The 121,896-nt window shown below is 44.6% G+C and overlaps 1 protein-coding gene across 1 annotated transcript; it reads left to right on the forward strand.

Annotated features, from left to right (window-relative positions):
• The first annotated feature begins 25,380 nt into the window (after positions 1-25,380).
• MYOCD (myocardin) lies at positions 25,381-121,613 on the forward strand. Its single transcript, XM_032432121.1, has 14 exons — positions 25,381-25,725; positions 65,727-65,792; positions 74,717-74,772; positions 76,188-76,263; positions 78,497-78,658; positions 91,693-91,868; positions 94,019-94,144; positions 99,156-99,403; positions 100,972-101,125; positions 110,191-111,129; positions 113,662-113,802; positions 114,871-115,002; positions 117,363-117,420; positions 119,485-121,613. Exons 1-14 carry the CDS (start codon positions 25,671-25,673, stop codon positions 120,036-120,038), a joined length of 2,943 nt encoding a protein of 980 aa, XP_032288012.1. The 5' UTR covers positions 25,381-25,670; the 3' UTR covers positions 120,039-121,613.
• The last annotated feature ends 283 nt before the right edge of the window (positions 121,614-121,896 follow it).

Below are 121,896 nucleotides of genomic sequence, written 5' to 3' on the forward strand. Positions count from 1 at the left end.
TGGGACACCTCCACCATTAAGCGTCCCGCTCTCTTGCACCAGCCCCTCCTCCCATCCCAGACAGGAGCCACTTCTCTCTATTCCCCCCACCTGTTGCAATGCTATTACCATAGCATATGAGCAGAGACAACAGTGGATGTGGAAAAGCATACTGACATGCCGTTCCCATTGCTAGAAGATTTGCTTCAGATTTGCATGGCTACATCTGCTCTCGTGTGTTTTTTCATTTGTCTCTGCCACAGTATTTGTGCATGATGGGTGCTCAGGAAATGCTTGCAAAGGGATGGCACGGCTAGAAAAGGCCCAAGTGAAGAAAGGAAGAATAGGTGGGGGTGAGGGGATTTATTTTCTGACACAGCTTTATTTTTTTTTTAAGAGAGGGAAGGGGGTAGAGGGAGAATCCTAAGCAAGCTCCTTGACCAGTGCAGAGCCAGATGCAAGGCTCGATCTCACGACCCTGACATCATGCCCTGAGCCAAAATCAAGAGTCAGACGCTTAACCGACTGAGCCACCCAGGCGCCCCTCTGACATAGCTTTTGAAGGAACACAGCTACATGTTCCTCTGGAGTCAGAGATACAAACTGGAGCCCCAAGGGCTACATTCAGCCTCCCCGCACATTTATGGGGCTGTTGTGAGGTTTGAACTCAGAATGCCTGTGGCTAGCAGACGTATCCCCCAGCAGAGGCGTATTTGCCCTCGGTTCCTGTTCTTGGAGGCTGGGAGAGATGCCTGGCTCCCAAGGTCATCTGACTTCATCTCCTGCTCTGAAACGGCCCGTCCATAGCTGCTTCCCTCTCTGGAGGTAGATCTGTCTGGCCAAAACACCCAGAGGATTAAGGTAAATTTTCCTTAATTTCTCAGGCATGTCCTTAAATGTAAGGTAAGCACTCCTCTTTCCAAGCCAAAAACCGATCTGGGAAGTCAAGGGAGATAGCTGTATTTTTTTGTCCAGACCATAAAACAGTGGTTTTTTCTATTAATCCTGACAACCACCTTGAAATGAGGTGTTACTTTATCCCCATTTTACATACGAGCAAACTGAGGCTCAGAGAGGCTAAATAACTTGCCCAACGCTACAAAGCTGGGAGGTAGCTGAGCCAGGTTTCAGACTCAGATCTGCAGGGAGCCCGTACCCCTGATCTTATCCCCAGTTGGAGCTGCCAGCGAGGGGCAGCAGGGCCAAGCCTCCATTTCCAAGGGCAGAATTTGGGAGGAGGGCAATTCCTGTTCTGAGCAGGGGGGTTTGCACGCAAGCAATTCCTGTTTATCTGCAGTAAGGCAGGCCGGTCATGTGCAGATAATCCAAAAATAGTTTCTAATTTTTCTTGGGATAAATATAAATTTTTTGGCAACAGACACCCCTCTCGAAGTGTGTTTTGATTAGAGTTACACGAAAAGGCGTTTTTATTCTCTGAGGGTTTGCCAACTCATGGGTGAAGGGGAACTGAGAAGTGTGCCACCTCCCTCCTTCCTGCCCACCAGCAGGACTGTGGACAGTCGACGCAGCTGTCAGAGAAAGGACACTGGGTGGCAGGAGGGCATCTGGGCTCCGGCTACCTCTCTGCCACACTTGAGCAGGAAACCCAACTCAACCTTTCTCCTTTCACAGACAACGTTGCTTAGGAAACTAAGATCTGGTCGTGACGTGTCTTAGCCAAGGTTGCAAGGCAAGTTCGTACAGAACTGGAACTTGGAATGCAGAGCCCTAGACTTCTCAATACTAACCCGCCTCCCTGAGCTGCATGTTGGACTGCCCCAGAGTCAGGAATGGCCAGGAATTGAGATAAAGAGATGTCTGCCTATGATTCAAAGTATGGCCCAAAATAAGGGTGGGAGGGGGCGGGGGGCCAGATAATGGCGGGGCCCAGAAACCAGGCTTCCTTGAATAACCTACTTCTGAAAAGTAATGAGCAACTTGGAGACAATAGGAGACAGTTTGGGTAGTGTGGACCCGGCTGAAACTTGGAGTCAGGCAGACCCGTGTGATTTGGGGCACATTACTTAACCTCCCCTGGCTTTCCCTCCACTGTGAATTTCAATTACTGAGAGAACTCCCAGGACACCTGGCATACAGAAATACTCAATTAATGCAAACAAGTGGTCTTGCTGAAGGTGAAAGGATCCTCTTCCTCCAGTCCTTGTGGGTGCATCTAGCTTCTGTTGAGTGATATATTTATTAAATTTAGCGACTTACTGGAGGGTCACTTTTCTTCCTTCCAAACATCTGCAACAAGATGAAAGAGAAATTAATAGTCATGCAGAGGAAAACAAGATGTATCCTTCCTGCTCCTCAGACTCACAACCCATGCTTTTCTGTCCCACAGTTAGATGCTGATGGCAGAAGTTACGACATACCTGGACGGGGGATGTAGGGAGAGGAGGAAGCAGGAAGTGAAGCAGCCCTAGACTATCCTTTTGTGAGTTCCCAGGGTCCAGTAGGCCAAGGTTGACTGAAATCATCCAGCGCAAACAGGAAGACCCTTCTAACTGGAAGAGCCAAGCCATGGGTGCCATGTTTCTGCCTCTACGATAGGATCTGAGAAAGCCAGAAGTTTCCCGTCAACATAGTCTTAACTCTCACTTACTGAATCTTAGCCGATCCTCAGGAATCACCCAGGGATAGTCAGACAGGATTCAGTAATTCCATTTTACAGATAAGCAAACTGAGACTCAAAGAAGCTAAATGATTTCTCTAGCAAACAGGGAATGTAATGATAGAGCTGCTATTAGAACCTGTTGTGGCCTGTAAGGGACGATTCACACGCCTCGTAACTGCTTGAGGACAATCTGTATCTCCTTTATCTTTGTGTCCTCAGTGCTTAGCAGACAATAGGGCTTCTTTGGTAAGCATTTGTTGAAGGAATGAATTTCCTATATATTATGCTACAATGCGTGTATTTGAAGAATCCACTATTCCGAATCCCCATGCCTTGTCACCCAAACAGTATCTGACTTCAGAAAATCTCTGTGTCCGGAAACTGAGCCAAGTTTAAGTTAGCACAACACATCTTTATCTAGCCATATTCAAGAGGCTCAGTACAAGTGTTCTTACCTAATTATCATTCATCAATCATTTAAAAAGTTATCGTTTTCCCAACTTCTAAATATAATCAAGAGGTCTGAATTATAATTTCTTATGAGAAATGGAAGTAGCATCACCCAGGGACATAAATCTGATGAGCTTAGGTGGCAAGAAGATGAGAAGTTGAGTCAACTGGGCGAGTCTTTGTAATTAACGATGCCAACTTTGGAATTTCGGCTAGAACCCGTCATTTTCATAGTCCTCTAAGATAGTGTATTTTGGGAAAAGGAAGTTCCTTTCAACCAAAAAAAAAGGGGGGGGAGCCATTTGTTTCTAATTTCAAGATAACTGTCTGTCCTTCATCATCTTTGAACCCATTGCCCCTGGTCTTTGGCTTGCATTCTTGCCTATGCGTGATGCTTCCCACCACTCCATTCACTCCCTTGCCTGACTGTCTATGCAGACAACAACTCTAAAGCCAAGTGTAGGGAGACAAGGGGAGGGGAGATGTCAGTACTTTTGCACTATAAAGGAGCACTGACCTGACCCCTGAGCCTGAAATCTAACACCACCAATTCAACACGTAAGCTGATAAGTAGGGAGCAGCTACATTCCATGATTCTATGCTATTCTGCTAGGACTTAGAGCTGACATTTTAGTGAGGAAAAGGGCAAGGTGGAATATGAGAGGGTACAGGATTATCAGAGGGAGTGTCTGAGTTTGCTGGGGCTGTCATAACAAAATACCACAGGCTAGGGGGCTTAAACAGCAGACATTTATTTTCTCACAGTTCTAGACACTGGAAGTCTAAGATTAAGGTGGTCACAGGGTTGGTTTCTTCTGAGGCCTCTCTCCTTGGCTTGTAGGTGGCCGGCTGCTCCCTGTGTCTTCACTTGGTCTTCCCTTTAGGCATATATGCCCCTGATGTCTCTCTGCATGTCCTAATCTCCTCTTCTTATTAGGACACTAGCAGGTTGGATTGAGGCCCACTACGTCAGCCTCATTTAACTTAATCACTTCTTTCAAGGCCCTCTCTCCAAAGGCAATCACATTCTTGAGTACTGAGAGTTCAGGCTTTGACATATGAATCTTGAGAGGATACAGTTCAGCCCATAACAGGGTGATGTGTGCATGCACCGAGGTCAAGCTTCATCTTCATCCCCAATTTTTTCAAGGCAGGTGTAAACATTGGACCCAGGAAAATGAAAAACGAATTATGTTTTCTAAGAGCATTGTCTGCTGGTAAATGTTTAACAATGTTGGTGAGGCAAAGGGGAAGCCATGATTTGTAGTGTTGGTCAATTTCTGTGGTGTAAATATTCTCACTGCCATATAATTCAAGTTAGCACTGTGATGTCACTGAACACAGGCCTGGGAAGAGAGTCAAACAATCAAATCTCACCAGCCAGGATGAGTAGGCTCCAACACACCTGTAAATAATGAGAAGGTGAAATGATGCTGTGTCGTCCTGGCCAGATTCCTTCTTGCCATAGTTGTCTCTGGCTTGAAGTCCCTCCTTACTCTCTACAAACTACTGGTTCTCTAATCTGGCAAATTGAAAATCTATACACAAAACATTTCCTGGTTCCCTTCATCTGGACCTGAAATATTTTAGTACTGATACACAAAATCCTTGCTAGAAGCCATCTCAACTCTCAGTACTGAACAAACCATCTCTAAAAATGGTCATGGGGGAAATGCAGTAGATGTATGAAAATATTCCATAATCTCCAAAAAGGGAACTGATCTGATAAAACAAAGGAAATGCCCCTCCATTTCAGTAAGTTACTGCAGTAATCATAGGTAATGTAATCTCTAAGATGTATTTTCGATACTCTTCAGGAGGATTTTACATTTATGAAGCTGGCCGTGAAAAGGTAGCAGTCTGGGGGTGCCGGGGTGGCTCAGTTGTTAAGCATCTGCCTTTGGCTCAGGTTATGAGCCTGCTTCTCCCTCTCCCACTCCCCCTGCTTGTGTTCCCTCTCTCGCTGTCTCTCTCTCTGTCAAAAAATAAATAAAATCTTAAAAAAAAAAAAAGGGAAGCAGTTTGACATTAGAAAATACTTATTAGCAATTTAAAAATGGCAGATACATTTTAAAATGCAATAAATGCTATACATAGCAGATGGATTCTGTATAAAAATTTAATTCATGTAATTACAGTACAAGTTCAAAAAGTTTCCCCATAACTTGGAGTATAAGATAGAAATATGATAAAGTGTTAAAAAGATGAAGAACACAGGAGGAATGATCCAGAAGCTCTAGTATTTCTGTGGAACAAGAATTCCAGAAAGAGAGATCAGAGTGTTCAAAAGATGAATACAAAAGAATTAAAAGAAAATTATTCCCGAACTACAAAGAAGACACGAGTCTTTTCACCAAGTCTCACATCTAATGAATGAATTGAGAAACACATCAAGACATACCTTCTTTGTATTTCTTTTTAAATTCAAGTATGGGCTGAGGAGGGGAGCCCATAAGCATCTAGATACTTTTAAAAACTATCCATAAATAAAAAAAGTCAACTCTATATCAAACTTCTGTTACAACACTAAAAACTAGAAATCAAGTTTACAGATTTTAGATGAGAAAATATTGTGACAAAGAGAAAGTTGTTCAACATTCAGACTTTAAAACCACACCAGTCTACCCATCCTTGTAAAATAGACCAGAGAAAAGGATTTCACAAAAACAAATAAGTAAATAAAATCGAAAGAGATAATGCAAGATTGAAGAAGGCAATACACAAATAAGTAGTGATGAGTCATAACAGTAATATTTAGACTACAGTTTCATAGTTTTTGTTAGAATGATTTTGAAACTGAATGCAAATATAAGAACAATTCTTGCCAAAAATATTGTATCGTGGAAAGGTAAATTAAGTCTGATTATTTTGGACTTAATATTCTTGATAAGTTTAACAAAAACTAGAAGAGGAAGAGTAGCAGAGGTTAATTTATACTCTAATTTGAAAGAATCAGTGAGGGGTTCCCAGAAGAAACGCCATTTAACTAAGTTCATGCAGAATGTCTAGGTGATAAAAAAGAGAAGATTATTCTTAACAGAGAGAAAACGTAAATGGAAGCCTGGGGCATAAATACAGGAAAAAAAATGTTTGACTATTTTTTAAATAGATAAGATAGTAATAAAAGACTAAGAATAAGATACAGAATTTGAAAATCAGGGGTGCCTGGGTGACTCATTCGGTTAAGCATCTGACTTCGGCTCAGGTCATAATCTTGGGGACCTGGAATCGAGCCTGTATTGGGCTCCCTGCTTAGCAGGGAGTCAGCTTGTCCCTCTCCCTCTACCCCTCCCTCTGCTCATTCTATCTCTCTCTTTCATAAATAAATAATCTTTAAAAGAAATTAAAGAATTTGAAAATCACTATAGGAAAACAAGATAAAGAGAAAATTAGCAACTATTATGGGATCATAGAGAAGCAGAAAACAAAACAAGCTGAAAGAAGTCATGTTCACAAATAATGTATCACAATAAATATTAATAGGTTAAAACTCCCTCATTAACAAAGACTCTGAAGTTGAATCAGATTGAGAATCCAGATTGTGTATTTTTATTAGACAAGACCTAAAACAGCATGGCATGAAAAAGTTAAAATAAAAAGATGTACAAAGGTGTAACTTGCAGAAGAAAACAAAGAATACAGGGATAGTCATACGGACATTAAAAAGAACTCAAGGCAAGAGGCATTTTAATGACACAAGGTTGTGTACCTTTCTGTTGCTGTTTCCTTAGTATAAAATGGAGAAAATAAGAGATAATAAGAAAGTAATGGAGAATATGATGAGTCCTATATGAATACTAAGTGAGATGTTGCTTAAAAGTACTTAGCACAATGCTGCCTGGCACGTAGAAAGAGTTGAATAAATGACAATATGGAATGCAAAAGACATCACTCACCAATTTCCTCAGAATTTCCCTCATATCTCACCTTTGCTCTCCAACCTCATCTCTACGACCCTACTATAGTCTCTCATTATGTTTCTGCTGGATTACAAAAATAATCCCCTAACTGCTCTCCCTGTCTCCAGTCCCACACACTTCAATCCTCCCTGCCCAGATTAATCCTCTTAGAACACTATTTTTAGAATGTCACTCTTCGGCTCAAAAGTTATATACAAGAGGAAATCCCAACTTTCCAGCCTGTCATTCAAAGCTCTCTACAATCTTCCATGATCCTACCTTTTATTTACAGGCTTATGTTATATATTTTCGTGTGAACTCTCCGGGAACATCCACCTTTCCAATAGCCCTGAAACACATTTTAATCACTTCTGTCTCTTTGTCTTTCTTCCTTCACACTTGAAAGCTCCTTCCACCCATTTCCACGTAGGCCTTTTCTGCTGTCAATCCCAGTCCCAGTCTCAATATACAGGGAGTCTAGCCCGTTCCACAGAGAAACTTCCCCTTTCGATGACCAAGGAATTAGGACCTGTATTCTAACACCTAAATAAATCCTCTCTTCTATCATTCCTTACCATATATCATCAAATTTAAGGCTATTGATTGTAAGAGAAATCATTATTTTATGTACAAGAAAGAAAAAAAACCCTATCAATTACAGTGTTGACATTCCATTGATTTTTAAGAGGCATTACTTCTTTGGTGATAGCAAAAAATGGGAAAATGTGCATCTTAGGTTCAATAAAATATGATAGTTATTTCATTCATTCATTCAATAAGTATTTTCTTATTGCATACCGTATGCTCAGCATTATGCAGGTGTTACCAACAAACAGCACTGACAAGGCGCCCACGTTCAAGTTTATACTCTGTTGCACAAGCCTTTTACCACTCCCGCTCCCCAAAAAGGATGGTAAGGTCTTTAAAGGTAGAAATAAATGTCTTGTACTTTACCTCCCATAGTAGGTAGCACTTCTCCTATTTTGCACATAGTAGGCACTCAGTATTTAGCGAGTGAGGTAATGAATGAAACAAAGGTGTACGTGGTGCAATCAGCTCAGTTCTAAATTCAGACACGAGAGAATATGTGATCTGTTAAACACTGGTTAGATTATAGACCGGGGCGCGTGGGTGGCTCAGTCGGTTAAGCATCTGCCTTCAGCTCAGGTCATGATCCCAGGGTCCTGGGATGGAGCCCCGCATCTGGCTCCCCACTTAGCAGGGAGTCTGCTTCTCCCTCTCCTCCCTGTTCCTGCTCTCTGTCGCTATCTCTGTCTCTCTCACTCAAGTAAATAAAAATTAAAAATCTTAAAAAAAAAAAAAGATTATAGACCTCTCAATGTGAATGCCTTTACACTACTTCATAAAGGAGGCGGGGCGGGGGTGCGGTTTAAAAAGTATGGGATGAAGTAATCCTGTTATGTAGATGTGACTGGGGGCTGTCTCAAGTATTCTCCAGGCTAAGAAAATGAACACAGAAGATTATTATTATGCATTATTTGCACTGCTTTATAAAATTACTGACTTCCCAATTATTTTGTCTATGTAGCTTTTTGTTGTTGTTGTTGTTGTTGTTGTTGTTGTTGTTAGAGAGAGAGATTGTGTGCATATGGGCACAACCGGGGGTGGGGAGAAGAGGCAGAGGGAGAGAGAGAGTCTTAAGCAGGCTCCACACCCAGTGCAGAGCCCATTGCGGGGCTTGATCTCACTGCCCTGAGATCATGACCTGAGCCGAAACCAGGAGTTGGATGCTTAACTGACTGAGACCCCCAGGCACCCCCCAATTATTTTGAATAACAAATTAGCTGATGCTTGTCATTTGTTGATTTAAGATTTGTGTTTTACCTCTTATGAACCACCCTAGAATCCATGATGCCTATCAATTTGCCTCTTTCCTGGGAACTGCATCACCCAGGAGATGGATCAGCAGAAAGCCACTAGGCCAGGAACAAGGGCAGATCATCACCCAGAATTCCAGAATCTCAGTGCTGCCTTGCCTTTCTCCTCTTCAACATTATTCAGAAATCTGAGGATTCCGGAGATTGCAGGATATATCCCTTGAAAAAGCCCATTGTGGGCTTTGATCAGCCAGGGGTTCCTCATTCTGGGAAGTTCCTACTCTTTGAGCACAGCCCTTGGAGAACAGAGTGGGAAGAGGGCCACTTAGCTGCCAACATGCTCATTCAATCAATCCACAAACATGTAAAGAGATTTACAATGTGCTGGGCTCAGTGTTAGATGGTGGAGCTCGTACAAAGAGGGGTAAACTCTGGAATGAATGCAGCGCTCCCTCAAATGAGGACAGTACCTGAGAGGACTTTTATACTTTTAGCTATTCTGTCTCATTTTCCTTTTTGATCCTCATCACCACCCAGTGGAATAGCCAGGGCCCATCTTACTAGTCCCATTTTACACTGATGAAGGCGAGGCCCAGAGAGATTCGCACAAATGCCCAAATTCAAGTGTGGCTTAAAAGATTTCCTGAGGGGCGCCTGGGTGGCTCAGTTGGTTAAGCGACTGCCTTCGGCTCAGGTCATGATCCTGGAGTCCTGGGATCGAGTCCCACATCGGGGTCCCTGCTCAGCGGGGGGTCTGCTTCTCCCTCTGACCCTCTTCCCTCTTGTGCTCTCTGTCTCTCATTCTCTCTCTCTCAAATAAATAAAAAAATCTTTAAAAAAAAAAAAAAGGTTTCCCAAATTGCAATTCCCAAATTACAGCCTCCTGACTGTAAATCGAATGCTCCTTGCTAGATGACACATGTAGAGAGGCAGGGATACCAGTGGGATGGATGGATTTTCAGATAACTCCACCTAAGTCCCAGTGGTGTTCCAGAAACATCACCCCTCTTCCCTGCCACCAAATACAAAAATCAAAGAATTGTGCCAAAGAGTACCGACTGCATTGAACATCTGACGGTTCAAATATAAATGACGCGTAGAAGCTCTACGCAAACCACATTAGCAATGGAAGGTGACAGGGAAATTTCAAATGTCCTCGTGTTCCATTTAACCCTCTGCTCTTGTCTGGGGCTTGGTCCTGAGCAAAGAGCTCCAGATGGAACAGATAGTGTCTGGGGCCAGGCCTGGGGTTGTGTTATGACTGCAAGTTGGCGTCTCGCCAGGATGGGCCTTCACCACGTCCTCCCGCATGACCCTGGCCCACATCGGCTGGCTGAATTATTTAAATATTGTACATTACTAGTTAATAGACACAACATATTGAAAGTTTTACAATCAAATATTTATGCTACTAGAAAACATTTTACATTATCTTTAAACAGCCATGTCATCTATTTATTTTCAATCTCTGATCTTTCTGTTTTGTATCAGAATTAGAGAATTTAGCCTATTTACCCAGAAGTAAATATTATGATGAAAACATTGGGCGGCTCAAAAGTAGACTTTAGTAAAGCACAGAAATATTTTTTGTTAGGGTCAATTGCACAACATCCCTTGCATGGCGATACATTGAGAAATTTCCTTGGGATGCTTGAAGGATGGAGATTAATATTTCATGGCTAGACATTGCTTCTACCTGGCTTTTGTTCCCTTCGATGGAGCATCCTGACCCTTCTTTCTGGCCATTCACCCCTTCTCTGAACTGGAGAGAAACCTTCTGGAGCCCAGAGTGGGCATTTGTAGGTGACTTCAGTCAAGAAAATACATCTCATACTTAACCTTGGGTTGCAAGTAAGCATTGACACATGGCAGCGGTCTGAGGTCATCTGTTTGGCAATCAAAGGCCACACACCCTCAGCTTGGCTGCTTCCCTTTCTGCCAGATGCCCCTACCTTCCGAATGCTTCTCCCTAACTCTGTCCCATGTTGCTGTTTTATTTGGCTTCCAAAGCTAGTCACCATGTTTCAGGGGCAACTTACCTCTGCCCTAGAGAGGGTCCGGCCAGTAAATTCCTCTCATCACTGAGTAAGAAAAAAAGACCCTTGTTGAATATCAAGTGTTTTTTTTCCATTTTTTCCCTGTCATTTCCATTTTCCCCCCATGTCATTTCAAAGAATACTCTTAAAGTTACAGGAAGGGTGCCAGAACATCAAAGGGCCAGAAAGCACCATCTTTATGATGAGCCTTGGGTCCCTGCATCTGACCTTTGGTGCTCAAGATCTAATTTTTGCCCCTAAACCCTAAATTGGCTCTTTCGGGCTCTATTCTTTGAACTTCATTTCTTCACCCATCTCTGATTTCTTAAACTCATGCTGAACTCCCAATCGGTGTTATTTGTCTCATTCGCTACTTTGGAGGCTGGGTAACCTGCAGCTCCCTCTCCTGACTTACCAGGAGCCTCACCAGACTTGAGAGGGTGTAGGGAGAAGGAGGCCCATGTCAGAATCTTTGCCACTTTCCCAGAAGCCTCCTTGAATGTCAGCTCCCTCGCCTAAAGAAAGAGGAAGGTGTATAGGTTTATAGGATTGCTATGAGGAATAGATAAGAATTTATGTGTACATTTATGAATTATGTGTAACATACCTCATACTATGTTTGCTCCAGAGCACGTACTCATCAATTAAGTAGTGGTAACTGTGATTATTACTGTTTGTGCACAGATGCCCCAACTTCCTCAAAGATCTCCCAGGTCTTGATTCCCCAGTTGCTCTGCCCTGTGAATATGGTTTTCACCACGTCAGTTATCTAAACATCAGCTCTCAGTCAGTGCTTCCTAGCTACAAGAAGGCATGGAGATAGGATGTGTTGAAGAATATAGAGAGAGAATAGAGAAAGATTGGGGAAATGCACAGTAGAAAATCCATGCTTTAGAAGAAATTACTCATTATATTAAAAATAGACAAATCCAGTAAATAGAAAAGAGAAGAGGCCCCTTTCTACAGAAAAGACAGGATACAAATAAGACAGTAATCCAAAAACTGAGAAGGGTAACCCTAGGTCACAGGAACCCTTGTTCAAGTCCCCATGTGAGGACCCAGACAAGGTCCATTACCAGGGATCTAAGCTTCCTCATCCGTAGAATGAGACAGTCCAACTGGATTCATTCAACAAACACTTAGCAACCATTTACTGAGCATCTACCATGTGCAAGGCACAGTTCTAGGCACTGGGGTTCCACTGGGGCACAAGAGAGACAAGATTCCTGCTCACATTCCCATAGCAGAGACCAAAAAAAGTAGACAACTAAACAAGATCGTTTCAGTAAATGATAAGAGAGGAAGAAAACAGAATGGAGAGATTGGTAGAGCATGTTTGGGAGGAGTGGGCTACTTAAGGTAAGAAGCTCAGAGAAGACCCTTCTGTGAAGCTGATACTCCCTTGAATGGAGCCCAGGCATGTAAATGTCTGGGGGGAGGATATTCCAGGCAGTGAGGACAGTGACTGAGTGTGGGGTGGGTGTGGAAAGGAGGACAGTCCAGTGTGACTGGAGGAGAGTCACCAAGTCGAGCCTAGGGTAAGGTTGGTGTGGTAGGCAGATGCCAACTTGGAGGACTCTAAGGTTAGCGATAAGCAGATGGCACATGAATATGGGGCAAATGAAAGCAAGTTCAGTAAAAGGAATATTTACAAAGACATGGGTGGGGTAGAGAAACTACAAAGCTACAAAGCACAGAAAATACTCCCAGGAAAAGGAATGGCAGGACACTTTGACCAGCTCTGGTGGTGGGGGGAGCGGGGAGTGGTCACCAGGACCCATGGGGGGGGGGGGGGACAGCTGAATGGAGAGAGATATAGCCTTCATTCAGTGGATGCTGGGGGCCAGGGGACCCTGGGAAACAGCCCTGACCTCACTGTCCCACCTCCTTCCTACCCATGCTGGAGCTCCCCAATGGCTGAACACACCAGCAAGTCAAGAGCAAAGGAGCCATACTGGTGCACCTGCCCTGCACCCTTCAGAGTGAAGGGTGGGATAGAAGAAGAAGGAGTAAGATCCAGAGGAGGAAAGAGAAGCCATCAGAAGACATCCAGAATAGCCACGAGAAGGCGTTTGGTTGTATTCTGAGGGCATTAGGAAGCCGCTGGAGAGTTTTGAGCAAGGGAGCGCTCTACACAGATTTATATTAAAAAGATCATTCTGACTTCTGTGTAGAGAGTGGACTTCAGAGGTGCAAGAATGGGAGTTGGGGAGAATCTTTAGGAGGTTATGAACACTGTCTAAATAAGAAATGCATATTGGTATGGTCTGGCATGGTGGCTGAAGATAAAGAAAAATAGATGGATTTCTGATAGACACTGGAAAAAGTTTTCAAAAAAAAACCCAACAATATCCACCATTGGCAAGAGCTAAAGTTGACCCTTCTACAAACCTAATGGGAAATAAAAACACACATACATTGTCTCTGCTGTAAAACTCTGGAATCTCAGCACCAACACCAACTAAAGTTTTAAAGTGCAAAGTGCATTAAGATAAATTTACTCACCCTATGCTGTTTTTATTTATAAGAAGGAGAGAGAAAATAAGGAATTTTCCGAGGCTGGCATGTAGAAAAATGATTTGTCTAGTCAACCCGATAAATAACAAATAGTAAAGTCTTCTAGTTTTATTGTCAGCACGATCATAAAGAATGTGCTGTGGTTATTATCTGGTTAAAGGGGTTTCATTCTGTGTGATGTTGAAGTGAGTTATAATCTTTAATAAACAGATGTCAGAAATTTTTTAATTCCACTGTCATGAATGTTTACAGAAGAGTTGTATTTTTTTCTCTCTCTCATTGGTGACACTTTTGTGAGACATCAGAACTGCCTTTGCTGTGTTCCCAGAGGTGGTATCCTTCCCAACTAAAGATCTGAAGGCCATTTCTAAAAATCCATCTATGTCTCTTCAAGGATCAGCCCACACCAGTGACGAACGGCTTAAAGGCTGGTGCCATAATACCCATCCCAAACCTTTAATTCACTCCTGGGAAGTTCCAGTGTCCCATAAATAAACCTGAGGACACTATTAAGTTCATATTCTTATGTAAGGTAGGCCTAGCGTGGAAGGTGGTCAGAAACCAAAGAAAATTGTGGAAGGGTTGTTTGATCATTCTACGCATCTTAATATTGCTGAGGGAATTGATCATTTTTGCAAAGTTTACATATATGAATCACAACTCCTAGTATCTTAAAAATAATAAATGAATATGTGAGTGCCTCTGACATGCCCAAGGTCAAATAACAGCTCTGCCACTTACCCAGCTGGATGATTTTATTCAAACTTCTCTAAGCAAGGCAACCCCCCCAGGAGTTATGGGGGCTTTGGGGAATTTTTTTTTTTTTTTTTTTTGGCAGGGCTCCTGCCCATATAAATAGTTTGAGCCACTCAGAATCAGCATGTCAACACGATTCCGGCAGCCTGATAACACACCATTCAGAGGATGTGATCAGGGCTGGTCATGGGGCCACACACCACTCATTAAGTTCCAGTGTTGGAGCGTATGTGGGCATCTGGTCAACCCCACCATGGGCTAGAGGGTTTGAGAATACCCTGGAGAGAAAGAGAGACCAGAGACGGGGCCCAGCTGGTCTGATTTGGGCTCAGAGGTCTTAAACAAGGTAGCACTGCTGACCACAAGACTTAGAAAATTTCAAGGGAGGCACTCCAAAGCAAAGGGGGTCCGTGAAATATGGCACCTGGGGTGGAGCCCCTTATCGAAGGATGGGACTCTCTCTGAATCTCAGTTTCCCTATCTGTAAAATGAGAATAAAATTGGCACTACTTCCCAAGGCTAGTGTGTGTATTAAATGAGATAACAAAACCATTCGCATCTCTAGAATTCACTCGACGCTGGACAATGCTGTTGTGTACTTGTACATATATATAAATACATACATTTAAATAAGTATGTCGAGGCCAGAGTCAGCAAACTTTTTGATGATAGGTTATCTCTATCAGCATTTAACACGCGGCTCTATTTTCTGGCAGGTACAATACTGTGTCTGTCTTCAAAATTGTCATTCGGCAAACCCAACACAGCGACAACAGCAAAAAAAAAAAAAAAAAGAGGACACAGAACTTTTTAGAAACATTAGTTCTAAGTTCTTAAAGTTCTACCCAAGTAGGTATTAGTCTGCAGGGTTTTGGTTTTCTTTTTCAAGTAGGGCCAAAACAGGGGCACCTGGGTGGCTCCATCAGTTAAGTATCCGACTCTTGGTTTTGGCTCAGGTCATGATCTCAGGGTCCTGGGATTGAGCCCTGCACTGAAGCCCACTGAGGCTCCGTACTCAGTGGGGAGTCTGCTTGGGATTCTCTCCCTCTGTCCCTCCCCCAACACTTGCACATTCTCTCTCTTTCTAATAAATAAACGAATCTTTAAAAAAAAAAAAAGTAGGGCAAAAACAAAACAAAACTGAGTATCACTGTTAAGCAAGGATCATTCCACATTTATATTTCCAGTGGAATCTCTAGAAAAACCTCAGAGGACAGCCAATGCAACCTGTAAGACAGGGGTCACTCCCCCACCTGCAGTACCACGTCCAGCCAGGAGGAGGCACTGATTTCTTGCAGGGACAGCCTGGTTTCCTGTTACTGGCGGCTGTTTGCAGAATGCTGACCTTGCCAGGCTTTGGCATTGCCCTGGATCTTTCTACCACAGAAAACAATTATTTCCCAAAGGATCACCATTCGCAGATGCTAATATGTAGCACTGGTAAAGCACTTCAAAGTATATGAAGAGCCTCTCTGCACTCTAGCTTCGCCTGTGAGTGGGTTGGTTGATGCATTTATCACCCCCACCGTTATGGTCATCATCATGGCTCTCCTTTCTGGGGGGGGCTTCCCAGGTGCCAGGCTTGGTCCTGAGAGCTTTATACATATTTATCTGTTGAATCCTCTCCATAACTTGATGACCTAGATATCCTCGTCTTGCAGACAAGGAAACAGAGACACATAGAACAGAGAGGTTAAGTAACTTGGCTGAGGTCACACAGGTAATGAACGGTAGAGCCCTGGAATTACACGTAGGCATCTGACTCCAGAACCCACATCCTTTGCCGTAAGTAGCCACACATGCCCCTGTATGCAAAGGGAGAATTACACTGCCAACAGCCCCATGTTTCAAAAACTGCTTTCTGAACTCAACCCATCAGCAGACACGGAAATTCTATTGAATCTTCTAGGCTCCTCCTTTGGTCACTTTTAACAAATTTTCCATCAAGCACGCTGGAAGATACCCCAGCCTCATGTCTGGAAAGCCTTAGACACACAGTTACCATTCTTTAGCTTTCTACCATAATGTAACAAAATCCTGGGGTGTGTGTGTGTGTGTGTGTGTGTGTGTGTGTGTGTGTGTGTGTGTATGGGAGCATGTGTGAGGTTTTTTGTTGTTTTTTTGTTTTAATGGAATGTGTCAGCACCAAGGTCAGTGCGTAATAAAGAATTTTCCAGAAAATCAGGAATTGGCAACGTACTGTAAGAAGATACTACATGAGCCAGAAAGCAACATAGAGATGTTTAAATTATCCCTGACATGAATACTGACCACCCAGAGGAATTAAAAAGACAAAAAAACCAACAACCCACCTGTCAAAGGCAGGGCATGTATATACCCAGGGAGGGAAACAGGAGCAGGCTTTTGAGTCAACTGGCAAGGAAGAGGCTGAAAATCTCCTAAAAAGAGCAGTCACACAGACCTGATCTTCTATCTGGAGGAACAAGTTCAGTGACTCAGTGTTCTCTTCTAAGCCCACTTCACTACTCCAGCTGTGAAAAAGAAGGTGAATTCAATACCTCACAGGATCACAAAGGGAAATACACACAAAAGGGCTTCAAGAAGGCAAAGGTACGTATGAACTGAAGCATGAAAATAGTGCGACTGTGAAACAGGAAAATCTTATGGGAGGGTGCCGAGCAAGGGGAGCACAGAGGATTTTTAGGGCAGCGAGAAAATAATTTATAGGCTACCTTAATGGTGCATCCATGTCATTATACTTCCCTCCAAAGCCATGGAACATACAACACCAGAAGCCAACTATAATGTAAACTCTGGAGTGTGGGTGATTCCGATGTATCAGTGTAGGTCCTTCAATTGTAACAAACAGACCGCTCTGCATGGGGGAGGCTCGCACGTGTGGGGGAGGGAGGTATATGGGAAATCTCTGGGCCTTCCTTGTGGTCTTGCTGTGAATCCAGAACTGCGCTAAAAAATATTGTCTTGATTTAAAAAAAAAAAAAACTTGCAAAAAGAGTCATGTTTAGGATTGCAACCCCTGTCTTAACACCATGTGGATTTAGGTCAATGTATATGAAACTGACATATCCATTCAACTTATAGCCATAAAAAGGAATTTTGCTGCAGAAGCATTCAGTGCTTGGCCCTTGGCTGAAATGAATGATTTTTTTTAAAGATTTTATTTATTTATTTATTTGAGAGAGAAAAAGCACAAGCAGGGGGAGGGGGAGAGAGAGCGAGAGCAGACTCTCTGCTGAGCAGGGAGCCCGATACGGGACTCGATCCCAGGACCCCAGGATCATGACCTGAGCTAAAGGCAGGCGCTTAACCCACTGAGCCACCCAGGTGCCTCATGAATGATTTTTTTTTAATTTCTTTTTACTGGACACTGGGATCCTGAGATGAGTGAGCAAGGGTATTGTTGGTTAACAAGGCTCCCACCCTGAATTTTCTTTACTGTTATCATAGCTGGTTTTAATAGCACTTGGAATTTTCCCTTTTCAGGCATTCTGACTTGGAATGTCCTAATTTTAATAGTCAGATGTCAGTTTTAATTAACCCATTCTAACTCCCTGAGTGGGCCATGGTGTTTTCAGAGGGATGGAAATACCCTTTCCCCCAGAACTCTCCTGCCTTATCCACAGCCCTGGAGACGTGGGATGAGGTAAAGAAGAGGTTTGGAAGGCTCTGGAATGATTGCAGCTCACTGAATAGTACTGCTGCCCCCCCCCCATACTCCCCCCACACTGGGTAGTGCTTCACCATTCCTTAGCCATAATAGGCAGCCCAGGTTAAGGAGGCGAGGCACACAGGACTTGTCAGGTCATCTGAAGCAGGTCGGGGATTTATGGGCTTCCATTCTGTTTTCTGGGGGAGCGGGGGAGACGGCAGGGGAGGGGAGCAAAGTGAGGAGTTAGGAAAACAGAATGTGACCAGTTGCCAAGGGGGGAAAAAAGGTTTGGAAGAAAAAGCAAGCTCCCAGATCAGACCAAATGAACCAGAAGTGGTTTCGTCATCTTTGGAAAGTGTGAATGGAGTGAATCAGAACAAAACAGTCCCGACACCCCAGGCAATATCCCACCCACCCCTGTTCCAACTGCTCTGAAAGCCACCGTGTAAGACATCTTGGTAAATAGAAAGAATAATAAGGCATAGCCAAAGGCTTCAAGAAGTTTATAAACTCTTTGTAGAGGAGAAGATTAAAAAAGAAAAAGGAACACTAGTCTATATATAATAATTCAATCAGAAATTATGTCGAAGGGCAGTTTATTACAAGATGAGTCATGCAGGGAACTAGCAACATAAAATTAAAAGGGAAAATAGATAGTAGGTTATGGGCATGAATGAAAACAATGTCTCTGTCCCCTAGGAGCCCATAAACTCGTGGAAGAATTTTTGTGTTAAAAAGTAATTGATAATCCTCCCTGACAAATGCAATAACAGAAGTACATAAAGATAGGAAAGTAGCAAAGCAAGGAGGGCGTGATGCTCTCTGCTTGAGCTGTCAAGGAAGGTTTTCTGAATAAGGTCATCTGCCTTGAGTTGTGAAGTTATAAGTAGGATGTCTCGAGACCGAGGAAAAAAAGGCATTCTAGGTAAAAAGAAAGTGCTTAGGAAAAGAAAAATAGAGAAAAGCCTCCGTGTTCTTAAAACTATTTGTCATTGCTAGTATGTACAGAATAAAATGGGAAAGGCAGGAAATAAGGTACAAGTTGATGGGGCTGAATAACATGGAGCTCTCTATGTCATTCTTAGGAGTGTGGCAGTAGGGAGCCAAGGAAGGATTTAGGCAGGAAGCAAAGTGATCCTGCCTATGATTTAGAAACATCACTTTGATGACAACACAGAAGACGGGTTGGAGGTGGGGAAGACTAGGAGCCCGGAGACCACTCAAGAGACACTTGAAACAAACCAGGAGAAAAGCAAGGAGGGCTGGAAGTACGGAAGAGGCATTGGGAACAAATTAAAGGGGTAGATTTAGGAGGAACTCAGGAGAATGGATGTGGCATGGTGACAGGTTGATGATGGACAGAATGCAGGGGTGGATTGCGGGTTATCTCCCAGGCCAGAGACGAGGTGAATACTTTGCCCATTCGTTCAACAGTAGGTGCAGGAAAAGGGAGTAGGTTTGTAGGGAAACTTGGTGAGAGGAAGCGGTAAGTTTAGGTTTTGTACCTGTTGGGTTCTTTTTTTTAATCAATTAACATATAGTGTAATAATAGTTTCAGAGGTAGAGGTCAGGGATTCATCAGTCTTACATAACACCCAGTGCTCATTACATCACGTGCCCTCTTTAATGCCCGTCACCCAGTTACCCCATCCCTCCACCCACCTCCCCTCCAGCAACCCTCAGTTTGTTTCCTAGAGTCAAGTCTCTAATGGTTTGTCTCCCTCTCTGATTTGGTCTTATTTTATTTTTCCCTCCCTTCCCCTATGTTCATCTGTTTCGTTTCTTAAATTCCACATATGAGTGAGATCATATGATAATTGTCTTTCTCTAATTACTTTGCTTAGCATAACACCCTCCAGTTCTATCCACGTCGTTGCAAATGGTAAGATTTCATTTTTTGATGGCTGAGTAATATTCCAGGGTGTGTGTGTGTGTGTGTGTACATATCACACCTTCTTTATCCATTCATCCGTTGATGGACATATGGGCTCTTTTGGGCAAGTCCAGCCAAGAAAGCATTTGGTTATATGGGTCTAGAGCGTAAGGAAATAATTTCAGGCAAACATATCGATTTGGAAGGAGTTTTGAGAGAAAGGAAAGGATCAACAATGCCTAACCCTCAAGAGAATCTAGAAGCACAAAGACTGACAAGTGCCTATTGGACAAAGATTATTCATCATCTTGTGCCCTCAAAGTATGGGGGGGAAATGGAAGGGACCCAAAGAAATGGCATGAAGCAAATTCCATCTATGCAGTAGTGAAGGACAACCATGAGCCCCACTCTGTGCAACACGCATATTCTTTAGGGCAAGTCACAGCCATGCGACGAGCCTCTTGGATATACCCTGGACCCCAAGGACACAGTCATTGCATAAATTCAGTGCAAACTAGCTGAAGGAATACGAACACATGTCGGAATGCACATTCTTCGCTTCTGATCTATGCTTCTCCCCGCCCTCTCAACAGTAATAGCAACCAGGAAGAAGCCCAAGAAGAGGCAATACATGGACGCATGACTTTTTAACGCAGTGACCCTGCCCTCTAGTGAATGTGGCCCAACCCAGTGGCTTTAAACCAGAATGATCAAACTGCATTCCCTTTCCTTGGGCACGAGCTAGGATGGAGAAGTGCAAAGAGAGGGCGACAGGGTGAGAAGCATTGCTGGCAGACAGGGGGACCAGGAGCTGTGACAGATACTTTCAACTGAAACGGCTTTCTTTATATTTGTTTAACTTACTTTGTTTAACTTAGGCAAAAGTACTTCTCCCTTCACTTTCGTGAAAGAAAACAGGTTATATTAACAGGGCGGCCCCCGTGAGTTCCATCTGAGATTTCATTCCGTTACTAGCATAATAATGACATTGGATTTCTGGTGCGCTGGGAGCTTGGGGCTGCCCTGCTACTGTATCCTTAGCCCTTGGAGGTCCAGGATCACGTCTGTGTTATCTTTATAACCCCTGCAGGGCTAGAACACAGTCCACGCTTAATAAATATTGAAATTGAATTGAAATTGAATTGAATTTGAATTGAATTGAAATTGAAACAAAATTGATAGGCTGAAGCCGTATTCCTTAAATAGGTAATTTCTTAAAGTGGTAACTTGGTAGCACGCATTTTACTCTCATTCCTGGGGTCACGGAGCCTCTTAGAGACCGGATTTTCTTGGCAGAGGCATACGAGCCTCATTCGGCTTGAAGACATGTTTTATTGGCCCCAGAGATGGATTTACCATGAAGTTAATGAAACTTAAGCATCAGGGTCCTTCCTCCCACTGACGCCGGCCCTGGGGGTGCTGGGAGTAGCTGGGAATTCTAGAGAGTTCCAGGTGGGAAGGGAAGCCAGGATGCAAGTAGGAAGCATTTCTGCATTACCATTTCTGGTCAGTTGACTGAGGATCCGAATCGTCCATGCTCCAGGTAGTTGTGATTCCATTTCTCAATTTTGGTCAAAAGTCACACTTTCACGAACCATCCCATTTCTGATTTTGCACTTATTTTTTTAAAGCCCCCCCCCCCCCCATCCAGATACATAAGGCTCAGGTCCCACATCCTGAATCTGTCCCTGGTTGACTCATACTGTGTTTTAAGAGTTTTTTTGTTTATTTTTGTTTTTTGAAATTACCAATAGCCACTCACATTTTTAGAAACCAATACATGGAACATTTCCCCCTGGGTTTTCAGTTTGTTTGAATATCTGGAAGGAATGCCAATAAGTTTCTGTCTGGCTATGGTCAACCCAGGCTATATGTCCTCGCTGCCGCATTTGGACCAGCCCTGTGCGTCAGGCCTGCTGCAGACACCCTCCATCCCAGCACATTCTCTCCTATCACTGGTCAAATCATGTGAGTGTGCAAACCCGCGTGTAAGCTGTATGTCTAACCAGGACATTCGCCAGAGTGGCTTGGACAGATCCCTATACACACTTTCAATGAATGGATGAAAGAGGGACAGATGCTCCCCTGAAGTTGCTCATCAGACACGTGAAAGAAAAAAAGAGAAAACAGACAGCAGATGATACCAGGGACAGGCACTGAGGACAAGGAGACGATGAGGTCCAAGAAGACATTGATGACCTTGGGGTGCTAAGAGATCTGGAGGTCCTGAGGTCCACATAAGCGAGCTGTCCCTTTGCTCACCACCCCGTGCCCTGCGACCCAGCCCCTGACCCCAGGTGGCCCCACGAGGAGGTCCATGTGGGGTCAGGGTTCAAGCTGACCACCCTGAGCTGTGCAGTGGACTCATGCTTCCAGACACAACACTCCCATCTGGCTGCAGGCCCAGGACCACAGCTGTGAAGGGCAGAAGGCTCAGTGAGTTGTATAACCCTCTCTCTTTCACCATGGGGGGGGGGGACTTGAATGTGACCGATGACACAGCCACGGTTAGGTTATGTGATTTGGCCAATGTCAAGGGGTTTTGCAGATACCATGAAGTTTCCTCAATGGTATGACCTTGAGTTCATTAAAAGGGAGATTATCTTGGGTGGGTCTGGCCTAATCAGGGGAGTCCTTTAAAAGGGTCTTTTGTAAAAGAGAGATTCTCCTGTTGGCCTGGACAGAGCAAGCTACGATGAGTTCTAGCACTGCAAGAAGCTGGATTCCACTCAGCCAGTGAGCTTGGAAGAGAACGCTGGGCCTTTGACAAGGCCGCAACCCCCACCATCGCCTTGACTGCAGCCCTGTGAATTCCTGAGCCAAGGGCCAGCTGACCCACGCCCAGAATACCAACCCATGGGAACTGTGAAATAGTAAGCATGTGTGCTGTGTTAAGCTGCTACTCTGGTGGTAATTGGTTACCCAGTTGTAGATAACTCATGGCGAAGTAAAGGAAAGCCGTAACACAGGGATTCAGGATTGCCTGGAATCATCAAGAATGATCAGAGGTCAGGGGAGGATCAAGAGAGGGACCTAAAATACAAAACATGCCATGGGAGATTGTTCTGGGCACTCCCAATGTCCTATCTCATCTGAACTTCTGCACCCTTCTAGAAGTAAATATTTCCAACGTCATGTTACCGGAAGATGCTGTCTTGGAAGACTTTGATAACTCACTCCAGGTCACAGAGGGAGCTCAGGGTCAGATGAAGTTCCCCCCGACACAAGCAGCTCGTGTCTGTCTTCTACCTTACATCACAGGCTCAGGAGAGGAGTCCCAGGGTCGCATGGTATACGGGACAAGTGCCTTCAAGGTGGTCAAATTGTAGGACAGGGCTTGGTGGCAGGCCATTGCTGTTCTCATAGCTACTTGGAGATCTTTCCCCCTCGGGAACAGCCTGTCCAAATTGCTTTTAAAAAAAAAAATGCTTGCATAGAGAGAAGGAAGGATGAGCTTCTATATGAGCATATTTTTATCCAGAGATATTCCACACTGTAGGGGGCATAAATCTCAGCGGGCAGACGTCAGCAGCTCTGTGTTGTGATGGGAAAATTGACATTTTGGCGACCAGCATTTCCCAAACTCACTCAAAAAAGAAACCAAGCTCCCCTACACACACACACACACACACACACACACACACACACAGTCATGCCAGCAGAGGGAAAACAACGTACTCCTGTCCAACTCCCCTAGGTCACGCAGACCCTTACTTTCAATGCTGGCTCCCCTGTTTTCCTCACAACTTTCACTGAAAAAGAATTCTCTGCCAAGTTGCGTGGACCTCTTCTCAGCCCTACCGCCCTCAGGATAAAAATCTGTTTGGATATTTTGTTTTTGTTTTTGTTTTTAATATTGCTCAGAGTAGTTTCTTTTTCGCCACTCGGATCATCTTGCAATGTTCCCTATGTCACTGATCCCTTCCCTGCAGAGCACCTCTCTGCCTCAGGCAGCTTGAAGTCACTGGAATTCTTCCAGGCTCCTGCGGTCCTGGGTTCCCAAACCCCAGCCCCTTGACCTCTTTCCATGGAAGACCAGGAGCCTGGGGCTTGACTGAGGACAGGAACATGCTGGGAGGAGGAGGGGGTCACTCTGTGCCAGGCAGAATGTCTCCCCTTCCCACTGCTCACATCTCAATCCCAGGAATCTGTTCCACTCCATGGCAGAGGGGGAATGAAGGTACCAGATGGAATTAAGGTTGGCAATCAGCTGACCTTGCAATAAGGTTTACCCAGGGGGGCCCAATGTAATCACAAGCATCCTTAAAGTGTGGAAGAGGGAGGCAGAAGTGGGGGGTGGGGGGATCAGAGTCACCCGAGGGGGATAAGAGCTTGTCCCCACCACTGCTGGCTCTGAAGATGGGAGGAAGGGACCACGAGCAAAAGAGCATGGATGGCCTCTAGAAGCTGGAACGGGGCAGGAAACCGTTCTCCCCTAGATTCTCCGAAGGGAAAGAGCCCTGATGGTACCTCGATCTCAGCCCAGGAGAACCCAGACTTCTGACCTCCACAACTGCAAGGTAATAAATTTGTGTCCTTTTGACTTCCTGAACTCACGATAACTTGTTACTGCAGGACTAGGAAAGTAACACACTGTGTATGGAAATGAGACATCGCCACCGAGATGCTCCTGTGTCTTCCGCCCTCCTGGAAACCCCATCCGCGGCCAGGACACTGTTCCCAATGGGAACATGGCTGGGGTTGCTTTGTCTCCCTTTTGACCCAAGAAGGGTATGGCCTAACTCAGATGACCTTCTGTACACAAAGGATTGGTGGGATCCAAAGAATGAAGGCAAGGATCAGAGAATTCCGGCACCAGAAGTTGTCCCAGGAGCTTGTCCTATCGGGTCTTCACCTGTCACCCCCTGACCCTGTAAGGGTTGCGTTCTCCTGAGACCTAAGCAGTTATGTATGTGATCCAGGAGACCAGGGGCCCACGCGCGTAGAAGGTTAGAAATCAATTCAACCCAACATCATGTAGGTACACAGCCTGGGTTTTATTTTCGGCGCCACCACCTACGGAGCAAGCTTCTTGAAAGCAGAGTCTTTGTTTTACTTCCCGATGAGCCTTCCTTGCTGCTGATTAGGAGTTAATTCGGATCAGGTAGAGCTTATAACCCCTGGCACATTCTAGATGTCCAATAACTCCGTTTTCGGTTCGGAATGGATTTCCCCGCACGCGTAGGAAAAGCCTAGAGCCTTTGCAAGCTAAGCCTGACCCCAGCTCTGACACCCCAATTACCCCCCCCCGGCTCCTGAGACCCCCCCCCCTTGAGTCCCCCCCTCCTGGGGCCCCCCCCCCCCCCACAGTTCCACGGCTGTGCCTTCCCCCAGAGGGAGGGCCTTGTGTCCCCGGGCTGGATCTGCGCGTCCACCGAGTGAGGCTCGCCCCGAAAGCGCACATCCCGGGAAAATGAAAGGCTTTCCCTTTCCCCGCGGCCGCTCGTCTCTGCCTGCGCCCCGAGGCCCGGGAACGCGGAGAGAAGGTGGGAGCGCGCGGCGCCCGGAGCCCCGCTGGGTTCCGCGCGCCCGCGCGCGCGCCTCTCCTGCCCCGCGGGGGACTCGCAGCCACCCCCGCGCAGCCCCCGCGCGCCCCTGCGCCCCCGCGCGCCGGCCGGGACCCCCGCTCCCGCCGCTCCCCGGGCGGCCGCCGGCCCCGGCCCCGCTCGCCGCGCCTGATTGGCTGAGCTGTTGTCAGTAGTAAAAAAGTATCGGATGGCAAACTTGGGCCCTTCATAAAGGCGTGGTGGCGATACTCCGCGATCGCTGGCAGCCCATGACATCAGCCGGGCACGCCTGGGATGCCGCCGCTGCCGGCCAGACTCGGCGCAGGAGGAGGGTCCCGCCGGCTCGGAGTCAGTTAGCCCCGCGCAGCGAGGGGGGAGCCGCCAGCTTCCTGGGGACACCGGTTTCGGCCGCCGGCCGCCGCGGTCCTCCTACCCACCGGCGCTCCCGGAGAGTTGGATGCATTGTGGGTTGTTAGCTGCGCTCCGCTGGGCTCCCGGGAGCCCGTTCCTGGTGGAAAACAGGGGGCGTCTGGCCAAGGGACCAGCGGCTCGTTGAGACTCAACATGACACTCCTGGGGTCTGAGCATTCTTTGCTGATTAGGAGCAAATTCAGATCAGGTAGGGCTAAGTCGCTTAGCATTCCTTGTTAACTTTCCTCTTCCGCAGCTCGCAACTCTACACTGCTTCCCAACCAGTGTTTCAGAGCCGGCCGTGGCTCCTTCCACCTTGTCCCCCCAAAGCACATTTTTGAAAGTGAAGACTTTTATTTGACTTTGGGGGCCTGGGGGGGGGCGCGAGAAACTTTAATGTCTTCCGTTTTCAATGCTTTGAATTGTTGGATGTGATTTTTGTTTGTTTGTGAAAAGGCCAATTCTTTTATATTTTTTTCCTGTATCTGTGAATAGAAATTTTGGAGGGGTACATCGGAAAGGAAGGACTTTGAAAATGAACAAATAAGGGAGTTCAAGTTGGAGAGCTACATAATATCAGTTATAACTGCTGAGAAGATGAACCTGATGTTGTGTATTAATAGATACAGGGTCACTTAAAATGTAGCTAATCCAAACAAATGTATTTCCCAAAAAAGTAACTTGGGGGAAGTAAAAATAGCAAATTTGGAGCACACCAAGTATTTAGGATGACATCACTGTAGAGAAAAAAAAAAAAAAGTCCAGTGCCACAAATATTTTTTCCCAAACCATCTGATATTTATAAATGAAGAATCTCCCCCCAAATTTCTGTGTTAGTGGCGCATACAGAAACTTCTCAGAGGACGCCGAGTGAAGGTGAGTGGAAGGGAGAGCCGGGAAGTCTAGCGGCTCGCCATGAAGGGTTGGTTTAGGCGCCCATGGAAGGTACCAACGTGTGGGTCTCCACGTTTAGACAAGGAGACACTCGCCCCCTTAAGTTCTTTCTCAACACACTGTGTGTAATATCGGTTTTATAAAAGCGGTGACAAACCACTCAACAAATGGCAGAGTTCCTACTTAGAAGGTGGATTACTTTCTTAGAACTCCTATGTGAACATTCCCCGTAACAGGTGTTCCTAGGATGCTGGCGTCGCTTACGGTGATTCTCCGCAGCTTTGCTAAATGGGACCACTCAGTGTTTCCACTTGGGATTCATGTTTCAAAACGGAGAAGCATAGATGTTGGAAAGTAAGGGTCATCTGGGAGTTCCTTAGACGCTTCTGGCTTTTAGATGTCTGTGGGGTCCATGGGAGGTTTTCTAAGGCTCTGTACCATTGAAGGGAGATGACCATTCAAGAGCTTATGTGGCCGCGAGCCTCGGGTTCCTGAGGCTCCGGGGTGAGCCTGCCAGGCACTGGGTTCCACAGTGGATTATGTCCTTCCTCTCCTTTCCCTGATGAGGTGCACTGGTTGGTCTGTTAATCCGCTAGAGACCTTGCCCCTGCTTTGTACTGTGGTCAAAACCGCAAGGCAACACTGCCACCTTTCTGAAGAAGAGAGGATGCAGATTTGTTTTTGCAAGAAACTAAGCTCATTTCAGATGCACCCTTGCCCTTTGGCGTAGGAGGTAGGGGAGGGGCTGGTTGTAAAAAATAAAATAAAATAAAAATAAAAGGATAGGAGAATTGCAAAACAGACTTAGGGAACTCATCAAGGAATCCTTCCTTCGGGGAAAGTGCAGAGAGGGAATTCCTAATTCCTGTTTTAGTGGGTTAGTGGAGTTCTGGTGTCTCCCAGGTAGACCCTGGAGCTTTGGAGAATTCCAATTGCCAACTTGCTTTCTCTTTTTTTTTTTTCTTTTTCTTCCTTTCTTTCTCTTTTCTCTCTTTTCTTTCTCTCTCTCTCTCTTTTTTTAAAGCTTGGACAGGCTTTGTATCACAGGAAAGGGTAGCTTCAGGAAAACATGATATCAACGCAGATACCGGCATGCTTAATCCTCCACCTTTGATAAACAGCCAAACTGGGGTCTGGAAATGGACAAAGTGCTTTGGTCACTGGAGATACAAGGGGTTGATAATCTCTTGAAAGACACGGAAGAAAAAACAAGCAGCATGTGAAACTAAGTAAATGTAATGTTGCAGACCCCAAAGATTATATCCTCCTGGATATAATTACATAAAGTCCAGCTGCACCAGCTCAGACCTTGGGTCGGCAGCTTGCTAGCAAAGAGGGCCTGCCTCTTCCTAAGAGAGCATGGTTTATTTTGTGTTTAACAATGGATAGGAAAGCCTCTTCTCTGTTTTGATTTCTGCTCCATTTGCTTTTTTTCTTCTTGCTTTCATGAGCTACTCCTAATGTAAATTCATAAAACTCCCTCTCACTGCCGGTGTTTGCTTTGCTGGTAGACCCTGGTGTTGTGTCTAATTAAAATTATTTCAAAAACTAAATGTAGGGGCACCTGAGTGGCTCAGTTGGTTAAGCGACTGCCTTCGGCTCAGGTCATGATCCCGGGGTCCTGGGATCGAGCCCCACATTGGGCTCCCTGCTCAGTGGGAAGCCTGCTTCTCCCTCTCCCACTCCCCCTGCTTGTGTTCCCTCTCTCGCTGTCTCTTTCTCTGTCAAATAAATAAAATCTTTAAAAATAAATGCAACTAAATTGTTCTCTGATCACAGCAAGACATCCCATGTTTGTGGGGCATTTTTATAAATGAGCAGATGCCAACTGGCTTTCTGTAAACTGTGTTCGCGTGACCTTGTTATTAAGGACAAAATCATGCTAGAGGAGCAGTAAACGAGGACATTTTACATGTATTAACATATTTAATGATATAAACTCCTCTTATTTGAGAGGCTGTGGGGTTTCATGGTTGAGTGCGTGACTCTGGAGCCAAACTAGCTGGGTGTTTTGCAGGCACTTCTACTTTCCAGCTGTATAACCTTGACCTTAGATAAGTGTCATAATTCTCTCTGCCGCAATTTGTTTCATCTGAATAATGGTGATTATATGGTGGTTGCAAGGATTAAATGTGATAATACAAGCAGAGCATTTTAAAAATGCCTGGTACGTAAGCCCTCGAAAAATACTGTTATGACAGAGCATGATCCCGGGTTGGTCATTTCCTCTCTCTGAGTCTTGGTTACTTAACCTGTAAATGTCAGGTTTGGACTAGGTGATTTCGCAGACCCTTTCATAATGTTTTATGAAGACGCACAGAGACGGGGAACAAACAAAATTGTGATGGGGCTGTGTAGCTGTTGGACATAAATGGTAGAGAGTTTATAGAAATGCAGTAAGTAATATTACTTTTAGACTGATCACTTTTTTACTTTCTAAAAAATTCTCACTTGTTTTGTCAATATCTGTAATTGGTATCACTGTCACCAGTTTCTGTCAATACCATAATCCTTGTGTCAACAAAATGCAGATTCCGACGTATGGGCACGTACACACATGCACACACACACCACGCACAAAGCATCAAAAGGAGAGAGAGAGGTCCATTCATGGATTTCCCTTCAAGAGAACTGCTCTATTTCTTTTGCTTTTTGTCTCCTCTTCTGACTCAAACAGTCCACGCAAAGGCAAACTCTGGTATCCACCATGACCTTGCCTCCTTCCCCCACAAATTTAGGGCTGTCAGATTTAATAAAAAGACAGGATGCCCAGTTGAATTTGAATTTCAGATAAACAATGAATAATTTTTTTAGCACGTTGCCAAATTAGGGACATACTGTTATCTGAAAATCCAAATTGAACTAGCCACTCTGTATTTTCTCTGGCAACCCTACCTTCAGCCTAAGCAGCCTTTGACCAATACTCTCTGCTGGCCCCTCCCATATCCCATCAAGCTCTCAAGAGTCTGGGTGCCCAAAGACGCCTCAAAATGCAAAACTCGCATTTTAGGCATGAAAGAGGAGACTCAGAATGAGAAGGGGGTGCCAGGAACATGAATGCTGGGTCACCTGGGGTAGAAGCCAGCAGAGGAAGAACATGGGAGCTTCTCTTTGGGCTTCCTGGGGGGAGGGGCAGCTCAGCAGACAGGCTGATTGGTGCTCAGGTATAGTGACTCCCAGACTTGGGGTCACCGCCAAAAGAAACCAAGACACGTGCAAAGTAGGCACTGGACAGGCAGAGGCTGACTTTGGTTGAATCTGCAATTGCTTCCAGCCCTAGGATTTGATATTTTTTTCCCATGTGAATGGCCTTGAGTATTTTTGTAACATTTGAAAACGAGAAGCTTCATAAAACCATTACCGTGACATTTTCGGACTGTTGCGTTCTCAGGGATCTGGACATACAGTAGGTGTTCAATGCATATTTCTTGAATGGATAAGTGAATCACACCTGTCGTCTTCATAATTAACGCAATATTCTGAGATAATTGTTCGTGTGAGCATGCGTTGCTTCAGGATTTCATTGAAGACCACTTTTTCACGTGAAGCCTCCTTGAGCGCAAATATCTTAACCGCTCCTCAATTCCACCTTGCTATTGAAATGACTGGGAGATTATTTTTAAAATTTGGGAAAACTTGCTCTATCAGGATTTTTCAGGAATTTCTCCTGGATGCAAGCAGAATAGAAGAGAAGGGCTAATTTTCACCCTGGGTGTCTGTTCAAACTGTTCCTAGCTGAACTGACTCTTTCTTTTTTTTTTTTTTTTTTAATTTTTTTATTGTTATGTTAATCCGCATACATTACATCATTAGTTTTAGATATAGTGTTCCATGATTCATTGTTTGTGCATAACACCCAGTGCTCCATGCAGTACGTGCCCTCCTCAATACCCATCACCAGGCTAACCCATCCTCCCAACCCCCTCCCCTCTAGAACCCTCAGTTTGTTTTTCAGAGTCCATCGTCTCTCATGGTTCTTCTCCCCCTCCGATTTCCCCCCCTTCATTCTTCCCCTCCTGCTACATTCTTCTTCTTCTTTTTTTCTTTCTTAACATATATTGCACTATTTGTTTCAGAGGTACAGATCTGAGATTCAACAGTCTTGCACAATTCACAGCGCTTACCAGAACACATACCCTCCCCAGTGTCCATCACCCAGTCACCCCATCCCTCCCACCCCACCCCCCACTCCAGCAACCCTCAGTTTGTTTCCTGAGATTAAGAATTCCTCATATCAGTGAGGTCATATGATACATGTCTTTCTCTGTTTGACTTATTTCGCTCAGCATAATACCCTCCAGTTCCATCCACGTCGTTGCAAATGGCAAGATCTTATTCCTTTTGATGGCTGCATAATATTCCATTGTATATATATACCACATCTTCTTTATCCATTCATCTGTTGATGGACATCTTGGCTCTTTCCACAGTTTGGCTATTGTGGACATTGCTGCTATAAACATTGGGGTGCACGTAGCCTTTCGGGTCCCTACTTTTGTATCTTTGGGGTAAATACCCAGGAGTGCAATTGCTGGATCATATGGTAGCTCTATTTTCAACTTTTTGAGGAACCTCCATACTGTTTTCCAGAGTGGCTGCACCAGCTTGCATTCCCACCAACAGTGTAGGAGGGTTCCCCTTTCTCCACATCCCCGCCAACATCTGTCATTTCCTGACTTGTTAATTTTAGCCATTCTGACTGGTGTGAGGTGGTATCTCATTGAGGTTTTGATTTGGATTTCCCTGATGCCGAGCGATATTGAACACTTTTTCATGTGTCTGTTGGCCATTTGGATGTGAACTGACTCTTTCTTTGCCACTAATTCCTCTCTCAGCAACAGTGGTATCCACCTCCTGTAGAAAATTACCACAAAGTTAGTGGCTTGAAACAGCCCAAATTTATCATCTTCTAGTTACGGAGGTCAGAAGCCTGAGAAGGGTCTCACTGAGCTAAAATCCAGGTGTTAGCAGGGCTGTGTTCCTTTTGGGGTCTCAAAAGAATCTGTTTTCTTGACTTTTAGATTCTAGAGGCACCTGTGTCCCTTGGTTCCTGGTCCCTTCTGCCATCGACAAGGGCAACAATGTAGCAATTTCAAATCTCTCTCTCACTTGGACATGTAAGACTCTTGTGATTCCATTGGGCTCATTCAGGATAATCTCCCTATTTTAAGGTCAGCTGATTAGCAACTTGAATTGCATCCACAGCCTTGGATGGAATAATAAGACACAGGGCATGGGGGATATCACGGCTGCGGATGGAAAGAGAAAGAAGGAGGAGAGAGTTAGGGGTGGGGAAGGGTGAGCTGTCTGGTTCTCTTGTTCACAGGGGCACTAATCCCTTCAGGGGGGCCCCACCCTCATGACCTCATCTCTAAACCTAATCTTTCCCGAAGGAAATACCATCCCATTGGGGTGTAGGGCTTCAACATATGAATTTGGAGAGGGAGGGTCAAGACACAATTCAGTCCATAGGACCATGTGCAGTAACATATTCTTAGGTCCCAGGGATTAGGATGTGGACATCTGGGGGGAGGGCACGTTATTCTGCTTATGATCCCACCTTCTAATATGGCGTTCCCATCTTCCTTACCTCCACCATCCCTCTATCCTGCAGACTTTGTTCTGCAGAACTTTTCCCTTAATATGGATTACGTGGCCACAATCCCAGTGTTTTCTCCACAGTGGTCCACAGAAGACTGATTCCACAGGACCTTAACATTTTTAACAAGAGGGAGGCAGAGTGTGCTGAAAAATTACACTGGATCTTTAACTGCAGGATTTCTGGAAGACCTTACTAGTTCTGATGTATATTGTGAACTTTTGTTTTAAGATTTTTTTTTAAATTTATTTTTGAGAGAGAGCATGAGCAGGGGGAGGGGGACAGGGGGGGGGGGGGCAGGGAGAGGGGCAGAAGGAGAAGCAGACTCCCACTGAGCAAGGAGCCCGATGAGGGACTCGATCCCAGGATGCTGGGATCATGACCTCAGCCAAAGGCAGACGCTTAACTGACTGAGCCACCCAGGCGTCCTATATTGTGAACTTTTAAAAAGTAGTGATTCTCAAACGTGTTTCACCTTTATTCACATAGCATCCCATGGGGCAGGTTTAGCTGGATAAACACATTGTGGAAAATTCTGCTCTGAACAGAGAAGCTCACAGTTGGCAACAGTGAATTCTTTAATGGGGTGAATTTCTGTAGGTGGGTTACTGGCAGGCCCTCCCCCCCAGCCACCCACCCAGGTAAGCACTCTGATGGTTTTCCTTCCTGGCTGCTTACTTAGATGTCCACTCACCCTTTCAAGCCTTGGATCTCTGTTATTAATTGGTATCAGGCGTCCTTGCCCCTCCACCCCCACCCCAGGGATAATCTTTGTAGGATTGTAACCCTGTTCTCAAGAAGCTCACAGGCAACCTGGAAAATGCTGTGTGTGAGTTACATATTATTCATTCATTCATTCAACAGCTATGTCTTCCATGTTTCCTTTGCAGTGGATGTTACGAGAAGCTGGGGGCTGGGTATAGAGTTGGGGAGCAGGAAAGAAACCTTCCCCACCCTCACATGGAATCTTAGAGCCGACCTTCCATTACTCTGTGCATGGTTCCAGCAAACTGTGCCTCTAGAAGTCCACATGAGAACACAATTGACAGGACCTTAAAAGATGAGTGCATTTTCATTCCTAAATGGGAATTTAAAATCTTTTTTTAAAAGCCAAAGGAACATTTGGGGTCTGGCTCAGGCCACCTGCTTGAGACCATTGCTGTTCCCTCCCGTCCCAGCTGTGTGAGATGGACTCCCGTACTGGGCAGCCATCCCTCACCATCTTCATTACTGGGGCAAGAGCCCTGACCACCCACCTGGCTTCTTTGTATCCATAGCTCTTCTCATTCATCAGGTATATTAAACATTTGACTTGGTTACTTGTTTGTTATTTGTCAGCCATAGAGACCAGGATTTTTTTAGTTTGTTTCACTGCTTGCTTCCCCAGCATGTAGAACTCTGATTGGCGTAAAGAGGGCACCATTAAATATGTATTGGAGATGCATTTTATCCTTCCCCCAAAGACTACTCAAAAGCAATAGAAGTAAACAATCTGGGTTGTTTGTTTGTTTTTTTTTAAGATTTTATTTGAGAGTGAGAGAGAGCACGAGCTGGGGGTGAGGGGCAGAGGGAGGGAGAGAAGCAGACTCCCTGCTAAGCAGGGAGCCAGACTTTAGGCTCGATCCCAGGACCCCGGGATCATGACCTGAGCTGAAGGCAGATGCTTAACTGCCTGAGCCACCCAGGTGCCCCAGCAATCTATGTTTTTATATATTTTTAGGCATAGGTGTTGTGTATTAAAACTAGAACAGCAAGGGGAGGAGAGAGTATAAATACAAAATTCAGAAAAGTAGTTCTTCTGGAGCAGGGGAGGCTAGGTGAGGAGGTAGGGTGTAGTCTAAGCTAAGGAAACAGTTGGTGGTGGAGTTCTTAGGTTAGGCAGTGGGTGCCTGCATGTCTATTATTAAGCAAATTAATTAAACAGTGTTCATTCAGGGCTCAGTGATCCTATGTGGCGATGTAACATGAGTCAAGGATTATAAGTAGTCCAATTTAGTGTGCCCGGGGTCCTTTAAAAAAAATTAAGTTTTTCCAGACCAGAAAGAGTAGCATTCATCTTTTCTTTGCTATAGTATGTGGCAGGCCCAGTCAGGAAGACTTGATTAAGTTGGATTGAACCAGATTGGATGGATTCTAATCTAGTTGAATTAAATTGGAGAGAAATGGAAACGCATGGCCAAACTAGCAGTGCTCAGCCCCAGGGTTTGACTTTTATATACTTCGGGGAAGCCAAACATGAAAAGAAGATGCTAGAGCATAAAGTGGTTTTTTCATTGCCTCCATTTCCCTGTTAATACAGCAAGAACTCACTGGCCATCTAGCAGATGGTGACCAGCTAGCTTGCATCTCTGCCCAGATCCGGAAGGAGGAACCAGCAGGTGCATTTCACAGGTGTCTGCCTTCCTAGGACCACTCATGCTCTCCTGTGGGCAGGGGCATGAGGGGGTGGCGGGGGGGGCGGGGAGTCCCATCACATCTCCTCCGATTCCATGACCTTGGGATAGGAATCAGCCCTGCTCCCTGGGCCTTTGTTTCCATACAGATAAAATTATTCATGCCATTTGTGAGGGAAAGACCTCTGCAGAATTATTGATGTTTTCTTGTACAGAAAGAAGTCCCTGTCCCCATAGGGGAAGGGATAACGTGACCTGGTGACATGTGAATTGCATAAGAGACAAACATGGGGGGAGTGAAAAGCTTTTGATGGATAAATAGGATTAAAAAAATCCCCAAAAACTCTTAGCCAAGTAATTGTTTTGCAGCCTTCCTGTTTCAGTGCTTAGATGTTCAAATTTCTAAGCAGGTAGCATTTGTTTGTTTTTAATGTGTAATTTGCACTAACTTCTATTCTGATGTCCTGCGGAATAACTAGTAAGTCAAATGTCACATAACCAGTTTCATATCTTATTCCCAGGTAAGATATGAGGGTCTCCAAATGCTGTGCAAATGTCATTTATTCCCAGAAATTTAGAACAAAGAAGGCTGATTCCTGACTTTATTTATTTACTTACTTATTTACTTACTTACTTACTTATTTATTTAGCCGGGCCCAACAGAGTGCCCTTGGGAGCCACCGAAAGAAGAATAATTTCTGTCTTTTCTCCTGTTGGTTGACGAAAGATAAGTTTGTCCGTTTCCCCATAGACGCTATTGGAGCGCGTACTCCTCTTATCATTTCAGTCGCTCCAGTTGAGGTTTGCTGTATCCAGCCCCCTTAGATTAGCCACCTTAGATTTAAAGAAACAGTAATGCTAGAAGCAGAGATACTGATTTACACTACTGTAACATTGTAAAGTGTATATAATGGCTTTGCTCGTGCATAGCGACTTAGCCATCACTCGGTCTGTGTAGCAATGAAGAGTGGATCCATAACCTCTCAGATACTTAGGATGTCTTGCCTACTGCCCCTTGCTGACACCCCAATTTGATCTACCACCTAAGTAAGTCCTCTACCCTCAATCTGCATCTCGTTCTTTCTGCCCCTTAAGCCCCTTCTAAGCCCCTTCGCAGCCCCTTAAGTAAAAAGTCATCAATTCTTTCTTAGGAAACAAAGTCAGGTAGCCCCAGGGAATGTCCTCCTCCAAAGATGAGGAGAAATGACTGGGATGTCGCCCATAGCTTTCTGCCTTTCCTATTTCTGGAAACACTCTTCCTCCCGGAAGTCATTCGACTTTGTGCTCCTCAGGACTGGAGGACTGGTGGGGCTGGTTTCTCCATCTGAGGTCAAGTTCCATGTGGAACTTTTTTGGTACTCAAGCTCTAGATGGGGCGAGAAGGCTCCAAAACAGGCCAAATCCAGAAAATACTATCCAACATTAATTGAACAGTAATCTCCTGGATACTTTAAAAGTTTTTACTATTTTGTGTTTCCTTCCTGTCCTTGTCCAGATGCGTAAAGATTTTTACAAAGTTACAGCCAGAGTGTATAGAGAAGTTTATACTCAGTGTTTTTATCAGCGAGCATGGTATCATAAGCTGTTTTTCGAGCTGCTGGTGGTAGCACATTCTTGTCTTGAAGACTTTATCAAAGTCCATCGAGTGAGTATATAGTAATTTGTTAAACCTTTTCCACTTGGGTTGGAAAATGATCCAGTTATAATTTTTATATTATAAACATCACTATGAAAATCTTAATGCACATAGCCTTTTTAGTTCTCCAGGGTTGTCTTATAGGATACTCACCATTTAGAGTAAATATCCAAGCATGGGACTAATGGTTATGAATCTTTATGATGCACTTCGGTAGCTAGTATTTCTGGAGCACCTACAATGGACCAAGCTTAACCCGAGTCCAATTTCCATATGGCAGTGAATGCTTGCCCCTGTAATTGAACAAGCTCGGAGTCATCTTGGGTACTTATTCAGTGGTGACTGGTGTTCAGTAAGCTTTTCACACCTTTTCAGTCAAGAATAAAAAGGAAAAGGAGGCACAATCACCTGATACCTTTGGAAACTTCTGTGTGATCTGCTCTTTGGGGACCACCTGTTACCAGATAGGACTGACACCTCATCAAAGGAGAAGCAAAGAGGACTAGGAGTTAATGAGAACCTGTTATCTGTGGCACTGTTATGATCTCATTTAATCCTTACAGAATGCTATGGGACACCTGTGATTATCCCCATTCTATAGACAGAGAAGCTGAGCCTCAAAGCAATTTGGTCAGAGCCACGTAACCAATAACTGATGGAGGCCACATCTGACCCCGTTGGTTCCACTGTGTGAGAATGACCATTGCTGTTACAGCCTAAACGCTCACTCCTCCCACCCCCAGCCCTACCCTCCAGCCTTCCCCCGTTCCAACATACATGCCCACTTGGCCAAGTGGATTTAATATGCTTCATTCTGGACAACAACTCCAGGCATACACCCAATTACCATTCTTGTGCTTGATTTCCTAAATAGTGATTTATGAAGAGACTTGTGTCTAGTACGAGTTAATCTATAAATTATACATGCCATCCTCCCGGAATTTTAGGACTTCTAATGAAAGCTGACTATTTAGATCTCAGTTTGAGAACAAAAATTTGAGAAGTTTTTGAAAACCAACAACAAAAAGAGTAGGCTTGCCCCAAGACACTAAACATAGCTATAAAAGAAATATCTAGTACCAGAGAGTAGAATGGTGGTTGCCAGGGGCTGGAGGGTGGGAGAAATAGGGAGGCTGGTAACATTCAGTTATAAGATGAATAAGGTCTATGGATTTAATGTATAACATGGCGACTGTAGTTGATAACACTGTGTGTATAATTGAAATTTGTTAAGAGCCCAGAACTTCAGTGTTGTCACCAAAGAAACAAACAAAGGTAAATATCTGAGATGAGAGCCCTGTTAATTAACTCAGTGGTGGGTATCCTTCCACAACATGTATGCACAGCAAACCATCATGTCATGCACTCTTATCTTACAATTTTGTCCATTATACCCCAATAAAGCTGGAAAAAAAAAAAAAGATATACCTATGTAGTAATTAGTATTAGGAGTAAAACATATTATCAGTGGATCAGAGTTGTGTGTGTACGTATACTCATCCACATGTATATCTGTATGATTTTAATCTCTAATTATTAAACTCTAATAATAATGGCTATTCAAATTAGCAATAAAATATGGGATGAAAGTGTGTTGGGAAAATTGACTTCCTTTTGGAAGTAAATGAATTCAACTATTTTATAATGAGTCTTTAAAAAATCCATACGGATTAAAAAGCTAAAGAAATCTATAAGGGGTGCCTGGGTGGCTCAGTTGGTTAAGCATCTGCCTTCGGCTCAGGTCATGATCCCGGGGTCATGGGATCGAGACCCGCATCAGGCTCCTTGCTTGGCGGGGAGCCTGCTTCTCCCTCTCCTCCCCACTTGTGCTCTCTCTCACTATTTCTGTCTCTCTCTCTCAAATAAATAAATAAAATCTAAAAAAAAAAAAATCTATAAAATATTAGTAGAAAACAGAATCGTTTTATAGTCTCGGAGTAAGACACGCCTTCCCAAGCATATTACCAAAGCCAGAGGAGAAATAAAAATTGATGTATTGGGCCACTTAAAAAGTTTAAAATGCTACATGGAAAAAAAAAAATCAGCAAAAGAAATTTAAAAATCAAACAGTAGACTGAAAGAAAACACTTGAAATGTGTATTCAGACAAAGTTGTTAAAAGGACTTGTATAAACAAAAGTCCACAACCTAGGGGCGCCTGAGTGGCTCAGTCCTGGGATCAAGCCCCACATCGGGCTCGAGCTCCCTGCTCGGCGGGAAGCCTGCTTCTCCCTTTCACACTCCCCCTACTTGTGTTCCCTCTCCCGCTGTGTCTCTCTCTGTCAAATAAATAAATAAAATCTTAAAAAAAAAAAAAAAAAAGGTCCACAACCTAAAGAGCAGGATAATTCAAAGGAAAAAAATCGTCAATAAGCACATACAATATATTCAACTCACTAACATTCGAGAACATGCAGATTGAAAGCATTTTTTTCAACTATCAGATTTGTAAAAAATGCCAAATATTGATAACATCAAGTATCTTCCAAGCGTGGAGAAAACAGACACATAATCCCCTTAGTTAAGCCTCAAGGGATAGAGTTTGACAGTTTCTATTGAATTTTAAATGAGCTCACTATCAACCAAGGTACATTAAGGCATCTAATTGAAAGAAACGCTTGTATATACAGGGATTTTCAGGACATCACAATTTATAATGCCAAAAAGGATGGAAACAGCATAAACCTCCATCAGTGGGGGTATGGTTAATTATGCTACACTCATGAAATACGATAAAACACAATGCAAAATAAAAAAGAGATAAAATTCTATATGAACTGACATGGAAAGATCTCCAAGACATACACTTAGTTTAAAAAAAAAAATTATGAAACAATCAGGCAGCATATTTGCATTTTTATTTTTAAAGATAGGTATAAGTACACAGAAAAAAATCTTCAAGAACATAAGTCAAACTGTTCACAGTGATACCCAGGGGTGGGAGGAAGGCAGATCTGATCTTTTTTAATATATATATATATATATATATAATTTAAATATGTTATTATTTTATATATATACTTATATATATATGTAACTGTGATATATATATACACACATACACATACATATATATATACACACATATATATAAAATCTATATCTGATCTTTTTTAATATATAAAATATATATATACACACACATACATACACACCATTTGAATCTTTTAAAACAAGAATGTATTGGTATCTATGAAATTAAGTTTTTATTTTTATGTTTTTTTAAGATTTTATGTATTTATTTGAAAGAGAGCAGGAGAGAGAGAGTGAGCGGGGCGGGGGGAGCAGAGGGATAGGGAGAAGCAGGCTCCCCACTGAGCAGGGAGCCCAACTCAGGACCCTGAGATCATGACGTTTAACCAACTGAGCCACTCAGGTGCCCCTGAGAAATTTTTAAATATGCCAGTGTTTAAAGAGAAATTGACATCATCATAGTAGTAGAAAAGAGCACATTTCTATAAACCGAATCAAATAGACAAAAACTCAAGTTGGGATTTGTAGGATATGAACACTAAAGTTAAACTGGCTATGTATTTTAAACCTCTGACATGCCCTAGAATATTAGAAGACAATTTAAAAATTTTTTTTTATTTTTTAAGATTTTATTTATTTATTTGTCAGAGAGAGAGACAGAACACAAGCAGGGGGAGAGGCAGGCAGAGGGAGAAGCAGGCTCCCTGCCGAGCAAGGAGCCCAATGGGGGACTCGATCCCAGGACCCTGGGATCATGACCTGAGCCAAAGGCAGCCGCTTAACCGACTGAGCCACCCAGGTGTCCCGACAATTTTAAATTTAGTGCCCATCCCCAACACAACACACACTGAAATGTCAATAAATTTAAAATATCAAACTCATTTCTTGACCATAGGCAGTTTTGAAAGAAAATGCTTTGAAAAGTTGAAGTATTTTAAGCTCCACAAGTTAGGAATCAAAACACACCACAAACATACCCAAAGTGTTGAAGCGTATGCATAGAAAAGCCTAGAAAGACCCATCCCCCAAGTGATTATCTCTGAGTGGTAAGATTTGGAGTAATGTTTAATTTTTCTTATATTCTTTCTTATATTCCCATATTCTTTATTTTGATTATTCAGTGTCTCCTAGATCTGCTATAATAATCAGGAATGACGTTGGCAATAAATCAACTAGCAGTGAGCATTGTTTGTTTATTTAAGTCCAGGAGTAGTGAGGATTAGAGAGACCTTATCTGAGGAACTAGATCGGGAGGGAGCTGAGCACTTGGGAGGTTTAAGTTCTTAATAAATTCCCACCAATCCTAAAGCATGCTCACATTCAAACTATAACCTAGGGGCATCTGGGTGGCTCAGTCGGTTAAACGTCTGCCTCCAGCTCAGGTCATGATCTCAGGGTCCTGCAATCGAGTCCCACGTTGGGCTCTCCCTGATCAGTGGGGAGGCTACTTCTCTCCTCCTCCCCCCCTCATGCTTGCTCTCTCTTTTTCTCTCTCAAATAAATAAATAAAAATCTCAAAAAAAAAAGAAAAGAAAAACCTGTAAACTAAAAACCTCGCTCCTCTGTGATGACTGAAAACCCATGGCCCCTCATGTTATTTAACATCGGAAATTGTAAATGTTGGTCCTATGGCATGGGCTCCACAGTCTGGCTGCTGTGGGTTCAAATCCTGACTCTACGCTTCCTGGTTGTAGGAAGTTGAGCCTGTGCTTTTAAGTTCTCAAACCTCCACTTCTGTCTTGGTAGAGGGGGCAACAAAGATGCCTTCCCCATGGGGATTCTGTGAGGCTTTAGTGAAAAAGCATAGAAGTGTTTGACACAGTTCAGGGATGTGCTCATGTGTGCGATAAATTGTAGCAGTTTTATCCACAGATGAATATCAATTCTATATTAATTGTTAGATCAACATTTGTGTAACTATGATAGGGTGTGTTAATTTACGATACTTTTAAATCATTTAATTGTTATTCTAAAACACATTGTTTCTAAATTAACACCTGCCATCTTCTTGTGGCTCTCTCTTAAGATGTGCTACTGTTCTCATTTCTTTGTTACCTCAGGCTGTGTTTAAGAGTAGTGAAGATCGTTATTATCATTATAGAATTTACACTGCAGTCTATAAAGTGCTCTGTATATGTATTATCATTTATTCTCTGTCTTTCAAGAAAATTCTTATGGAAGTCTTTCTTGTTATTTTCAACTCCAGACGGGTGGTTATTGTCCAGATTAGGTCTTTAGGGCTTTTTGAAGAGAGCCCTGGGACCCTGCAAGGTTACCCCTGGCTGTAAGGATTAGCAAAGGCTCATGGCTGTTTTTCAGGCACTACTGAGAACCCAGATCCTATGCTCTTATAATCGAAAATACCGTTCCGTCTAAAAATAAAACCTAGAGGAAGAGCTCTCTCCAGAGGGAGCAAAATTTGAGGCTCACAGAGCTAGTGGAACAGTCTGATTTGTATACCATAGACTGTATTATATAGTATATGTTACATTATATATACATATAATATATTTTATGGTGCATTAACTCTCCCCCCCACACAAAAAAAATCCTATCAGTCCATATGCTTTTATTTTCAAACCAACTCTGGGAGATTGCAAAGTTGGTTGTATAGATGAGGAGACATTTGTCCAAAGTCACCCCATAGATTTAGAACCAGAACTTTCGTCTCTGGTCCCCCAGAAACAAGGTCACCACATGATCCCGCTGAGGAATGTGCTGGAAGGAGAAGCATGGTGTTAAGATAGGCAGGTGCCTGGCACTGAAACCAGTGGCTCTCTCCACAAAATGTTCCCCCTGCCTGAAGCTTTCTTCATACAGAACAGCCACCTGCACTGGATTCGGATCGGAAGGGCTTTAGATCAGGAGAGGGGAAGATTCGGCAGGCCGAGCACACGACTGGCTGGGAGTCAAGAACAGGATGAGGCCTGGGGTTTGCAGAGGAACCTCTGACTCAGTGGAATGCCAACCTCTGCAGAAGGTTCTGGTCTTAACACATAGATTGGAGCCTGACACCGTGGAATGTCCCAGACACAGAAAATGTTCTAAATGTTATGTCTGGTTGCGTCAAAATCTTGTGTCTAACAGCAGGGCTAAGATTACTTTCTAACATTAAAAAAAAAATGTATCTACATTTATTATTTTTCCAAACTTGGGAGGTACTGGTACACGTTTATTAATGAAAGACGTCAGCATATAACACGTATATACTCGCATATCTTCATATATATACTTATATATATCACTCTTAATATGTAGCAGTTTATATATATAATAGTGTGAGTGTATAAGATATAGTCTTGTACTGTCTATTGTATACATATATATAGACTATATATATCATATGAAAGGTCAAAGATTCAGTCTTTGGGGTGTTCTGTCTGCTGCAGAAAAATTGAAAGAGAAACCGGAAACGTTCAACCAAAGGAGAATGTTTAAATCCACTCACAATGGGATAGAGCATGCACATTAAAGAGGGTGCTTCCGGGGCGCCTGGGTGGCTCAGTCGTTGAGCATCTGCCTTCACTCAGATCATGATCTCAGGGTCCTGGGATCGAGCCCCACATTGGGCTCTCTGCTCAGCGGGAAGCCTGCTTCTCCCTCTCCCACTCCCCCTGCTTGTGTTCCCTCTCTCGCTGTCTCTCTCTCTGTCAAATAAATAAATAAAAATCTTTAAAAAAAAAAATAAATAAAAGATGGTGCTTCTGAAGGATCCCTAATGAGGTGGGAAGCTGTCTAGAAGGCAAGAAAGAGGCTTCAGTATTCAACTATCCTACAATCCCAATTCTTGGGAAATTGTAGAATAGGTGTTTTATATATGTGTGTGTGCATATATGTGAATCGGAAGAAAGAAGGGCAGATATTGGCAGGTGTATCACGACAAGCATTAAACATGTGCATTACCAAGGATTTTGCTTTCCATCCTGGAACTTCTGTACATTTCCCAAGGTTCTCTCTAATGCACACACATTTCTTTTGTAACCAGAAGAGCCGTGCATGCTCTAAGTGCTAGCCTAGTACGCCACCGGCATCACTCGGGATCTCAAAATAAAATAGACATTCAGAGACTCTAGCAACGTGGAATGAAAATGTTCCTCTTCATCTGGGGGAGAATTCCTTTTCCTTGCCCTCATAAAACACGCCCTTTGCTCCAAGCCTTACTTTCCCTTTGTTACCAGTTCTCCAGGGAGTCTCTGGACAACTGACCTTGTTAGTATCCCCGTAGTAATTACCACTGCTAAAGGAGTCTTGGTTGGACCGTTGCAATTCCCTGTACTTTGGGTATCACGATACCTTCCTTATGGGTACCTAAAGCAGGAATAATAATACCTTCCTTGTAAAGATGGGAAGCCAAGGTCCGGGAAGGGTTGATCGCCTGTTCCAATTCACACACATAGAAAAATGGCAGGGCAGGACTCGAACCTGGATCCCCAGGCCTCGGATCTGGGGACCTCTCCCCGTGAGTGGGTGGACACCGGGAGGTGTAAATCAGAGGCCCTTTTCTCAAGGACCTCCCCCGGCAATAGCTTTCAAGGAAAGCAGGTCAAATGGCAAGTTGTTTCTCCCACAGGCCGCTCCTGCCGTCCCGGGAGTGTGCAAGCTGTCTGCTTAATTCACTCGTGGCTTCACGCCATGGAATACATAAACAAGTGGGGAAAGCCTCCGAGAGGAATCTGGATGCCCAAATGGAACCATTTGTCTTCTGAAATTATTGTTTGAAATTATTGTTTGAAATTGTTTATGTCAGTTGCCGAGTTTCTGTTCTGTGCCTCGGGGACCTGTTTGTGATGGAGGGAAAAATTCCCTGCTGCTGAGCAGGGACGACCCTCGTGGGGCAGCTCTGGGGACAGCATGGCCCTGCTGCTCCCCGGTCCTCCCAACACGGTGGGGGGAGTTGGGGGAGATCAGCTGCAGCCCCAATAGAGCACCCCCAGAATTATCCGATGCTCACTGTTGGCTGGGCGCTGCTCTAAGTGTATAGCAGCAGGTGCTAATTTAACCCTCGCAGCAATCTTGTCAGGAAGTAGTTGCCCCATCCTTACCCCCAAACTCAGAGGAAGAAATGCAAGCACCCTTCAGGAAATCTCTTAAGATTGCACGACTCATAAATGGAACAGGTGGGACTTGAACTCTTGCACCCCTGGCTTCAGAGCCCATATGTGTTCAGCTGCTCCCCTGTTCTGCTTCTTGCTGGCACCAAACTGGCCAGAGCTGGCTTGAGCCACCCGATGTTCTCAAACAGCCTCCAGGAGAGTGTGCAAACTGTGATTCTGCCCTCTCCATGACATGGTAAGCCCCAAGGCATTCCCACTGGAGGTCCGGCTTCCTCATCCCTGGGGTGTCTTGAGCCATTGTAACACACAAAGCCTTCAGCTCACAAACCTGGCAGCTTTGTGAGTGACAGAAAATTCCTTTTGAGGCATGAATTAGTCTTCTTCAAATGTTTTGACAAACAGAGTGTGGTGCTTAGGGAAAGAATAGCTTCGCAGTGTTTGTGTGAACAGACATCTTTCTAAAACTCCTTTAAACTGAGCCATGAGGCTTCATCATTGAAATAACTGCATAGCAATGCTGAGTTTGGCTCTTTGAGGGTTTGAATATTCTCCTGGTTTTTACCCTCCGAATGTCTGGGGCTCGAAGCTGGTCTGAATGCATGTCTCTCAGGCTCCTGAAGGGAACCGGAGTCAGAACATCTCTTAGGATTAAGAAGGATTCCATTTATGTGCCTGGTCCCAGGCTCTTGCATGCATGCCTGGGCATCGTGAGGGCTACTGAGGCTGGTCCAGTCCCCACCACCCACCCACCCCAGGCTCACCTTCTCCCCACATCCCCAGACCACAAAGGGCTACATCAGTAACCCAGTCATCATTTTTACCTTCTCTTCTCTGGATGCTTCCATCAATAAACGGGTAGACTGTTGGGCCTTTGTCATTCTTGGTCGTTGCGGCCCCTTGGCCATGCATCAGCATGCAGGGCCATGTTTGGCCAGGGAACAGTTATTATTGGTACCTGGAGTCAGAAGGCAAGGAGCAGAGTGTGCTCAGGCATCAGAACACACAAAAATATGTCCTGGCTCTCCGCCTTATTTGGGAAACATGGCCAAGATCGGGGCAGGAACAGCATATGCAACCTGGCACATCGGGCCACGTTCTCCCGGCTGGACACATCAGTAGCAGCCCTGTGTCCTCTTTTTCAGGCAGTTTGATGGCTGTGTACCCCAAGGAAGAATGTGTCAGCCCCATAAGTGACTCAGGCTGCTCACGTGAAGGGTAGCTGTGGCCCAGAGTGGGATACTGCCAGGTGGAAGAAAGGATTTTGTTGGGGGAGCCACCCATGGGGCAAGAAAAGGAGAGTGGTATCTATAATGCATCCCACAACATTGACTTTCTGACCTAGTAGGGACCCGGAACCTCCAGGAGAAGTCTTGCTTGACCAACCACGGCCAACAGCTTGCCAATGTCCTTTGCCTGACAGTGTCCGTGAAGACAAAAATATCAGAGTCGTGCGTTGTACCTAAGGTCAATCCGGCTAAAGTCAAGGACTAAGTCTGGACGTGTACTGCTGCCTTTTCTAAGGGAAGAACCTTCCACTGGCTGTTTTATTGTGTCCAAGGCTTGTGGTCTTTAGGTGACACAGTTCAGAGGGGACCCACCGTAAACAGCCACCCAGGATGCTTGAAGTGACATGTGTCAGCCAGGTTCCGGGCCTGCCAAGGTCCTGCTCTGGGATGTGCATATTGTGGCCACCTTACGAGCTCTCAGTCCACACCCCTAGGAGTTTAAACACGATTTAAAAACAGATCTCAAAATTTTCCTTGGTCGTACCAATAGCATCCACCATCCCTGGATGCTCTTCCTCAACACTCATCAATAGGAAGCCTCTTTGTTGGCAAAAAAAAAAAAAAAAAAATAGATATAGGGCATCTCGTGGAACTCAGCCATAGGGATGAGGTTGAGACTTGGAGGAAAGTCAGCTGGAACTGGGGACAGGAGCACCTGCAGGCCACTGTCCCTGGCTCCTGTCCACACTGCATTCTTCTCTCTCCATCAGTCAGCTCCACCGTTTTCCCAGTTCACACGGTTGACAATGGCCACCCCCCAAAAGCTCCTGAGTTTGCTCTCTCTCAGTCCAGTTTCCAAAATTCCCAGGGACAAGCCCGACGTGGCTGGGTCGATGCCCATCCTCGGAACAAAAGCTGTGATCAGTAAGAGAGGCGGCCCAGTGGGAACATCTTAGCTGCATGAGAACCACTTCCATAGCAGATTTTGGAAAGGCATTTCTTGGTAAGAACCCAGTGGAAAACCATTTGGAAGAAAATAAAAGGGGAAGGTATCACTGGCTTCTGGATTATTCTTTTATTCCTCCCTCAGCCAGTTACTTTACTGTGCATATCTCCCTCTCTCATGAGACATGCCTAGTTTTAGGAAATGAAAATTACACCCCCCACACACACACAAAACAAATTCAGAGTTTAACAACTTCATTTATTGATTTGTTTAGGTTTCTCGGGAGAAAGAGCCAGAAAAGCCTCCTCTGATTCCTAAACAACATAGAGCTTCCCTCTCACGGCATGCCCACAGTTGTAATGATTTGCTTAACCTTTTCCTCTTTCCCTTTCCCTAGACTGCAAAATTCATATAAGCAGAGTTCGTGACAGCTTTATTTGCGGCTGGATCTTGAGTGTCTAATACAGTGCCTGGACATAGTGTTAGGTGATCAATAAATATTGAATGAATGAAGTGCATAAATGAATGATGTTAGGGTGTCCACCTGACTGCCAAGTTCGCGGATGAAAGCGTTACCCCCAAAGACTCCTGGTAGCCCTACCTATTTGGCTACCAATAACCATAGTAACACTACTTTAATACTCTGATTCCTTCCTTTATCTCTCTTCTCTCCACCTTTCCTTAATTTATTATCAAGACAGAGTAATTCTTCTCTGTAATTCACTTGTTTCTCAAATCTTCTCGATTCCCACTACACGCAAGTGGACTTTCTTGCCTTACCATGGATCATGAAGAGTCTTCAAACCAGTCCTGTCTCCCCCATCTGTGTTAGCACAAAATTAATCATCCTGAAATCTCAATGTTACCATATTGCTCTGCTGCCCAAAGCACGTCCATACCACCACCTTGCACAGGATGAAGTCCAAACACTTCGTCCCAGCACTTAAGGCCCTCTGTCCTTGAATCCCCACCTCTTCTTCAGTTTCATCTCTTACCAGTCCATGATAGGATCTCTTTCCTTGAGCAAGCTGGTATTCTGGGGGACACTAGATAAATTGTGGGGCTGCATGCAAAATGGCAGCATGGTGCCCTCTGCTCAAAAATGATGAAAATATCAGGTGGTGACAACACTGTGTTAGGCCAAGCACAGGGCCCTGCTGAGCGTGGGACTCTGGCGGGATAGGTCATATGCTCACTAAGCGAGGCCCTGGTCAGAACGCACCATGTTTATTCCACATTCAAGTTTGTAGGCATGTTCGGAATTACCTTGGCCAAGAATGCCCTGTACCAACCATCCGTCCCCACATGATTCTCCCTTGAAAATGTAAAGGTCCAGTTCTACCCTTGGTAGCCTTCTGTGAATATTTATTCTTGAATCACCGGTGGCCCCAAGGCTTTATTATCTAACTCAAGTGTGTGTGTCTTCTCTTTCCCCACTAGATTATTCATGCTTTAAATTACTGTGTCTCATCTTCTGGGTCTATGGATGCTTCAGCAAATAGCAAGGAACTGTTAAATACTTTTGGAGAGAACAAATTGACGGACAGATGCATGAATGCATCATCACCAGGCTGGCCTGGTGATCCTGAAGATTTGTCTAGCTATTCGATTTCACCTTTCCGACCACAGGGTCACGTGGGGACCCTGCATTTCTGACTTCTTAGAACCTGTCCTGCCTTGTGGTCTTGCCAGTCCTTCCCTGCACTTCGAACATAATGCTAAGAACTATTACCAGAAATATTGTGAGCTCATGGGAGAAACTCTAGGGATTAGGAAAAAACTCAGAGGTCTGAGTTTGGAGATGTACAAAGACCCTGGTCAAAAATGAAGCCAAAGGTTATAAAATGTGAGCACCCCAAGGAGCCTCTGTGATCATCAGCTCGTCTTTCTCGCTTTATGAAGGAAGAAACTAAAGCTTGGAGGTGAAGTGTCTTGACCGAGGTCACATAGTTGTGTAGTGGTAGGAATAGGGCCTGGTCCCCTGGACTCTTGTGAGACTTGGAGGGGACATCACACTGATTTATTACAGCAGACAGGACGTGGGGTGACCTTCTAATCACTACCCCTAGGTATTTTGTATGCAAAGCAGAAGTTGAATACGGATGCAGGTTATTTTTAAAATACAGTTCATTTTGGTTTTCTGTGAATTTCTGGATTTCGGCATCTGTCCTCCGATATCCTTATTTAAAGGATTTACATTTAGACACAGGGCATGTCATATATGCAGAACATGGAAAAAGTATAGAGCGATGAGACAAGCGGCAATCGTGGGGTCTGATGGAATGATTGCTCCTTAGTTACCAAGGGGTGCTGGTTGCTAGGCATGGTCCAGAAGATTCTAATAGTAGCCAGGAGTCCATTGTAAGAAGGTGCTGCAGAGCCGTGAGGGCCCACCACCATCTGCTGATGTAAAAGGAGGCTTCCCTCTGTTGCTAAGGGATCTGGGCTTGGTCCTCGGCTGGAATTGGGAACTTCCCTGTGCTCTCAAGCTTTTACCATCCTGCAGGGAAGGTTCAAAGGACCAAGATGGTTTGGGGGCACAGGGTTCTCTCAGTGCAGAGGCACTGTAATCCATCCCTTACTCCCTCCTCCTGAATAGAATCACTCCCATCTATTCCTAAGCAATATCTCTTAAGAGGCTTGAGACTTTTTTAGGTGGAAATCATAAAAATAACATTTAATTTGGAAGGGACTTAGAGATGATCCAATCCAATGGTTTTTCAAACTCTGCTCCACGGAGCTCTGACATTTCATGAGAGGTTCTGTTTTTATCGTTTGCCCCTGTGCTATTTTCTTTTTCCTTCCATGTAATATTTCAGTTTAAAAAAGGTTTCTGGTGGGGTTTTTTGTTTGTTTGTTTTTTTGTTTTAAGTTTGAGAGCACCTAATTCTCATTGAGTCCATCTCTCCCTTCCTGGGTAAGGAGGCTGGGACCCAAAGAGGTGGATTCCTTTGTGTTAATTACTTTGAAGTAGTGTTGGAAGGAGTCCTTAAGTTCACTCAGCAAAATTGGGAGGCTTCTTTTCACCTTCCTGCATAGTCAAGGTAGAGCCATTTCTAGACGGACTAGAAACCGTGGCCCATTGGAAGAAAGAGAGGACGATTCTGTGGACAGTGAATATATGGTTAGTACAGTGAGTACATGTCTTTTATTTAGCATGCACCATTTTGGGGGTAATTTTCGAATTATTTTGCCCCTCCTTAAGACAGTTGACTTGCTAACTATAGAATAAACAGAAGTTATTTTATGACTTTGATAAAGTTTAAGTACAAATTAATTTAGGATTCAGAAAAAGAATCTTGTTAGACCACGCCTTCTGTTGTTCCTTTACAAAATATGACTACGCTTAGAGGCTTACAGAGGGGGTAGCAAGCGGACTGCATGGAGACCAAAGGCCAAGCGAGGCCAAGGGGAAATGGCTTAAGAAAAAAATGGAGGGTAAGGTAGGAACAAACAAACAGTTGAGTGGAAGGCGTGTATTCAAATATGAATAACATGATGGTCTTAAGAAGGCAGCGTATCCACAGCAGGATGGGAGAAGTAACAAGTAAGGATGATGTTCTTAGCAATGATGATTTCTTGAGATGGACCAAATCCAGTGATGATTGGACAAATGATTTCTTGAGATGGACCAAATCCAATGATGATTGGACCAATGATGATTTCTTGAGATGGACCAAATCCAAGGTTTAACCCACAGGTCCCACCAATGCCTTTGGGGTTCTTTGTATGATAACAATTACTTGGGCCCATGGAGTATTCTAGATGGAAGATAACATAAATAAGAAGCAACAATTGCCAAAGAATTGAGAAACAGCAAGATACCTAGTATTGTTGTTTAGGGACAGTAATGTTGCCAGAAGCACTGAAAAGTTTCTTCCACCCAATGGAGGAGAAAGCAGCTGTTTTCCACCTTGAGTGGAAGTAGGAGAGATTTCCAGATTTCAGTGGGACTTGCCAGTTTTGCCAACAACACAGCCCAAACTGAAGCCTGGGTGGGTAGTAACCCTGTTTATTAGAGAAAGAAACGTAGCTCGATCATTCTGGTCCCTAGTTTTCTGCTTCTAAATTATCTAAACAGTTGAGCAAATAGATTCATTCTGAAATTCTTACAACACAACTTTCATATGAAAATCGGTTTCATTTCTTTGCTTTTTTTTTTTTTTTTTTTTACTTTCCTCTTTCTCCCTTCCTCCCCTCACCCCCCCCTTTCCTTAGAATCCCCTCCATATTGAGCCTAGGGAGACACATAGCCCGTGAAATGGCCAAAAGCATAGCTTTATAAATCCAGAGCCTCTGTCACACACTCGGCCTCTTATTTCCCTCTTGGGGCAGAACCTGGTTGTGGCATGATTTAACACCTCTCTCATTTTCTATTAAATACACATGAATTAATAGTCTTCACTGGAATAGATATTTATACACACAAATACTCTCACAGTAAAAAAAAATAAACCTGTTTTCCTACCATCATTTCTTTTTTTACTTCCTCTTTCTACCTTTCTTCCCTGCTTGTTTTCTCTTCTTTCATCTGCTTCTCTTTGTCTGGAAAACCCTCGGTACATTCAGAATTGATTCATACTCCGATTTCATTGGATTAAACTTGCCCTACCTGTTGCATGTTAAACATTTATAGGAATACCTGGTGCTCCTGTCTTAATGTGATATGTTGCCTCTTTTGCTGATGTGGATAGAAGCTGCTTTCCACTTTTTGTTCTCTTAAAACCTTGCATTCTGAAGGCTTGGTTTCAGAGATCTAGACTAGGGGGTTCAAAGTATCCCAAATTAGACTCCTACACCCTATAAAGTGGATATTTAATAAGTCAGATAAATCCAGCCTGCCACCAAACAGACAAAAATACTGAGGTCAGAATGAAAAGAATGAGTAAAAAGGAGTAGGTTCAAGGTTATGCAAGTCTGTATTACGTGACAAACATAGTATCGAAAATCCATTTGATATAGAAATTATGTCATAATAACTAGTTAACAGTTTGAAAAAGTAATTAGAGTCTTTTCTAATACTATGTACTAAAATGTGATGCATTGCAAAGTCAAATGCAAAACCAAAACCAGAAAAATGTAAGAACATTTAAGTGAATATATGATCTGGATATGGAGATCTAAGTATGTACCAAAGATAGAATGCATAAGTTTTTTTAAAAGGATTGCTATAGAAATGTTAAATGCCAAAATCATCACAAACAAGATTGAATGGCAAACTAAAACCAGGGGAAATTTACAACATAGAGGACTATATTTAATGTGCTTCAAATATAAATAGCTCTCCCAAATCTATAAGGAAAAGAAAAATGGAAACATTTGCAAAGAATGTTACCAGGCAATTCACATAACGAAAGATATGAATAGTCAACAAATCTATGAAAACATGTTTGACTGATTAAGAAATGTAATGGGATACCATTATTACTTATCAAATTAGCAAAGCTTTTTTTCTTCTTTAATAATGTCATCCATTGTTAATAAGGGTGTTGACCAAGAAGAAGAGGCTAATTTGGGATCTTAGAGATTGCAAAGAACCAAACTCAAAAGTGTGCTCCAAATCGTGAGCAGGGAGTAGGCTTATAAAGGCAAAAACCACAAGGTTACATAACTTGTTTTGAAGGAATTATGATTGGTGCTGACAGAGTTAAACTGACTACCGCATGATTGGCTATTCAGCGACCAGATGCTGTATTATCTCTGTTCCTATCCAAAGTAGAAGGATGTGTTCCAGGAGGTAGTGGAGGTGCAACTGACAAAAGTCAAAAGTCCACAGTGTTCCAAATATTGAAACAGGAGATGTGCACAGGCCTCTTTCCTCAATGTCCTCCTGCCCTGTTCTGAAAGACTCTCTTAGCAATGCTTATAGCACTTTGGAGTTTTCGTTCACAGGGGTGTAGAGAAATGGGGGCCCTCTAATAGTCCTAGTAGGAATTCAAAATAATGTATCATTTCTGGAGAAAAGAACATGCAATGTACAATAAAAGGGGATTAAATAGATATTGAAACATGGTGAAATACTATGTAGCCATTAAAAATGAGAGTCTATACATACACACCCACACAAAAAGTAACCATATATTGCCAGTGAAAAAGCAAGGTACAAAATAGTATAAAAACATGGTCTCATGTTTTGCATGTTGTATTTGCTTATTTCTATTTCTCAAACCTACCTTTTCCTCAGAATTTCCTGGAAGGTTTGTTAAAATACATTTCCAATATATCCCAGACCTGCTGAGCTCTAATCTTCAGGAAAGGGACCAAAGAAGTGGTTGGGGTTTTTTTAGTCTGTAGGTGACTCTTAATATCAGGGAAATTGGGAAAATTGGGATCAATCTAATCTCTTCTTTTGACTTATATTGACCCTGAGATCCAGAGAGATTCTGGGGCCTGTCTAAAGTAACAACTGTAGTAGCTTAATGGGGTCTAGAATTGAATGTTCTGGATTTCAGATGAATGATCCCTTTCTAGAACACCAAGCTTATTTAGACTCATGTTCTTAAATTCAACTCCCAGCAACCTATTACTTCAGTCAGGCAGGTAAGAAAACTTCTCCACTCCATTGTTTCTCATTCAGTAATGATCTTTCTTTGTTGATGGCAAATGGAAAGTTTTCTATTTCCACCGTTCCCTAGCAATATGACATTTTCAAACAGTAGCACAAAACTCTTTAAATAGAAAAGATCCATTTCCACTCTATCATGACTCAGTAACAGCCACAGGATTCTTCTCAAACTTTCCTAAAAATGTCATCTTTGGGCTGGACTCAAGAGGAACATTTCAGCCAAGGAGACACATTTTCCACTCTGTCAGGAATGAACGAGCATGGGGTTGGAACATGAAGTGTTTTGCAATCCTCAGAAAAGCAATACTTCTCACCAAAACCATGGCAACAACTCTGTGTGATGCCGTCAGAGCTTGGGATCATTCAGGAGCCTCTTCCTAATCAGAGACTCAGCTGGGCCCATCACCTGCATCGGGTAGGAGAGTCACCCAGCTGCCTGTTGGCTCCAGAGAGACAGTGGTGCCCTACGTGACTGTCGCTATGGAAATACTTCGGGCAGTGCTGTTGAGCTGAGGGTCCCTTATGTTAAGTTACCTAGGTGGCTGGTAACGTGAGGTGTATGCTTCATGTTACAGTGGCTCCTGCTTCTTCATTTGAAAGGAACCCCCCCAAAATGGGGGAAAGACATTAAAACATAAGGTAGAACATGGGTCCATTTGGAATTTGTACCCATGAGTCCAAAGTCAAGGGTGTGAAATGTGCTTCCCTTACTTCAAAGCTTTATGGCTTTCAAGGAGTTATTGGTGTCCTCTGGGCCTTACAAGCTGCAACATGAGATGATAACTTATAGTCCTACAGGATTTTTTTTAAAGATTTATTTATTTATTTGACAGAGAGAGACACAGCGAGAGAAGGAACACAAGCAGGGGGAATGGGAGGGGGAGAAGCAGACTTCCTGCCGAGCAGGGAGCCCGATGCGGGGCTTGATCCCAGGACCCTGGGATCATGACCTGAGCCAAAGGCAGACACTTAATGACTGAGCCACCCAGGCGCCCTATAGTCCTGCAGGATTAGCAGGAGGTTTCAATGAGATGATTTCTATAAAAGCTTCTGTTCCAGACCCTGGCCCTTTACAGTTCCCTCAATGCCAGAACTGATCTGTGAGGAGTTAATGACTCCGTTTCTTCTGTTCACTCCTCTTTCCGTTCTTCTGTTCACTCCTGCCATTCCCACCTCGCTCAATGAATGGCGGCATTCCTGTATCCTCAGGGCACTCTGTATAAGATTCTTCCAGATTTTCTCCTTCCCGATTTGCACCACCTGGATCCCTGACCTGGCCAGCGTTTAGACAGCATGACTTTTTAAAGTTATACGTTATTGTTCCCACTGCAAACAGTTCCCCTTTCTCCTCCAGATTCTGTAACCAGAACCAAACAGGTGGGCTTTCACCTGAAGCTGCCATCATCAATTTAACATAGAAAAGTATTTTGTATAGTTTAGAAAGTGGTTAACTCATTACTGCCATCCCAACAACCCTGTGCGATTGGTTCTTATGATTTATTAGTGATAGGAATATTGCTATATACAGATGAGAAGGCTAAGACTCATAGACACAGTGACTTGACTAAGGTCACACGGCATGGTGGAATCAAAATTAGGTCTCTGTTTTCTGTTCCCAGCTCCCTTGCTCCATCAATGCTTCCTCTCCTGGGCATAGGTGAGTGACATGTTCTGGTTGCAATCTGATGCTGTGTAAAGATATTGTAGCTCCCATTCTTGAATTGGGTGCCCAGTCCCAGCTGCACATAGGCAGCTATTCCTGGTCCTGTGCTATACTTGATCCAGAAGTTTCTATATATTCTTTAATCATCTTCAGACAGGGGGCTGTTGCTCTAACTGGATGGTGTTCACACTTGACAAAATAGTAAAGGAACTTACTCTTCTTTTGGGAAGGTAGGTGCTTAGGGTGGTGGTAGAACTTGCTACTCTGGTCCTAAAGTTTATTTGGTGGGGGGAGGAGACAGGTTAGGGTAGTCACAAAATATTTATTTAAAAAGGATAATAGAAGATTTCTTTGTATCAGACCTGAAAGCCTATCGTTAAGTCTACAATAACTTAAATAGTGTAGTCCTGGGGACAAGAATAGCCAGACAGATGAGGAAATCAGAATCGAGAACCCGGGACTTCTCAGGAAAGAAGCAACTTGAGTGCAAACATATGACTCCCAATTCTGACAAGGGCCAAAAGAATGCAAAAAAAAAAAAAAATTGCTTTGGTTGTGAAAGCTACGAAAGATTGACACCCAAAAGCCTGAACCATAAGAGAACATACTGAGGTGACAAAGACACCAAGAGCTTCCTTCCCTTCACCTGTCAAAGATTACCATATGGCCTCCAAAGAAGTGAAGAGGGGACTTGATGTCACTTATAGGTGGTTAGAAGTGGGAGTGGGGGGTGGGGGAGCCTTGGGCCAAAAAAATCAACCCTCTGCTTAGAGTATTTTTAGCTACGGTGGATCAGTGGAGGTTTGCCAAGAGCTCTGGGGACACAAAAGGCTGCAGCCAGCTTGAAAGCAGGGAGGGAGGGACTGCCCAGGGAAGCACACAGAGGCAGTCCAGGAAGGAGGCCAGTGCTGACCAAGGGCAGCTGTGCCCACGGGGAAAGCCTGCTTCACCAAGCACAAGGTTTCTGCCCAAAGGGTCATTTAGCTCCCACCTCCAGCATCAGAGCTCTGCCAAACTTGGAGAAGAAGCCACCCAGGGACAAGTTAGATCCACTGCCAGGATCCTCCTGGCCTTGGCCCTCTGGCCGTTTTCTGTAGGCTTGGAGCACTGACCTGGCAGCCAGGCCTCCAGCTTCGGTGGAGAGCAGGATTACAGCATGATAAGAGCGGCCAGGCAGCGGGCCGTGGGCAACCTGCCACCCTTCACTAGTGAGAAGAAAATCAGAACAACCTTTCAGGAGAGCTATTTGTCTTACGGACCACAAGCTTTCAAATTTGACATGTCCAGAACCCAAACAACTCCACTTCTAGGAGTGTATCCTAAAGCCTAATTGAGGATGTGGCCCTAAATTGACTACAGAGTGTCCTCTGTTATAAAAGACTAGAAACAAAGTAAATATTTAATAGTAGGCATTCGGTTCAATAATGTACAGAATAACCAAAAAATGGAAGATGCAGCTACCAAAATAGTGTCTTTTGACGAGTATTAAATTATATGGAAACATACCTGTGATGTGTTACTAATAAAAATCAGTTAAGGAAGGAAGAATTTATAATGTGATCCCACATAAACATCTAGGAAAAAGGACCTCAAGGATATGAATCAAATATGAATAATAGCCCTAGTTCAGGAATAAGTATTTTTTTTTCTGGAAGCTTTTCTCTATTTTGCAATGTGTCTACATCGAGTACATATTGATTTTGCTTTCCAGTCTTTTATCCCTTTGTCTAAGAGGGATTACATTCTAAGAGAACCATTCAGCTCATCTCCTTGCTTAGTAATTCATGTTTAACTATATTCGTTCCAATATTCAGCGACCCATTTGAGTTTATCTTAATGGACTATATCCTTATTCAACATTTGCTTTATTTTTGTAGTTTAATTTTGTGCTTGTAAAACACCCATAATATAACATGTACCATCTAAAGCACTTTTTAAGTGTGCAGTTCAGTGGCAATAGGCACATTGACATTGTCGTGCAACCATCACCACCGTCCGCCTCCAGAACTCTCTTTATCATGCAAGACTGAAACTCCATCCCTATTACACAGTAATTTCCAGTGTCTTCCTCCCCCCGCCCGATCACCTGGAAATCACCATTCTATTTTCTGCCTTTGTGGATTTGACAACTCTAGGTACTTCACACAGTATTTGTCTTTGGGTGACTGGCTTGTTTCACTCAGCATAATGTCCCAAAGTTTCATCCATGCTGTAGCAGGTGCCAGAATGTCCTTCCTTTTGAAGGCTGACTAATAATCTAGTGTATGTGTATACAGCATGTTGTTTGTCCATTCATCTGTTGATGGACGCTTGGGTCACTTCCCTCCCTAGGTTATCGTGAATAATGCTGCTATGAACATGAGTGTACAGCATCTCTTCAGGTTTCTGCTTTTACTTTTTTGGGGTATGTACTCAGAAGCAGGATTGCTGGATCATATGGTATTCTATTTTGAATTTTTTGAGGAGCCGCCATATTGTTTTCCATAGGGGTTGCACCATTTTATATTACTACCAACAGTGCACAAGGGTTCCAGTTTCTCCACAGCCTTGCCAACTCTTGTACCTTTATTTTTTTTTTAATTGTAACCATCCTAATGGGTGTGAGGTGATGATTATTTTTTCCTGCCCCTCCCCCAGTTTGTTTTGTTTTATTTTATTTTATTTTAAAGATTTTATTTATTCATTTGAGAGAGAGAGAAAGACAGAGAGAGCACAAGCAGGGGGAGAGGCAGAGGGAGAGGGAGAAGCAGACTCCCCACTGAGCTGGGAGCCCAACATGGGGCTCAACCCTAGGACCTGGAGATCATGACCTAAGCCGAAGGCAGATGCTTGACCATCTGAGCCACCCAGGTGTCTCTTTTATGTTTAATTAATGAAAATTCTCTTGTCTATCTCTGAGAAAGTTCTCTTTTCATTTGTTCGTGCTGTCACCTTAAGTATGTGTTCTTTTGTTCTACATTTAGAGTCTTACAAAAGTAAGACACCACCACTCTAATGTGGTGCTGACATTCCTCCCAGGTTAGGTGATTCTCAATCATACCCTCACCTTGTGCCCTTTTTGGAAAGTTGTTAGACTGTCTGATGCACAGGTGAGCACAGCCTGGGGGCAAAAAGATACATTGCTGACACACGTGCTTTGATCTGATTGGAGGGACTGGGGGAGAGGCACAGGATGACCAGTCACTGGTTTCAGGCAACAAAGGGTTATTGACCCTCTTGGGTATTGCCAACAATCCAGAGTCCACTCTGGTATCTCCCCAGATGCCATATTTGCTGCTCCTACCTGGAGACTGAGAGTCCCATCCCATAACCAGTGCCTGGTCCAGTGTGGAGAGAGGTATAGGACATGGTAGAGACTGACGTATTCCTTGGGCACCCCATCTAACAGCCCTGTGAGCGGGAGCTTTATACCCCCTTGTGCTTCTGGGCAAGGAGGATACTTAGCAAGGCTTTCTATCACTCACTTGCATATATCTTACAGTGTACTTTTCCAATCCAATCCCATATTCTGTTTTCTCCCAAAGATTACTTACAGTTTCAGTCCACTGAGGAATCCCCTTTGTCTTTCCCAGGACAGGTATAGATTTTTAAAGCTCTCATGTCTGTTATTTCTAGGAATCAGGAACCATGTACTATTTTGCTGCTAAAAAAAAGAAAAAAGGATAGAAAGTATAAATTAGTATAAATTAGAATTTAGATCAGAGCTGATATCAGCACTTTAGTAAATGACAAAGGTGACATTACAAATCAGTGGACAAAGGGAAATTCTTTAATAAATTTCAGATATATATAGTTTGCCAACTCTTTGGAATAAATTAAAATTATAGCCTAGCCTCAAACCATACACGAGATTCCACCTGTGAGGATATCATAATCAAAGGCAAGGTGTGTAAACACATTTGGTAGGTGTTGGGCTCAGGTGGAAACAGACTAAACTGGAGGAGAGAGTTTGTGTGGGGAATAGTGCTTGTGGAGAAGATCTCAAATGCCAGAATCAGGAGCCACTGGAGGATACCGTACCATGTAATCATACGAAAATAGAGTTTCAGGGACATTAGTTTGATAATATGTGTAAGGTGCACTGTAAGGAGAGAGCCTGCTAGAAAAGATGTGAGATGATCTTGTCTAGATCGGAATTGATGGTGCTTAACTTCTGGACGTCCCAGAGACTTCCTAAAATCTGAAAGAAGTCACAGGCCAATCCACAAAAATAGGCAGATACACGCACATTGCATATAGTTTCAGGGAATTAACAAACCTCGAAGACCAGCTTCTTCTTTAGGGAAAAAATTTATTCCAAAAGAAGGATGGTACTTTGAGAAGGCAAAATAAAGTAGGAAAAAAACAAAAAGGAGTAAAAAGACTGTGTGTTCAGGAAAAATTGTGTTTATCTCACCAGCTAGGAAGTTACAGCTTTGAGAGTGATAACCACCTGTCCTATTCACCAGTTATGCCAATAACGAGCAATGTCTCTCACATAGTGGGCCATCAGATGCTTATTGAAAGGTTGAAGGAATGTGATGAATAATGCCTTTGATCTTTTTAACGGGAAAATCTGCAAATGATTGACTAAAAAGGGATGAGTAGGGAAGTGAGCGATGTCAAATAGCCCAGTGATTTCTCCACATTCCATACCCAAAACTAATTATGCCCTAAACTAATTATGCCCTTTACCAGCTCCTTTTAATGTTATTCTTTCTTGATTGGTAATGTCATTTTTATTCCTTTTTTCATTTTTTCTTTCCTTTCCTCAGATAACATACCCCTCTTTTTTAGGAATTCTGATACAAGTTTTCGTGGCCATTTCTTTGGAGACAGTATCCAAATCAGCCCTGACCCCTGAGCCTTTCTCCAGCCCTGTTTTTCAAATTGCGTATCAGAAACATTGTTTATAATTTACTGGGACTCCTCAAATTCATACTGTTTAAAATTAAACTAATCATTTCCCCAGACTTCTTTGTCAGCATCATTTAACTTAACTCTAATGCATGCTCTCAAAACCCTGGATTTTCACATTTCTGGATTAGCGGGACTTAAATTTTGGAGGCCTTGGCCCCCTTTGGGAATCTGGCAAGTGCTATGGACCCACTCCCAAGAAAAAGTACGTAAGTACATGGTACAAGTACATAGTTACAGATAACATCAGGGAGTTCTTAAATTTCCTACAGCATAGCTGAAGATCCCAACAAGCCCCTTTGATAGTAGTACATATTTCTCTCCTCCTTTTTATCACTAGATCCTTCCAGTTCTTTTTGTTCAAAATGTTTTTTATTTTTTCTCTCTCGTTTCCATTTCTACTGCCTTTATCCAGCTCAATCTCGGTCAAAATAGCTTAATGTCTAGAGCACTGAAACAGCCTTCAGAATGGCTGATTCTAACAACAGGTATCTCTCTAAACTTTTTCCATCTGTTGCACTAAGATCTATGGTATTGAAATACAAAATTATTGAGGATTCTTATTTACTGTTGAAGTAACATGTAGAAGATGGAGGTTATTTGATGGAGAACTTAGAAAACAACTCATTGCAATCACAATATTTTGGTTGAATTTACCAGTGAAGCCATCTGGGTCTGGAGTTGTTGTGGTTTTTTGTTTTTTGTTTTTTTTTTTAAGGGGACAAGTTCTTAATGCCACTTATTTAGTCATATAACACTATTCAGGTTTACATTTCTCCTTGTATTAATTTTGAGAAGTTGTAGCTTTCAAGAAGTTTTTCCATTTGGGGCGCCTGGGTGGCTCAGATGGTTAAGCATCTGCCTTCGGCTCAGGTCATGATCCTAGGGTCCTGGGATCGAGTCCTGCATCGGGCTCCCTCCTGGGCGGGGAGCCTGCTTCTCCCTCTGCCTCTGCCTCTCTCTTTCTCTCTCTCTCTGACTCTCATGAATAAATAAATAAAACATTTTTTTTAAAAAAAGAAGTTTTTCCATTTTATCCAAAAGTTGTCAAATATGTTGGCATAAAATTGTTAATGATATTCTCCTAATATCCTTTTTAATCCTTTAATATCCTTTTAGGTCTGTAGTTATAACCCATCTTTTTATTCTTGATACTGGTAAAATTTATTCTTTCTCTCTTTTTTTTTTTATCAGTCTAGGTAGGGGGTTGTCAATTTTGTTGGTCTTTGCAAAGAACCACCTTTTGGCTCAGTGAATTTTCTCTGCTACTTGTCTGCTTTCTATTTTGATCTATTTGGAAGACTTCTGCTCTAATACTATTCTCTTCCTTCTACTTACCTTGGCCATACTTCTTTTTTAGCTTATTAGATAGAATCTTAGGTCACTGATTTAAAATTTTTCCTCTTCAGGTGCCTGGGTGGTTCAGTCGGTTAAGCGTCCGACTCTTGATTTCAGCTCGGGTCATGATCTCAGGGTCCTGGGATCGAGTCCCCACTGAGCAGGGAGGCTGCTTCTCCCCACGCCCCTCCCCCTTCTCTGTCCGTGCAAGTGTCAACCTGCACACACTGTCCCTCTCTCTCTCAAATAAATTAATGTAAAAAAAATCTATCTTTTGTCTAACATAAGCACTTAAAACTCTAAAGTTTCCCTCTAAGCACTGCGTTAGCTGTATCCCATAACTGTAGTTGTGTATATGCATTATCAGTCAATTAAAAATATTTTTAATTTCCCTTGTGATTTCTTCTTTGACCTACAAATTATTTAGAAGTGTATTGTCAAATATTTTCCTAAATAGCATATTGCCTTTGATTTCTAATTAATTCCAATGTGAACAGAGAATATACTGTATATGAGTTTAATCTTTAAAAAAAAAAGTGTATTGAGACTTGTTTTATGGCCTAGTATATCTCGGTGAATGTAATAAGTGAACCTTAAAAGAATGGTAAATTTTAAGTTATTGAACATAGTGCTCTATAAATATCAGTTAAATCAAGATGACTGATAATTGTTCAAATCCCAATGTCATCAGTGATTTTTTAAAAAATCTAGTTCTATCAAATGTTGAGAAAGGAATCATAGAATCTACTATGATTTTGAAATTGTCTGTTTGTCCCTCTCAGTCCGTCAGTTTTTGCTTCATTTGTTTGAGGCTTTTATTAGATGCCTATCCATTTATAACTGCCAGGTCTTCAAATGAATTGTCCCTTTTATAATTATGTAATGTCCCTTCTTTATCTCTGATAATACTCTTTGGCTTGAAGTCTCTTTTATCTGATATTGTATAGCCAATCTAGCTTTCTTATGTTTATTGTTTGTATGCTATATTTTTCCCCATCTACTTCAACTAATCTGAGTCTTTATATATAAAGTGTCTATATATAGACAGCATATAATTGCATATTGAATTTTTATTCCTTTTGATAATCTTTGCCTTTTAATCTGAGGGTTTAGGCCATTAAAATTTAATGTATTTATTAATGTTTTTAGACTTCAGCCATTTTAATGTTTGTTTTCTGTTTGTCCCTCTACTTTTTGTCTCTATATTCCCTACTTTTTGCATTCTTTTGGATTGTTTGAATATTTTTTAGTATTCCATTTTAATTTATGGGTGTTTTTTTACCTGTTCCTCTTTGTATTTTTTTTTAAGTAGGCTTCACGCCCAACACAGGGCTTGAACTCATGACTATGAGGTCAAGAGTTGGACGCTTAACTGACTGAGCCACCCAGGCACCCTTCCTCTTTGTATTTGTATTAGTTGCTCTTCATTAATCTTTTGCAATCTACCTATAGTTAATATTACACCATTACATGTAAAGCATAGAAATCTTGCAGTCATAAAGGACCTTTTATGTTACAGTTGTAATCTGTATTATATCCACATGCCTTAGGAACATTACAGGACAATATTATAATTTTTCTCTAAGTAGTTAGGTGCATTCTTTTAAAACTTAAGAACAAAAAGAAAAATCTTTAACATTTACAAAATAGTTACTATTTCTGATACTCTTTAGTCATTCCCGAATATCCAGGTTTGTTTCTGCTCTCATTTCCATTCAGCCTGAAGAATTCCTTAAGCATTTCTTGTAGTAAAATCTGCTGGCAACAAATTATCTTACTTTCTCTTTACCTGAACGCATCTTTATTTTATCTTCATTTCTAGAGGACGTTTCTTATTTGGTGTTGAATTTTGTTTTATGTTTTACATTTTGTTTTTGTTTTATCTTCTCGCTTCCATGCTTTCTGGATGAGAATCAGTGTTTCCCTTTATATAATGTGTTGTTTTTCCCTGGATACTTTCAGGATTTACTCTTTATCTTTAGGTTAGTCATTAGATTATGATGTATCTAAGGGTGGTTTTCTGTGAATATGTCTGGTTTGGGTTTGTTGACCTTTTGGAATCTGTGAATTTATGTCTTTTACAAGATTTGGGAAGTTTGGGGCTATTATTATTTATTTCTCTCTTTCTGGGACTCTAATTAGCTGATGTTAGACTTTGTGATAATGTGGTACAGATCCATGAGGCTATCTCTGTGTCCATTTTTTCCATTATTTTCCTCTCTCTTCTTAATTTTGATCTTCAAGTTTACTGATTCATCCCCTCTAATATTTATTCTTTTTTTTTTTTAAGTGGGCTCCATGGAGCCCGCATAAGATTCTCTCCCTGCCTCTCCCTCCCCCTGCCTCTCTGAAAAGAAGAAGAAGAAGAAGAAGAAGGAGGAGGAGGGGGAGGGGGAGGAGGGGAGGAGAAGGGAGGAAGGAGGAAGGAGAAAGAAAATAACTACTTTAAAGTACTAGTGTGATAATTCCAACATCTGGGTCATCTTAAGGCTAGCATCAGTTAATTGGCTTTTCTATTTAAAATGGATCACATTTTTCTGGTTCTTCCTGGTTCTTTATGTGTAGAGTAATTTTGGATTGTATCCTGGACATTCTGTCTTGTGTTACACAAACTCTGAATTCTTTTACAATCCTCTGGAGAATGCTGGTTTTGTTTTGTTTTGTTTTGTTTTGTTTTGTTTTGTTTTGTTGTTTTAACACACAATCCAGGTAGATTCAAACATTAAGTCCTTTTTTGCCTGTGTGCACAGAGGTTCAAATTTCCGTTTAATTTTAAATCTTTGCTGTGCTGCTTTGAGTCTGCCCCAAGGAAACATCATGAAGGGATAAACCTGAAACTTGTGAGGGTTCATACACATAGTTTGGGGATCCCTTCCTTCTCCAGCTCTCTCCCCTATATGACATCCTCCTCAATCTGTGGTGGTCAGCCATGGTTGTCCAGGTACCTTTCTCTGATTTCTCTGGCCAGAAAGATGAGCATGTTTTCTATTAGAGTTTTATTTGCCTGTGACCTGCCACTTCATGACTCCAGGTCAGCCTCAGTTTCCCCCAAATAGGGAACTCACCCCCATGCAAGTCACTTCTCCAAATCTCAATTCCCCTCTACAATCTGCCTGATTTTGTTTCCTGTTCAGAATCTTCAGGTAGTTATAGCTCATATTTTGTTCAGAGTTTACAGCTTTTATTAGTGGGAGGGTTGTTCTGAAGGAGGGCTTAAATAACAAACTCTCATATCATTTTCATTTATTTTGTCTTCTTTATTGTCCAGTCCTAACTTGGAGTAAAACGAGGCTATGGTGAAGCGCAGTCTAGCAACCAAAAGTAGTTAAAAGCAATTCAACAACATTGCTCTCTCTTGAAGATGATTGATGAGGGTCCAATTCAAAACCATGGCAGCACTTTAAAAAATTCTCTTTCCCCATTAGTCTCTCAGTATGGTGACTGCATTTTTTCTGATGCTTTACTCCGAATACTACATCAGCTTGAAAGTCAGCCCCCATAGCCTTCCTATTTTTGCCCCTCTTCCCTACATCCTAATTTTCTCTTCTTAAAAGCAGTTCTCTTGTTCTCTTCATTATAAGTTGATTAGACCAATCCCTCTTTCTGTAAATGTTTGCTCTTTCTATCCTTATTCTGAGCAATGTAAATGCCAGAGCCAAGATGGTAAACTTAGAATCTCCCTGAGAGGGGCGCCTGGGTGGCTCTGTTGGTTGAGTGTCTGACCCTTGATTAGGTTATGGTCTCGGGGTTGTGAGGTCGAGCCCCACACTGGACTTCAAGAAGCTCTGCGGGGACTCTGCTTGAGATTCTTTCCCTTTCTGTCTGCCCCTCCCCCGGCTCACATATGTGTGCTCTCTCTCTCTCTCTTTCTCTTTCTCTCTAGTAAATAAATCTTTAAGAAGAAGAAGAAGATCCTCCCTGAGAAAATGGAATATCCATGAGGGAGAGGCTAAGTGTCCAAAGATAGAATTTTTAGGGGGAGAGTAGAGAGGGAGTAGGAGAAAATCATAAATGCTACACATAATTTTAAATATAGTTTTAAAAAACTGTATGTATATATGTGTATGATATATATAATCTATTTGTGCTATGGATAGCAACAAAGTTTTATAATATAAAGTTCAAACACTTTACAGTGTTTTAACTTTTCTAAGCAAAACCTGACTCCAGTAGTCTATCTTTGAAATTCCAAACAGGTTCCAGATGCTCATAATACCCCTGTTTATTGGTGAATTATTTTGTGCCAGACGCTCTGCTAAGTGACTTGCGTACATTGTTTATCAAACTTCATAGCAGCACCTCAAGGTAGGCATTGTTCCCATTTACAGATGAGGGAACCAGGGGACAGAGAGGTTAAGCAACTTGCCCAGGGTCACCCACCTTTTGAAGGGGCTAAAAATGAGATTTGAACCCATATGAGACTCCAAAGCCTATTGCTTTCTTCATTCTCTCTCCCTTTTGAAAGTGCAGGCAAATTCCCAGCAGAATCGGCTGGTGTTTATCTCCAAAGTGGGTAATAGGGAGACAGGGAGCATAGTGCTGTGGGAACAACGTTCACTTTGAAAGAGGAGAGGGGTGTTCTAGTTCCAACTCGTCACAGACTTCCCGCAAATCCCTGCAACCCCCTCAGGGTCTCTCCTCTTTTCTTTCTCCACATCTGTAACAGAAATACAAATGTACCTCATGCAAAAGTTCAGGACTGTTCTAAAAGTAAAATGAGGGGCTCTTGGATGGCTCAGTCCATTAAGCGTCTGACTCGATTTTGGCTCAGGTCATGATCTCATGGGTCTTGAGATCAAGCCCCACGTCGGGCTCCTCATTGAGTGTGGGGCCTGCTTGAGATTCTTTCTTCTCCCTCTGCCCCTCCCCCCTTGCACGAGTGCTCACTCTCTCTAAATAAATAAACAAGTAAATAATCTTAAAAAATAAGAATAAAATGAGAAGAGCTGGGCAAAAATTCTGATGTAAATATAAACAACTACAATCACAGGCAGCCCAACTTACAAACTAACATTTTCTTTTCCAAGTTTTGCAGTTACGACTTCAGCAGAGGAGGACCCAGGAACAGCTGGCTAAACAAGGCATAACACCACGTGAGTAGCTGTGTCTCTTGCTCACCGATCTATTACCAGGGGACCATGCAATTTGGGAGCTGGAAAGCACCTCCAAGGTCATTGAGACTAAGCCTATGGATGGGTCTCCCCCCAAGATCCCCGTAGACTCCGTATCAGCAGAAATCCCAGACCCTGGATGCTTTGCCCCAGATCCTACTCATCTGCAAGGGCTTCCCTTTCATGACATAGGTTGTAGCTAAAATGCCAACCAGTGGGTTTGTTTTTGGAGTAAACACAATTCACTGTGGGCACCCCTCACCCTTCTCTTACTTTTAGGATGTCATCCCTGTTCTTTCCAGAAGCATCAATCACATGTCCATCCTCTTACCTCCTCGGTTTCCATTCTGTTCGGGGTACTTGAGTCCACAATTAATTGAATATTGTCGAGTGCTTCCTTTCTGGAACACCGAGAAACAATAGCTTTCTAGCATCAATGGTATATTGAATTACTGGCCATAATTTGGGTCAAAGAAGAATGATTATCATATCTTTTAGTAGATAGATTTAAAATTTCCTACCAAGTTAGTGATTAAATCTAACTCTTGATTATCCATAGTAACAGAAGGAAGGGTGCCCCGAAGGAATGAAGTCGCAGTTCAGACTCCTTTAGGGTCACACTTTTTAACTTTCTTCCCCAACGAAATTTAAAAATCAAAACCCATAATGACTCTAGCAGAAATCTAGATTCGCCATGACCATTACTTCAGAGTCCAGCATGCAACAAGCAGTTTGGCCCAGATCAAATGTCCTGCGGTTAGTAATAATATTGGAGCCCCGTGACCCAAGGTCTAAAATTTTAAGTATAGTCCATGCCCCAGAGCCAGAACAGAACTGAGAATGTTTCAAGTCTTTTCCTTTATAATTCAAAAATAGCTCTTTGTTCATGGCTAAGCCCTCCAAACAGTAAACAGCAGGGAACCTTAATAGTAGAACCACTCAGCCTGCAATTTTAAAGGCTGTGTACACAGTATGTACAACGGTGATGAGAATCCATAGGATCACGTCTGGGTGGCCTGTTTCATCTCAGCCCATTAGTGGAGGTGCTAAAAACACAGGAGAGAACAAAGGTCTGCTGACTTCCAGTCAGATAAGTACGTTGTCACTCAGAGCTGAGCAGACCAGTCTTTTTCGGAATCCTATTACACACATGTAGAATCTGACCTGATTAAGCATCATCTAGAAGAATTGTTCACTAAGTAGAAGAGTGTAGCTCCACCAGGATCCTCTCAGTGGCCACAGTCTGTGCCCACATCCTCAAATCTATGAGGAGCCCCTCTATTTGGGTAATATTAAAATAATCTATTCCCCCACTGGGGTTTCTTTTCTTTGATTCTGGAAAGGCACGCGGAGTAGAAAGACTCAGTCCCTCTCAGTCAGCCCAGGCTGCTCACAACTGACTTAAAGCTTGACTCGAGTGCCTAAGTACTCTGTACCTGGGTCTTGCTGCTGAGATTTGAATGAGAATAAACTCTTTTTCCCCCCTTTCTTTCTTTTTTTGAGGTTTATGGGGTTAAATCTCTGGGAATCTGTAAAAACACCTAGGGAAGATAGGAATGAACCCTATGATACATTTTAAAATAACACCTCTAAATGCATTTTGTAAATTCAATGTCCGTTTGTGGAGGAGTGTCCAATGGGGATAAGGTATTTTGTTCTCAGGATTTCCAGAATCAAATAGGGTACCTATTAACAAAACCCTACTTGACAGAAATTTTGCATCCTTAGTCCGTTGAACCATTAAGATAATTACTGGGGGGGGGGGGAAGTCCTATGAGAATGAAAGGATTTTTTTTTCTTTTTAATTCAGCAAATTGATAAAGGTTAATTAAGTGTCATCCATTTTCCCTAGTCTTCATCCAGCTCCTCTCAACTAGGCTTCCTGAGGGTGTAGATTCTGCTGTGGAAAATTATCGACTACAGCAGGAACACAAAGCATGCCCAGCCCGGACAGACCTCAGCTACTTGGCTCTTCTCAGGAAGTTAGACTCAAGACAAATCTTTCACCTGCTGAGAGGTTGGGGGTGGAGATGGTTAGCCTTGTCAATCCAATCAGAGATTGGCCATCTAAATGCAGTGCAGAGCTCCTCAGGGTTCATGTGTCAAGGCAAGCAATAAGGGGAAGGAAAGAAGAGCCAGCAGACTCAGGGTCCTATCGATTCAATCAAATGCAACAAATTTTGTTATGAACCAGACTATATGGAGGGTAGGGTGCTGGGCCCGTAGAGACAACAATGAGCAAGACAGTCCCTTGAACGGACTCAAGATTTTAGGGGAAGAGGTGATAGGAAACACACAGAAGTATAGTTCAAGATAGAATTTTTTACATAATTATGAGTACATTTGAAATAACTGCAATCCTTCCCCCCCCCCTCCCAGATTTTAAAGCTTGTCATAAATTGCTTCAATTGAAAGCTGATGGTCAAGTGAACTATTCACGGTCCCTATGTTATTATTGCTTAGCCTCACTGTTTTTTAACCAGTCCAGAGAAACACCTGCTATCCTTTGGCAGAATTCCTCTTGAGTTTTACATTAGATTAAATCTCAAAGGCGTTGCCACTCCTTTTGTGGAGGAGCTGGGGCTAGAACCTACGGCGGGGTTGGTCCCTGCATAGAGCTCTTTTCTCAAATATTCCAAACGAATCACTTGGACTTTAAAAGCACTTCCTTAGGTTTCCCTCAAGCATTTTGTGGCCAAAAAATTCAGTTGGAATTTGGGGAAATTAAAAATATACATAGGTGGAAATGCCAAGGAAAACCCAATGGTTTTAACAAAATGGCGTCAGGTTTTCCGTCCTCATCTACGCCTCACCGTGACCAAGAGGGAAGGAAAAGTTCTGCTGCTTTAGCCTTGTAGCAGATCTTACTTCACTTGTACATCAAATTGACAATGAAAGTATAAGGTTTCTGTCCCTCCGGATTCTGATAAACTGAACCATGTGTAAATTTCAGTTAACTAGTAGAACTAGTTAACTCCTTCCTTCTTCTTGGACATGTATCCTGCAGGTTTTGAAGTTACTGATGAGTAACAAACAGTCCACCGCAACCAGGGACAAATTCTCCTTCATAACCCCCCTTAATCACTTCTCTTCAGCATTTACTTATTTCCCACTTTTGTCCATTATGGGTCTGGGTTCTCCCCCTTCGGGTGCTTTGAATGAACATAAAGTCATTGTTCCTTGAATTTAGTCAAGAAGGGCAGAGTTCTGAGGCCAGCACAGAGGCCCCAGAACAACTCTCAATAGTGGAAAGAGGTTTTTCAGACCGGGGAGCATGGGCCCCAGCCAGATTCTAAGATTGTTTTCACATTTATAATACCATTGTAGAATTCACATTGTCAAAATAGTCATGAAATCTCAGTGAAATACCCTCTCGCAATTAGCTCAGAAATACTACTTTAGGAATTTATTGCTTGGACTTGTCTCCAGAATCCCACCTCTGAATCTCTAAATGGAGATTTCAAGTTGCCTCCTCTGCCACCACCAGCCAGGATTCAAAGGGAGCACTTCGCTGCCCCTCCCTTGTGGAGTCAAGGCTGCAAAAGACATCTACATTCTCTGTTTTTCTCATGGCTTTAGGACAGAGCCAGCCTCTTTCCCTGTTGACCTGTGGGGCTTGGATCTGTTCACCATTTCTCATGCAGATTTTTCTCCACTACAATTCTTTTCCTTGGGCATCCCTCTCCTGGGGGGAATCTAAAACAACAGCACTTTTTTTTTTTCCTTTTTTTATTGTTATGTTAATCACCATACATTACATCATTAGTTTTAGATGTAGTGTTCCATGATTCATTGTTTGTGCATAACACCTAGTGCTCCATGCAGAACGTGCCCTCCCTGAAACAACACCACTTTATTCCAACCCCTTGGGAAGCCTCGGTGCAGAAGGATGATCAGCCCTGTGGAGTAGGTGCAATGGATGATCACAGCAATTCAGTGGTGTTTTGACCATCTGCTGTGAGGAAGGCCCTGGGGAACACACAGGAGTCAGACGTGAGTTCTGTTTCAGAGGCTTACCGTCTGGAAGGGGCCCCAGATCCCCCCTGCTTGATTGTTCCGAGTAGTGATATTTTGGACAGCATCACACCACTGCATGGATGTGGGGCTAATCTGTATGAACCCAGGGGAGAGAGAGGAGGAAACAGGTAGCTTATGGTCCTGCAATATGAGAACAAGAGAACTGCACTAGACGGGGGCCCCAGAGAGGCTGCGGCATCTCTAAGGAAACTTCCGGAAAGCCGCCGCCGGCCAGAATGAACCATCCGGGCAGCTTGGGTCCATGATCTGATCAGTGTAAATGAATTGAAAGCTACAACGAGCTGTCTATGAACGGTGCCACCTTATTTGTTTTACAGACTAATCGCAGCCACGGCAAAGCCTTGGTAAACCCCCGAATTCTCTGTGGTACCTCTCCTGAATAGCAGCAAGAATGACCGGGCACACTCCTCTACCCACACCACATGCAGCTTCATGATAGTCTTGAGAAGTCGACTATGCAAAGTCTTTCCTCCTCTCCTCTGTGCATCCATCTGACTTGGCTTCTTCCTCCAGCACCCCAGCACACAACTCTTGGCTGTTTGAGCAGCACACAGCACGAGGGTTTTAATCTGTCTGCCTCCTCCCTCCCTGTCTAACCTCTCAAGTTCAGAGACAAGCCAAGGCACTCTGGATTTCCATGGCGAGCCTGGAAGGTGGGGGCAGGGGGGAGTCCAGAATCCTAAACGTTGTCTTTTCCCCTCCTCCTGTCTTCAGGTTCCTCGCTCCCTAGAAACTAGGAAGCCAGCCATGACATGCATACTTTGGACTCTTCTTAGAAATCCCAAAGTATTCACGTATGTTGCATGAACCCCTCCCAAGTGTGCAGCCAGGTCTGAAAGGTAACAAAGCTACGTTTTTGGACTCCTGGGACCATCCTTTGGGTACTCAGTAAGCAGTTGATCGCCAGCCTAGGAGAGGATGTCATTTCCAAATCATCGTCAGTTACGCAGAGCATGTACCTCCTCTGCTAGGAAGAGCAGCATTCACGATCTAGTTTGTCTTTCAAAGTGAGACAAACAGAAGACCCGCATTACTAAGCCCGCTGACAGGTGGGAGACTCTCACACGTGTTTGAGGAGACAAAGCAAGGACAGGTAGTTCCCAAATTTTCAGGCACCCAAGATGACTTTCATTATGTCTTCTACCCCCCCACCAAAGAAGCCCACATTCATGAATTATGAATCCATATATCTGTTTTTGATTAATTAATGGCATTTACACTGAACAGCCCGTGATTTTTGGTGAGACAACCATCATGAGAGCATGCCATTATGATCCTAGGCAGCAACAAGGAAAAGGGACCGTTCCATTAGCCTAATCAGCCTTTCTCTGGGCACACGGACCTTCTTCCTTCAGCTCTTTGAAATGCTGAAAATCAGTCCTAGAAATTAATTTCTCTCTTCTGGAACTCCTGGGTTCCGAAGGACCCCAGATCAGGACTCACTGGCCTGGTGGGCTCCAGAACAGTGGTTCTCAAACTTGGGCATCAGAATCGGCAAGGAGGGCATGTTCCAACATAAATCCCCGGGACCCACCCCCCAAGAGTCCGGTTGTGGAGGTCTGGGTGGGGCCTGAGCATTGGCATTTCTGACAAGCTTCCAGGTGAGGCTGAAGATACCGGTCCGGGGGCCACACGTTGAGAACCACTGTTCCAGATGCTGCCCCAGGACACCAGCCCTTTGATTCTGCATTTCTGTCCTTATCTGCAATACTGAAGAAGCTGGGTTCTGTCCTGCAAGCCTGGGAGGGAGCGACCCCTAGAGAGCAGGCAGGCAAGGCCACGGCCCTGCCTCTGTTGCCAGAGCTTCCACCAACAGCAGGCTCCCCCACCACCCTGTGCTGGGGGGTCGGCCCATCCCCTTCACTGATGCCTCCGTGGCCCCAGGGCCCGTGTTCTCCTTTTCCCGGGCTCCTGTCGGAGGCATGAGGTTAGTGTCCAGAGCAGGGGACTGCAAGAGGCCTGTTCTTTCCTTGGGATCTTTTTCTGAGCTTTCGTAAGCAAATGTTTATACACACAGCTGACCCAAATTAGCTGGAGCTGCGGGACCGAAATAGGAATAGGCCGTAACTAAACTCTGAAGCGAGAACACGAATTCCCTTGTGAGAAGTGATTAATCTTCCTCCGGGGGGGAATGAGTTAGATGTGTGGCTGACTGAATTTACAACCATATTTTAATTTCAAATCACATTGACTTATTTTTTTTAATTTAGAAATCCAAATTCCTTTTCCATCTCAAATGTCAACGTCCCCCCAAAAACAAAATTTTGCCATTTGATACTCCCAGGGCTGGCAGCAAGAGGTCCTTTGTGTATTTTCCAAAAAGCCAACTTGGGGGGGGATACATTATGGCTTTCGCTGGCCCTCAGGGGAGCTGGCTAAAACCCACATTCTCTGGAGTCATGGAAAAAGCAAATGTCAGTCACAGAGCCATGGCAAGATAGTTCTCTGTGGGGTGACCCCAAACCAGTACCCCATGTAACATCCCTTAAGCCGCGAGGAGACTAGCGTGTGGTAAAATGCAGTGTGGGGACCTCTTCGGCTCTCTTCCCAAGTCCTTGCGAAATGGACATAGCATCTCCCACTGTGTCTCTGTGATAGAAGTTTCCAGAAGACCTTTGTGCTCCTGGCTTCAGAGACCTGAACTGTGCAAATCATTTCACAAGTTATTAACACCAAGAAGTGATGAATTAGAGCTCTCCAAGGCTAAGATACAGGAAATGCACTGCTTCGAACAATTAATAAGTTCTGCTAATAGGAACTGGAGAGCCTCACGGGGCAAGAGAATCAGATAAATTCCTCCTAATTCCTAAGCCCGATTAAAACCAATTGGGTTTGGAATGTAAGTGATATTGCAGGATAGATTCATACTAAAAGGATGTGTGAATGCTTTTTAATCACTTTATACAGCCACACAAAGATCATTTCTTTTCTGGAGTATACAAGTGATGAGGCCAGCACCAATATGTAATCCCAAATTAGATGACCACCAGACTGTAGGACATAGGTGAAGACCTATCCCTTCAAATTGTATAGATTCACCAGGGCCCCCTGGACCTCAAGCAGACTTGTAGGCTCTGGTTGCCCGGGGATACGGGAGTTGCTCTCAAAGCACCATCAAGATAAATTGCAACTGTGATCAAATGCAGGAAAAGACAAGCCTCCTTACAAGGCATGGCGACCAGACCCAAATCAGAGAAAATGCACAAGCAGTGCATTAGAACGGCACATTTCTCCAGATGATTTCCCAGAGCTCCTGAGTGGGGACAAATGGAGGGTGTGGCAGGGTAGGCGGGCCATTGGAAATGGCAGATTTTGCAAAGAAGCCCATTTTAAGAGTAAAAGCAGCAAAGAGAAACATATTCACTCAATGGGAAATATTGATAGTCAAGCAGCATGTTCCATTATTTTTCCTATAAGAAGGGAAGCCCCTTAATCTCTGCTCAAAGTGAGGAGGAGGGTATTCGCCCAGTATATTTGACACAAGGCAGCCAGCTGGGACTATTCGGCAAGCTGCTTTGGTCAACACTCCTTTGTTCCCCTGAGGCAGGAACACTGAGAGGAAGCATGCCTTCCATAGAGAGGCTTCCCAAGCCATGCCCTCCATAGAGAATAAGGTGGTCAACCAGCTGCCTGGACTGCAATGCCATTTGCTTGATGTCCAGCAAGCTCTCTTGAAATCTGTGCTCAAATTTAAAATTTACCTTAAAGACTGAACAAGACTCACCCACTCACACTCACACACACGTAGCCCCAAGCTCCAGTCTGGCTAGAGACCCAATTTTTTAAGCTCGCCAAACCTTGGAAGAATATTTCATTGCCCGCCACTTAGAGGTGGACATCTGCTGCAGTGATATTAGAACCCCGGATCCTGTGGTTCAGCAGCTTGTCCAGCCTTGCAGTTCAGAAAAGTATTCAGTGCAGTTTTGTGAGCTCGGACCAACCTCATCACTCAGAACGCAGAGTTGATTGCTTGTGGCTCTGGATTGATTGTTTCAGGGGCTCAGGAAAGCTCGTGAGAGATGCGGAATGTTGCCCAGCGATGTTCTGCTTCTCTGCTAAGTCAGAAGAAGTTCCCCGCCACGGTGGAGAGCAGGAAGAAGAGGGAAGGATGGAGGCAGCATCGGGTCTAGGCTGTTCAGCGTGCTGTGTGCTCTGGCTGACCCATACGTGTATCTCCTGGGTGTTAATGTTTTGAACAGCATGCCTTGGAAGAAGTGAAGTTGTCAGAGCACCTAGGCTCTTAGCCCTAACTGTGTGACCCTAGGCAAGTCAGCTGATTTCTGTGGACTCAGTTTCCCCATTCTGTTCAGGGCAGGAGCTCATTTCACCATCTCCAGGGCCCCTTCTGGCCCTCAAAGTCTGATTCTGTGCTTCTCACCCAGCAGCCTTAGTTGCATGTTCCTGTCCAACCCGTCATGGACCTTGTCCCAAGTTCAAGTCCCTTCCTGCAGGCTGGGGCGCCCCTCCCGTGGCCTGCAGCCTCCACCCAGACTTCTGCACTCAGGGGCAGGGCAAAGTGGAAGAGGCGTTAGGCACCCCGTCGCCCTTCTCCCTCACTCGGGATCTGTGTCCAGCCTCCCACAGGTCCCCGTGCCTCCTCGGAATGCCCTGTCTCCACACCTGTCTCCCTGTCGCACGTCTGCCTCTACTGTTCCTCCTGTTTTCGGCCTCAATTCCAGCCTCCTCTGTATCTTCTGGCTTCAGGGAAGCTGGTGTCCTCCGGGCCTCTCCTCTTCAATTGCTTGTGGCCTAATAAAGGTGCTCACATCCATCCTATGCACAGCTCAGCAAGCGCACCGGCAAATCCTGTCTTTGCTGCTCAGTGCCCTGAGCCCCCCTCTGCTCACGTCCCTGTCTTTCCGTTGCAGCACTGAAAAATCCAACCGAATTCCATGAGCAAAGAAAACATTTGGATAGTGACAAGGTAATTTTTTTTTTTTTTTGCAAACTGCCCTATTTCTGAACTTGGACTCCAGGGTATGGATCTCTGAGTGCTCAGGTTTGGCTAAAGCAGGTGGAATTTCTACCACAAACTTGATACACCCCCCCCCAAACACCCCGCCACACCATAGGGAATCTTATTCCTACGAACCGAAAACTGGAGAAATGCGATTGACCACATTTTGCTTTGAAACTCTTTTTTAGCTTAAGAAAATGTCCCCAGTCTTCCTGATGTTAGGAAGTTCATGGCAACGATGCTGAAGAAGTCAAAGAGATTTTAAAAAGCCTTCCAGCCCTTTCTTACAATCAGATTTTTTAAAAATCCAATGTAATACTAAGCTAAGGCCTGTGAATACAGAGCTGATGGCAGGTACCTAAAGGCAAAAGGCTTTTGGTTTATTTCTCTTTCTGTTTTGTTTGTTTGTTTAGCACTTCGGGGGGGGGCATATATTCTGTACCTTCATAGTAGATCTCTGCAAACTGAACTTATCAATAATAAATACTATTTAGCTGGCATCAGCCCTGTATGAGAAGGAGATGAAAAGGGGGTGCCTTTCTCCCGGGATTTCTTTGTCTACGAGTTCTAGCCCTGCAGCTAGGTTGTGGGTGGAGAGAGGAGCTGGGCTCTGTACCTCTTCACAGTTGCTCCTGAGAGATTTTGGTCCCTGCTACCTGGATAACAAGTGTCTTCTATCAGAACAGGAGTGATCTCCTGACCCCTCTCAGGGGTCAAGTAGGAGATCCAGTATAGTGGGATCAAAACCCAGAACTAGATAGAAATCAGGGCCTGAGAGATCTGGGCGTGGCCCTGCCAGAGCCCATATCCGTTCCCACAGACAGCTCCACCATCAAGAAGAAGATGGGACTTGGTAAATCATCTCCGTGTGTCCTTCCCACTCACGGAGCTCCTGAATTTACATTTTCACAGGTCCTAAGAGAGACAGGCAGTGAATTCTTGGAAGAGGGCGTAGGTTGTCATGTTCTACTAGATGGACTCAGGTTTCATTTCATCTCTAACCTTAGTTAGTTTCACGGCCATTTTAAGAGTCCGAGGAATAGAATTGACTGGAGTACAAGCAACTTAGTATTATCAGAGCTTTAGTATTATCAGAGCTTGATTAATATTTTATTAGCACGTACCTGCCTGGCCTTTAAGTGTGTAGCCCTGAAGGGGACCCAAGCTCCTTCCCTCTTTCCTGAATTTTTCCATCCTAAAATTACTAGAGAGGCTTTTGCAAGCATTCCTGCATTAAAATAGAGGAGACCAGAGCGATTTGCAGGTTCTGTTTGTCAAAAGAAGGATTGTTCTCCCCTTTGAGAGAAATCGAGGCTCTTTTAAAGTCAAAACGAGGCAGTTCAACCATGTGAGCGGAACATGCTCTGTGTTTGTGCTTGCAGACTGAAGACTCCCTGAAGCACAAGGTCAGAAACAGGCCCGATCGCGCCGACGTGGTTAATATGCACATACTCCAAGGTGAGACCGCACCCAAGCATGACCAAGGATGCCCGCCAATGGTGGGCATGTGCCAGAGTTCTTTTCTCTCTGTGTCCTCTTAATAAATGTCCCCTGCCATTCAGAGTGGTTGTTTGAGTCCCTCTAGGGCCACAGAGTGTTTATAGTCTGATTCTGTGATTTAAAAACCTGGCCAGCTCAGTTGGTGGAGTGCACGACTCTTGATCTCGGGGTTGTGGGTTTGAGTCCCACATTGGGTGCAGAGATTACTTAAAAACAAGATCTTGAAATATATAAATAAAACAAAAAAACCCCAAAACGTAGCCCTAACGATAAATATAAATAGTTAAGAAAGACACCCACCTGTTAAAAACAGTTGACTCAAAGGGGGGCGTTTCTCAATGCTTTCATTGTCTTTCATATACTCTTTTAGCATTTCCCATACTTAGGCTGGACGAGTGTGTAATAATACTACAATCAAAAAAGCATGAGAGGGGCGCCTGGGTGGCTCAGTCAGTTAAGCATCGGACTTGGATCTCAGCTCAGGTCTTGATCTCAGGGGCTGTGAGTTCAAGCCCTGTGTGGGCTCCATGCTGTGCATGCTGCCTCCTTGAAGAAAAAAAAAAAAAAGGCATGAGAAATGTTATTTGTTATATCATCACGGTCTTGAATTAAAATAGGCTGTGAACTGCCATGGCCCCCAATTCAATTGCATGACTCTGGTGATTCCCATGGGATCCTCTCTTCTCCCCAACAGAAATTGGGAATTAGTGCCCTAGGGCACCAAGGATCTGCTGGATACAAAATGACCCCTCTTTGCAAAGCTTCTGGGTCTAGTTTTGGAAGCAGCAGCTTAAGACCAAGGGCCGTGGCTGTAAGTGCTGGAGGTGGTCACAGCGAAGGCGGCACGTAAGAGGAGGCTTTGGGCTGGGACCCGAAGAGTAGCCTGCTGGGCTGGTGGTGGGGAGAAGGTAGGAAGCTCACCAGGGGAGGGAACCAAGCAAAGGTACAAAGGTGAACTCGGTAAGACGTGAGAGACAGAAGGGGGAGGACCAGGGTCACTGGAGTGGTCCTTTGGGGATGGAGCATCTCCATTCATGGCATGGCCAGAGGGATAGAGAAGCATCATGTAGGGGGTTTCAAGGGAGGAGTGCTTCTGGGGATTAATTGGTGCATAGGACGAATCAGAAAGATCCTTGAGGCAAGGGACCCAGCAAGAAGCCCTTGCCCTGACCTGACGGGATGTTAGGGGAGGCTTGGGGAGGACCTAGTCTCAGCACATGTATTCTTAGGTTCGGAGTATTGATGTTTTGTCCATCCCGTGTCAGGTGCTTTACAGATACAACTTCTAGATGAGATCTGACCTGTTGCAACCATACCACCTCTCTAGAGCGCCCCCATATGGAGATTTCTAGATGAGCCTCCAGACACGAGGTCTGGGTTAGCGGGTGGATAATAATACAGCGACAGGGCTGGGAGGCTGGTGGGTAAATATCTCCTCTTTTAAAACCGCCGAGTTCAGAGTGAAGCTACAAACTCCGATGGAATCCTAACAGGTCTGCCTTGCAGGAGCAGCTGGTTAGCCAGACTCTCCTCCAAGTTCTCACACAGAAATAAGTCTGGGAGGAATCGGAAGAGGAATATACGGGTGATTCAGGGCTTGGCAGAGACCTTTGTCACCGTCCAAATGATGAGAAACCGCCCATCGGATGAATTCAATTTTTAAAGCCCCCCTGTTTAATTAAGTAACTGTTTCAAAGGGATTTTTTTTTTTAATTTTACAATTCCCCTTGACATGGGCATCAGTTAGCATCACAACATCACCAAACCTTAAGGAGTCACACTACTGCAAGTAATTATAATAATAGATGGTATTTTCAGCAGGCTCAGCCCGTGCCAGGTAATGTAGAAACAGGATGCACATCCCTACGCTGCAGCTGAGGGTCAGCGAGCAATGTACACCCCGTGGACTGCCTGCCCACAGAATTGCCAAATTGCACTTTTTTTTTTTCCAAGAATCGGCACAAAGCACATTTCTCTAACCCTTCCGTGCCTCTCGATTTGCCTTTATTTGGAAGTGTCTGGTCTTCGCTGCTAATCCATGTGAAATGACCATGATCGCAGTGAAACATTATTAGGGTGGTAGAGAGCACGACACGACACAATGGTGCGCGTGCAAAAGCCAAAAAGCAGAAGCAAAACCAAAGCTGACATCAGAACAGTAGGGCTGATTCTTCCGGTTTCCATCCCTCAGCCTCCACTGCAGAGAGGTCCATCCCAACTGCTCAGATGAAGCTGAAAAGAGCCCGACTCGCAGATGATCTCAATGAAAAGATCGCCCTCCGGCCAGGACCACTGGAGCTGGTGGAGAAGAATATACTCCCCGTGGATTCTGCTGTGAAGGAGGCCATAAAAGGTAGTTAGAACAGGAGTCCTGCCCTGGGTCACTGTCCCAGAGTCCTCTCCATACCCAGAGGTCACTGATTCAAGTGATCTTTCATTTCCCTTAGTAAGGTTCTGGATTTTTTTCTTTTTTTTTAAGTAAAGTCACGTTAATTATTGCTGACATACAGGAAATGTATTAATTTTGCACAATAATTTTTTAACTTTTAAGAGTTTCTTAATAGTTCCGATAGTTTCTCGGTTTATCTTCAATTGCCTAGGTACACCATCATGTCTCCTACAAATAATGAAAATTTGTCTCCCGCTTCATTGTTTTTCTGTGTTGGTGCACTAGCTGATACTTGAAAAGTAACATCAGGGTTTCATTAAAGTATTATCTAATTAGCATCATTTAAAAAATTTATATATAGTATATTCATAACATATAAATTATATATAATTTTCATGTTTTATTTACAAATTACGTATTTGTGAATTATATGAATTTTATATAAATTGCAAAGTATACAATATACTATATTATGCAAACTTAATATATACTTTATTACATATAAAATATCTATATTGTATGTAGATGGATATCATATATAAAATTATACATATGAATTATATAAAGCACATAACATGTCATTTCATATTATATAATGAACAATGCAATTTAATAATTATTAATATATTACATGGTAGGAAATTTTCTTTATTTGTATATTGCCAGGGATTCGATCAGTATTTTATTATCATATATATGTTATGCTTTTGCTATGTTGATAACATTTATTTTTCTGTTTGTTTCTATCACAAATGGGGATTTCTTCTCTCATGTACCTCTATATATGATGCTAGCTTTTGGTATGTAGATAGGTATTCTAAGGAATTATTTCTCTCTCCTATCCTACTAAGAGTAGTGTATAAGATGGATGCTGAATTCTTAAATGCTTTCAACATGCACGGAAAGACGATCGCGTGAGTTTTCTTCTTCAACCTAGGACTATGGCACTGCTCTCTTTTCTAATCACCTTGCATTTCTGGAAAAAAATCCTACATAGAAATTTTTTTCTAGAAATATCTGATATTTTATTTGAGACTTGCATCTATTTTATTCTCCGTTAGGATAATAGTAGCTGCTAAAGCAGCCCCAGAATTTCAGCAGCTTAGCAATAGAAGATCACGTCTTGTTCATAAACGGTCCAGGGAGGATCTTCCTTAATGGTGGATCTTTCAGGCACACAGACCCCTTCAGTCTGGCTGCTTCCCTAGAGGAGGGCAGCAAACTTTCTGAAAGGACCAGACAGTAAATAGGCTAAGCGATTTAAACCGCCTGTCGCAACTACTCACTCTGCTGCTGAGGTACCCAAAGAACTATAAGCAATAAGTCAACAAGTGGGCATGGCCGTGTTCCAATAAAACTTTATTAACAAACGCAGGCTCACAGGCCATAATTTGCCAACCTGTGCCCTAGAGCCCCCTCATCCTCTGTATCTAGCCAGTGAGGGGGAAGAAAGAATGGAAAGGCCCACCCACCTATTTTAAAAGCCTCCACCTGGAAATGAACATATCACTTCTGCCCATATTCCACTATGAAAATAGCGCATATGGCTGGGGAAGGGTTTTTTCTGGCTGAACGGTGATTTTCCAGCAAAACGTGGGGCTCAGTCTCATGACCCCGAGACCACGACCTGAGCCAAAATCAGGAGTCGGACGCTCACCCGACTGAGCCACCCAGGCACCCTTAAAATGTGCATTTTTCAAAAAAAAAAATTCTCATTATTCCACTGAATTACAAAGTTATTAGCTTAAAGTTGTATAAAGTCTTGGCTTACAGGTGCTCTAAGCTGTTCTCAACCAGGGGTTCTGCTCTATTTTTCAATGCAATGTTGCTAATTTGTGTGTTTTCTCCCTTCTTTCCTCCCTTTTTCATCACAGTTGCTAAAAGTCTTAGTTGGTCATTATTACAAAGAAGCAGTTTGTGAATTTGTTTTATGGTTGTTGGTTTCTGGTCTCTACTTGAATTTATTTAATTTTGCTTCTCATCAGGGTCATTGAGCAGGAGAATCTCCATAAGGAGAGCTGAGGGTCGAGAGTGTTCATCAGTTTCGGGTACAGTAGGGACAGGTTGAGGCAGAGGGAAGGTTAAACAACATGCCCCCCATTCAGGTGAGGAGTCCAAGGGCGTGAGCAGGCACATGGTCAACAGAAATGGGTAGAAAGCAGTAAACATGAGGGCTAGCGAAAAAAAAAAAAAAGGGCAAGGCATGAATCTACCTAAAGGAATAGTTGCTATGGGACCCACCGCCCTCATTTTCAGAGCTGGACTTTGTGACTTTGGCCACACGGCCGTGCGGTGATTTAATCCCACATGCCTCAGTTGCTCCTCTCTGAAACCCCAACAACAATAATTGCTATCTTGTGGGGCCTTTTTTTCAAGGTGCATTCAGTTTTTTAATTATGTAAAGAATTTACTAGGCACTGGAGGTATGTTAGGGAGTTAGTCTAGTTTCTGATCTCCAGGACTTCACACTTGAGCAAGAAAAGAGGAAGAAGAAAGCCATCATTCCACGTGACAATTCCTCTGAGGGGACTGGATAAAAAGTCACAAAGATCATTCTGGCTGCAATGTGAAGTAGACTCAAGAGATGAGATATAGTGCCAGAGTACTCTCTTCTGTTAGGGGGTTGCTAGAGTTGTTTGAGGAAAGTTGATGGAAGCAGGAACAAGAGTCATGGCTGGGAGGTGTGGAAAAGTGGGACTCTGGGAGAGAATTGATTCTGCATGATTAGATGATCAGTAGAATACACCAATTGAGACAAAGGGAAGGCAAAAGATAACACCTAGGTTTCTCTCTTGGGCAACTGGGTAAATGGCGGCCATTTATCAAGATGGGGACCATGAGTAGAAGAGCAGATACAGGGAGAGATGATGGATTCGTGTTTCAACTATGAGATTTGAGGGGCCCACAGAAAATCCAAGGACAAGGGACTAAGTGAGCAGTGGGTTCTCTTGAACTAGAATGCAGGAGAATATTGGTCTAGAATGACAGATCTAGGAGACATGAGCGTATATGAACATTTAAACTAATGGACTAGATAAGATTGCCTTTTTGTTCATATATTTCTTCACTATTTATGGAGTATGTTCTGTGTCAGGCACTATTCTAAGTGCTTGGGATATGTCAGTGAACAGAACATTTCCGCTTCAGTGGAACTTATGTTCTAGTTGGGAAATGCGGGCAATAAACAAACATGTAATGAATAATTATATATCGTGATAAAAGGGTATAAATGGTGTAAAAGTAGTACAGGGTTCAAGGAATCAAGAGTGCCTGCTAGAGGGTAGTTGGGAGGAGTGGAGGATGCATAAAAGGCAAAGAGGGCTAGGAGGCTCACAGGCAGTGATCTTTAAGACAGAGGTAGGGAGACTGTGAGGATGAAGGGCATGAATGGCCACAGAAAGAGGTGGAGGGTATGGGTTGACCAGATCAAGGAAAATCCGGCACCAGTAATGGGGACTGACCCAGGCATCAGCCTCTTAGCAGTAATCTTTCAATGTGCATAAGAGTTTTTATGGGCAAGGTGATGGCATCATATGAAATATCATAAAGACAGAAGGAGTTGCTCAGAGACTAGCTTTGGAGCTAGGACTTTGAGTAGCCCGTCCAGTGGTGATGATGACCCAGCCCCCTCATCTGCCTGTCGCTTCTTGTGATGAAATCAACTCCCCGTGGTGAAGCGGTGACTCAGGGCAGTGGTTCGCTGTGGGTTGTTCTCCTGGCATCTGTGTATTTCACCCTCTCTTCATGCGCTTTTCCAGATGTGCTTAGATTTTCCAGCTCTGTCTGCAGCTGGGTTTCTGTGTTTCTGCCCGGCTCTGAGCAGAACACTTGGTCATTGTCTTCCTCCCGGTTTTAGTAAAGACCAAGTGTTCTCCAACCCAAGACCAATCTAGAACTTCTCCCAACACACAAAGGGATTGCTTTTTAATTTTTTTATTTTAAAAAATTGTTTATTTTTTAATTTTAATTCTAGTAGAGTTAACACACAGTGTTATATTAGTTTCAATTGTATGATATAGCGATTCAGCAATTCTACACATAACTCAGTGCTCATCATGATAAGTGTACCCTTAATCCCCTTCATCTATTTCCCCACCCCCCCCCACCCACTCCCCTCTGGTGACCCATCAGTTTGTTCTCTATAGTTAAGAGTCTCTTTCTTGGTTGGTTTCTTTTTTTTTGCCCTTTCTTCATTTGTTTTGCTTCTTAAATTCCACATATGAGTGAAATCATATGGTATTTATCTTTCTCTGACTTATTTCACTTAGTATTATACCCTCTAGATCTATCCATATTGTTGCAAATGGTAAGATTCCTTCTGTGGCTTAGTAATATTCCATTGTGTATGTACGCTATATCTTCTTTATGTATTCATCTATTGACGGACACTTGGATTGCTTCCATAATTTGCCTATTGTAAATACCACTGCTATGAACATTGGGGTGCATATATCTTTATGAATTAGCGTTTTCATATTCTTTGGGTAAATACCCACTAATGGAATTACTGGATCAGATGGTAATTTTATTTTTAAGTTTTTGGGAACCTCCGTACTGTTTTCCAGAGTGGCTGCACCAGTTTGCATTCCCACCAACAGACATGAAGTTTCCCCCTTTCTCTGCATCCTTCCCAACACCTGTTGTTTCTTGTGTTGTTGATTTTAACCATTCTGACAGGTGTGAGGTGGTATCTCATTGTGATTTTGGTTACCCTTTCCCTGATGATGAGTGATGTTGAGCATCTTTTCATGTGTCTGTTGGCCATCTGGATGTCTTCTTTGGAAAAATGTCTGTTCATGTCTCATACCATTTTTAATCAGATTATTTGGTTGTTTGGTGTTGAGTTGCATAATTTCTTTATATATTTTGGATACTAACCTTTTATCAGATATGTCATTTGCAAATATCTTCTCACATTCAATAGGTTGTTTTTCAGTTGTGTTGATTGTTTCCTTCGCTGTGCAGAAGCTTTTTATTTTGATGAAGTCCCAATAGTTTATTTTTGCTTTTGTTTCCCTTGCCTCAGGAGACCTAGCTAGAAAAATGTTGCTGTGGCCGATGTCAGAGAAATTACTGCTTGAGCTCTCTTCTGGGATTTTTATGGTTTCAGGTCTCACTTTTGGTCCTTAATCCATTTTGAGTTTATTTTTGTGTATGGTCTAAGAAAGTGGCCCAGTTTCATTGTTTTACATATAATTGTCCAGTTTTCCCAGCACCATTTGTTGAAGAGACCATCTTTGTCTTTTTCCCATTGCATATTCTTGCCTCCTTTGTCAGAGATTAATTAACCATATAAATGTGGGTTTATTTCTGGGCTTTCTATTCGGTTCCATTGATCTATGTGTCTATTTTTATACCAGTGACATACTGTTTCGATTACTACAGCTTTGTACTATATCTTGAAATCTAGGATTGTGATACCTCCAGTTTTGTTCTTCTTTTTCAAGATTGCTTTGGCTTTCTGATTTGACTTCCACAGGAGAAGGCTTGGGCCTCCTCGTGGCCACATCTCAGAGGGGCATGCACCTAATCCCCTGGTTTCTCTTCTTGGAAAGCCACTAAAGGGGTCTAAGCAACCACTTCCAACGGGGGGGTAGGGTGTCCCCCATCCCAACAAACAATGTGTAGGACACCAGCTGGGCATCCTACAGTTCAACTCAATTCTGACAGCATCACATCTCACGGGTGAAGGGTTCCGTCCGGCAAGATCACCCTCCTCTTCAGACTCCAGTCACAAACACCTATCACCCATGCTTCTGATCAACCGGCTACAGATCAGACGTTCCCACGATGCCCTCCTCGAGCTCAGTTAGTTTGCTAGAGCAGCTCACAGAACTGAGGGGACCCATTTACGTACTGGATTACCAGTTTATTATAAAAGCTCAGTAACAGTCAGTTGGAAGAGATGCAGAGGATGAGCCACGTATGGGGAAAGGGTAAGGAGCTTCCATGCTCTCCAGGAACACCACTCTCCCCAAATCTCTGCATGGTCATCAATCCAGAACCTCTCCAAACCCCGTCTCTTTGGGTTTTTAATGGAGGCTTCATTACAGAGTCTCAATTGATTCGGCTATTGGTGAATGAACTCAGTCTCCAACCCCTCTCCCCTCCCTGGGGGTCAGAGGGTGGGACTGAAAGTTCCCAGATCACATGATTGGTTCTCCCAGCCCCAGCCCCATCCTTAGGCGAGGTCCAAAAGCCACCTCATTAACATAACAAACGACCCTTTTGTGGCTTTCATCACTTAGAAAATTCCAATTGTTTTCAGAGCTCTGTGCCAGAAAGGGGGATGAAGTCCAAGTATATATTTCTTATTATAAATCACCATATCACAACCCCTAACAGCCTGTCTCTCAGGACAGAATACTGAAACAAAACACCAAATCTGATGTTACAGGGGAGTGAGGATTTAGGAGAACAGAAATTATATACTGGAGTTTAGCTTGGCCTCCTTGAGCAGCTGAGTGGGGTCGTTATTACTTAAAGATCCTCTCAGTTGGAGACCCCGGGAGCCGACTCCTAGTTTGTTAATTCTCTCACTGGCCATCTGAGTCTTTTCTTTACTTGACAGGAGCAGTATCCTTGAGCTTCCATGGAAGCTATTTATTGTCCAGAGGTCTGGCTTCCGCTTGAGTGAAACAGAACCCCTGCTGGCTTCCCTGTTTTTTTTCAAACAGTGGGAGGATGCTGGTTTTCAGCTCTAACAGACAGACCCCTCCTCCTAAAGTGTCCTCACCTTTCCCTTGGTCTGGCCCAGGTGGCTTGCCGAATGCCCAAATCAGCTACTTAGCTACTTTTTCTAAAAAAAAAAAAAAAAAAATTGACACTGCGACTCAGAATATACAATCTAGTTGTCAAAGATAAATTAGTTCTTTGTGTCACTATAACCCTTTAACATAAGAAGCAGTATTTCTAGTCCACCAGGGCTGGTCTGGAAGACACCCATTTATAGCTGTCACTTATATTTCTAAAAGATCCCACACTAGTCTTTGCTCACTTGCACCCCCGAGGTGCAGACTTCATAACAAAACAAAACAAATCCTATTTACTAAGAATCCGGTCATTCTTCAGAGACTCTGGAAGTCCTGACGCTCTGATCGTTTATGGGAAGGCAAATGGGCAATAATCATGGCCCTAAGCCAGATGGTAGAGTCGTTTGCTTTGTCATAAAAAAGAAAAGGTTTGCTTTGGCATAACTTTCTCGTGGACAGAATTTATCATTCTATAATGAGAAATTGTTTCAAAAGTGCGCGTGATCCTGGGGGAAAGAGGCCCAATGAGGAATACGTGTAAAATACTTTTCTGTGCTGGGGGCCTCTGCTGCCCACCGAAGCAGTCATTGGCCTCACCAAGAAGTCTGTAGCTGGGGACAGGTGCTACAGCCATGAGAGGGCGCTTGGACGGCGGGGGGGGGGGGGGGCCTGCAGAGGGGAAGCAAGAGACCTTGCGCAAGTATCTTCACACACCTGATGATCTTCTTCCTTCCTCAAGAATTAACCTTGAGCTCTGACACAGGTTAATCCTTCCAGTTAACTTTTTTTCTCCACTCATGTGGTCCTAGCACCAGGGTCATGTCTTAGAAGCTAAAGCACATTGCAGAAACTGCCAGGAGTCTGAAGAAAAGGAATCCTCCTTCCTGCAGACATCCACTGATATCCATTTCCATAATAAAGGCATCTGATCCCCTTCAAGAGCTGCAGGTTCTGTCTTTGTTGCAAGATACAATCCATCCTCCGGAGGCTGTGGCATCTTCCGTGTATTAAAATATGTTTAGGCAAGAGCCTTTAAACCATAGCTGCTTCCACGGGCATCACTTTGTCCCCTTGGAAATGGATTTTCCTTCAGTCTCTTCCAAGAGGGCATTAAGAGATGGTCTGCCGGTGAATTAAAATAGCTCTCCCGCAGGGCACTGAGCAAGCTTGCAAGTAGATAAGCAAGCCAGGTCCCTTTCCACATCCCACTTTGCGGTCTCCTGCCCTCCGTGCTGGTCCTAGCAGCGAGGTACCGAGGACTCCAGCTATCTCACTTAATCTCGGAATCTTACATGTTTATGTACAAAAAGTACAACTGACTCATTCATCTAATTGCTTCCAAGAGGGATGGGGAAAGCTCAGAGTCGCCCGGTCGACATCGCCCAGGGGCTGGTGCCCAGAGCCGGCCCTGCAGGCATGGCCAGAGGATGATGTCAGGGCTCCCCAAAGCGGGTCCTTGTCACCGGACCGCCTGATGTGTCTACAGGGACAATAGCCTGTGCACCGCACTCCAGCGGCTCCCAGGGGGCCTCGTGCTGGGGGAGAGATTGGAGCGGAGGCCCAGGGTCACAGCAAAGCCAACAGACTGGGTTGTTCCCGAGGCAGCCCCATAAGGTGACCTTTGTGCCTCTCCACGTGAGCCTGGCTTGAACCAGGAGGGAGAGGGAGTGACAAGCAGCCTTTCCCGGGACTCTCTGGCCCCGGGGAGGATCTGTCTGGGCTTTCCTAGGATGACACCGTGAGGACAAGCCAGTTTTTCTAGGTCTGGAGTTGCACTGATCTTTGCCAAGCTGAGGGCCGGACAAATGGCCTCCTGGGTGGTCTTGTTTATTTTTGATAGCGGCAAACTTGCGACAAGCGGCTACTCCTAACGAAAGCAGTAACTGTCATCCCCACAGCTAGAAAGGACGGAACTCTTGCCCATCGAGGGACTGGGCTCAGCACTTCGCACCCACTCCGTTGTTTTAATCCTCGAAACCTGACAGTAACTATGGCTGCTATTTTCATCTTAGAGATGGGGACCCTGAGGCTCTGGGAGGTTCAGTAACTTGCCAGCAGACTCTAGCACTGGAGGGGTAGGACCAAGAAACAAACCAAGACCGCCGGAGTCCAGAACCGAAGTCGATCCATCATCTCTGAAGGAAGCCACTGTCCTTGGCTACGAGCGCCTCCCGGCTGTTCCGTTTCTCGCGCCAACGGGGGCTGAGCCGGATGTGCAGCCGGGTGGGGGGCACACTCCAAGCCACTTGGTCACAAATCCAAGGCACTTGCAGCCCTGAGACAGTGGTGATTGGCAGCCCCCCGCCCCCGGCCCCGAGGCAGGGTCTTTGTGCCTGCACAGTGACGACATGGTCCTCAGTGACATATGCTGACCTGGCACATGCGGCCTTTTAGGGATCAGACAAAAAGTCCCATGTGGGGCCTTTGTCCTCACCCTGTTGGCTCGTCCAGGAGTAAAGGACTCCCCCGTATGTGGTTGCATGAACGCATGGCTTCTCTGTTGACTTAGAAAAACCTCTTTAATTGATTGCCTGTCACCTGATAAAGTAACTCCCGGAAGCTGTGTCTCTCCAGGAATTGGCTCCCAAAATAATCCTGTCCCCTGGTGGGGGGGAAATCTCTTCCTCCCCTTCCCATTGCCGCTCTGCTGTTCGCCACTCCGTTAGCGTCCCTTTCGCTGCCCCCCCCCCAGGAAGGTCAAGTGTCCCCTCCCTGTCTGTCGTCCTGTCCACAGCTGGCGGTCATTTCACACTCAACCCAATCCTGCCTCCTCCAGGAGTCTCCTGCATTGAGATCTCCTCCGTCTGTCTGGGACGGTGCTCGCCAGGTGGTTCTCGTCCTTGACAAATGTCTCTGATGGTGTCCCATGGAGATCAGCTCTTCCCAACATCATAGCTGATTTTTCTTCTGCTTCTCTCCTTCTCCTAAAGCGGGAAGCTTGGATGGGAACGAAATAACCAGGGAATGCTCTGTCCAGCTCTAGGGAAAATGGGACAGATGCCCAACTCCTTTGTTCCAGATACTCCACTTGGAGACTTTTCCACATCATCCTAGTGCCTCGATCCAAGGTCACCAGATTGCCAGATGCCCAAGTGGGAAGGGCAGGCTGAGTAACCAGTGGCAACAATGGGGCTTCCACAATCCTTCCAACCCTCTTCTGAGACGAGTCCCCATGAAATCATCATGACCACCCTCCCCAGAATGTCCCCCCTTCTCCATCCTCACGATCCTGGTGTCACCATCCGTCCCTTACATCTCAAAAACTCAAGTACAAGATGCTGTGGAATCTGGAGATATCCTTAGTGCATTGTGTGCAGAAAAAAAAAAGAGAGGCATTTTCTCTGCTACCTCCCCCTTCCGTTACCCAGTGGGTGTTCCCTAAATGACATGCTGCCACCTGATGGCTTCCAGGGAGGGTAGTGGGTTTTGCCCCCCTCTGCTGGTGGCTCTGAGCGTTCACACTGCCGTCTTGGCACAGTCCCTGTATGACTGGCATATCCTCATCCCCAAAACCGTGAGGAGAAAACGGGCCCCTACTCTGATTGAGACCCAACAAAGGTTGATGTCTTTTGTTACTACCACTACTAAGTGAATTCCTGATACAAACTGTTCTTATCATTTGCGTTTGCTCCATTTGAAACAAAGTGGGATGTTGCAGATAAGAAAAGAAACCATCCTCTTTCCTTCTCCCTGCCTGCCTCTTGTAACTTTTCCACTCACATGTTAGAATATTTGGACACCTCTGTGATGTGATGAACTTCCTCTGATGTGTGCATATTTGGGATGTGATCCTCGGTGTGGGTGTGAGTGAGATGGTGGGGGTCCACGGGGTGGGGGAGTCTCTGTCCCATGGAGGATGAGATCTCATGGAGAAGCTCTATACCCAGTTTGACGGAGGGCAGTCAGGAGGGAATACCATAAAGCTTTCAGATGGAGGGTCCTGTCCAGCAGAGAAGACCGGCTGCCCTGAGGGGCCAACACACTCACATGCAGGGCTCTCTGAGCATGGACTTGATGTCAGCTCAGGGCATGTGCCGAGCAGATCCAACGAAATGCTGTGATTTCTGGGGTGGGGAAGGCTTAACGTCCTCCACCACCCTCCTGTGTCTCCCTGGCCCTTAATAACACAGGTAAGCCTTTGAACAGGGACAAAGCCTTCTCCACCAGCAGAAGTAGGACTTGAAATTTCAGTGACAAAGGTTTATTTGTAGAGCCCAGGGTTCCCTGTAAGAGAAGGGAAGGGCATAAGGCTGGATTCTTAAAATAGGAAGGTGAGTGTTTGAGAGTACTGAAGGGGGGAAGAATGACCCCCGATCTCAAATGAAAAAGGTGGCATTTATCAAATACCCAATGAAACCCCTCCCTTGGGAAACGAATGCATTGCTGACATAAATATCCAAAAAAGCTAGAATTTATTTATTTCAGGTAATAGGTAAACAAATCTTTTACATTATTCTCTGTACTTTTTTCTTATTTCAAAATTTTTATGGTTTAAAAAAAGGACACCTCTGAAAATAGAAGTTGAAAAATAAAAAGTTTCCAACAACACAATGGAATACTGTGTAGCTGTTGCCAAAAAAAAAAAAAAATTTTTTTTTTCTTTTAATTGAGGACTATCTCTGTGTGCCCCCAAGGAAAGGACTCTAAGTAACATTGTAGCGAGAATAAGGCAAGCTTCAGAATATTTCACCAGTCCTGTCTAAGTGAAATACTTTGTGCCTGTGTGTATGTTTCATTGTATATATAGAACTAGATCTAGAAGAGGCACCAAATCATTAACAGGAAGTGGGATGAATACATACATTAGGCATCTTCATATGGTAAGAATGGTTCTCATAAGTAACTATTACATTTAGCATCATAGAAAAGCACTTCTAAGTTTATAAACAGTCCTTGAAGTGGTGGAGCAACCACGCTGGTCCCCAAGTCCTTCCAGGTTGGTGGGGTCCCCCGCGGCGGCGGGGGTGGGGGTGGGGGGAGCAGCATCTGAAATTTCCACCTGCCCTGTCCTTTCTGGCTCTTTCCTGCTTTGACACTTGGATGTCTGGAGGGTCCGTGACAGATACCAGCAGTGGTGGTGATGACAAGCCCTGAAGCGCACTTGTTCCATTTCTTGCTGCTCCTTGCTGCTTTTCCAATCTCCACCGTGAAAGCTCCCCTCTCTTATCTGCCCAAAGCAGGAGTCAAAAGTTCTTGTCCGTGTGATTGCAGAATGCCGGGCTGGGAAACTTCCGATAATACCTAAATTCCTTTAGAAGAGCTGAGCCTGGGGTCGGGTCAGAAGCGTTTCTGGGGCCTGAGCACATTTTGTACTGTGTAGCTGGATAATAATCCAGATACAATTTGGCAATGTAAAAACAAACAAACAAACAAACAAAAACCCATAAGGGACGTATAAGGATGTCATTGTAGTCCCACCTGATTGGATAGCCCCTTTCCCCAAGCTGATGAACCCACTCCCCTCCAAAGGCCACGCAGCCTTCTGAGGAAGAATTTCTGCCTTCCCAGCTGTTGAGGGTTTCCAAAATAGACACAGAGCTAGGAAGCATACAAAGGAAATCCAAATAATAATAATTTTAAAAGATCACGCTGCAGTTTCCGGGACATATTTATGGCTTTTATAATCAGCTGTGCGTTCGTTGAAAGGGGCTTTGTAACACTGGTGACATGAGCTAATTTCGACATTTAGGAATTTAGACTCAGTAGTGGGTCTGGCTTATCCCAAAGAGCGAAGTTTGCGAAACACTTTGTGCCGTGTGCCCTGCTTTATACTTGAACGTGATGCTAATGGCATGTTGTCGTTTCAGTTCTCTGTCTCGTCGTAGAACCTGAGGGAGACAGGTACCCTCCCACTGCAATCTCCTTTGGCCTCGTTCTGTATCCAGTGGCCCCTTTCTTTCCTTCATCTTCCCTGACTGCATTTCAGAAAGATAACAGGTCTCATGTCCAAAATGTGCAGGAATGCATAAACCTGAAGATAAACTTGACCAAGCAACAGGAGACCTTTAATACGCCCTGCCTTCTTCCCTGCCAGACGTATCCCTTTTATAAACACAAGTTCCCATTTGAAGTAAATCGATGAGAAGCCACATCAAGTTAAAACCTATCTTCACTCTTACCTTGCCCTAGAAACAGATCGAAGGAGGTAGATGTTTGCTCCTGGTAGGGTTCTACGGCGAAGCATTTCCAGAAAGCCCTTTGGTGTGCCTCAGCCACTGACCCCGTTCTTGGATTTTACCCCATCAGGTAACCAGGTGAGTTTTTCCAAATCGGCAGATGCATTCGCCTTCGAAGAGGACAGCAGCGGTGATGGGCTTTCTCCAGACCAGACTCGAAGCGAAGACCCCCAGGGCTCAGCGGGATCCCCTGCGGACACTAAAGCTTCAGAGACCCCTTTGGCAGGTCCTCTGGGGCCAGTCCAGGTAAATAAATCCCACCTCAGCCTACCGTGTCTTCATGGGCTTAAAAGCACATTGCCACCTTTAGTTTTGCGTAGAGACCCCAGAGATGTCTCTTGATGGCACTTGAACTTCATGCCTCTTTTGTCCCCATCCAGTCCAGGGATCAGTGTGCGGTGGCCAAAACCTCTAGAAAACCCTGAAAGAGAATCCTCAGGACTATACCCTTTGACTTACTCTTTAAGCGTCCACTCTGCCAAGTGGATGCCTTTTATCTGCCAAATTTATGGACAAGGTAAAAAGAGACTCAGTGAGATCAGATGAGTCACCGATGATCTCCCGGGTAGAATGTGCCAGAGCAGGACTGATTTCAAAGCCCACAGGCTTTCCACACACCGAGAAATCTCTACAGGGCCCTGGGTCGGGGGGGGGGGGAGGGCGTAGAGCAGGAGGTGCTGATTGGCTGCATAGCAGGGAGCCCCGAGATGGTTCTACCCTTACAGATTTCTACCTGCCAAACCACAGCAAGGTCCACATCCAGCCCAACCTGAGAATAGCTTGATGGGGGCTTCCCTCAGCCTTGCATGATGGTATTCATGCAGCCCCTAGGAGGAGATGTGTGGGCATGTGCACACACACACACACACACACACACACAAAAGGGGGAAGGAGATGCACTAGTGTGGTAGCGAGATATGAGTCTTTCACCCACGGACTCTGCAGAGAACCCCCCTTTTAGGAAGAGTTTGGTTCTCATGGCCTCCTGGGAATTATGTGATGCGTTGAAATTTGATATTCTATTTGAAACATGGTTTACACTGGAAATGGCCATAGGGGTATCAGGGACAGCTTGGGTAATCATCATGCAGAGCCCTATTCTGGAAACCATGATACTTAATAGTCGTTGTCATACCCTTCTGCACACCATGAAGGGAGCAAAGCTGGGGCTGCCAAGGAGGAGATGTGGAATGGGAGGAAACGAGAGCTAACAAGCAGATCCATACGTTTACTGTGCACGGGTTTATAATCAAAGCACGTTCCGTGTCCCTGCGTGCCACACCTGGTCTTTGCAGCTCAGCTTCTCTGATAACAGCAGACAGTATCTCGGATCACTTGTATCTGTTATTCTGATGGTAAATTCCTCAGCTTCTGATTACAGAATGGTTTCAGGAGAAGACAAGTTCTTTTCCACTTAACCCAGGAGAAGGGGTCAAAGGGAACAAGCACAAGGTGATGCCAGGCCCAGGGCAAAAATCATTTTGTCCTTGCACCCAGCAGCTCCAGTTAGCGGATCAGGACACTGAGGCTCGAGAGGCAAGGGTTCTGCAGACTTTTGCAGGTGCCAGGGCTCAGGAAAGGGCGGAGAAGCTCCAGGAGAGTATGAGCAGCCCCTGTCCCTTTTGGTCACAGTATCAGATTGCAGGAGAGGGACAGAAGACAGTTACCCTTTTTTCCAGTCCTCCATGTACAGAGGTTGTTCATGACACTACACCCACACACGCATACGTAGACACACACATACACCTACATATACACACATGCATGTAAATTACATAAACACAGACATATACACATACACACATGCACAGAGCTATGCATACATGCACATACACACATATATGTATAGACACATCCACATATATGCAGACCCATGCACACACATACAAACATATACACACATACATATGCAAACATACAAACATATATACACCCAGAAACACATACACACTCATGCATTTTCCCTCCATCTGCTAACACCGTTTTTATCGGTTTTTTTGGTCCTACTTTCCCCCCAAATTCCTACACCTACTCCTCCCTCTTCCTTTTTTTCATCAGTCTCCTTATCAGGTCTAACAGGTGGACCTCGTCATAGGTGGAACCCTCACTCAGGGTGACCAGCTGTCTGGGTTGGCCTAGAACAGGCCATTTCTATTCCTGTCTTCCGAAATAATGATGAATGACGACCCCTTTATCTCTCAAAAGTGACCTCAGTTGGTTGACAGATTATATATGACTCCTTTCCCCGGGGAGGTCGTGTGATATGTACTTGGATATGAAGTGAAGATGAAAACAACAGAGCCGTGTATGTGGTGGGGGATGGGGGGCTCTACTTTATCTCTGCCTCATACAGTTTTTCCTCCTGCATCCGACTCATGCTGAAATTTGGATTTCAGGATCATTCTTCTGGCTCCGAAAATGACAGGAAAGACTCAGCCTCCCAGCCCAGCAACCAGTCAGACACGGGGACGCAGGGGCTCGGCCCTCTTGGTAACCCCATCGCTGTGCACGCTGCCGTAAAGGTAGGGACGGACCGGCCTCCTGGCACCTGCCAGAGCGCTCACCCACAGAGCCCACTGGGAGCAGAGCTCTTGGAGTTAGGTGTGGTGGTTCGGTGGGAGTTAGGTGAGGAGAGTCACACGGACCTGTGTGTAGGCTCGGTCCGCGGGGAGCATTGCAAGTCAGGAGAGGGGAGAGGGGCCATCCGTGTATGCGGACCAAGAGTCTGTTATCTGTGTCGGCACAGCGTGGGTCTTCCCCGCAGAAGAAAAACCCATGTGCCTGCATTTCTTTGGAATCACAGCTCAGCCAGAGCGTGTGCCGGACTTAAAAGACTTCATAAGGTCAGCCTAGAGACAGACACGGCTGATGGGAACGCACACAGGATTTGTAAATGTCATCAAACAGGTGGGAGGCGGGGAGTTGGGTTTTACGCAGGGGAAGCAGATCTGAAGCCTTTGCGTCATATAACACCTCAATCATGTAAGCCCGGCTCCCTTTGGAGATAAAGGGAGGGCTTGTCTGCCCAGTAGACCATGAGCATCATAGCAGATTGTTGGTTAACTTTTCTTCGCGTTATACTTATTAGTTCACAGAGGACTCGCTCCTCTTACCAATTAACTGCCTGCTAATAATCATTTGGTCTTCTTCATAATATTTTATCCCAAGTAACTTACTAGTTTAGTTTTGTTTTGTTGGGCGGGGTGGGGGGGGAGGAGCAGTGGGAGAGGGAGAGAGAGAATCTTAAGCAACCTCCACACCCAGCACAGAGCCCAGCGTGGGGCTCGATCTCACACCCCTGAGATCATGATGACCTGAGCTGAAATCAAGAGTCAGACGCTTAACGACTGAGCCACCCAGGCGCCCCTAACCCAAATAACTTCTCATCAATTTGGGAGCAAGTTATCTCAGCTCTAGGGTCACCACTTAATGAGAGCTGAGATGTCTTTTATGAAATATTTTTCAAAAGATCGTAAGTTAAGAATCAGTGTTAAAGTAATGACCACAGAGTCCCCTCCATTGCATGCATATACACAAAAGTGGACGGCAGGACTTTCAGTTTCCTGTAAATGTCCCTAAACCTCGCTTCAAATTCACTCCCTAAGTAGCTTAAACCTCGCTTACTCAGCCCAGCAGCTTTGAAATTACATGACTATTGATGAACTTTGTTCATTGCCGGTGGAGGAAGGAGATGGTTCACGTTATTTCTACTGTCATGTACAAAGAGAAATTTTATTACTATTTCTACCAACGTGTTTAAATTTTGCATAAGCCAAATTAGCACCTCCTTCAGCCTCAGTGCACTAAGGAAAGGTGATAGTTGCCCAGAGGAAAGACAGGTCAGTTTCAACGGAGAGCAGGATTGACAGGTAACTGATCTAGCAGGACTGGTTGTTTATATAAGAGCCAGTCTCCCTGCTGATTGGTCAATGTCTATGAATTCTCAGTTGTTCGATACTCATCATGTCTAAATGAAGAGGATACTACAGGGCTTCTCAAAGAAGGAAGCAGCCCAGCTCGGGGGAAACACCTCTGACCTATTGACTTTCTAAGATACATATGAGACCACTGAGAGAATGCACAAGAATTCCCCCAAAACTGTAAAATCCTATGTAAAGGAAAGGTGTTCTCAGTGCAGGCCCCTAGAAGGTATATATCAAAGCTGAATAAAACACGATTCCTGGGGCGCCTGGGTGGCTCAGTCGGCTGAGCGTCTGCCTTCAGCTCAGGTCGTGATCTTGGGGTCCTGGGATCGAGCCCCATGTCCATCGGGCTCCCTGCTCGGTGGAGAGCCTGCTTCTCCTTTTCCCTCTGCCCTCCCCCCTCATTCGTGCTCTCTCTCTCTCTCTCAAAATAAATAAAATCTTAAAAAAAAAAAAAAAAAAAAGATTCTTGCTCTCAAGGAGCCTATAGTCTAATTGAGTATCATAGCCACCACTAACCCAAACAGTGTTGAGAGCAAGTAAGAAAAACATGCCGCAAAGGACCTGAACAGACATTTCGCCAAAGATAAAGAAATTGCCAATAAGCACATGAAAAGGTGTTCAGTGTCATTAGTCATCAGGGAAATGAAACTCAAACTCACAACAAAATACCACTTCATACCCACTAGAATGGCTATCCTGGAAAATTGCAAGTATTGGTGAGAGTGTGGAGATTGGAGCTCTCACACATGGTGCATCCACTACGGAAAGCAGCTTGGTGGTTCCTCAAAAAGTTAAACCTAGCATTACCATATGACCCAGAAATTCCTCTCCTTAGGTATATGCCCCACAGAATTGAAAACAGGTGTTCTAACGAGATCTTGGATGTGAATATTCATGGCAGCACTATTCACAATAGTCAAAATTTGGAACGAACCCAAATGTCCATCAGCTGAAGGATGGGTCTGCGTGTGGCATATCCACACAATGGGATGTTCTTCAGTTATAAAGAGGAATGAAGTCTGACACAGAAATGAGCCTTGAAAACACGATGCTGAGTGAAAGAAGCCAGACACAAAAGGCCACGTAGTGTAGGATTCCATTTATATGAAATATCCCGAATAGACAAGTCCATGGAGACAGAGAGCAGATGAGTGTTGTCCGGGGACCACAGAAGGACAATGGGGAGGGGCTGCTTCATGGGGATGGGGTTTCCTTTCGGGGTGATGAAAATTTTCTGGAACTACTTAGTGATGATGCTTGCGCAACATTGTGAATCGTATGCTTTAAAATAGTTACTGGGGTGATTTCTCTGTTACTTGTATTTTACCGAGATACAGAATGAGAGACCCCTTTCTTGGGGGGGGCACCACCTCCATCAGGACTCGTAGCATAAGAAGCAGAACAGGGGCTGGACTTCAGTCTCCCCCACCCCCTGAGCAGGGTATGCAGTGGTGGACCATTATCAGACAGCCCCGAAATGCCATATGAGACCTGCAAATGAGAGACCTCACTGCGAATTGGGAAAGGCTTCCCAGGGGAGCTGGGGTGTGAGCTAGACGCAGAGGATGAGCCCTAGTCGGGTAGCAGGTGCACGAGGGAATTGCAGACAGCAGGACATTGCAAGGAAAAGAGACCGGAGGGGTAAGCTGTTGGGTGGGAGGGGTCAGGCAGCTGGGTGAACAGTCTTCTTTGGCAGAGGGGGTTTGGGACTTGGTCTTGCGAGGCAGGACAGGCAAACTGATTGTAGGCTGCTGGGGTGGTACGTTGTGGGGCAGGCCCCAGGATGCGAGCAAGACTTCTTGCAAAAAAGTCACGGACCCTCTAGCCACAGACCACGCCATGCCCTCTTGCACTACACTGACCTGCTTTACACATTCACGCGTGGGTCTTAAACCCCTGGATGATGTATCTACCTCCCATAGACCATGCAGTTCTAGGCAGAAAATAGAAAAAAACAACAAACAAACAAACAAACTTACCACCTTGTATCCTCTGGTTTCAAAAAGAGTGTAAAACTATACAGTCCATGGAATCAGGGTTCCATGGGCTCAAAAGACTTTGCCTTCCACTCTCCAGAGAAAGCGGTCCAATTTGAGTAACTTCTGGAATGTTCAGTATCCCTGTACTAAGGCAACATGGAGAAAAAGCTCCCCGTCCCTGACTGGCCTGCAGCTCCCCCAGACGAGGAGGCAAGTCCTAGGGTGAGGTGGGAACAGAAGCTGAGCTGGAGCAAAGCAGGGCCGAGCTGATGGCAGGAGCCCCGCAGAGATTCTCCCGCGAGTCCAGGAGACTGATTAATTAGCTAGAATGCTAATCAATGAAGGAGCCGGGAGAAATCGAGCCACCAGGCACACGGGAATTCTTGTGCACCTTATCTATTACTTCCCGAGAAGAAGCCTCCTTAAGAAAACGTTTACAAAAGAGGCTTCGGTGGTGGGATGCCTGGAGTCAGAGAAATGCAAGTTGTAGGCTCCAGATGTGTGCTTTGTGGTTAAAATGGGGAAGCTGCCCGGTGGGAACCTGCCTGCCAGGTATTCTGGAGCTCCCTCTCCTGGACGCTGCTGGTATCACACCTCCCCTGCACCTTTCCCCCAAAGCCTCAAGAGACCCGTCATGACATCCATGTTCTTCATTTCAGGCTTCTCTAATTAAAGTCAGGGCTGGAAAGTTAAGTTTTTTCTTTCAACTGATGACAGTATGGACTACTGCCTCCTAAAATAGGGAGGCCTTTTGATTTCAGGAGCGTAGGTGTAGGTATAGTATAATCCTTTGAGACCTGTTCTTATGTCACTAGTATCTTTCCACATCGTTGTGTTGGTCACTGAGATAAAAAGTAAGAATATTTTCCTCAACTGTCCGGTGAGGTAAGGGAGATGTAGCAAAGTACCTGCACCGTGTTCAGAACTTGGTCTTAACTTCCTAGCCTGTAGCCTTGACTTCTTTCAGTGTGTCCAAGTCACGCTCTAGGATGGGAAGCTTCTAGAAGGGTCCCAGTGGGTGGCGAACCCTTCTCATAGTAAGTCAAGTGTCACTATCTCAGAGGGTGTCAGCTCCTGGGGTTACATCCGTATTTGGGGTGTTGGTGGGATGGGGGAGTCTATCTGACTTTTCCGCCCAAAGCTGCAAAAATCCCCATCAAAGACAAGCTTAATTGCATCCAAGGTGACGTCATTCATAAGTCAGTTTACCAAGTGCTTCACTAAAGGCGATTTCGTGTATACGTGGGAAGGAACTTCTTACGACTCCATCTCAAGATCAGATCGTGTCCTTTGCTAGGCCATCTGTGGTTTTAGCCAAGGAAAGCGTCCTAGCCGAGATGCAGGCTTCCGTCTTACTCTGCGCTGGGAAGGAAATGCTCCCGGAGCCACATCTGGGATTCATGCCCACCCCCTCTTCTAGATTGAGGCACCCGCAGTAGATCTGTTCGACAGGTACCTCAATGCCCCAGGATCTCTTGGCACCTTGTGCCTTTGCTAGATCGTATCTCTGGGATTCGAGAAAGCCCATCTTAACAGAACCTCCTCGCGGTCTAGCCACGGCATCCAGCCATTCCCCCCTGCCCCACCCCCCACCTAAAGCACGTGCCATTTCTTCACCCCCTTTGCAGTCCAAGTCCTTGAGCGACAGTAAGAACCGCCACAAAAAGCCCAAGGACCCCAAGCCCAAGGTGAAGAAGCTCAAATATCACCAGTACATCCCCCCAGACCAGAAGGCGGAGAAGTCCCCTCCGCCCATGGACTCGGCCTACGCCCGGCTGCTCCAGCAACAGCAGCTCTTTCTGCAGCTCCAGATCCTGAGCCAGCAGCAACAACAGCACCGGCTCGGCTACCCGGGGCTTCACCAGGCTCAGCTCAAGTAAGTCGGGAGGGCCCGGGGCTGGGGCGCTCCTCTGTGTCTGAGGCACGCGGGGCCAGCGCCCGGGCACCCAGCCAGTCCCCGATGGCACCCCATCCTCGTCTGGTAGGTTTAGAATGGGACTCTGCTTAGGAACCATGCCCACCTTTTCCGGAGCAGAAGGCCGGGAGGAAGCAACGAAATCGATGCCCCGGTAAGAGGTATGGTTGGGAAAAGAGAAAGGATTAGCGCTCTTGGACTGAATCGTGGAGCAGAGAGGAGAGACCATCTCAGAATGGTTCCATTTCTTGGATTCACTCGGACCTTATGCTTTAGGAAGCAACAGAGCTGAGTGACTGAGTGACGGCCAGCCCCAAGGTTTGACTCTCAGACCCCGGCCTGTGACCCCCACGGCAGGTCACCTTTTACATGGGCCATTCCCTTCAACTCTGAAGTTGGGGTGTGGGTTCCCACACCTGGCAATGATGCTGAGTGCTGAATATAGCCATGCTTTATGAGGGGTGCTCCTGCCCCCCCAGGACGCTCTCCACTATGCCACAGTCTCTACGGCTCCCTCCTGTCTCCCCAGAGAGAGTGTCACTTGCCACTTGGCACCGAGCCTGCACTGTTGGTGTCCTTGCCCCGCCTCTCGCGCTGATTGATTTCTTGCCTGATCCTTGCAGGCCATTAGCTTGTGACCTGATCTAAATGCAAAGCTACCCACCAAGGGTTCTGGCCACCCAATCCCAGTGTGTGGGGGAGGCTTTCCCCACATCACCAGCCGGGTGCCCTACAGTTCCACACAATTCTGGCACCATCTACCTGGACAGACAGCATCAGACCCCACAGGTTAAGAGCTCAGTCCTACAAGGCTGCCCCCCCTTCCCCAACTTCAGGTGCCAACCACAAGTCTAAAAGTTGTGACCTGGGCTTCTGGTTGACAGGGCTATAGATCAGAGGTTCCCACAATTTCCTCCTTGGGTTCCATTAATTCGCTAGAGCGGCTCACAGAACTCAGAGAAGCACTTGACTTACGAGATCACTGGTTTATTATAGAAGGATGTAACTCCGGAACCGCCAGATGGAAGAGATGCACAGGGCAAGGGATGGGGAAAGGGCGAGGAGCTTCCACGCCCCCCCCCCCAAGCATGCCGCTCTCCTCGTTCTCCACGTATTCACCAACCTGGAAGCTCTCTGAACTCCATTCTTTTAGGTGTTAGGGAGACTGCATTAGAGGCAATGATTGATTAAATCATTGGCCATTGGTGAATGAATCAACTTCCAGCCTAGCTCCTCTCCCCAGAGGGCAGGGGGTGGGACTGAAAGTTTCAACCTCAAATCACAGGGTTGGTTCTCAGGCAACCAGCCCCCATCCTTAGGTGACCTAGGGGCTTTCACAAAGTCGCCTCACTAACAGCTGACACCCCTGTGGCTCTCATCACTTAGGAGATTCCAAGGATTTTAGGAGCTCTGTGCCAGAGAGAGGGACAAGGACCAAATGTGTAATTTCTTATTGTAAATCCTGGTACTACGCCCCCATATATCTATTTGCCCATATTTTAAGTGCCTCTTTTTTGTTTGTTTTTCAGGGAGCCAAATGAACAGATGGTCAGAAATCCAAACTCTACTTCAACACCACTGAGCAGTACCCCTTTGTCTCCTGTCAAAAACAGCTTTTCTGGACAAACTGGTGTCTCTTCTCTCAAACCAGGCCCACTGCCATCAAACCTAGATGATCTGAAGGTATAGGATTTGGTGTGTTTTCCTTCCTGCCTGCCTGCCCTTCCTTCCTCCCTGTCCTTCAACAAATACATCAGTAGATTTTTTTAAGATTTTCTTTTTAAGTAATCTCTACACCCAACATGGGACTTGAACTCACAACCCCGAGATCAAGAGTTGTATGCTCCACTGACTGAGCCAGCCAGGTGCCCGGACAAATCCATCAGTAGCTTTTTAACAACATTTTCCCCAACTGAGTTCTTGAATAAAACGGTGGGAGGGAGAAGGTTAGGGAGAGGGTTAGGGAGATTCAAGTAGATGATAAAATCTTAACTGCTGTGGTTGAGTACCCCGTCCCCCATAGAGCAGAAGACCCTGGGCTTCTAACTCAGCTCTTTCACTGGCTATGCAACCTTGGGTTCATTTCTTAATTTCTCTGCATCTTAGATTGCTCATTTGCATACATGAGTTCTTGTGAGAACCCAGTGGAATTGTATATACATGACAGAGCATAGCGCAGAGAGTAAGACTGATGTGGGCTTCCTGAATGTTCTAAACCAGCAGTCAATTCCATGATGAACTTTAACCAGTCTCTGGTGAAATGAGAAAAACAAGAACCACATAAAGGGCTTTTCATAAATCTAAGTGTGTTCGGCATACCTTGAAGGATCTTTATTCAAAGTATTTATTTCCTCCCGATATTTCGAATCTAAAGAAAGACCCTGTTTGGAAATGATGACAGTAGTGGGTGGAAGTGGAATGTTTCTGGTAGACTTTTGTTTCTTTCTATTAAGCAGGAGTATTATTAAATAAGGATGTTAGTCTTGTGCAAGGAGCCGAAATGTTGGTAACCCAACCCCAAGTGCATCAACTGCCTAAGTTGAAACAATGTACTGTTCTGTGAAATCCCCAAGTCTGAGAATTTCTGCCCTGAAATGTGACAGCAACGTGTTAAATGCTGTGTGGGGAGGGGAGCAGTTTGCTCTGGATCACAGACCTCAGGGATCTCGGTTCACCGAGATGACCCTGGGCTTTGAGCTAAACCTCGCGCATTCCAGAGCGGTGATCGCGATTGGCGTATTCATCCATCCAGTACTTACAAAAGAACTGAAGAAGGCAGTTTGTGGTGCCTTCAACTTCTCTAATGTGTGAACACCTGCTCCCCTCAACGCCTCACTCCGTTGTCTGTGATCCCACCTATTACTCTCCCCTCCCCCAAAGGACCTTATCACTTGTCCCCAAAAAGCCAATTTCCTACAGGTCCCCGTGGTCTTCACTGGGCCAGGATTTCTCGGGCCTTATTTGTCACCCTCCATTCCCATTCTCAGTCTTTGGTCATTATCTGTCTTGGGGGAAAGGTGGGAGTGGGATTTATTTCAAATGAAAGAAAATTAATTCTATGGCTGCCAATAGCTAACACCAGTCAATAAAATATATCTTGGGTTGTGATATCAAGAGTACTTGGAATAAAAATGCGTAGGTTTCATTGAGCTCGTTCCGATTTAGCATCCATAAGGCTGGAAGAGGATGCCAAGCTTCTGGTAACAGGTTATCCACCCTTCACTCCCCAGGTCATAAATCCATGAAGGTATAAAATTAGGTCCTCTCCCCAGAAAACAATATGCTAAATGAAGTAAGCCAAGCACAAAGGGACAACTATTCTGTGAGTCTACTTGTATGAGGGACCTAGAGAAGTTCAAAGACAGAAAGTAGAAGGGTGTTTGCCAGGGGCTAGGCAGAGGAGGAATGGGGTGTTAGTGTGTAATGGGTACATAGGTTCTGCTCACAATGAGGAAAATGTTCTGGAGACGGATGGTGATAATGTTTGCACAACAGTGTGAATGAATTAATTCCACTGAACTGCATACTTAAATGATTGGATGGTATATTTCATGCCGTATGTCTTTAACCAGAATAAAAAAGATTTTTCAGATGCTCCTGGCTGGCTCCGTGGGTGAAGCATCTGACTCGTGATCTCAGCTCAGGTCTTAATCTCAAGGTTATGAGTTCAAGCCCTGCATTGAAAAAAAAAAAAAAAGATTTTTTAAAAAGTAATCTACCTTAGGACGGGAGCCCGGGGTCAGGTAGTTGCCTGGTCTAGATGTGATGTGCCGTGCGGCAGAGCCTCCAAAGATGGTTTCCTCCATGTGCACATGTTCGGAATGATTGGCTGGTTCGATATATAATAATAAATTAGCAGGGGTACTAGGAAATGATGGGGGTCGCAGCTGCCAGTTTCTGAATGTAAAGTATCAGTCGACCATCCTGTATAGATTTGCTTCCATTTTCACCCTGCAAGATAGGTTTTACATGTGAACATAAAAATCAGGACCTCAAAGATGCTAAATGAATAAGGCATATAACTCATTATCATCCTAGATATTTTTGATATTTATCTTTATCATGAATGCTATAAAACGGTTTGCTGTATAGAACAAAGATACTGGGTTTTTTTTAGATTTTATTTATTTATTTGAGAGAGAGAGCATGAGTGGGGGGAGGAGCAGAGGGAGAAGCAGACTGCCTGCTGAGTAGGGAGCCCGACGCGGGGCTCGATCCCAGGACCCTGAGATCATGGCCTGAGCCGAAGTCAGACGCTTAACCAACCAAGCCACCCAGGTTCCCCTAGAAGAAAGATACTGTTGATAAACCTAACACCAACCCTGATAGCTCAGGTGAGAAAAGTGGGAGAAATATGTTGGTTCTATCAGGACATAGGTTAACATGTAAAAGAGATTCTTTTATCTCTACATTTTCTCCCCCACTTGGAGAAGCCATCCCAATTTCATCTGTTCATTTGACAACTTCGTCCTATGTTTCCAGAGCCCACAAGTCAATCCAGAATGCTGACATCTAAAAATAGACTTACATCTCCTTCTGTAGAAGCCTAAGAATCTTTACAGAATAAATAAGTTTGGTAAATTCATAGATTTGGCTTTAGTTTCTCTGGTAACATTGATTGGTGTATTTTAAGAAGTTAAAGTAGGAAGTCTTGAGTTATATTTGGGAGACATATGACATTTATCACATCAACCTCACATCCCTACATGGGTTGCACATTGTCAAGTTTGAATGTTGATCAGTTGTGAGTTTACGGTTTATACTATAGACACACAGTGCACTAAGATCATATATTAAGTGAATAAATGTCTTGCTTAACCCCCACCCCCAGAAACAGAGACCAAATGCTATGCAAGTTAACCAGACTATAGATGACAAAACTGGAGTTTGCACTTAAGTGAGTGATTTTTTTTTTGTTTTTTTCTTATTTTATTTTATTTTATTTTAAATTCCAGTATAGTTAACATGCAGTGTTATATTAGTTTCAGGTGTAAAATATGGTGATTCGACAATTCTGTACAAAACCCAGAGTTCATCACAAGTGCACTCCTTGATCCCCATTACATATTTCTCCCATCGCCCCGCCACCTCCCCTCTGGTGACTATCAGTTTGTTCTTTATGATTAAAAGTCTGTCCTTGGTTTGTCTCTCTCTCTCTTTTTTTTCCTTTGCTTGTTTTGTTTGTTTCTTAAATTCCACATATGAATGAAATCACATGGTATTTGTCTTTCTCTGACTGACTTATTTCGCTTAGCATTATACCGTCTAGCTCCATCCATGTTGTTGCAAATGGCGAGGTTTCGTTCTTTTTTATGGCTGAGTAATATTCCATTGTATACACACCACATCTTCTTTTTCCATTCATCTATCAATGGGCACTTGGGCGGCTTCTGTAATTTGGCTATGGTAACTAATGCTGCTCTAAATATAGGGGTGCATGTATGCCTTTGAATTCCTGTTTTTGTATTTTTTTCAGTAAATATCCAGTAGTGTGATTACTGGATTGGAGAGTAGTTCTTCTTTTAATTGAGTGATCTGAAAGGTTTTGCTACTGTCATTTGAAATGAGGATGGAGAAGGAGAAACCTTAATTGGACTTGACCACAGGGTGTATGGGGAGAGGTGTCACCTGGGATTGTGACACCAGGGGCAGAAACTGGGAGGGTAGAATGGGGAGCTGATCTGAAGGGATGTTGGCAGGTGCATTCAGTTTGGGGAAATTGAGTCACAGGTACCACCAGGACAACCAAGAGGAAAAGTCTAGCCAGTTTCCATGCAGTTAGAGACACACCGACCTAGTTGTCAGGCTGGGCACAGAAATTTTGGCATCGTTTGCATAGCGGGGTGGGTTAAAGCCACGAGACCGAAAGAGACGGAAGGAGAGCAATTGGAAAGAGTGGGAAGGGAAGAAGGAGAGAAGAGGAATAAAGGAAACAGGTGATATAACCGTACCTTGGAAAAGGAAGAAATAGGAGGAATTAATGAAGGTGACCCTTAAAACAGGTCATCAGAAAGATAAGGTATCGAAGGTCGATGTTCTCCCAAAATGCTCATGTTTTGCTGATTAGGAGTAAAAGGGGAAAAGCACTGGGAAGAAAGTTTGATTTCTCATTAAAAAGTTATACATGGGGGGCAGGCACCTCGGGGACATAGCTAGTTAAGCATCCGACTCTTAGTTTGGGCTCAGGGTCATGATCTCGGGGTTGTGAGATTGAGCCCTGTGTCGGGCTCTGCACTCAGCAGGGAGCCTGCTTGAGATTCTCCCTCTCTCTCTGCCTCAGCCCCCCGCTCCTGCTCACTCTCTCTGTCTCTCAAATAAATAAATAAATCTTTTTTTTAAAGTTATACATGGTAACATCACAGTATATGTTTTTTTGCTAATCCAGTATATGGATTTTTTTTTTCTTGTTTCTAAGAAACTTGAGAGCCAGAGAGCATGACAGCATGAGAGAGAGAAAATAATGGGAAATTTAAAAACTGGGAAAATATGATGGATATTAAGAAATAGTTATTCATGTGTTTTGGGTGTGATAATGGTCTTTTATTGGCGTTTTTTATAAAATGCACTTATCTTTTATTTATTTTTTTTTTTTTTAAAGATTTTTATTTATTTGACAGAGAGAGAGACAGCAGGAGGGAACACAAGCAGGGGGAGTGAGAGTGGGAGAAGCGGGCTTCCCGCCGAGCAGGGAGCCCGATGTGGGGCTCGATCCCAGGACCCTGAGATCATGACCTGAGCCAAAGGCAGACGCTTAACCACTGAGCCACCCAGGCGCCCCTAAAATGCACTTATCTTTTAGAGAAAGATACCAGAATATTTACAGATCTCATTATATGAGTTGCTTCAGAATAATTTAGGAAATATAGTGGAAGTGGTTTAGGGTATAAATGAATCAGGATTGGGCATGGATTAATCATTGTTGAAGCTGGTTGATGGGTACATGAGGTTCATTATACTTTTTTCATCAACTTTTGTGTATGATACACATTTCCATAACACATGGTTGAAAGAGTGATCGGTGATTAAAACACCAGTGAGTATAGGAAAGGTGTATACAAACCTTTGTCCCAAGCAAGCCCACACAGCATAATACTCTGAAATGTAAGGTACATGAACGCAACAAGTATTTGTGTTATTTTGGAATATGAGCTGCATTATTTAATGATGTAGTTTAAAATATTCAGTGCCAGAACAGATTCTAAAAATAAATGTGGAACTCATTAATTTTAAGTAATTCAAAGTTAAAACAATAATGAGTTGCTATTCTGTACTTTTTCAAACCAGCAAATCTGGAAAAAAAAAAAAAAAAAAAAGATAAAACAATGCCAGAAAGATGGGGGCGTATATTTACCGCTTACAATAGTGTGAGTTCTTGCAATCCTTTTAAAATACCCTTTAAATGATTATAAAAGTAGTTATTTACTATTGAGACAGGATAGTGCAGGTAGAAATAAAGAGTATTTTAAAAGATAATTGACCCACAGATAGCATTGCAGATTTTATTTCCCTATAAACTGAAAATACAGGTGGGCCTGTTTTCTTTTAAAAATTATTGTTGAAAAAAATTTTTTTAAATTATTGCTGTAAGGTAATCCTGTGAGCATGAATTTCTGACATGCTTTTTTGGTTAACATATCATAAGCATTTTTCATAACTTGCAATATTCGATAAAATTTTTATTTTTTTTAAGATGTTATTTATTCATTTATTTATCTGTCAGAGAGAGAGCACAAGCAGGGGGAGTGGCAGGCAGAGGGAGAAGCAGACTCCCCGCTGAGCACGTGCCCGATGTAGGGCTCGATCCCAGGACCCTGGGATCATGACCTGAGCCAAAAGCAGACGCTTAACCGACTGAGCCACCCAGGCACCCCAGAATTTTTATTTTTCATAGTGTATCATTCTACCACCTAGTTAACAGTCCTGTGTCAGACACTTAACTTGCTTCCAAATTTTTGCTATTAAAAATATAATTTGTACATAAATTTATTGATGTATCCAGTGACTGTCCCAGGCTAAATACCTGGGAGTAGAATTCCTGAACCAAAACATATTAACATTTTTTAAAGTTCTTGCCAGGGGCACCTGGGTGGCTCAGTCAGTACAGCATCTGACTCTTGACCTCAGGTCTTGATCTCAGAGTTGTGAGTTCGAGCCCTGTGTTGAACATGGAGCCTACTTAAAAAAAAAAAAAAATACTAAAGTTCTTGCCAAAGAATACATATTGTAAAAATTTCTGTCCTGAACGTTTGTGCCAATCTACTGCCAGAAGCATTGGGCTGCGGCAACATTTATCAAGCATGAGTATACACACTGGATCACCTGGGGCTCTGGGTAAAATACAGGTTCTGATTCAGTAGGTGTGGGGAGGGGGCCTGAGTGTCTGCATTCCTAACATGCTCCCAGATGCCCTTGGAGCTGGTGGTCCAAGGACCACACTTGGAATAGCAAGGTATTAAGGAACTTTCTTAAAAAAACATTTTTATTTGCTTATTTTTGCTGATACTTCAATAACACAAAGTGTTATTAATTCCTTTGTCAATTTCATGAATGCAAAAATATGTCCATATTTATCTTATTTGGATTACTAATGCTGGTACATGTCCATTATTGCCATTTTTAAAAAAATGTATCTTTTGTGGGCACCTGGGTGGCTCAGTCGGTGAAGCGTCTTCCTTTGGCTCAGGTCATGATGCCAGAATCCTGGGATCGAGCCCCGCATGGGGCTCCCTGCTCAGCGGGGAGCCTGCTTCTCCCTCTCTCCCTCTGCTCCTCTTCCCTGCTCGTGCTCTCCCTCTCTCTCGCTCTCTCTCAAATAAATAAATAAAAATGTATCTTTTGTTTGTGAAGAGTTGAACCATGCCCATTACCCATTTTGGGGTGTTGGTTTATTTTGGGGGTTTGTTAAAGCACACTTGGTACATCGAGCTTACTAACACTTTATTATTTGTCCTGCAATTATTTTTGTCTGAGACTGCTATCTGCATTTGCATTTTCTTTTTGGTGTTTTTGACTTAGAGGGGTTTTTTATTTTTGTCTTCAGTATTTTTAAAGTTGCTTTCTTTGCTTTTAGGCTCAAAAGATCTTTCCCTACAGAATATCAGAAGGATATTTCCCTATTTGTTCTTCTAGCTATTTTATGGGATTATTGACACTTAGATATTTAATGTTTCTTGTTTTAATTACAAAAGTAATATCTTATGTGAAATATTTAGGATGTTAGAGATAAGGAGAACCATTGTTAACATTTTAGTCTATCTTTATCTACATATTTTCATCAGCAAGCATAGGTTTAAATATACACATACATACAAATTTATATAATTCTTAGAAAAATAGAATCAAACAATTCAAACTGTTTTTCATTTAATAATATACCAAAAACAGGGGGGGGCACCTGGGTTGCTCTGTTGGTTGAGTGTCTCACTTCTGCTCAGATCATGATCTCAGGGTCCTGGGATCGAGTCCTGCATCTGGCTCCTTGCTCAGCAGGGAATCTGCTTGCCCTTCTCCCTTTGTCCCTCCCCCTGCTTGTGCTCTCTCTCTCTTTCTCTCTCTCTCAAATTTTAAAAATCAAGAAAAAATAATATACCATAAATAATTATTCATTATTATATATAACATCAGCTTTAATGGATTCAGGTATTCCATCAGTCATAGTCATGATCGTTAATTTAGTTCCCATATTTTTAGATATCTGCAGCTTATCATTTATGAACATTGTAAAAAATGCAGGATGAAATTATCACACGTGAATCAACATAATAATGGCAAACTCTTACACCACACTAACCATTTGCGAGACACTATTCCAAGCACTTTACAAATGTTAAGCCATTTCAGTCCTCACAAAAACATATAAGGTCGCTATGACTGTCTCCATTTTACAGAAGGGGAACCAAGGCACAGAGTGATCTCTGAGCTAGTAAGAGGCAAGGTCGGGATTTGAACTGATGGTCTTATCCCGGCACAGTCTCCCTCAGTATATGACTATCATCTAGCCAGTTATTAAAATTAGGACGTATGTGGGGCGCCTGGGCGGCTCAGTCTGTTGAGCCTCTGACTCTTGGTTTCAGCTCAGGTCATGATCTTGGGGTGGTGGGATCAAGCCCTGTGTCGGGCTCCATGCTCAGCAGGGAATCTACTTAAGATTCTCTCTCCCTCTGCCCCTCCCCATGCTCAGGCTCACTCTCTCTCTAAAATAAATAAATCTTAAAAAAAAAAAAAAACAGGACATAAGTGTTCATGTAGAACCATGGTTCTCAAAACCTGGCCCAGGGACCAGTGCATCAGCATCCCCTGGGAACCCGTTAAAAATGCACCTGCTCAAGTTGGAGAACCAAGGACAGAGAGAGCCTGGCAGGGAGACCGGTGACCTAGGAGCAGAAGACCTGGAGTCTCAGCATGCTTTGGGATGATTGGTTGCTGGCTGATGGCTAAACCTGGGCAGAGATCAGTCTTCTCATCTGTAGAATGGGGCGAGGGCCAGGGTGGGGGCTGGAAGCTAGTAGAGTAGGCGACCTCTACGGTTCATGTGGGCTATGCCTGTCTAGGATTCTGGGATCATGAAAATAAAAAAAAAGCATGGTGCAAAAGCCTATTGATACCAAGGGAAGGGGAGGGGATTGTAAGCAAATCATAGAAAAGCAGATGTTGTAAAATTCCATGTGTGATGTTTGAAAGCGAATGTAATTATTTATTTTTAAAGATTGTTCTTAACCGGCACCCTAACCACGCCCTGGTTTCTGTAGGTCTCGGAATTAAGGCAGCAGCTTCGAATCCGGGGTCTGCCGGTGTCCGGCACCAAGATGGCCCTCATGGACCGTCTGCGGCCCTTCCAGGACTGTTCGGGGACCCCCCTGGCCAACTTCGGGGACATCACGACGGTCACTTTCCCCGTGACGCCCAGCAGCGCGCTGCCGGGCTACCAGTCCTCCCCGTCCACCGGCGCCTTATCCAACGGCTTCTACCACTTCGGCAGCACCAGCTCCAGCCCCCCGATCTCGCCCGCCTCGTCCGACCTGTCGGCGGCAGGGTCCCTGCCCGACCCCTTCAACGACGCGTCCCCGTCCCTCTGCCTGCACCCGTCCCCGCTCCCCGCGTGCGCCGACGAGAGCCTCCTGAGCAGCCTGAACGGGGGCTCCCTCGGCCCCGAGCTGGACGGGCTGGACTCGGAGAAGGACAAGATGCTGGTGGAGAAGCAGAAGGTGATCAACGAGCTCACCTGGAAGCTCCAGCAGGAGCAGCGCCACGTGGAGGAGCTGAGGCTGCAGCTGCAGAAGCAGAAGAGGAGCACCTGCCCCGAGAAGCCGCCGCCCTTCTTGGCCGTCCCCGTCAAGCAGGAGGACGCCGCGTCCAGTTGTCCCTTCACGCCCCAGCAGAGACCTGGGAAGAGACAGGGCCTCAGCTCAGAGGGCCGAGCGCAGGCCTGCGAAGCGGCGGGGCGCCGGCCCCCGGGGCCCGCTCCGTGCGCCGAGCCGGCCTCCGGCCCCAGCGACGCGCTGCCGTCCACGTTCCTCAGCCCGCAGTGCTCCCCGCAGCACTCGCCGCTGGGCGCGGTCAAAAGCCCGCAGCACATCAGTTTGCCCCCATCCCCCAACAACCATTACTTCCTCCCCTCCTCTTCGGGCGCCCAAGGGGAAGGGCACAGGATCACCTCACCTGCCAGCAACCAGGTATGCGCTGCACAGGTAAGAACTCCCCGCCCCAGGCTCCCCCAGAGCACCCCGCTTTCCAGAAGTGGGGTGTGGCTCGGCAAAGGCTCAAGAGCTGAAGTCTGAATGGGCAGGGTTTAGGGGAAGCCCAGAAGCAACCTCTGGTCTTCACGGTAGACAGGAGACTCTCTTCTCTGAGATTGAGGTTGGCAAAATCGGCCTGTGAAAGGCCCTTTGTGGGCCCAATGGCCTGTGTCACAGCCACTCAATGGGACCCTTGTTTCCTGAACACAGACATCCACAACCTGTAACGGAATGCAGGAGGCTGGGCTCCGGTGAAACCTTATTTATAAAAACAGGTGGTGGGGGCGCCTGGGTGGCTCAGTCAGTTGGGCATCTGCCTTTGGTTCAGGTCATGATCTTGGGGTCCTGGGACTGAGACCCGCGTCGGGCTCCCTGCTCGGCGGGAAGCCTGCTTCTCCCTCTCCCTCTGCTTGCTGCTCCCCTTGCTTGTGCTCTATCTCTTTAATAAATAAATGAAATCTTAAAAAAAAAAAAAACAAAAACAGGTGGTGGGTCAGATTGCCAACCCCTTTCCAGGACTCCTTGGCATAAAGCCTTACCACAGGCCAAACCAATTTATCAAGAGAGCCAAAGGGAAGTTACCAGACCTTACTATTCTCTCCGTGTAATGGTCTGCATAGTGCAAATATTTTCCAAACACTACTGTGTGTGTCAGACCCTGTTATGGTCTCTGGGGATGAGGGATGAACTAACCAAACAAAAATCCCCATTCTCATGGGAAGACAGTAAATGAAATAAACACATAAAATATATCATGTATCAGAAGATGATAGATCTTTTTTTTTTAAAGATTTTATTTATTTGAGAGAGAAAGAGACATAGCTAGAGAGAGCACGAGCAGGGGGGGAGAAGGAGAGTAGGGAGCCCCATGTGGGGCTCAATCCCAGGACCCGGGTATCATGAGCCCAAGTGAGCCAAAGGCAGATGCTTAACCGACTGAGCCACCCAAGCACCCTTAAAGGATGATAGATGTTATGGAGAAAAATCAGGGAGGCATGGTGATGGAGCATTTGCAAGTTTGCAACTTTTAAGTCAAGGTCTGGGGCCATTTAAGCAAATCTTTGAAAGAGATAAGGGAGAAAGCCTCATGAATATTTGGGGTGAAGGTTGCAGGCAAAGGAAGAATAGCAAGAGCAAGGGCCCCGAGGTGGGAGTTGTGTGTGGAATATTCAGGGATCAGAAGGAAGACCAGTGTGGCTGGAGCTGAATGAGGGGTGGTTGTAGAGAGAGCTTACGGCAGTAACTAGTTCAAAGACTCGACCAAGGTGATCATCAGAGACTTTCCTTGTCCACGAAGCTAAAAAATCATTAGGAAAATCTACCTAAGGCTGAGAAAGAAAATTACATAATCAAAAGTTCTGAAATCTACCTTATGAGAAAGGAAAATAGGAAGAAAACCCACATGATTGGATCCTGCCACGTGCCCAGTATTAAGAGGCATGCCTCTGAGTAATCTCGTTAATTGTCACAACCTTATGAGCTCCAATTCTTTATTCTTTACTTGCCACAGAAGAAAATGAAGCTCAAGGAGGTTAACCCAGGAGCCCAGGGTCACAGGAACCCAGGGTTATCTGATGCTAAAATGCATGCCCTTTTCCCACTGAATGTTCTCTACCCTGGGAGTATGGGGTATGGCCATAGGTAATGGGAATATGATTTTACACACCCCAGAACAGCACATCCAAGTGAATGATGCCCACTTCTGAGTGGGCACTCTGGGAGGGGCTGGGACGTCACATGGATTGTCATCTCTGTTGACAACATTTACTCAGTGCACGGTGTCCTAGGCAACAAAGGTAAAAATAGTTCTGGAAACACAGCTCTGGACTCTAAGACCATTCTGACGACATGGATACTCTCAAGAAGAACTAACATTCGTGCAGTGGTTCATGGTTTACAAAGCACTCTTTGAGGACATGATCAATTACATGATAAAAAGATAAAGAGCAATATAGAATAACATGCCTGATCAGTGCTTCTGGTATCAAATGCTGCACGAAGTGTTGGGGAAGGTGGGGGGAAGCAGATTGGTCATGAAGGGCTAGGAAGATCCAGGAAGGTCTTTTTTGGGGTGGGGGGGAGGCCAGTCCAGGAAGGTTTTGCAAAGGGGTTAGACTCCATGAGAAACGTAGCATTAAAAAACAAGAGTCGGAAAAAGAACATTCCATGTGGGAAAAGATAGGGAAGTACAATGTGCAGGGCATGCTGAGGGAAGTTAATAGAATACAAGCTTTTGAAGGAAATGGTACCTGGCCTGGAGCATCTCGAACACGTTACAGGTGGAGACCTTATGCTGTGGATGCATGGGAGCCATGGAAGGTTTTTGAGCAATGGGTGATACGTACAAAGCCAGATTTGAGACTTTGATAATGGGATTTAGGGAGAGTTGAAAAGATAAGACACCGGGGCAGGGACCAGGAGTCTCAGCCAAAGCTCTCAAGTGTGCTGCTGGAGGCCACCTCATTGGTCGTTTCTTCCTTCCAGAACTCAGGGCATGAGAGCCATCCTACAAGCTTCTCTCCCCAGCCCTCCGGCCTCCACCCCCCTTTCTCTGGAGCCCAGGCAGACAGCAGTCATGGTGCTGGGGGCACCCCTCGTCCCAAAAGCCCAGGGGTCCAGCAAAAGGTAGGCGCCTGGAAAAAGGTTTAAACTTGGCCTCTTTCCCTCTTCTGTGGCCCCGTCCTCCGAATGAGGAGGTCCAAAGGCAGAAATCAGTGACATTTTAGATAAAAACAAATCCACTGGAAACAGACTGACATGGATGTACAGATAGAAATCAGGGTGTACTGAGGAGCCATTGCCCGGGGTCATCCTGGAAATCACGAGGACTAACGTGAGCGTGGTCTGTTTGTGAAACAACATGGCAAACACACCAGTTTCCGTGGAGTCCAAGATTGGAATAGAGGCACGTGGGGAAATAACACTCGAGAAAGAGTGTTAAGGTGGAAAGGTCTAGAAAGGTCTAGAAAGGTGCAGAGTGTTCGAGTCACGGGGCAGTCTCAGTGGAAAAAGGAAAAGGTGGTACATCCCAGCAGGTGGAAATCAGGGATGGGAGGGAGCCAGAACATGGGGAGTTCCAAGGACTAACAAAGAGGTGATAAGGAGACCAACAAGAGGGCCATGACACAGAAGCGCTACATGCCACAAGGACAGGCAGGGAATCCTTTGGGGACAGAGACCCTGAAATGGCCCTGGCATTCCATAGAACACTCACAATACGTGAGGCTGGTTCCTAAAGAGATAGCCCAGCGGTGGCTCCATCTCTCTGCAAATGCACCCAGTTAGGAATGAAACGCCTCCCCGGTGGTGGGGGGTGAGGGTAAACTACCCTGGGAATTCCTGGGGTGATGGACTTTTTCATATTGGACTGCACTCTCACTTTATTTGCTTTTCTCCTAACCGAACAGGGTTCATCCTAGAGGGGAAAATGAATCTGCAAGGTTCCCATCCTAACATGCCTCCAGATACGGGCTACAATTTGCCCATGATATGCCCACGATATGTACTATTGTCAATAGGATGCCTGTGATGTGTCCTACTGTCAATATATTGGGGTTGTTTCTAAACCCTAGCTCTTTTTCGTTCCCCCTCAAATCAGTTTTTCCAAACTCAAGCCTGGAGTTTATAACACAGAAGCCGTACCGTTTCTGACCCCACGAGTTGACTCTCTTTCTTTGCATTGTACCCCCACAGATGGCTGGTTTACACTCTTCTTCTGAGAAGACAGGGCCAAAGTTTTCCATTCCATCCCCAACGTTTTCCAAGTCAACTTCAGCAGTTCCAGAGATAACCCAGCCTCCGTCCTATGAAGATGCCGTAAAGCAGGTAACTTTGCAAGATGTGTTCTCTGTAGGGAAACAGGTAGCCTAAACGGATTTTTTTTTTCATTATGCACCTTCATGCAGTCTGTAGATGCTGACATTGAGTGCATTGGGAGCCCCTCGATGAGAATGGGCCAAGTGTCTAGACGCTAATTGCAGAAAGGTGTTGGGTGTACCTAGCCGGTGTGTGAGGCAGGCAGAGAAGAGGTTGGGCTGGGCACCCAGGTGCCTTTATTTAATGTCAGCAGCCAGCCACCATTGTTACTAAGCTTGGACAAGTGCTCAAGGTCTCTTATGTGAAATAGGATCCATATCTGCTTTGTAAGGATTCTAGAGAGTGTAGCACTTACTACCTTGTCCAGGCACCTGGTAGGTACTCAGATAGAGGAGAGCCGTTGTCAGGGTGATAATTTGTATAAGGTGATACTTTGTTTAAGGTGATACTTTGTATAAGGTTCTTGTTAGCTTCAGAATTTAGTGATCCAGGCAAAGTATTGATGACCATGATCATGGAGGTCTGTTGTATGCCTTGCTGCCATTTATGGGAAATGTTCCAAATAAAAAGTAAACTCCAAAGAAAGGAAAGCAGTGAATGATCGTATATTTCAAACGGTCTGAGCTTGGATAAGATATCAGAAGGCCCTTTGCATGTGCCCAACCTCACAAGGAAGAGCTACATCAACTTCTGCACGCTGGCGTCCCCCAGATCAAAATCAGCTTGCAGCTAGGTCTCACGTGGCTTAAAGAGTATTTTTAAATGTCAGGAGATTTTAGGCGAAAAGTGGGCTTTCTCATTCCTGAAAAGTCAGAGGATCTCTCAATGGTGGAGCCACATTTCTGGGAGCGGACAGTTGCCTGAAACAGAGTATCCACAGCCCCTCAGAACCACAGCGAGGGGTCTACATTCTACCCCTCTCTCTTGCTCTCTGTTCGGCTCATTTGCATTACCTGCCAGACCCTGTGGACATCTGATGCCTTCTGGACTGGTAGGTGACTCATTCTCTGAGCAGTGCTCCCATCATATTGATTATTGATGCCTTTGTGTATTGGGAGTGGGCTGTCAAGGGAGTGAGAGAGGTATGGGCCCCTGTCCTCCCCATTTTCTGCCCCTGGTATCTGTAAGCATCCATGGATCCTTTGTGGTTTCAAAAGAAAAGAAGAAGGTCAAGCCAAGTGGATTTCCATGAACGAGACTCTACCGTACAACTCAGATGAGCCAGAGGGAAGGGGTGTCTACCCTACGAGCATCAACAGGTGCCACAGGGCTCTTTCAGTGAGGAACCAGGAAAGCCTGAGCCACGTGCTGGGGCCACAACCACAGTCCCCACACAGGAGGCAGATCCGAGTCGCTTCAGAGTGAGAAAAATGGCTGTACTCTCTGTATTAAGAAGCCCTGTTCTTGGGATGGAAGCCACTCCACCGAGCTCACCCTGAAGGACTCTCCTGGGGAGCACTCTGCCTTCTCCCCCCCTTCTCTTGTTTCGTTCAGGAGTTTTCCAGTCTGAGGTGAACACTGAGCTGTAGTCGTGCGGTCAGCCATTTATAGTCCTGCTCGCAGCAGCATTATTCACAAACAGTGGAAGCAACCCAAGTGGCTGTCCAAGGATGAATGGTTAACCAAAATGTGGTGAATACATACAATTAATACTAGTCAGTCTTTTTTTTAAAAGATGATTTATTTATTCATTTGAGAGAGAGAGAGCACTCGCACAAGCAGGGGGGAGGGACAGAGGGAGAGGGAGAAGCAGATTCCCTGCTGAGCAGAGAGCCTGATGTGGGGCTTGATCCCAGGCCCCCGAGATCATGACCTGAGCTGAAGGCAGATGCTTAAGCGACTGAGCCACCCAGGCGCCCCAATACTAGTCAGTCTTAACAAGGAAAGAGATTCTGACACATGTCGCAACATGGATGAACCCGGAGGATATTATACTGAGTGAAGTAAACCAGTAATGAAAGGAAATACACCATGTGAATCCACTTCTGTGAGGTCTCTAGAGTTGCCCGATTCATGGGAACAGAAAGCAGAATGGAAATCGTCAGGGGCTGGGGGGGAGGAGGATGGGGAGTCCATGTTTCATGGGGACAGCGTTGCAGTTGGGGTAGATGAAAAAGTTCTGGAGACGGATGGTGGGGACGGTCACACAATAATGTGAACATAATGTACTTAATGTCACTGGACCGTATGCTTAAAAATGATGAAGATGGTAAATTCTATGTCATGTGTATTTTACTGCAATTAAGGAAAAAAACCCACCTTAACCAAACCTAGTTCGAAAAATCTGTAGTGCTGCTTCTAACGATCTCCCACGGAAGAGGTGGCCAACCTTCTTACTTGTCCATTCTCCTCTGCTTAATTTGCAATAGCAAATGACTCGGAGTCAACAGATGGATGAGCTCCTAGATGTCCTCATTGAAAGTGGAGGTAAGACTGCCCTGGGGATACTCTGCACCTGCTTGTGCTCTGGGGAGTGAACCCTTAGGACCAAGGTCAGGTGCTCACGGGAAGTCAGACCCAAAAGCCATAAGGGGGTCAAGTGTCACTTCTTGTGAGCTCGCTGTCCACGCTGGAGAAGATGTAAGAAGGTCCAGTGGGTGATTCCTCCCTGACTCTGTCCCTCTGTCCCTAGGAGCTTGCTCAGCATTTTACCAGTTGGTGTCCTCAACTCGGTCCCTATTTCCCTAAGTGTTTTCCCTTGTAACTCCGTTCCTCTTTGCCTTTCTAATCCCAATCTCCCTATCCTCTTAATTAATAATAAGAAGAGAGCAGACAAAGCAAGTTTTGTGCTACCTACTCAAAATGAAATTCAATTACTGATCTCCCACTGGATGGTCCATTCATGCTTAGATGTCATTCCAGCTTGCAACCAAAAAAAAAAAAAAAAAAAAAGACCAACATGTTCTTTTCGCCTCCTTTTTAGTCATTCATTTATTTTTTCAAAATTACATGGTATGTGCCCAGAATCTGAAACCACACAGATGAATAAGATTGTGTGAAGAGAACATGTAGATAGAAAACAAAAACAAAAACAAAAAAAATCCTCAGGTCTGAGCCTTTCGGTAACAACCTTGAAAGTTGGGAGAAGGAGTGGCCAGGCATTGCACTGGGCTCAGTGCTGCACCTGACAAAGTCCCCACCTTTGTGGAGATTAGAGTCTGGTAAGGCAGAATGGACAACAGTCAAGTGAACCAGCAATTTCTGCCTTGTAGCAAGAGAAAGAAGGAAAAGATGGGCGTATATATCTATACATTTTGCAATGGAAAGAGGAGAGGGTGATATCAGACATCCTTATATATTTTTTAAAGATTTTATTTATTTTGGGGGGAGAGAGAGAGCAGAGGGAGAGGGTGAGGGACAAGCAGACTCCCCGCCAAGGGCAGAGCCCGACCTGGGGCCCCATCTCGAGACCCTGAGATCAGGACCTGAGCTGAAACCGAGAGTCGGACTCCCAACCGACTGAACCACCCAGGCGCCCCAAGACACCCTTATATTTTTAACAAACTATATGGCCAGGTCAGCAAAGGTAAGGGTTCAGGAGGGGAGCACAGGAGATTTGAGGACAGAAGAATCATTTGAGGGTAGTTCTAAATCAATCACGAATGAATTTTCTGGAGAAACACAGTAGGATGCTAGGCTGTATTAAGTGCCATTGGTAGGTTTGTTACCGTAAATCTAAAGTGAGACCAGTCAGCTCCATTGTGTCATTTTTCTCTTGCAACCAAGATTCATCCAGGTGTGGGTTTGTTGTTGTTTTTTTTTTTAAGATTTTATTTATTTGAGAGAGAAAGAGCGAGAGGGAGCATGAGTGAGGAGAGAGGCAGATGGAGAGGGAGAAGCAGGCTCCCCGCTGAGCAGGGAGCCTGACTCAGGGCTCAATCCCAGGACCCTGGGAACATGACCTGAGCTAAAGGCAGACGCTTAACCAACTGAGCCACCCGGGCGCCCCTGGGTGTGGGGTTTTGCCAAGGGAGTGCGATGCAAGGAGAAAAGAGCAAGGGGATTGAGGATATTTATAAGACAGTAGCTCTAACCGTGGACGGGAGAATATCAGCCCAACAGAGAAAAAAGTGAGAGCCCAGGGGGCTGATGGAGGGAGACAGTAGTAGAGTCCGTAGGTTGGAGTGACAATCGGAAAGTGACAATGGCGTGGCACCCCATGACTCCTCTTCCGGCTCCCACGTAAATGAGCCCCCACTGCGGGCGTGAGGAGGATGCAGTGTCCTCGGGGGACAGCCAGGTGTCAGTGAAGGAGCAGGTAAAGGAACCTGCTTTGCGAGGTTGCTGATCGGAGTGGAAGTTCCAGAAAGAAAGGGCTTGGGGAGAGACCAGGGAGAAGAATTGGACACAAACAGGGCACTTTAGGGACGAGACTGGGTGATAACCGGAGAGATGCGTCCATCTTGTGTGTAAGCGTGACTCCTTCATCCCAAAGATCCCTGTTGCGGAACCAGAAGTGGTTTAACAATTCCCACTCTGTTTTGCCAACAGAAATGCCAGCTAACGCTAGAGAGGATCATTCGTGTCTTCAAAAAGTCCCCAAGATACCCGGGTCTTCCCGAAGCCCCCCGGCTGCCCTGCCCAAACCCTCGTCTTCGGGGGGCCAGCTCTCCTTTGATCACTACGGCACCGAGAACGATGAGCACCTTGAAGTCTTATTAAATTCCCAGAGCCCCTTAGGGAAGGTGAGCGATGTCGCCCTGCTAAAAATCGGGAGCGAAGAGCCTCCTTTCGATGGGATAATGGATGGATTCTCCGGGAAGGCAGCAGAAGACCTGTTCAGCGCCCACGAGATCTTGGCAGGCCCCCTCTCCCCGATGCAGACTCAGTTCTCCCCCTCCTCTGTGGACAGCAGTGGGCTGCCGCTAAGCTTCACTGAATCTCCTTGGGAAACCATGGAGTGGCTGGACCTCACTCCGCCAAGCTCCACGCCAAGCTTTAGCTCCCTCGGCACCAGCGGACCCAGCATCTTTAACATTGATTTCCTGGATGTCACGGATCTCAACCTGAATTCCCCCATGGACCTTCACTTACAGCAGTGGTAGAATGCGTGGGCAGAGGCAGCAAGGGAGACCAGTGGGAATTCCATGGGGGAAAAGCAGACAACCAAAATCACTCCTATCGTCCAAAAAGAGGAGGAGGAGGAAGAGGGAATTTCAAAGAAACAGTGGAGACTTCTGTGACCATCAACGAGAGCAAAAAGGAGTCTTTATATATATATGTATGATGTAATATTTACCGACATTCAGTAACTGTCAATGATTTCAGCAATGCATTCAGAAATGTGCTTTCTCAGATCAGGAATGCCAAAAAAAAAAAAAAAAAAAATCTTTCACTGCCTTTTCAAACACCAATATTTTTGCAACCCCTGATTTTTCTCAGGCATTGTTCGGGCATATTCTCGCTTCGTAAGCCTCTCTCATGGATTTATTAGATGTGGTGCGGAAAGGAAATGGAGCTCTTTTGGAGTACAGGGAGTATAATAGCATAACCATCAACATTTCTGGAAGAGAGACCCGTGGTGGAGGCTGCTTGCCATCCCTCCCCTCCTTGTCGTTCAAAATAGAAGTCAGGCCCCACTTCTGTTAGGTTTTTGAGGTAGGATAGAGGGACAGAACCAACCCATTCCCAGGGAAAGGAAATCAGCTGGGCTACAAAGCTGCCCCCTTGTGGTGATTCCAGTCCGGGACCCAGGACTCTGGTCACGGATAGCAATGACCCTACATTTGGTCCACAGAACCCCACTGAGAATTTCCCTCTTTGTCAGCCAGTCGCCAGATCACTCCCACTGTCTCTGTGAAGCGGGAAACAGCCAAGAACCTTAAAGCAAACTAAACCCAAAACCTCCTGCCATGGAAAGTTCCCCAACACAACCCCCTTTAGTTTCAAAGACTGGAGGTGACCACATAAGCAGATGGCAAGCCATACCAGGGATCATTCAGACAGTGCTAGAAAACCTTGTTTCACGTGTCACGAGAATAAATACCATGGGTTCCTACAACGGGATGGCGATTTATGGAGGTCCAACTTTTTTTGGGGGGGGAGGGATTTGGGATCCACCTCTGTTTATCTTTCTCCAACTTTTCTTTCAAGATACCAATCTTTTCTTGCTCCTCTTTTGAAACTCTTTCTTTTTTCTGCCCCAACATCAAGAGGACTCCTCAGATCTAACAAGCTGCCATAATCCTAATAAAGCCATATTTTAAAAAGCTAAAACTCCATGTTCTCCCGGAGAACTCATTCTCCATATGCATCATTTGCTGCAAAAAAAAAAAAAAAAAAAGTCAAAAGAATGTCCTTGGGGAAAAAAAGCAGTGACTTGGCCCATCAGTCCCAAAGCTCATTCTGCTCTCATTTGACTTACAGCAATCAGTGATTTGGGTGGTGTTGGGGAAATTGGAAATCATTACTTTGTAAAGATAGAGCTGAAATGATATTTGCAAGAGGAGAGGATTGCAGGTCTGGGTCAGTGAAAGGAAACACAGTTGCACATGGAAAACAAGGAAAGGAAGAAAAGACAGTGGTCTGGTGTGCATTCCTCCATACCTCGCGCTTTTGCTGGGACTCCAAACACTCAAATGACATAGTGTTGCATGCTGTAGAGAGTAGCTGTTGCTGGTTGGCTGGTTGGTTTGTTGTTGTTGTTGTTGTTGTTTTTAATTTAAACCACTAAGGCACTGTGTTCTTCTTTTGTAAAAAAAAAAAAAAAAAAAAATTCACTGTGCACTTACGCAGAAGGTAACCAAAAATGTTGTGATTTTAGAAGTTCTCTTTTTGATAAACCAAAGATTTAGAAGTCATTCCATTGTTAACTTGTAAACATGTGTGAACACAGAGTGTTTTGGGGGGACTGCTACTCAGCTGGCAGATCTAACGGGGGGTAGGTATGCATATGTGTGTAGA

This window comes from Phoca vitulina, unplaced genomic scaffold, assembly GCF_004348235.1.
Source record: "Phoca vitulina isolate PV1807 unplaced genomic scaffold, GSC_HSeal_1.0 scaffold47, whole genome shotgun sequence".
Classification (NCBI taxonomy): domain Eukaryota; kingdom Metazoa; phylum Chordata; class Mammalia; order Carnivora; family Phocidae; genus Phoca; species Phoca vitulina.

Excerpts from the sequence above, each read along its gene's own strand:
- MYOCD (XM_032432121.1), top strand. The coding sequence starts at position 25,671 with ATGACACTCCTGGGGTCTGAGCATTCTTTGCTGATTAGGAGCAAATTC. Across the intron at positions 76,264-78,496 it reads TAATATGCACATACTCCAAG|CCTCCACTGCAGAGAGGTCC; the intron begins GTGAGACCGCAC and ends TCCATCCCTCAG. Across the intron at positions 115,003-117,362 it reads ATGAAGATGCCGTAAAGCAG|CAAATGACTCGGAGTCAACA; the intron begins GTAACTTTGCAA and ends AATTTGCAATAG.